General features: G+C 39.8%; 1 protein-coding gene across 3 annotated transcripts; it reads right to left on the bottom strand.

Moving 5' to 3' along the window:
• Nucleotides 1-45,544: 45,544 nt before the first annotated feature.
• On the bottom strand, nt 45,545-106,737 carry kdr (kinase insert domain receptor (a type III receptor tyrosine kinase)). 3 transcript variants are annotated; one of them, XM_052041523.1, is made up of 31 exons: nt 106,668-106,737; nt 105,779-106,003; nt 99,377-99,458; nt 96,002-96,207; nt 93,298-93,419; nt 92,753-92,921; nt 88,013-88,152; nt 87,228-87,399; nt 86,600-86,717; nt 85,791-85,960; nt 84,374-84,530; nt 80,795-80,927; nt 80,398-80,506; nt 78,406-78,756; nt 76,599-76,745; nt 73,769-73,900; nt 72,435-72,541; nt 71,850-71,985; nt 71,228-71,332; nt 67,820-67,933; nt 64,339-64,427; nt 61,663-61,819; nt 61,303-61,400; nt 60,555-60,677; nt 59,824-59,935; nt 59,602-59,701; nt 58,518-58,623; nt 57,295-57,440; nt 55,163-55,256; nt 53,839-53,924; nt 45,545-47,833 (listed from the first exon to the last, which is right to left on the bottom strand). In XM_052041523.1, exons 2-31 carry the CDS (start codon nt 105,837-105,839, stop codon nt 47,635-47,637), a joined length of 4,041 nt encoding a protein of 1,346 aa, XP_051897483.1. In that variant the 5' UTR covers nt 105,840-106,003; nt 106,668-106,737; the 3' UTR covers nt 45,545-47,634. The 3 variants fall into 3 exon arrangements, with proteins under 3 accessions (XP_051897483.1, XP_051897475.1, XP_051897492.1); XM_052041515.1 differs by lacking the exon at nt 106,668-106,737 and having other exon boundaries at nt 105,779-106,085; XM_052041532.1 differs by lacking the exon at nt 106,668-106,737 and having other exon boundaries at nt 87,228-87,396; nt 105,779-106,085.
• Nucleotides 106,738-144,179: the final 37,442 nt, after the last annotated feature.

Genomic DNA, 144,179 nt, shown 5'->3' with positions numbered 1-144,179 from the left:
TGAGCCCAGGCTAAACACAGAAGCAAGTGGCCTGAGGATTGATAGGAACTGGTCCTTGGCCTCAGCTGCTTGTGCATGGAGGGTTGCTACCACAGGTCACCTGTACTCAGCTCGCTGGATGAGCAATAACAAGTTTGTGCAGTATGTCCTGCCAGCAACAACATTTAATTATGACCTGGAAGGAAATGGAGCATTCTAGAAGAATTAGAAGGGGGTGGGGTTTGTGGAATAGGGTTGTGAGTACAACCTCAACTCCCGTGCTGGAGGATGTGCATGTCAGCTCCTATTGAGTCCACATGAAAATGTTCTTGAAAATAAATGTCAAAAATTTACATATGGTGGGTTGCTGAAGAATATGATGTGTTGAGTTGCCCAGTTTGTAAAATGAATCCTTTAAGAAGCATTAGGCCCCAGATTTAGCTATACAATGGGTCTGGCATTTGCTTTAGGCATTCAACAAGGATGCCTGAAAGTGGTTCCACACTTTTGGTGTTGGGACCCATTCTTGTACAGGTATGGAAGCAACTGTGTACATTCCATGGTTTAAAAATGGGCTTAATACATGCTGCTACCCATCTTTCATTCTTATCTGTACTGTGAGGTGACATTGGATTTCTGTGGAAGCCTCTTCTGGGCAATAAGGAAATGACAGCTCAGTTAATATTTTGTCAGATTTTAGCACTGCTGAAAACGACATCAGGCAGGGTGGAAAACAGTTTGCAATTTTCTATCTCCCTTAACCCTTACTATCAAGTTCACCTCTTTGAAAGATTTATCATTTTCTGAAATTCTCTTTCACTCAAACACAAGTTTCTAGTCAAGACCCAGATATTGGTTGCGTTTCAAAGGAATTGACATTGAAACTTGTAGGAGTAATTCAGCTTCGTTTTGTTGCATGTTGTGTAAATACATGTTGTGCCCAGTACTTCTAAGACTTTGCTCATTCAGTTTATGGAGAGCTAATAGACATTTTCTTAAAGGGAAGCTGCTGGAAAACAATAGCAGAAGAGGCAAAAATGTTCAAACATTCAAAGAAAATCAGGTAAGTTCTAGTCAAGGTTTGAAGGGGTTTGCAGGAGAGAGAAACCCAGCACTGGCTGGGAATGTTCAATGATCCAGCTTGATTGATGACCAGAGAGATAAGGCTGAGGGCCAGCTGCCTGGGGCTTGTGGAAGGTAGTGGAGGATTGATAGTCAGAGATAGAACATAGAACAGAACAGCACAGAACAAGCCCTTCGGCCCACAATGTTGTGCTGACATAGCTATTCCGTCCTATCTACAGAATGCCCAGATCCCTCTATTTTCCTTTTATTCATGTGCTCATCCAAGCTCCTCTTAAAAGCCCCCAATGAATTTGCCTCCACCACCCTATTAATATATGTGAAGAACGGTAGAGGTTAAGCTCAATAGTGGGGAATAAATAACCTTGGTAATTGTGATCAAGGGTCAGTCCTCACGTCAAGAGGGTGTATTGTGATTGGGTAGTCACCGAGGGTGTGATTAGATATAGGGGTGGGTGCAATTTGTGGTATGGAAGCTCCAGGTCAGCAGATTGGCATGTGGGAGGCAGGCTAATCAATATGATTTTTGGGAAGGTGTTGGGAATTTTGGAGGATCAGACCGAAGATGTGGATCACAAAAGCAGCTGATCTGCCTGATCTGCCCAGAGTTTCTGGCACTATTTGTTTTTATTTCAGGTTTCCAGTGTTTCCTGTTTTTTTAAATTTTCAGTATCACTTCTGTCTTGGGAAAGGCTTTGCTAAACGTGAATGTAAGATTTGACTGAATGAGCTTCCAAAATGTAGTCTTTCTAATTTGTGGTATTTTAAAACAAGTGAAATGATTCAGTGATTCAGAGTTTCAAACTTCCCAAATTTTAGGGATTACATTTCCAGAGATCATCTTCATTTTCATGGCCTGATTGTACAATCACCCTCATATACAAGGCTAGCACTCTGATTGGCCTTCTGTATCCATGAATAGTTTGGCAGCACAACTTGCATCTTATTCAGTAGATGAATTGGATGGCTTGTTTCCCTTGTTCTTCACATATATCCTGGTTTTTAAAATCTATTCATCTATCTATTTTTGCTGATTAGCTTTGAATTTTCTCCTTAGCTTTTCATGCCTGCTGGTGTGTGTAAACCTTCTCTGTTTGTCTTGGCTCTTCACATATGCTTGAAATAATTGTAAACAAGGAGTGGCATTGATCTGGACTTTCAAAGCTGACACCTCATCAGAAGCATAAAATGATGAGATATAATTGAGTCCAGGTATCCTCACAACAGAGGTGGCTTTTCATACTTCATCACTGAATGATTCCACACTGGAACTGTTTAAGTGTTTTGCAATTTTTTTATACCAATGGGGAAACATCTTTAGCTAATTTCAGCTGGTGAACAAATCATCTCCTTTGGAACTGCATCAAATTAGAGCGAATCCAATGGAGGTATAGGCCATCCCTGGGTTATGAATGCACAACTTACAGACACTCTTACACACGAACAAGCTCCATAATATTATTAAATTTAAATTCTGATGTACGTATATACATTCGTCCCACATTTCCTGTCTCTCCATTTTTAGTAATTATTCTTTCTTGTCAGTCTTAGGTGCTTTTGATGCCATTTGTGGGCAGGCACGGTAGTGTAGCGGTTAGCGTAATGCTTTACAGCGCTAGCAACCCGGGTTCAATTCCGGCCACTGTCTGTAAGGAGTTTGTACATTCTCCCTGTGACTGTGTGGGTTTCCTCCGGCTGCTTCGGTTTCCTCCCACATTCCAAAGACGTACAGGTTAGGAAGTTGTGGGCATGCTATGTTGGCACCGAAATCGTGGTGACACTTGCGGGCTGCCCCCAGAGCACTCTATGCAAAAGATGCATTTCACTGTGTGTTTCGATGTACATGTGACTAATAGAGATTCTTTTCTTCCTATCTTACAGTTGAGGTGTGGTTACCATAACAAGTGACTTTTGCGAATTTTCCAATTTATGGATGGACATCTGTAAAAATGGAACCCGTTCGTTACCCAGGGATGGCCTGTAAAGTCATCAATGTAACTCACCATTCCTCTAATCCCTCACACAAGAGGGATATCTTCATATTCAAGGGCAAAATGATTGATCGGTTTCCAGGTGAAAGGTCAACAAGTCTGCTTGCGTTTATGTTTAATGAAAAAGCCATCCTTTAGACAAGATACCTCAGAGGTAAGACTTGTGTGCAATGGCCAATTCAAGAAGTTACTGAATGGTTGTATGAAGGCCTACTTGCTTGTTCAGCCTACATCACATGATTCCTGTTGATGTGCTGCACTGCTGAACAGAAATGCAGTTTCAGGAGTGAGATAGCAAGCTACAGAAGTCTGCCTTAGGGACAATTGGAAGTGGGAGGAGAAGCGCAAAGTGGAGTTGTTGCTGGCACTGTCATTAAAATGAGATACGAGTGCACTGCAGCTGCTGGTCTCACACAGTGGGATGAAATGATGTACAGCACTCACATCACATACAAAATTCTCCTGTACGTGAGACCCACAAGTCTTAACTGAAGGTTTCCCCCATATTTCAGTGTTGGTTAAAGGACTCCACCCTATTTAATTTGCAACCAGAAAGTCCATGAAATCCATTTTCTTCCAGGTAACCTTCTTTATCCTGCTGTCATTACTGATCAAAACCTTTCTTTGCAAACCACCCTATCATCCTCATGGCATCACATTAACTGTCCAACCTTTTCCATCATCTGCTGACCTCCCCACCCACCCACCCTATCTTCAGCCAGGTCACTCCTATCGCCATTTGACCTGGCCCCCCTCAGCCTAACTCACTCCCTCTGCTATTTCCACAATGGTAGGAGATCACAGAGAAATGGTCTATTCTCCCTGAGCCTCATACATGGTGAAATATCAGGGACCATTCAGCAGGACAATGCAAGATTTGCCATGGGTCACAAGTGATGTAAGATTGCATTGTCAATGTTAAGCAGTAACACTTCAGTCAATACAAGCAGCACATGATCCAAGAACACTGAAAGTTACGAACATTTTGTGAATGATAGTAACATTAAGTAATGAAGTCAATGCAGAGAATACTGGAAATACTCAGCAGATCAGGTGGCAGATATGGAGACAGAAGCAGAACAAACATAGAATGGAAAATGGATTTAGAGTTAGAGTAAGTGGGAATAAAGAACCATTGTCTGCTTACAAAGTGGCTTGTTCAATGGCCGTTCTCAGGAATGTCAAAACCTGCCATTCTGTAGAGAGATGAGATGTGAACCTGTGCTGTAAATCCTGACAGAGCGAGTTGCTGATTTTAATACTAGGAACAAGCTCAGAGTGCACTCTGAGTGTTGCACTCTGAGTGTTGACATTATTGGGGCAGAAAGTCTTGAAAAATCTTATGGCAAGGCTTAGAACCACGTTCCTATCCTCTAAGTCTGGCAGGAAAACGTCACATTGCCCCTCCACTATCCTGTGCATTGTCCATGACTTCCGATGTTGCTACCAGGGATCCCAGGAACCAACAAGGTGGGGTGATGGTGGATCCAATGTGATGATGCAAAGCCTGGTGGAAGATAACCTACTAGTGGCTATTCCTCTCTCCACACAATCACCTGCTGAAAACCTTGAACCAGACACTGCTAGTGGACATGAACATCCAATTAACCCACAGTAGTCTCCGCTGCCTTTCTAATAGCACAGGCTTGCTTTTTTTCACTGCAGAATAAATGGAATTTAAACAGCTCTGAAAGGTTGGCTTTGACTGGATATCCAGAGGCAAATCTGCTAAAGCCGATACATGAGGCGAGATGGGTCAAGCCACCCTTAATCTGTATTATAATATAACTCTTAATTATAATATAATAAAGTATTATAATGTAAAGCAAAAAGAGAGTAAGGGTGATACAATGTGACTAATTTGGATAAGACATTTAAAGAGCTGACAAAAGCATGATGGACTGAATGGCCTCTTTCTGCACTGTAATATTCGATTATTATAATTTCATGTTCTGGGCATCCTTGCAATAATCCTGCACACATGGCTTTAGAAGATAAGAACATAAGAAGCAGAAGCAAGGGTAGACCATTTGGCCCCTCATGCCTCTCTGCCATTCAATAAAGTCATAACTGATCTCTTATCTCAGCGCCCCTTTCCTGCACTAACCATTTACCCCTTGAATCCCTTGATGTCTAAAAGCCCATCAATGTTTCTCTTGAATATACTCAGTGATTGAGCTTCCACCATCCCAACGACTAGAGAATTTCAAAGGTTCACTCTCCTCATATGAAGAAATCCCAACCCTCTCCTGAATGCCTGACCACTTATTTTAAGACTGCGTCCTTTGGCTCTAGACATCTCAGCCAGGGAAAACATCAAATCTACATCCACCGTACAGCAGTTGTAACCTACAGGTGTTCCAGCTGCTACAAGATGGATTCTATTTATTCTGACAATACAGCTGACAGATCTTCTGAACGACCTTAAACAAAATCTGTTAAAGGAAGTACAAGGAGACGAGTCACAGATGTTGCTATAACGGTACCTCCTCTGACAGGAAGCGATTCCCCTTATGATAGTCTCCTGCTTTTATGACATACATATAATAGCAACAGTAACAACAACAGGAGCTGCTGGAACTCCCAGAACTGCAAACATGATTCTGTTTGAAGTTTTTAAGCATACAAATTACAATATTGCTGGTGCATTTTGGCAGTGTTCTGCACAGAATAGGGACAAGTATCTCTGGAGGTTCCTGTAGATGATGAAGACTGATACCTATCGGCCACAGCTCCAATACAATGTTTCAACTTTACTTTAGGGCTCAGGTTTAAATATTTACTTCAATTTCTTTTCCAAATTTAGTCCCTTCAGGTTCTGTAAGGTGCATTGTTTCATTAGGTTCCACATATTGAGATTACATTCCCTGACATCGCCCCCAGTCAGAAACGGGGTGTGCAGTGGGGCAGGAGAAAGTGACCTCCGACTTTGTGCTTTGCCAATTGAAATTATAAATTGCAAAACATTCTAGCTCTTGATTAGTGTTGGGCTACCCTGAGCAGTCAGCAGTTTCCTAGGCCACTTTCTTGTGCAGATGTTCAAGTATACATATGTGCCTCACCTCATTTCAACTTATCCTGCCCAACCTCGATATACCCACTGCAGTCATATTCGTCTCACTTCCTGGCTATTGGTGATGAAAGGGATTGTAGAAAATTCTGCAATTAGATAAACCGATGAATATCTATACCACAGTTAAGGGGAATGGAAGAAATCTGGTCATGTATTTAACTTGTCATTGAAAAAGTGGGGGACCTTGCAAAAGCAGTTACATTAACTGTCTGGGCTGATACTGATAATACTTCTGTAGTCAGTGTCAAGCTACATTAATCATCTGTCCTGTCTAATTGACTCACTTTTTCCTCTAAAGCAAAAATCCAAATATACATTCCGCCAATGAAATGTTTAAACATTGAAACAATTAGTTGGACCACCTAGAAAGGTTTAAAAATTACTTTTACACTGATTGTGCCAACTTTTAATAACATGAGAATAATTATTCCAGTTTGACTTATACCGTAGAAGGGATCTAAATTAATTAAAACTGAAGTAGTTAAACTGCAGATCTCCCATTCATTTTGTGTCAGGCAGAAACAGCATCTTGCTAAACAGAGACATAGAACTATAAGTATCAGTAACGATAGTCAGCAGTGCTTTAGAGTAACTGAAGCTGTAACATAAGCAGTAAAGTGTATTGCAGAAGTCCCAGTTGGATGTAATAAAACATGTTTTCAGGTTCCTTCCTCATGCCCCCAATTAACACTGACATTAACACCCTGGCTGCCTCATATATCGAATAACTGCTTCAAACATGATACTGATGTCGTTTGCAGGTTTCTGACAGTTTTATTTTCAAAACAAACAGAACACAGAGTCCAGGGTCCCAGTGAGATGATTGTTGTTTTGAGGATTAAGAGGTCCAAGCCATCAATGGGATTAACCTGCATCATAACAGAGGTAAATCATAATCTTTCCTTGGGATGAATTTTGGTTTAGGTATTTCTGCTGCTTGGGTTTTCAAACTGGCAATCCGTTCCAGAAATTTAGGACTGTGTCTGAGTTCTTCCTTTGTGATCTAACTGCACTCAGGTGTCAGTAATGGCTCAATTATTATCATTCTCACCTCGGAGTCAGAAGGTTGTGCATTCAAGTTCTGTTTCAGAGACTTGAGCTCAAAATCTAGCACAGCATTCAATTTAAATACAAAAGAAACATTGCAGTCATTCATGGAAGCACCATCTATCTTAAGTACAAAAGATCCCATGGCACCAACTTGAGGAAGAGCATGGGAGCTCTTCCTTTGTCCTGGTCAATGGCTATCTCTCAATCAGCAGCACAAAGTAGATTATTCAGTAATTAATACTTTGCTATTTATGGGAGCTTTCTGGTATAAATTACCTCTTTTTGATATGTTTTCAGTATGTAATGCACATCATATAAACACAAAACTTTCTCTTTAGATATAGGATCCATGAATTTCTTCCAATCTCCCGTTCTATTTCAGTGGGTGAATAATGATAATTTTGGAAAGGTTGCTGTTTATGCGGGAGATCTGCAAGACCTCATCAAACTTCCTGCCTATACTTTTATGTTCTTTCTCTATTTAGTACATTTAAGCTGAAATCTCACAATGTAATGTGTCTAAATACATTATGGGTACATCCCTCCCCACCATTGGTAGTATCTACTGGAGGCGCTGCCTCAAGAAGGCAACCTCCATCATCAAAGATCCCCAGCATCCGGACCATGCCATCTTTTCAAAGCTACCATCGGGCAGGAGGTACAGAAGCCTCTAGTCCCACACCACCAACTTCATGAACAACTACTTCCCTTCAACCATTCGGTTCTTGAACCAACTGGCAAAACCCTAATCACTACAGTTTAACAACACTATGATCATTTTAACCACTTTGCACTAAAATGGACTTTGTTTTTTTTTGTTCTAATTGTGTTCTTTCTTGTAATTATGTATAATTTATGTTTAATATAAGTTTTTCTTGTGAATGTTGCTTGTATGATGCTATGTGCCTGTGATGCTGCTGCAAGCAAGTTTTTCATTGTACTTGTACATATGACAATAAACTCGACTTTGACTTTAGATTCTCAGTACACATATGAAATTCTGTGTTGGTGTTTTGTTAAGCCAGGTCAAGATAAACAGGTTAATGTCACTGAAAATATAGCAGAGTAAGTAATTTCACACAGATCTTTAGCTGTTTGTACAGAAGTGGGGAATGTTTCCATAGGATCTACTCACTGTAACCTCAGTGCAAGTTCAGTGGAAGATCCAATATAATGGGATGAATAGAAGTTCAATCCATTCACTTTATTTTTCCATGGGTTTCATTGATCTTCATCTAAGGTAAAGAATGGAATGCACAGAGAGTGAGATTAAATTAAATTAAATTTAATTAAATTTAAAAAAATATTTAAATTTTATTTACAGCGTGGTAACAGGCCCTTCCAGCCCAATGAGTCCGCGCCGCCCATTTTAAACCCAAATTAACCTACCCGTACATCTTTGGAATGTGGGAGGAAACCGGAGCACCTGGAGGAAACCCATACAGACACGGGAGAATGTACAAACTCCTTACAGACAGCGACGGGAATCGAACCCCAATTGCTGGCGCTGTAATAGTGTCGCGCTAACCGCTATGCAATCATGGCAATGCTGTACACAAAGGTTGGGAGCACAATTCATGAGGATGATAATGCAGCACATGCAGGGATAGGTGAAAGGATTATGCAATATATTGTGCTGGCGTCACTTTCTGCAGCAGGGGTTGAATAGTTGTTGTGCATTACAGATGAGGCCAAGTAGCTGTGCTGCTTGGAGGGCCAGTACAATGGCAATGTTCAGTCATTAAGTATTCATTTAGGGCCAAGATGAAAAACATGATGATGCTCGAGGAACTCAGCAGCCAGGCAGCATCCATGGAGAAAAGCAGGCAGTCAACGTTTCGGGTCAGGACCCTTCTTCTGGACCCTTCTTCGGGTCAGGACCCTTCCTGAAGAAGGGTCCTGACCCAAAACGTTGATCACCTGCTTTTCTCCACGGATGCTGCCTGGCCTGCTGAGTTCATCCAGCATCATTGTGTTTTTCATCTAGACTCCAGATTCTGCAGTTCTTTGTTTCTCCTTCATTTAGGGCCAACTTTTTGACTTCATATTATTGAACTTGTCCCCCTCACTGCAACGCAGATCTGACCACCAACCTTTTAGTATTCAGCTCACTATCATCTTTCCCTGGGACAATCTGACCTTCTTTCTTCCTCCTATATTACAGGGTAATAACAGAGCACATTCCTTGACCTATCTGAGGATCTGAACACTTGCTTCAGTGTGTCAGTATGTACCCTATTTTTGTTCTTGCACCAACATGGAACCTGAGCTGTGACGAGGACACAAAGAGGCTGCAAAGGAAAATGACAGGATAAGTGAGTGGGCAAGATGGAGTATAATGAGGTGAAAATTGTAAATGCTGGTCTGCAAAGGTATATGGATGTGTTGCAACATGGACAGCAGAAAATAAACATGCAGATGCAACAAGCAGTTAGGAAGATAAGCGGTATATTGGGCCTTACTGCATCGGGCTCAAAAATAAGAACAAAGAAGTCTTGCTGGGATTGTACAGGGCTTCACTTAAATAACACCTGGATTACTGTGTGCAGTTTTAGTGTCAGTATCTGAGCATGGACCTAGAAGTAATGGAACAGGTTTTCACTTGATTGATTCTTCCTATGAAGAACAATAGAGTAGGATGGGCAAATACATGTTGAAGGTCAGAAGAATACTGGTGAACTCATTGAGATCTTAGATTCTGAGAGAACTTAAAACGGTGAATCTTGAAAAGCAGTTTTCACCAGCCAGAGAGCCAAGAATTAGAGATCATTTTCAGGAAGAGGCTCATTTAGGACTGAAATGAGGAGACATTCTTTACTCAGAGGTTTGAAAGTCTCTTGAATTCTCCATCCTAGGGAACTGTGGATGCATAGTTGTTAAGTTTCTTCAAGGTAGAGATTAATATCCTTTGGAATACTAAAATAATGAAGTCATGTATGGCTCAGGTGGGAAGGTATAGTGGAGGTAAATGATCGGCCATGACCGCAGCACCAGTGGTGAGGTCAAGGGAATCAGAGGACCATTTTGAATCGGTGGACAGGACCATATTCAGGGATTCATCTTTACCACGGCCATCAATGACTTCATCAAAACCTGCGTAGATGAGTGTGTGCCTTCAAGAACATACCGAGTCTTCTCAAACCAGAAGCCTGGATGAATCAGGAGATTCGCAGTCTGCTGAGGGCTAGATCTGTGGCGTTCAAGACTGGCGATCTGGACACCTACAAGAAGCCCAAGTATAATCTATGGAAGGCTATCGTGAGAGTGAAAAGGCAATTCTGAGTGAAGCTAGAGACACAATCGGATCCACGACAGCTGTGGCAGGGTTTGCATGTTTGCATCCTATAAGATGAAAGCTAACAGTATAAATGGCAATGATGCTTCACTTCCCAATGAGCTTAATGCCCTTTATGCACGCTTTGAAAGGGAGAATAACACTACACCTGTGTGAATCCCTATGACATCTGGCAACCCTGTGATCTCTGTCTTGGAGGCTGACGTCAGAACACCCTTCAAGAGGGTGAACCCTCGCAAGGCGTCAGCCCCCGACGGTGTACCTGGCTGGGTACTGAAAATCTGTGCTGAACAACTGGCTGGAGTGTTCAAGAACATCTTCCACCTACTTATTTTCTTATTTCCTTGCAAACATGGCAATGTAATAACCAAACTATATGCTGGCTGCTCTATTTGGACATTGCCACTTAATTAATTCTGATTGAAACTGAAAACAGGCAGATCCATGCAGGCATCATTAGCTGTGGGGCCAACCAATGGTCAGAAGAAGGAGATATAGAAGTTGATGGTAAGGTGATAGGCCAACATGATAATCACAACTATAAACTAATGGTGAACAGGTAATGACTTTTGCTGCAGCCACATGCAAACTACTCACATTAATGGATGGAAAATGCAGTGGGATTTGATGACTTGTTCATGTAGTTCAGGCACCAGGAGAATCTTATAAAGTTCAGTCTTTAGTATGATGTACACATGAGAATCTCTATAATTGCACATAATTTCTATTTTCAGGTTGATCACATTGTTTGGTTACTGATCAAAGTTCATCCACCACACTCTTATACCATGAAATCTAAGTGCAGTTGATTCTGTGTCTGTGATATATGTGAATGTGAGTGTACCTTTAAGAACTACATGTAATGTGTGATAAATGTGTGATTAATTACAAATTAAAGCATTACATATTAGACCGTGCGTCATCTTAAAGGCAGAAACTTGATATTAGGTGATTTATAGGAGAAATTTATAGGATGTCTGAGAAAATAGATATATCATAATGGACAATGTTCCCAAAAGCCCAAACCTCAACAGAAGATGTGAGATTGAGGATGCACATGCCTCCCCGTCTAAAAGCCAGAAAATTTATATTTCCGCGCATACCCCTGAATTAAACATAAATTTGACCACTCTATCAAGGATTCAAAAGTCTCAACAATCCATTAGCTACTAAATTAAGCTAGATAAATTGACCCAAAAATACACAGACCAGAATTCAAACAGTTATAATCCAACCAGAATGGAATATGCCAGCCCCTGAGTTGCAAGATGTTCACAGGTTCACCTCACAGTAGACAAACTGCCTGCATCCAGCCTGAGTGTCTAGATTGAATACTACCTCGTTGTTCCTCTTTTGCACTGTTTATTTATTTTTGTAACTTATAGTAATTTTTATGTCTTGCACTGTACTACTGCCACAAAACAACAAATTTCATGACATATATTAGTGATAATAAACCTGATTCTGATTCTTTCATTTATGAGATGTGCTACAATTGGCATGGCAAGCATTTATTGTCAATTAGAAATATTGAAACATAGAAAACCTACAGTACAATTCAGGACCTTTGGCCCACAAAGCTGTGCTGAACATGTCCCTGCCTTAGAAATTACTAGGCTTACCCATAGCCCTCTATTTTTCTCAGCTCCGTGTACCTATCCAAAAGTCTCTTAAAAGACCCTATCGTATCCGCCTCCACCACTGTTTCCGGCAGCCCATTCCACGCACTCACCACTCTCTGAGTAAAAAACTTACCCCTGACATCTCCTCTATACCTGCTCCCCAGCACCTTAAACCTATGTCCTCTCGTGGCAACCATTTCAGCCCTGGGAAAAAACCTCTGACTATCCACATGATCAATGCCTCTCATCATCTTATACACCTCTATCAGGTCCCCCCCTTATTCTCTGTCGGTCCAAGGAGAAAAGGCCGAGTTCCCTCAACCTGTTTTCATAAGGCATGCTCCCCAATCTAGACAACATCCTTGTAAATCTCCTCTGCACCCTTTCTATGGCTTCCACATCCTTCCTGTAGTGAGGCGACCAGAACTGAGCACAATACTCCAAGTGGGGTCTGACCAGGGTCCTATATAGCTGCAACATTACCTCTTGGCTCCTAAATTCAATTCCATGATTGATGAAGGACAATACACCACATGCCTTCTTAACCACAGAGTCAACCGGTGCAGCTGCTTTGAGCGTCCTATGGACTTGGACCCCAAGATCCCTCTGATCCTCCACACTGCCAAGAGTCCTATCATTAATACCATACTCTGCCATCATATTTGACCTACCAAAATGAACCACTTCACACTTATCTGGTTTGAACTCCATCTGCCACTTCTCAGCCCAGTTTTGCATCTTATCTATGTCCCGCTGTAACTTCTGACAGCCCTCCACACTATCCACAATTCTTAATTGTTCTTGAGAACCTCTTCATGAACTGCTGCTGTCTGTGTGGTGAAAGTATTTCCAAAGAGGTTTTGGGTAGGGTGTTCCAAAAGTGATGCTGAAAGAACAAAAATATACTTCTAGTCAGGAAACCATGTGAAGAAAGTGAACTTGTATATGGTGGTGATCAAAGGCACTTGCTGCCCTTGTCCTTCCAGTCGGTAAGATTCACACATTTTTGAGATGCCATCAAAGAAGCTTTGGTGAGTTACTGTCATGCATTTTGGAGATTTGGGCACTGATGTTGAATGGAGTGAATGTTTAGGATGGAGAATGAGACTGCTATCAAGGTGGTTGCTTTAAACCAAATAGTATCAAGCTTATTTAGTGTTATTGTAGGAATGTTATGTTCTGAAGCTTTTTGCTCACTAGAGTTGATATACTTTTTTAGAGTATAAATTTTGCTAGTAACTTAGCAAAATATATAATAATTTAATTTTTGACAGAGAAAGGAGATACCCTCACATATTAACAAAGTGACATGGAATCATTGGAATCCAAGGAACAAATACATCATTCTATTATTCCAAGCAGAAGGCAATGTTAGAAACAATTCTCCCTCTATTTACTAAGGTAGATCTTATAAATCAGTGCCCAGAAAATGTACAACATTGTACCAATCACCATTATACTGACCGTATTTAACCAAACATCTCACACACGCAGCCAAGTCCTTTCTTTGAACAGTAACAATACACCTATAAGGAATCAAAAACAGCCAGCAGTTTAATTAACCACACATTTAGGAAAATTAACAGTGGAAGTACAAATTATATAACTTATATATACCTTTATGTCAGTACAGAAAAGATGTTTGGCATTGTTTAGTAGAGTGGAATGCAGACAAAGGTGACAGCTGAATATCCACTACATTTTCTGTGTGAGTCACGTACGTTAGTGAAGAAATTAATTTTTTATTTTGAATAAACTAGTTTATTTGGGATAACTTACACTGCTGGAACACAACATTAGGTGGTAGGGTTTCAGTTCATGAACCACTGGCAGCTGTAGTGTGGAAACTCACCAGGGGGATTCTGCATAATTTGGGTCACCTCCTTGCCACCTCTGCAATTCTGTTTCCTCTTTTAAAATACTCCCTAAAACCTCTCTTTTTAATCAAACTGTTGATCATCTGCACTAGTATTACCTTATGTAGCTCAATGTCAAATTTTGTCTAATATCACCCAACTTTCTTTTCTATTGACCTAAAAACATAAGAAATAAAAGCAGGAGTAGATCATTTGGCTGTTCAATCCCACTTTGCCATTCAATAAGGCAAAGTGATTCCGAATTCCAAGTCTATTTTCTCACCTTATTCCCATACTCCCTAATTGTCCTAATGTGCAAAAATCTATCAATCTCAACCTAGACTGAGCATCTCCAGTTCTCCAAGGTAGGGAATGGTAAAGGATAACTTAACAGTAGGAATAGCAATTAGGACCAAATTACATTTCTTTGTCTTCAACTCCTACTGCTAAATCAGTTCATTTGGTCTCACCACCTTTGTTCTACTCATCCCTTCGCCACCATCTCTGCTACTGAAAATTAACGTTTTCTCTCTTTCCCAGTTCTGATAAAGGTTCCTGGACCTGAAATGTTCACTTTGTTTCTCTTTCCACAGATGCTACCTCACCTGCTGAGTGTTTCTAGGACTAGAGAACATAGGCTCAAGGTAAGGTGTCAGGCACTTAGGATTGAGATGAGGAGAAATTTCTTTAGGATGAGAGTTGAAATTCTTTGTCATTCTCCTGGTCTTCTCTCCTTTCCCCTGATGACGTCACTGGCACTGGGACAGAACTAGGACTGTGAGGATAGTGAGCGCAGGCTGGACCGACTCATCCTGTAGACCTGGGACCAGGAACCTGGGAATTAGATAACCAGGGACAAGAGTCCCAGGCACCATGTAGGTCCTTATTTGGTCCTCTAGGCTTGCTCAGATCCTGATCCATGTCCATATAGCCAGCTCCAGACTTTGGTGCACTCTAGTGATGTGTACACATATTGTACTTTTAAATAGGTATAATACAGATGGGCACAGTTTCTGTCACTCTGGAACACTGAGTAGAGTACTGGTGGACATAGGTAATTTGTAGAAGAGGTGTAGTACTTCTGGGTACAGGTCTGTCACTGTATCAAACTGGGGAATAGTATGTTGGTTTCAGGTCTGTGAAAGTATAACATTGGGGTATAGTACTGGTGGGTATAGATCCATGGCTGTATAACATTGGGGCACAGTACAGATGGGGATACAGGTCTGTGAAACATTGGGGTACTTAATTGTTGGGTACAGGCTTGTCACTGTATAACACTGAGGCTCTGTACTGGTGGGTAGAGGTCTGTCGCTGTATACCACGGGGGTACTGCACTGGTGGGTACAGGTCTGTCGCTGTATACCACTGGGGTACTGTACTGGTGGGTACAGGTCTGTCACTGTATACAATTCGGGTGCTGTACTGACGAATGTAAATCTGTCGCTGTATAGTGGTGTGAGTACAGGTTCACCCCCATGCCCCCCCCCCCAATCTTCTTCTAGATGAAATGCTACACAAGGACCATTGTTACCCATTCAAGTAAAAGTCCAATGCAACTATTTCAAGGTTCCTCTCCCAACCAAATCCACTAAATACAAATGATCTATGCATTCATTTATTTGAGGTTTAATGAGAGTTTGCCATACATAAATTGGCTGCTACATTTTTCTAAATAACATGCCTGTGAGTAAAGGAAATCACATGCTATGGAGTGCCTCAGGATAGTGCGAGACTGTGAAAGATGTTATATGAATGCAAGCTGTTTTTATTTGTTTATTGTTAGCAGCAATTAAAAAACTGGAGTAAATTTAAAATAAATTACACCTTAAACATACCATTTTTAAAAAATTTCAGTAACAGCTTTGTTATATTTCATGTTTGATTCCACACCGACTCAAGTAATTTATCTTTATTTTCCACACCTAGCTTTAGTAGCCTGAGTTTTATGATTAGTTGACTGAAGGAGCACATGGACTTTATAGTGGGTTTGTCAGTATCTGAGTGCAGAAGGGTGGACATCCTTTGTGCACACATTTTAAAATAATCTCCTCATGAATGTGATAAGGTGTTTACACAACCCTATCTTGAACATGCCAAGAAGCACTTAGTGGCCTTTACTGCTCGTTAGCATTGTTCCCACTGAAATGCTGAAGGAAAAATTTATATTCCTGTTCTGTGTCACTGAGTACAATCAAATAAGCAGATTATTGTATAGTCAAGTGATATGGAAAAGTGTAAAGGCTTGACGATTAGCCTTTTTGACTGCTGATAACATAAATAATTTTCAAGTTCTCTGCTTTGAATTCACAAGGTGGAAGATATCTGAACTGCTGTGTAGGATGTGGTTGAATGTTAAAGTTATTCAAAACTATCTCCTGAGCAAGTAAAAATATTTACTTCTATGTGGATGTGACATATGCTGTTGCTTCTGAAAAAAATCTTCCTGCATTTCAAGGAAACCAAACACTATGATAACTTGATTGGAATTTCTTGATTTTCATAAAAGCATCCATCAACCACGGAGACCTATTGAAAGACTTGTACATCATTGCCAAATATAGCACTTCCAATGTGCAGGAAAAAACAGCTGACTGCAGAAAAATATTACATCTTATTCCAAGATAAAATTACTGGGGTGTAATTGAAAAAAATTGGGGAAAATAAGTTTCACTGATGGCTCATAAAATGGATCCTCCAGTGATTTTATATACAGCTGAACCAAATTTGATACAGCAAGTTCATCAAATACAAAAATAAAGAGTAATATTGAACACAAGGATGTAGTCTAGGTATTGTGTGCAGCTCGGGGCATCCTATTGTAGGAAGGATGTGGAAGCAATGGAATAGATACAATATGCATTTGCTAGGATGTTAACAGGAAGAAAAAAAAAACTATTTCTTCCTGGCAGCAACCCAGTGAACCTATGAAATTGAGGGTCTGGTGTTTTTCCACTAGACCAGAGAAGATTCAGGGATGACCTAAGAACATAAAGAGTAGGAGCAAGAATAGGCCAGTTGTCCTCTTATGCCTGCTTTGCCATTCATTCTTGGCCTCAACACCACTTTCCTGCTCACTCCCCATATCCCCAGATTCCCTTTCAGCTAAAATGTCTGGTAGTCTCTGCTGTGAATATGCTCAATGGCTCTGCCTCGAATGCTCTTTGTTAAAGGATGCCAAAGATTCATGACCCTCTGAGGCAAGAAATTCGTACTTGTCCCTGACTGAAATAAGCAACCCCTTGTTCCAAAAATACGCTTCTTAGTTTGAGATAGCCCTATGAGGGGAAACGTGCTCTCAGCATTTCTCTCAGAAACTTAAATGTTTCAATAAGATCATCTCTCTTTTTTCCATATTTTGATGAGGCCCAATCTGCTCAACCCTTCTTCTTATATCAAACTGTTTCAAGCCAGGAATCAATCTATTGAACCTTCTCTGCACTGTCTACAATGCAAATAGAGAGATATAGTACAGAAACAGACCCTTTGGCCCATCGAGTTCATGCAACCACATTAATCACATTTTCTATTCTCCCTGCATTCTCCTCAACTCCCATCAGTTTCTCCCACTATCCTCCACACCAGGGGCAATTTACAGTGGCCAATTAACCTATTATCTCACATTGAATGTGGGAGGAAACCAGAGCACCCAGAGGAAACCCATGCAGTCAAAGGGAGAATGTGCAAATTCCACATACACAGCACCCAAAGTCAGTATTGAACCCAGGTTTCTGGAACAGAGGCAGTGGCTCTACCAACTGTGCCACTCTGCTGCCCTTATGAAGACCATAACTGGGAACCATATTCAAGGTTCAGTCTCACCAGCATTCAGTGAAGTTACATGAAAATCAGGACCCACCCGCCCCCCCCAATCTCTTTTCACCATAGTATTCTGTAGTCACACTTTGTTTAAAAAATAATTTGCTTTTCTCATTTTTCAGTTTTCCTTCCAAAGAGGATAACTTCATTTTTTTCACATTATACTTCATTTGTCAACTTTGTTCGCACTCACATAGCCTATCTATATTCCTTTGTAGACTCTTTGAGTGCTTCTCACAATTTGCTAGCTCACCTATGCTTGTATCATCAGCAAATTTTGCTGCAGTGCATTTAATTCCTTCATCCAAGTCAACGCTATGTATTAATAGATGCTGCCCCTGCACTGATCTCTGCAGCCCACTAATTACTGATTGCTACTCCAAAAATGATCCACTTATCCCAACTCTTCATTAATTAGCCACTCCATTACCCATGGCAATATTTTGCCTCCAACCTTATGCATTCTTATCTTATGCAGTAGCTCCTTACGTAGCATCTTACCAAATGTCTCCTGGAAATTCAAATACACTACATCTATTGTTTCCTTTCTATCTACCCAATATGCTTATATCTTCAAAAAACTCCAGTGAATTTGTCAAGTATGATTTCCTTTTCATAAAATTATGTTGATTCTGTGTGATTGTCCTGTAGTTTCTAAATATCCCTTCTCCCCACCATCGAGGACATCTTCAAGAGGCAGTGTCTCAAGAAGGCAGCATCCAGCACTAAAGGCCCTTGGTAAAGATATCCATCAATAAATGGCCCTAAGGGATATGTCCTCTTCATGTTACTACCATTGGAGAGGAGGTACAGGAGCCTGAAGACTCACACTCAATGATTCAGGAATAGCTTCTTCCCCTCCGCCATGAGATTTCTGAACGATCCATGAAACCTATGAACACTACCTTGTTATTCCTTTTTTTTGCACGATTTATTTATTTTTGTAACTTATACTAAGCGGCACGGTAGTGTAGCGGTTAGCGCGACGCTATTACAGTGCCAGCGATCGGGGTTTGATTCCCGTCGCTGTCTGTAAGGAGTTTGTATCTTCTCCTGTGTCTGCGTGGGTTTCCTCCGGGTGCTCTAGTTTCCTCCCTCATTGCAAAGGCATATGGATAGGTTAATTGGGTTTAAAATGGGCGGCGTGGACTTGTTGGGCCGGAAGGGCCTGTTACCACACTGTAAATAAAATTTAAAATTAAAAATTTATATTTAAATTAATATCTTTGCACTGTATTGCTGCCGCAAAACAACAAATTTCACAACATATAAGTCAGTGATAATATTAAATCTGATTCTGGTTCTGATTCTAAATGTCCTGCTATTATCTCCTTATTATTCATCCCAGCATTTGATCCCTGCCAGATTTTAGGCCCACTAGCCTACAAGTTCTTGCTTTCTCTCTCCCTCTTTTCTTGAATTGTGGAATGCATTTGTAGTTTCCAGTCCTCTGAGGCTTTTCCAGAATCCAGGGAACTTTCCACAACCTATGCATCCACTGTTTCCGAATCTACTTCTTTTAAGACCCTCAGGTGCAGACCATCTGATCCAGGGGACACTCCAGTCTTTAGCCTCATTAGTTTGCTAGTAATTTTTTCCTCATGATAGTGATTGTGTTAAGTTCCTCCCTCCAAGTAGTCCTTTGATTATCTATTATTATTGAGATATTTTTAGTGTCTTCTACTGTGAAGATCAATCTAAAATAATGATTTAGAATCTTTGCCATTTCTCTATTTTCTAAAATTAATTTCATCCTCTTAGGGACCAACATTTAAATTAATTACTGTCTACCTTTCTATCTCTATGTAGAAGCTCTTATTGTGTGTTATTTCATTACTTGCTTGTTTATTCTCATACTCTACCTTCTCACTCTTCATAATTTTTTTGCCATTCTTTGCTGGTTTATAAAAAGTTCCTATTCTTTTGGCTAACCACTAACCTTTGCAATACTGTATGCCTTTTCCTTCACCATCCCTAACTTCCTTAGTTAGCCACAGATGTTGCAGCCATCTCATGGATGGCTTTCTTCCACTTTGGAATATTCCTTGGTGAAATTCATGAACTATCGCTGCACCACGAATTTTAATATCTTACCCATTGATAGCAGGTTGTTTACATGAGGTAGTAACATAGGGAATAAGGCATGAGGCAGAAATTTAAAATGATTGGAAAGAGTATTCGTGGCTTAGAAAAGATATCCATATGCAGAAAGTGATTAGAATTTTTTGCACAAATCTACTGCAGAGTAGTCCATAAATTCTTATGAAAAGGCATTAGAAAGTCACTCGAAAGCATGAAAAGGGGAAGGTGTAAAGGGCATAGGAAGCCAGCTGGAGAGGTTGATCAAATTTGAAGGTCCAAATTTGAAAGACATATGCTGATACAGATTCAATGGGTTGAATGTTTTTTTTTCTGTGGTTCATTATCCCAAGTATTAGGTTCAATCCTTGCTTTGCCGTGAATTAGGTAATCTCGGACAAGATGACATAAATGAGAATTTAGTGCTAAACTGTTAGACTGATGAAGGACTAAACGATGTAAAAACTTCCCTGTAGCATGTTTTGCAGTAAACTAGCAAGAATCAAACCTTCTTGATACCTCAAAGCAAACAAACAGCTTTAGAGATTGCTAAGGAAATAGTTTTCCTTGAGAAAAACTATTTTTAACAGACATTAATTAAAAACTTCCTCTTGCTTCTTCGTGACTGGATTCACTATGCAACAGATCATTCCAAAGGAAGTCACAGACTGGAAAAGGAAGGTAAACTGGAGCTGAAAAATACAGTAGCTCTGTTATTTATATAAAATTCTTGACTGTTCACACGGATATCTAATTAAATTGCTAATCTTGCAAATCTAAGAAAGTGTCAGATTAACTAAACTGGCTGAATCAATTCATTGAACATGCCTGAAAATTCAGAAGTGCACTAATTATATATTAATGCATTTTATATTATTTACTGCTCAAAATCAGTTTATTGTTTTTTTATACGCCACACGAGCCTCTTCTCACCTAACTTCAACTCAGAAATATCACAATATTTCAAAATCTTCTCAAGTCTCTACCAGGGCAGAAAATAGTTAATAGGTAAGATAGTAGATCAGCAGTGCTGACATTTAAAGAGATAGTTCATACATTTCTCCAAAGTATATTCCAATGCAGAAGATGGCTGCATCATCTGTGGTCAATTAAGAAAGTTAGGGATGATGATAAATTGAAAGAAAAAGCATAAAATATTGCAAAGGTTCGTAAGGCCAAAGTTAATGGAGGGGAAAGTTACTGGCGGGGATTCTGAGAGACAGGATCTATCTGCATTTGGAAAGGCAAGGATTAATGAAGGACTGTCAGCATGGCTTTTTACATGGGAAATCATGTCTCACAAACTTGGTTGAGTTTTTGAAGAGGTTACTCGGAGGATTGATGAGGACAGGGTGGTAGATATTGCCTACATGGCCTTTAGTAAGGCCTTTGACAAGGTTCCACATGATAGGCTGGTCCAGAAGGTTAGATCACATGGGCTTGGTGAAGGAGCCAGAGGTTGGTAGGGGAGGATTGTTTTCCATATTGGAGTCCTGTAACCCATAGTGTGCTACAGCCATCAGTGCTGGGTCCCTTGTTGTTTGTCATATATATTAACAATTTGTATGAGAATGTGGGTGGCATGATTAGTAAGTTTGTGGATTACAGCAACAGAAGAGTGAAGAAGGTTGTCTAAGGCTACAACATGGTCTATTTCAACTGGGAAAGTGGAGTATGGAATGGAAGATGGAATTTAACTGAGATAAGTGCAAAGAGATGCATTCTGGCAAGTGATGCATTCAGGGCAGGACATACACAGTGAATGACAGGTCCCTGGGGAGTGTTGTAGAACAGAGAGGAATACAAGCCCATAGTGGAAAGTAGTGACACAGTTAATCAGGACGGTGAAGAAGGTGAATGGCATGCTTGCCTTCTTCAGTAGGGCATTGAGTACAACAATTGGGACATCATGTTACAGCTGTGCAAGATATTGGTGAGACTGCACTTGTAGTGTTGTGCACAGTCCTAGTTGCCATACTATAGGAAGGATGTGATTAAGCTGGAGATGGTGCAGAAAAAATTTCACAAGGATGTTGCCAGAACAGAAGGGCTTGAGTTATAAAGAGAGACTGGATAGGCTGGGACTGTTTTTTCTTGAAGCAATGGAGGCAGAGAGGTGACCATAAATATGCTTACAAGCTCATGAAGACATAGATAGTTTGTACGTTCTCCCCATGTCTGTGTGCGTTTCCTCCAGGTGCTCCAGCTTCCTCCCACATTCCAAAGATGTATGGGTTAGGAAGTTGTGGGCATGCTATGTTGGCGCCGGAAGCATGGCGACACTTGCAGGCTGCCCCCAGAACACTCTACGCAAAAGATGCATTTCACTGTGTGTTTCGATGTACATATGACTAACAAAGATCTGATCTGATCTGATCTTATCTGATCTTATCTTATCTTATCTTATCTGCTCACAGTCTTTTTCCCAGGGTAGGAGAGTCTAAAACTAGAGGGAATAGATTTAAGGTGAGAGGGGAAAGGTTTAAAGGGGACCTGAGGGGTAGATTTTCCACACAGAGGGTGGTGAGTATTTGGAACGAGCTGCCAGAGGAAGTGATAGAGGCAGGTACAATTACAACACTTAAAATACACTTGGACAAGTATATGGATAGGAAGGGTTTAGAGGGCCAAATCCAGGCAAATGAGACTAGCTCAGGTAGGCACCTTGGTCAGCATGGACAATTGGGATTGAAGGGCCTGTTTCTGTGCTGTATAACTCTATGATTCTATGACCCCACTAACTTTATCCAATCTTACTTGCCTTGTGTTATGAGCCAGCAACAAAAGAAACACACCAAGTCATGTATCAGTGTTAAAAACTACTTCATTAATAACTACTTATAGTAATAAGAAAAATAAAAGTAAAAATGTTAGAATGTTAGAAGTAAAAATGTTAAATCTTAAACATTAACCCCAAAAACTAAACTCGTAGCGTGTGTGTGGCAAATTCTCAAACTCCAAGTCCAGGAATGGTTCTTAAAGTTCAGTTCAGCAAGCCATAAGGTGAAACAAGAGCAAAGCCTTCTTCAACAACCACCGTTGACTGAAGACAAAACGTAGAGAGAAAATAGAGATATTACAAAATCCAAATGTTCCATGATGGAACCCATATGACACCTCAGTGTTTACTCAGCAGTGACCACTCCACCGCATCTGCCTCACCCCAAAAGGCTCTCGAATTGTGGCCGTCCACACAAATACCTGTTTCTCTCTACAGGTTAACGACAAAGTAGACTCCACCGGAAACAAATTAGTCTTTTGTATGGAGAAAGTTGCTATGCAGACTGCTTCCTATTGAGTAGATGCTGTAACTTTATTTATTCAGTCATTTTCAAAAGTTGCCTTCTGGCTTATAAAAGTAGATTGAATATATCTCTTTAGGAGGATAATCCCATCTGAGCCTTACTGAAGGAAGTGTAGACTTTGAGAGAACTCCACATTTTGGGATCTGGAATTAGTCATCCTGCTTGGATACACTGAAAGTAGCTGCAAAACTAGGTAAAAATGAGAGATTAAAGTGCTTCATTTTTGAGACTTTTCATTTAACTCAACGTGCACTGTTTCACTACCATTCCTTTCTGGGCTTTGTCAATGTTGCTCTTTAATTTAGTGTTTGAAGCTATAGCTCAGAATGACACGTTTTCAATCTTATCCCTTTAGAAATGCACTTATTAGGGTCTATAAGATGACTAAATGACAGGGTCGCTGGAGTGAGAAGTTCAATTATGAAAGGTTAAGATTATCAAGCTCAGGGAATTATGGGCTATGATAACTGGTCAGGCATTAGATGGGACACTGGATCAGCTAAAATTTTATCGAGTGACTGAACATGCTTGAGTGACTACCTGGTGTGCTCCTGCTTCCAATTCTTATGTTCTTACATGTGAAAAAGAAAGTTAACTGAAATACTGTTTCCCTTTCCATAGGTACTGCCTAAGATGCTGAATTTTTCCAGCATTTTGTCATTTTATTGTCAAACCAGATTTGGCGTCAAGCCACGTTAGACTCTCAGCCAAGTTTGATTGTGGAACTAGGTTTTAAGGGGTGACATAAAGGAAGAAATAGGGGGGTGGAAAAGTGGAAAGCTTTAGGGAGGGAATTCCAGGATTTAGGTTTTGGCAGATGAAGGCATGATCACCAACTGTGGAACCATCCAATTATGTAACCAATCTCTACTGCTCACTACCATTCTCTGGTTTCCTCATTCTCAATTTAACAGGCCACTTGCCATTCCAAATCATAATTCCTACAGAGCAGAAAGTGACTGAAGCCATAATTTTTGTGTGAAGACACAAAGCAGAGACTTAAAATCGAACAATATGGTGCAGAACATTCCGAATGCCCCCTTAAACCTTTTCCCCCATTCAATAAGATAATGATTGATCTGACCTTGGTGTCAACCCCATTCTCTTGCCCAATCCCCATAACTGAGATAGATTCCAAAAAATCTATCTGGATCTTGAATGGCAGTCTGAGAGAAGAAATTTCTTCTCATCTCAGCCATAAGTAATCAACCTGAGATTACACCCACCAGGTGTCACGTTTAAAGTTCAAGCAAGGGACCAACATAGATATTGCTAGATTGGTGAAATTCACTTTTATAAAGGGTGGTTAGGGTGGGAGTGGATGTGGGGGAACTTCTGCTGTGAGGGTCTGGATCTAATTCTCTTTGCACCCTTGCAATTGCTGGTACCAATCAAGTCCCATGCCACCAATGAACTTACACCACTGCAGGGTATGGGCTCATAAGCTTACAGAGATTGCAGCATGTATGTTTGTTGCATTATATACAGCAATGATGATTGCAATGCACAGACTTGAAAAAAATATGCATATAGCAAAGATTATATTGGACTTCTGACAAAAGCTTTTGAATAGTTTAATAAAAATATTCAAAGGAATTGACCACCGTACCCCAGTTCAATTAGAAAATAGTTTTGAGTATATTTTAAGTCATTTTCAACAGTTTTAAATTAGATTATTCATAGGTGGCGGATGAACACTGATTTAAAATTCTCTTTTGTTAAAAAATCCATTTTCAGTCATTTTAATCAAACATTACTCTGTTACCACTTGTAAATATTTCAAAATTTTTTATATAGCATTTTCTTCAAGTATTACCTTCTAAAACTCCATATATTTCGACATAATGGACTATTTTGCAATCAGTGATGTGCAAATAAATTTGAACAGAAATTTGGGGAAAGGAATCACTTTTCAAACCAGGCATAATTTTGGACTCAATTTGCACTTGGATTTCTAATTCCTGTCAAAGTACAATTGCCTCAGCATTTTACTGGTGATCTATCTTAAGTTTTCACGAGGGAGAAGGGTATGTACATCTTCATCATTTTTTTATATTTAAGCAGAGGGTCAAACTCTAAAGTATGAATACTCTTGTGTGGACAAGCGAAAATACAACATTTGTTAACAGCCTCAAGTCAAAAATCCATTAATGCTACTACTATTTTAAACAACTTATAAGAAATGTTACATTAAATGCTGTTGTTTTAGACAAATCAATAACTTGCAATCAAAGCACTATATCTAGACATCACAGATATTAATTTGACTCAATATGATATTTTAAAAATTAGTGGCTTACAGCACCTATCTAAAAAATCCTATTGATGACGTAGAGCCAAGAACAGGAACAATGGGCTTTCTGAGGTAGTGGAGTACAATATATGCTAAAATCTCCCTTAATTCTAATAGATAAGATATGGCTACCACTGTTAAATGCAGGGGGATTTATTTTAATTAGTAAATGGTGGTAGTATTAGCTGGATGCATTCTACCTCCATATCTTATCCAGCCACTAATACCCCTCAGCCATTTAGGAGCCATTTCACACTGCTTCTTATCACTGATCAGGAAAGCAACCACTTACATCAAAAATTGCAGGCTCTACTTTAGGAAGATGGATATGGATGTCAATGAATTATTGAAGAAATACTCAGGTCAACCTGCAAAAAACGGAAGTTTCTGTTAAAAACTGTTAAGAACTTTGTACCAAGGATAGAGTCTGGCCGTTTATCTGCTTCTGCTAACCGTATGATTGCCTTTGTTACATTAATGGCCAAACGATCCATTTTGCTTAAATGGAAGGATCCAATACCCCCTACTACTTTTCAATGGTTCTCTCAAAGTATATCATGTTTAAACTTGGAAAAAATTAGGAGTGGTACTGTTGATCCTTCGCTTAAATTTGAGGATATTTGGAGTCCATTTATTCGATATTTTCACATGATATAGATCCCCTTTCAATAACTTTCCAACTTAGAGGAACAGAGTTGACGACATAATATTGCTCTGTTTCTACTGAGAAATTTTAGTCCAGTCTTTTTTTTTGTTTGTTTTTTTTTGAAATTTTTCTGTTTAGTTTAGTTTGGTTTGATATATTGTTTATAATTTTTCTTATTGATTTGGGGATTTTTTTTTCTTTCTTTTCTTTTATATATATAATAAATCTTTTTCTTTCTTTTATATTATATTAATTTATTAAGAGATCGTTGGATCTACAGATTTTTTTATATTTTATTGTTCTTTATGATTATCTATGCCATGATTGTTCTCCTGATCTCTTTGTATTACATGTACAAACATTGATGTTATGTATTAATCTGTTGTAGTGACTCACTGCACCGGCATTGAACTGGCTCCCGACATCGTGAATGTCGTCGGAGGCCCCGATCCAAGATAGTGCGGGGCCCTCCTTCTTCCCCATCATCGGGCTAGGAAAGTCCGCATGCAGGAAGGTCAGGTGACCCGCACGTGACGTCAGCGCGGGAACTGTAACGCGGGAAGTTTTGGGATATTAAAGGTGCACCGCGCCGCTGTCGTTCATTCAACTTCTGATTTCGAGCCAGCGACTCTGTGTCTTCATTTTGTAGTGTGTAGCTAGCTGCTACATTGGTGACCCTGACGGGCCCAAACGTTTTTGGACCCACGATGTCTTCACAGCAAGAGGTACAGACAGTAGCCCTTAAACTGCCCACCTTCTGGACCCTCCGGCCCCGTGTCTGGTTCGACCAGGCCGAGGCCCAGTTCCAGATTCGCCAGATCACCAGGGACGACACCAAGTACTATTATGTGGTGAGCGCCCTCGACCAAGACACCTCAGCCCAGGTCAAGGACTTCATTCAGGTGCCCCCAGAGGAGGAGAAGTACGATAAGTTCAAGACCCTCCTTCTCGAGACTTTCGGCCTTTCCCCACGCGAACGGGCCTCCCTCCTCCTCCACCTCAATGGGTTGGGCGACAGACACCCCTCCGTGCTCATGAACGAGATGTTGGCCCTGGCAGACAGGCATAAACCCTGCCTGCTGTTTGAGCAGATCTTCCTGGAGCAGTTACCTGATGACATCCAGCTGCTCCTGGCGGATGCCGAGTTCAGCGACCCCCAGAAGGTGGCCACCCGGGTGGATGTCCTTTGGCAGGCGAAAAAGGAGAGCAGGGCGTCTGTCGAGCGCGTTGCCATGCCACGTACCCAGCAGCCCAGCAGGCCAGACCCGGCAATCGAACGCACCACACCCGCCACCAGGTCTGAGACACCGACCGACCAATGGTATTTCTATCACCAGCGGTGGGGCGCTGAAGCCCGCAGAATCCGGCCACCATGCAGGTTTCTGGGAAACGCCAGAGCCAGCCGCTGCTGATGGCTACAGCGGCTGGCCACCTGGATAGCCTCTTGCATGTGTAGGATAGGCGTTCCGGACGTCGGTTCCTAGGGGACACCAGAGCTGAAGTCAGCGTCATGCCTCCCAACAGCCGCGAGATGTGCAACTGCACACCAGGACCCGCCCTCAGAGCCGCCAATGGCAGCGCCATTCGGACCTTTGGCACCCGTTTGGTACACCTCCAGTTTGGCACCTTCAATTTTACTTGGAGGTTCATCCTGGCCGCCGTCGCGCAACCACTCCTTGGGGCAGACTTCCTTCACGCCAACAGTCTGCTGGTTGACCTGCGGGGTAAGCGTTTGGTACACGCCAGGACCTTCCAAACGTTCTCGTTAGGTGAGGCCAAGCTACCGGCCCCACACCTCGACTCCGTCACCACGTCGACCAACAAGTTTGCCAGGGTCCTGGCAGAGTTCCCGTCTGTAATAACGCCCCAGTTCTCCACCACCTTGCCCAAGCACAGCGTCCAGCATCACATCCCCACCCAGGGCCCTCCCATCCACGTTCATGACAGGCGGCTACCCCCAGACAAGCTCCGCCTCACGAAAGAGGAATTCAAAAAAAGGGAGGAGCTGGGGATCATCCGTAGGTCGGACAGCCCATGGGCCTCTCCGCTACACATGATCCCCAAGGCAGCCGGAGGCTGGCGATCCTGTGGCGATTACCGACACCTCAATGACGTTACTACCCCGGACCGGTACCCTGTGCCGCACATTCAGGACTTTGCTGCCAACCTGCATGGGCGGTCCATTTTTTCCAAGGTCGACCTCGTCCGCGGGTATCACCAGATCCTGGTGCATCCGGACGACATTCCGAAGACAGCGCTGATCATACCTTTCGGCCTCTTTGAATTCGTCCGGATGCCCTTTGGTCTCAAGAATGCTGCTCAGTCCTTCCAACGACTGATGGACGCGGTCGAGCGCAACCTTGACTCCTTCATATACCTCGACAACATCTTGATCACCAGCAACAGACGCCAGGAACATTTCACGCACCTCCGCCAACTCTTTTCTTGTCCGAGGGATTTCGGCCTGACCATCAACCCAGCCAAATGCCAATTTGGGCTGGAGACAATCGATTTCCTAGGCCATTGGATCGACAAACATGGCACCACGCCCCTGCCTGCGAAGGTCGATGCCATCCACCATTTTGCCAGACCCACCTCCATCAAGGGCCTGCAGGAATTCCTTGGTATGGTAAACTTTTATCACCGGTTCATACCATCTGCGGCCCACATCATGTGCCCGTTGTTTGCTCTCCTGTCAGGCAGAAGCAAAGACATTGTTTGGTCGGAAGAGGCTCACACCACCTTCGTCGAAACCAAGCAGGCCTTGGTGGATGCGGTCATGTTGGTGTGTCCTCGCACGGACGTCCCGACTGCCCTCATGGTCGACGCCTCCAGCATTCTAGAACAGCTTATCGAAGGGCATTGGCAGCCGCTGGCGTTCTTCAGCAGGCACCTTCGACCATCAGAGCTCAAATATAGTGCCTTCGACCACGAGCTGTTGGCGTTGTACCTGGCCATCAGGCACTTCCGATACTTCTTGGAGGGCAGGCCGTTTACAGCTTTCACCGACCACAAGCCGTTGACCTTCGCCTTCAACAAGGTCTCAGATCCCTGGTCAGCACAGCAGCAGTGGCACTTGTCGTACATCTCAGAGTTCACCACTGACGTCTGCCATCTGTCCGGGAAAGAGAACGTGGTCGCGGATGCACTGTCACAGCCCACCAACCAAGTTTTGTCCCAGGGGTGGATTTTGGCGCCTTGGCGGAGGCACAGCGAATGGACATGGAAATGCCCAGCTATCGCTCTGCAGTCTCGGGCCTGCAACTGCAAGACCTACTGGTAGGCCCCAATGAGCGCACCCTGCTCTGCGATATCGCCACAGGTAAACCCCGCCCCATCATCCCAGCTGCCTGGCGCTGACGGGTGTTTGATGCCATCCACGGCCTCGCACACCTATCCACCTGGACTACTGTCTGGATGGTGTCAGACAAGTTCGTCTGGCATGGCCTGCGTAAACAGGTTTCCGAATGGGCCTGGTCCTGCACTCACTGCCAGACCTTGAAAGTACAGCAGCACGTCAAGGCCCCACTGCAGGATTTTCAACCTACCTGCCGGAGGCTTGACCATATCTATGTTGACCTGGTCGGCCCCCTCCCAGTCTCCCGAGGAGCGCGGTACCTCCTCATGATTGTCGACCGTTTTACCCGCTGGCCTGAAGCCATTCCCCTCGCAGACACCTCCACCCAGTCCTGCGCACGGGCCCTTTTGTCAACTTGGGTGGCCCGTTTTGGTGTCCCGGCACATATATCACCTCAGACAGGGGAGCTCAATTCACCTCCGGCCTTTGGTCTGCCATCGCTGACTTGTGGGGTTCCCGGATCCACCTCACCACCGCCTATCACCCGCAATCCAATGGGCTGGTGGAGAGATTCCATCGCCACCTGAAGTCAGCACTCATGGCCCGCCTTAAGGGGCCCAACTGGGTAGATGAACTCCCCTGGGTCCTGCTGGGGATACGCACCGCGCCAAAAGAGGACCTGCATGCCTTGTCCGTGGAGACGGTCTACCGAACGCCCTTAATCGTCCCGGGCAAGTTCCTACCAGCCCCTCGGGGGCCAGAGGAAGAACCTGCCGCGGTGCTCGACCGGCAGCGTGAGTGGCTTGGAAACCTGGCCCTGATTCCCACCTCGCGACACGGACAGGCCCTGACCCGTATGCCAATTTCCCTCCAAGACTGTAAGTTTGTCTTCGTCAGGAGGGGCGGGCACCGATCACTGCTGCAATGGCCGTATGAAGGGCCATTCTGGGTCATCAGGAACAATGGGTCTACGTTCGTGCTGGACATTGGGGGGCGCAAGGAGGTGTTTACGATTGACCGGCTGAAACTGGCTCATTTAGACTTGGACCAACCCGTGGTGGTCCAGCGAGCGCGGCGCAGGGGCAGGCCACCCAAGTCATAGTTTATTTAATTCTGGTTTTTGCGATGGTATTGCCGGTTCTGTGGGGGGGTGTTATGTAGTGACTCACCGCACCAGCATTGAACCAGCTCCCAACATCGCGAACGTTGTTGGAGGCCCCGATCCAAGATGGCGCGGGGCCCTCCTTCTTCCCCATCGTCGGGCTAGGAAAGCCCGCATGCGGGAAGGTCAGGTGACCCGCGTGTGACGTCAGCACGGGAACTGTAGCGCGGAAAGTTTTGGGATATTAACTGCGCACCGCGCGCCTGTTGTTCATTCGACTTCTGATTTCGAACCAGCGACTCTGTGTCTTCATTTTGTAGTGTGTAGCTAGCCGCTACACTGTATTAATTTGAAAACTAATAAAAAGATTGAAAAAGAAAGAAAGAACTTTGTGAGCATTATCAGATATTATTAGGCTATGACGTTATTCACCAAAGCCTCCTAACCACACAAGGAGCTTAAATCACAAATGTTTCAGTTGGCCTCTGGGCTCAGATTTACTTGAAGTTCCATTTTCTGGCTTCAATATGCTGGCTAATCAGATCAAAATAATGTTGAAGTAGGCACATTGCTGCTGTCAATAAGTCTGCTCCTGTTGCCAAATTAATGCCCAGCAATGGTGGCACAACTGGAGTGGGCACAGTCAAGGTTTTTTTCTACAGAATAATACTGCTGCTTCAGAACCATTGCTAAAGCAGCCTCATCCCATCAACTGCAGCAGCAGCAGATGTGGCTGTATCAGCTGCTGACTTGTCTCTTGGGAACCTAGGACACAATAACTCACTAAAGCTGCCAGCCAGCCAGTGTGCCAACTCCTCTTACAGATAAAACACTTAGAAAATTTCATATATCAAAGATTAGATGATGCAGAAAATCCATCACTACTGAAATAAAGGGCTGGGCAAAAAAGAAAATCATCCAGTGTTGAGATATTGCAGGAGTAAAGAAGACTAATTCCAACATCCTTGTGCTGATGTCGTTCCTGGTGGAATAGCCCTTGCTTGGAAGGTATGTAGAGACATGCACTGGTATCCATCCTACTTTGTGCCCAGTAGTTTGGTTACACAGGACACTGTACTTTATGTGTTATTCCCAGAGACCATACCAAGACAGATACTAGTGGTATAAGGGGCAGGCACAGTAGTGTAGCGGTTATCGCAACGCCATTACAGCGCCAGCGACCTGGGTTCAATTCCGGCCGCTGCCTGTAAGGAGTTTGTATGTTCTCCCCGTGACTGCGTGGGTTTCCTCTGGGTGCTCCGGTTTCCTCCCACATTCCAAAGACGTATGGGTTAGGAAGTTGCGGTCATTCTATGTTGGCACTGGAAGCGTGGCAACACTTGTGGGCTGCTCCCAGAACACTTAACGCAAAAGGTGCATTTCACTGTGTGTTTCGACGTACATGTGACTAATAAAGATATCTTATCATATGATTGCTGGAATACCATTCTTTTAGTGAAAAAGATGCTGTACTCCATGGAACACTTGCTGGTTTTCAGCAAAAACAAATATCCATGACTTAGTATTGCTGATTATCACACTTCAACATCCAGGCACATGTGGAAGGAAGGCTAGTATGGAGTATTACCTCAACAAAGCTCCTATGTATATAATGTGTGAGAGACCAAAGTTCAGCTCATATTCTCCAAATTAAAATGAGACAACTCAATGTATGACTTGTAGACAACTATGTATACATGCATTGACTTTAACTGTGTAAAAATGCATATATTTTTCTGGGTAAGTATTGTCTTTGAAATAAAGGATTGCTTTAAGAAATATGTAGAAATGCTGATGCCAACCATTCAGAGTTGCTGTCCATTTTAAACCTATTCCTGCCATTACTCTAGGCTTTTATGTTATTTCTCTTCAAATATCCCCCCTTTCAATAATGAGATCACATCAGGAGGGTTTTGATTTGCCTTATGAGAGATGGGGATTTTGCCCACCCCTTTCTAGACTAATTGTGCCAAAGAGATTGGCCCAGGCTTGGGATATTTACGCTCGCTGGTTCCAGTCAAGATCTTGTCTTTGCGTGGACGATGATATCTCTAGTTTGTTCTTTCTTTCAAGGGCAAAGTGCATGGAGATGGTGGGCAGGAATGGTAAAATTCTAGGCCATGAACCAACCGAGCCTTGAAGGAGTGCCTGAAATGACTCTTGAGAACTCTGGTGGTGTCATCACTAGAAAACGTCAGGTGTCAAAGAACTTAAATCCCTATTTGGTGCCTCGTTAGGATTCTTGGGTGCTCTCCTACTCCTAGGTCCAGAGAGGAAATTTAGTCAGGAAGACTTTCTGCTGCTTTCCCACAACTTGCTTTCACTTTGGGGATGTTCCACCACGGGTGCTAGACAGCTGGCTGGGTATGAAGGTGCAGAGCCAAACAACATGGCAGTGATTGAATAAAAGCTTCGTATCACATTTCCTGACACTGGATGCAATGAACTGTGGATGTGTGTGCGTGAGTGGGGGGGGGGTGGGGGGCGAGGGGGACTTATAAGTTACATTCATAAAATATGTAATTGAATGCATGAGAGTTGCTATTTTGTTTCTTCAGCTGCAATACAGAAAATGATGGAAACACTCAACAGGTCCAGCAGCACCTGTGGAAAGAGAAATAGTTAATGTTTCAGGTCAAAGATAAGGTTGATAGAGTGAAACACTTATAATATTCTCCATAAATCTTTGAAGTCACATGTTACAATGCTAAAAACTCACAATCCTGAATCCGAAACTTTCAGCCATGTGTAGTTAATTATTTTAACTTCACAACATTCCAACATCACTCAGTAGATCCTTCAAAGACATGAAAGCTTATCCCAGCCATTGTTCCTGATGCTCAAGGTGCACTGTACTTGATCTTTCAGCAAAGGTTTGCAATAGTTTGCAACCATTCTTCACCATTATTTTAAGATGAAGATTAAAAATTGAGCCCCAGTGTGTCTTTAGTTGTATTCACACTGATGTTGAATAATTGTTTAGTAATTCAAGATGTTTTATAAAATGGAAACAATCACATCTTTCCTAATCTCCCAGAATCATTGACATCTAACTCTTATTTCACCAAAACAAAATAACCATTTTAGGTGGATATGACCCTGATTATTTAGGTCCAGTGTTATTTGCAATACTGCTTTGCTGCCTTACTTTCTACTTTGTGCCTTCACTTTATGACCACATTACTCTACAGATGAAGAAAAGTGAACTAAATCTAATAATAAATACAGTATTTAAAAATAAAATTGAAGAATCATATTGGTCCAAATACTTCTAAATTATTAATAGTGAAGCTGTCAGTTCCCTATGTTAATTTTGGCATTACTTCCACATCAGCGTCGTCAAGTATAAAAATTACAAAGTCACTGATAGAGATACCTCATCCGTCACGGTGAAGTTCTGCAGTCTTCACCAATAGACTCAGCACTAAAGTCAATGGAAAGTTGTGAAGTTAAAGTAATTAACTATACATGGCTGAAAATTTCGGATTCAGAATTGTGAGTTTTTAGCATTGTAACATGCGACTTCAAAGATTTATGGAGAATATTATAAGTTTTTCACTCTATTGACTTTATCTTTCTCCGATAAGCTTTATCCGTATTTTTTGCTCTTTATTATGCTTCCAGTAAATGATCTGAATATAATTTATATTTCCTGTTTTATATTTCCTGGTTTGGATCCTGCATTACTCAGTGCTGATTCTTTAGTCTATTTACTGATACAGAAACCATGTAGAAGGTGCCACATTGAAGCAGATACCCAAAGACAGCAAGTCCCCAGTGACAAATCTGAGGTAAATGTGGGTAGCTGTCAATAAAGTGAACAGATCTGAACAGTTTCTTGGTATCTTTGAATCCCTGTTCAAATTCTTGTCAAAGGCACATGCTAACAATGAACAAATGCCTTAAGTGTGATCTCTGGGCATTTATTATCAAAGGTGTCCAGGCAAAATGCCTGACATAATTCACTTGTAGAGCATAGGTACAAACCATTGGCAAAATATAAGCAAGATGGCTTTGGACGCTATTGTATTTATTTACAGTAAAATGTAACTCTTCTAGGATTAGATGCTAGCTCAGCACTTTGGGTCTCATTGGCGTTGTGAGAATGTAACAGGATGGGATAGAAATGTGTAGTACTCTGAAATAGTTCTCTGAATGTGCAACAATAACTAATATGAACCATATGCTGACTATGATATTGCTAGTGTGACCAATGCTTTCCAAATTGAATTGATATTTTGACCTATAAAATGTTGAATTTAAATATTTTTGAAGTGATTCCTCAATTTAGTATGAACAGCATTTCTTGTGAAATAAATACATATGTCTACAATTACTTCTGTGCCCCTATTGTTGTATTAATTATCCACAGTGTGGTGAGCAGTGTTGGTTTAGGTTGTAGGTTTGCAACCTGGAAATTCAGTGGCACTCTTAAATTATAAGGTTTGGGGCAGTATTGAATTGGTGTTATATTGGAAAAGGTTTCTCCTTTGCACGCTGTGCCAGTTTGGGGTGCATGATGAATATCAGGTACGTGCAGGGCTGGGGCTGGTACTGATTTTGGTAGGTGGGGGAGGAGGGGATCACAAAGGTGGGAGACTTCCGGGTGGGGGAACATTGAGGATTTGATGAGACAAGAGTTGGCTGCAGTTGATTGGTGGTGTTGAGTGTCAGTGGGTTTGGAGGTTGCGATCTGTGGTTTGGGGCATGGCTGTGGGTTGGTGGGAGACTTATGTCCGCTGAATAGTGGGTTGGGATGTCAGCCAGGCCTTAGTGGTTGTCTGCAGGAATGGTGGAGGGGGAAAGGAGAGGGCTCAATGAATAGCTGATAAAAGCATTGTGGGAGGGGGCCTGAATACAACTAAAACAAGGACTGCTCCACATATGCAATGAAAAGGCAGCCATAGTTTGGACCAATGAGAGTTCCTGTTGCTACACCTTTGACTTGGAGAAAGTGATTGGAGCTTAAGGTAAAACATGTTCAGCCAGATGAAGGAGAATGGTCGTGGAAAGGGGCTCATTGGGCCTCTGTCCTCTGGAATGGTCCTCAGGTCATCCTGGTGTGGGATGGAGGTGTAGAGGGTGTGTATGTCCAGGAGGAAGATGAACTGATTGGGACCAGGAGACTGGAAATAGTTAAAATGGTGGTGGGCATCAGAGGGGTCATGGATGTAAGTGGTACAAGACAGAACATGGAAAAAAAATGAGCCAAAAGTTGGGTAGAAAAATAAGATTATGGTACATTCTGTTATGGTTCACTTCATAGTAAAATTCTCAGTGAATCTCTCTTTCCTGTGGGCATCAAATATTTTTATGGCTAGCATACTGCAGTAGAAGGTGGATACAAAATTGGCTTGGTGGAAGGAGGTGGAGGGTGGTGGTGGAGGGTTGTTTTTTCAAATTGGAAGTCTGTGACCAGTGGCATGACATAGGGATCAGTGGTAGGTCCCCTGCTGTTCGTCGTATATATTTATGATTTGGATGAGAATGTAGGTGGCATGGTTAGTACTTTTGCAAATGACAGCAAATTTGGTGGTATACTGTACAGTGAAGAAGATTATCTAAGGTTACAACAGGATACAGATCAACTTGGGCAAGACAATTACAGATGGAATTTAACTTGGGCAAGTGTGAAGTGATGCATTTTGGGAAGTTAAACCAGAGTAGGACATACAGAGTGAATGGCAGGATCCTGGGGAGTTTTATTGAATGGTGAGATGTTGGGCTACAAGTAAATAGTTCTCTGAATGTGGCAACACACATAGATAGGGTGGTGAAGAATGTGTATGGCATTCTTGCCTTCATCGGTCGAGGCACTGAGTACAAGAGTTGGGTTGTCATGTTACAGTTGTAAGATATATGATAAGATATCTTTATTAGTCACATGTACATCAAAACACACAGTGAAATGCATCTTTTGCGTAGAATGTGCTGGGGCAGCCCACATGTGTTGCCATGCTTCCGGCGCCAACATGGCATGCCCACAGCTTCCTAACCCGTACGTCTTTGGAATGTGGGAGGAAACTGGTGCACCCTGAGGAAACCCACGCAGTCACGGGGAGAGTGTACAAAGTCCTTACAGGCAGTGGTGGGAATTGAACCTGGGTCGCTGACGCTGTAAAGTGTTATGCTAACCGCTACACATACATTGGTTAGGTTGCACTTGGGGTATTGTGTGCAGTTCTGGTCGCCACAGTACAGAAAGATGTGATTAAGCTAGAGAGGGTGCAGAGAAGATTCACAAGCATGTTGCCTGGATTAGAGGATTGAGTTATTGGATAGGCTGGGTCTGCTTTTCCTGGAGCAAAGGAGGCTGAGAGGTGACACGATAGAGACCAAATGACATTATAAGAGGCATAGTTAGGCTAGATATCCAGAGTTTGTTTCCCAACTGAGGGGCATAAGCTTAAGGTGGGAGGGAGAAAGTTTAAAGGGGATCTGAGGGGTAAATTTTTCACACAGAGTAGTTGGTATCTGGAATGATCAGCCAGAGGAGGTGGTGGAGGCAGGAACATTAACAAAATTTCAGAGGCATCTGGACAGGTAATTGAATGAGAAAGGCATAGAGGGATATGGAATTAATGCATGCAAGTGGGATTAGTATAGATAGGCATGATGGTCTGCATAGACTCAGTGGGCCGAAGGGCCTGTTGCTATTCTGTTCAACTTTATGACTAAGTGAAGCTCTGCCTTGTAGTTTTCTAAGTTGATCTTTATTGATAGCATGACTTTCAATGTACTAATGTCCACAATTGTCACTCAATGGGAGCCAGCTCCATGTACTCTCTGTCTAATTAGTCATCTCTGAAATGTGATACACTTTTAGCTGGAATCTATTATGAATGCCTATTAGCTTTTAGTCAGTAATGATTTATTGGATGGCATCTCCGTTTCCAACTGACAGCTGGCCATAGGTTGGCTGCTAATCTGCAGCAACAGCAGCGGTATTTTAAGAGAATAAGCACATGTTTAATCTTCTTTTTCTATTCTGGACACAGTTATCAAGGGTTCTTATTTTGCCAATGAATATGGCATTTTGCCATTTCAAAAGAACTTTGATTGTACATCTTCAGTGAGCATAAACTGTTATAAAAAATTAAATTCACAGGGTAGATACATATGAGGAATGCCATTTGGCTTATCTTAATTAACCCATCCAGAACTAAAATAAAACGTGTCCGCCCTCTGCATCTTGGATAAGTCTAAAAGCAAAGGGTTAAAACAGGGAAGGACATTACTCTCTGAACTGAGTGTATGATTCAAGGAGAACATACCTGTAGTTCCCAAGGGAAGTACTGGCAAATGTGTGATATCATTCAAGCTGATCTGAAGCCAGGGTTAAAGCATTGACTGGTGCAGTGCTCATTACTAAATCTCCAGTCTTTTCAATCTCTGGTTCCACCTCGCCTCCCTAAGGTATATCAATGGCATCTGCCAATCTACAGTCCAGGTGCAGAGAATTGATCCCTTGTTTGGGGAACTCATTTTCCCCCTCTGCATCTGGAACCTGAAATATAAGGCCACACAGCTCATAGGGTAGAAGGATTCCCAAAGTTCTTCAGGCCAATATCCTCCTGCAGATAATGTTGTAGTTTTCATCCGTCTTAATGTCCACCACTTCAAAAATACAGTTGCTATGTGATGGCCAGGCATACACCAATCATGTACGCCTGCTTGCCTGAATGAATTCAATGTACATGGGACACCAAAACTATGTTTTTGCACAATGTTGCTAAGAGCACGGTGTAAATGAGGAACCAAAGATAGAAACAAAAGGAATTCCTGATTTAATTACACTGAGGAAGAAGGACCATCCTTTGTCAGTGATGTTCTTGCTATAATTTAAAATGTTAAGAATGGAAGAAAGTGAGTGTAATAAGTCATGTTGGGGGGAAGAGTTAAATGCTGTCAAGAAGGACAAGGAGGGATAATGACTTGATTATAGTCACAGTGGATGTCATATAAAGAACAAGCATTTCATTTGGAAGCAATTTTGACTCAAAGTTGTTTCCCCTCACTCCTTACCTGTCTCTACCTGTCACCGACCAACCACTGTCTCCCAACTCCACCTGACCACTCCCCCAGCTGGCTCCATTTGCTCATCATGCCCTCCTCACCTGGTTCTATCTGTTAGCTACTGCCCCCTGTTTGGGAGGTGCTGTCAGTGTAGCCGGGACAAGTAACCACAGTGCATCTTGCAGCCACTGTATATTGGCGGTGGGGAGTATGACTATTTAGAGTTGTGGATGGGGTACCAAACAAGCAGGCTACTTCATCCTGATTGGTCTCAAGGTTCTTGAGCTGCTTTCTTCCATCATGCTCTTAACATGCCTTGTAAATGGTGGAAAGGCTTTGGGGTGTCAGGAAGTGAGTTACTCACCACAGGAGACCCAGCCTCTGACTTGCTCAAAGCCATAGTTTTTATGCAGCTGCCCGGTTGAGTTTCTGGTTAATGTTAACCCCCCAGAATATTGTTGATGGGGGACTCAACAATGGTAATGACATTTAATGGAATGGTAGGTGGTTTGATTCCCCTTTTTGGAAATGGTCTTAGCTTGGCAGTTTTGTGGTATGAATGTTACTTGTCACTTAACAATCCATGCCTGAATGTTCTTTGAACTTGTGACATGCAGGCACGGGCTGTTTCATGACCAGAGGAGAAGTGAATGCAATGAACTATTATGCAGTCATTAATGAACACCAGCACCTCTGACTTTATGATCTACGTCATTGACGAAGCAGCTGAAAATGGTTGAGCCAAGGACACTGCTCTGAGGAATTCCAGTCATGATGTCCTAGGGCTGAGATCATTGATCTTTGACAACTGCAACTATCTTCCTTTGCACCAATTGCACATACCAACAAAAAATATTGATAGGAAAAGGCCAGTTAGTTCATCATGCCTGTGCCACAAGATAGCAATGTCTTACATGAGCCTCATCTTATAATAACCTAGTCTGCCAAATTGTACCTACTTTTGACCAGCAATGAAGTGGACATTGGGCACTGGTTCATTTAACTTGCCAAGCTGCTGATGAACTCCTCACTAAACACAGGGCAGAGTCCTGATCTGCTGATGTACTGCCCACCCATGCCAGCCATGGGGCTCAACTTGTGTAAGAAGGCAAGTGCAGGTAAGTGGCTCTTTTTTAATTTTTTAATTTTACTTCATCTTAATGCCCTTTATTAGACACTAGTACTTTAAGTTTTTTAAATTATTACTCTTTTATTTTTTCAAAATATTTCTCTAATTGTTTAAGACTCTGTGCCTTTCAAGATAGTTCAAAGGCCTTTGACAGCAGCGAGCTGTTAAAGGCTATCAGGGCAGTCCAGCTGCAGAGATTAGGGATATACCAACTGAGGCCTTGTTGATGCTTGTGACCTGCTCCAGTTCACAAGAGGACTCTCAGCTCAGCATTCAGAGCAGGTCAGAGTGGGCGTGCAGGCACCATGGGTGGAAAATTTGGATGGCAGATTGGATCCAGTACAATCTGGCTCAAAGTAGTTACTTACTCCTCCCACCCATAGAGAAAGAGGTTGGAAAGTGTTAAACAGAGACACAAGAAGCTGCAGGTATGGGAATATGATAAGTAAGGAAGGTGATAAGTGGAAACGAGGTAAAGGAGAGATGATGGGCAGATGGAATCAGATATAGGGGAAGATAAGGATAGGAGACCCAGTAGGTATAATGTGCGAGTGATAGGTAGATGAAACTAGGTGGGAGAGGGGAATGAAACTGGGTGACAGAGGGCTGGGGAGGAATGGTTTGGAGAATCTGGATAGATCAGAAGGAGAGAGAAAGAAGCACAGGGAGTGCAGGTTATCTGAAACTGGAAAATTCTACATGTTCATAACATTGGGTTGTAGATTACCCAGGCAGAATGCGAGGTGTTGTTCTTCTAACTTGCATTTAGCCCCAGTGTCTCAGTGGAGAAGGTTGAGGATGAACAGGTTGGGGTGGGAATGAGAAGGAGAGTTGAAATGGCATGCAACTGGGAGCTTGGGATGACCATTGTGGATAGAACGCACATGTTCTGCAAAATTGTCGCCTGGTATATGCTTGGCTTTGCTGATGTTGAGAAGACCACATCAAGAGCCCCAAGTGTTAATTCCTTTTTAGTTGAATCCAGAATTTTAGATGTTTAGAGATCTCTACACCCATTTGATAAAGAATTTTCATTCTTTTCTCATGTCTACCATAATTACTCAAGGATTGATTATTTTTTTATTGATGCTAGACTAGCTCCACTTACTATGGACTGCAAGTACGATGCAATTGCCATTTCTGATCATGCACCATTGAGATTATCAATTAAATTACCAGATCTATCCTTTGATGTCAGACAACGGCGATTTAACCCTTCGCTATTACAAGACTTAGATTTCGTCCAATTTATTAAAGAACAGATTTCATTTTTCTTTTTAACTAATTTTACTGAAGAAATCTCCAGTGGGATAATATGGGATACGTTTAAAGCATACATCCATGGTCAAATTATTTCATATTCCGCTGGATTGAAAAAAACGAATTAATAATGAAATACGTATATTGGCTGACAAGATTAAAGAAATCGTTAAAACATATTCTGTTACTCCTAATCTGGAGCTTTTTAAAAAGAGAACAGAACTCCAACTACAACATAGTTTATTATTAACATCTTCAGTTGAAAATCTACTGCTTAAAAACAAAAGTCAATTTTATATACATGGTGACAAATCTGGTAAATTATTGGCCAACCAATTGAAAGCTACTATATCTAAATGTCAGATTAATAAAATTCGTAAACCAGATGGTACCTACACGATAGATCAAGTTCAAATTAACAAATCCTTTCAAGAATTTTATTCTTCTTTATACCAATCAGAATCCCCTGAGGATCCTACTTTAATACATGAATTTTTAAGAGTTTTGAAGACTCCCCAATTATCTTTAAATGAATGCTCTACCTTAGATGCTCCCATTTTGGAGGAAGAAATAAAGAAAGTAATATTTTCAATGAATTCGGGTAAAGCACCCCGCCCTGACGGATATACAGCTGAATTTTTAAAATCCTTTTCTAATATTCTTGTTCCTTGGTTAGCCAAAATTTTTAAAGATGCCCTATCAATGGGTAAACTACCACAATCTTTTTATGAAGCAACTATTTCTTTAATTCTTAAAAAGGATAAAGATCCCACTGATTGTGCATCTTATAGACTTATTTCTTTGTTAAATGTAGACTCCAAAATATTTTCAAAATATTGGCCTTTAGATTGGAAAAGGTTCTTCCACAAATTATCTCTGAAGACCAGACAGGATTTATTCAGAATCGTTATCTACATTTTAATATTAGGAGATTAATGAATATTATATATACCCCTTCATCCCAAATTCCAGAATGTGTTGTTTCACTGGATGCTGAAAAGGCGTTTGACAGAGTCAAATGGGAATATCTATCCAGTACACTTCAAACATTTAATTTTAGTCCTAAATTTATATCTGCAATTAAAATGATTTATTATGAACCTATGGCTTCAATACTTACTAATAATCAAAGATCTCCTTTGTTTAGGCTTTTTCGAGGTACTAGACAAAGCTGCCTGTTAAACCCTTTATTATTTGATATTGCTTTAGAACCTTTGGCTATTCGGGATTCTTCAAATATATGTGGTATTACTCGTGGACAGAAGATTCACAAGATATCTCTTTACGCAGATGACCTGTTACTTTATATTACTAATCCGGAGAAATCGATCCCCGCAGTACTATCACTATTAGATCAGTTTAGTGTTTTTTCTGGCTATAGGTTAAATCTTAATAAGAGCGAACTTTTTCCATTAAATATGCAAACCCCAATTTATAGCCAATTACCTTTTAGATTGGTAACTGACTATTTTATGTATTTAGGTGTTAAAATTGCCAAGAGATATAAGGACTTATTTAAAGCTAATCTACTACCTTTAATTGACCATGTTAAACAATTATTTACTAAATGGTCCCCACTGTCTCTATCATTGGTAGGTCGAACTAATGCGGTTAAGATGAATATTTTACCAAAATTTTTATATTTATTTCAAGCGATTCCAACTTTTGTTCCGAAATCTCTTTTTGACACTATTGATTCTAAAATTCTTTCATATATTTGGCAGAATAAAAACCCAAGGTTAAGTAAGAAATATTTACAAAAACTAAAAAAGGATGGTGGTATGGCCTTGCCTAACTTTAGATTATATTATTGGGCAATCAATATTAGATATTTAATTTTTTGGATACAAGATTCAGATGCAATTCAACGCCCCAATTGGGTACACCTTGAGTCCCAATCAGTACTTGAATTTTCATTAGTTTCTATTTTAGGATCTCCACTCCCTTTTGCACTTATCAAATTAAGTAAACATATGATTAACCCAATTGTTAAATATACAATACGAATATGGTTTCAATTTCGTAAATTTTTTAGATTGAATAAATTTAATCTATCAAGTCCAATTCAATCTAATTATTTCTTTCATCCATCCAGAGTTGATTCAGCTTTTTCCATATGGAAAAGGAAGGGAATAGTATGTTTTCGTTATTTATTCATTGATAACTGTTTTTCATCCTTTGAACAATCATCTAACAAATACAATTTGCCTAGATCACACTTTTTTCGATATTTGCAGATTAGAAATTTTTTAAAAGCTACTATACCCTTTTTTCCAACACCTTACAAAACTGAAATTATGGAAAAAATTTTCGGTTTTAATCCTTGTCAGAAGGGCTTGACAGCAATAATCTATGATCTAATTATGAAAATTCGTTCAGAACCACTGGACAAGATTAAGAATGAATGGGAAAGTGAACTCCAGACATCTTTACCTACAGAGACTTGGAAGAAAATTCTTCATTTAGTTAATACATCTTCAATGTGTGCCAGACACTCTTTGATACAGTTTAAGGTAGTTCACAGGACCCATATGTCAAAAGACAAGCTAGCTTGTTTTTATCAACATATAAATCCTATATGTGACAGATGTAAATCGAATGTAGCTTCTTTGACACATATGTTTTGGTCCTGTCCTCTTTTGGAAAAATATTGGAAAGATATTTTTAACATTATTTCAAATGTATTGAAGATTGATTTACAACCTCATCCTATCACTGCAATTTTTGGATTACCAAGGATAGAGTCTGGCCATCTATCTACCTCCGCTAACTGTATGGTTGCCTTTGTTACTTTAATGGCCAAACGATCCATTTTGCTTAAATGGAAGGATCCTATACCCCCTACTACTTTTCAATGGTTCTCTCAAACTATATCATGTTTAAACTTGGAAAAAATTAGGAGTGGTACTATTGATCCTTCACTTAAATTTGAGGAAGTTTGGAGTCCATTTATTCAATATTTTCACATGATATAGATCCCTTTGTAATAACCTTTCAATTTAGAGGAATGAAGTTGACAACATAATATTGCTCTGGTTCTACTGAGAAATTTTAGTCCAGCTTTTTTTTCTGTTTGTTTTGTTTTGAATTTTTTTTCCTTAGCTTAGTTTGGTTTGATATACTGTTTATAAATGTTCTTATTGTTTTGGGGATTTTTTTTTCTTTCTTTTATATTTTATAATAAATATTTTTCTTTCTTTTATATTATATTCATTCACTAAGAGAAGAGATCGACAGATTTTTTAATATACTTTATTGTTTTTTATGATTATCCATGCCATGATTGTTCTTCTGATCTCTTTGTATCACATGTACATTGATGTTATATATTAATCTGTATTAATTTGAAAACTAATAAAAAGATTGAAAAAGAAAGAAAGAGCACCAAGTGCAGCAGACGAGGTTGAAGGAGGTGCAAATAGTTTTTGCTTGATCTGGAAGGGCTTAGGTCCCTGGTTGGTGGTGAGGGAGGATGTACAGGGACAAGTGTTGAGCTGCAATGGTTGCAGGGGTAAGTGCCAGGGTACGGGGAGGGGTAGGTGGGTAAGGATGAGTGAACCAGGAAGTCATTGGAGAGAATGGTCCCTGCAGAAAGCAGAAAGGGGTAGGAAGGAAAAGATGTGGTTGGTGGTGGGATCCTATTGCAGGTGGAGGAAATGATGAAGGATGGTATGCTGGATGTGGAGGCTGATAGGTTGAAAGGTGAGGACAAAGGTAAGTCTATCTCTGTTCTGTCTGGGAGGAGGGGGGTGCGGGCAGAAGTCTGGGAAATGGAGGAAACTTGAGTGAGCGCTCCATCAACTACAGTAGAGGAGAAGCCATGTTTTCTGAAAAAGGAGCACATTTCAGAAGTCCTGGAACAGAAAACCACATCTTGAGAACAGAGACAGAGAAACTGAGAGAAAGATATGGCATTCTTATGAGAGATCGGGTGGCAGGAGTATTCAGGGTAGCTGTAGGCCAGATCCAGGATGATAAGGCCTGGTATTATGGAATAGAACTGGAGGATTTCTTTAGCACACCCAAGTGCAATATGCAAATTGGACAGCAGTTTCTGTTGTCCATGCTCGAATAGTTAATGTGGAAATCAGGAAGCTTGGTTTCAAACTATTCTACTCCAGGAACTTTTGCTCTTTCTAATTCACTATTCACATGCATAGAAGATTGCAGGTATATGGTACTTGATCATTAGATCCCCAGTGAACATGGCAGAAATAGTTAGGGTTCGTTCATCCAAGTGTAAGTCAACTTTTAGTCACATGATTATAATTAATACTGCCAAATATCTTTTTTGGCATTGAACATTTACTCTTAAAAGTTGTTGGAGATTTTAAAAAAATCAACTTTCTTTTGTACTTTTTTTCTGGTTTTCTTTATTTTGCTTACTGTGCGTAATTTGCATTGAACTGAATACTTTAATTTATACTTACTGGTCTGAAATAGATTGAATGACATTTGAATGAATTATTTGAAATTTCTATTGACAGGGGAAAAGACACATGCGGTTTCCAGTCTGGCATGTTGGGCTGTCTGACTGTCATATCTCTGAGAATATTTAACATGTGTACTGGCTTAATTTTTTAAATGAGAGCTCAGAAGTGAAAACCCATGAAGAAGACCACAACCACCAAAAGATACATGAAAAACATTTATTAAAATGAAATGAACCTTTAATACATGGTAATTTCTAAGAACTCTAAAATGAATCAGATATAGATTTTTTTTTACATTCAACATACATTCATTTTTGAGACTTGAGTTGTATTTTGTGTGAAAATATTAATCAGCCGTGATAAGGTTATCCTCCCATGATGAGTTCAATAAATTCTCATGGAAACAGATAATAAATGTGGCAATTAGACCCAGAAATTTCAATGCCAGACCAAAAATTGGTGAGAGTGGATCGGCTGCCCGTTGTGCACCTGCCAGAATTTCCTTCCCACTGAGGTCAATGGGCAATGTCTAACATTGGGACACAAGACACATTACTTCAATTAAAACACTGAAAGAATTATTCATTAAGTGTCAGATGATTTGATGTCAATATTTTTAAGAAAGTGTTTATTTATGGGTTTGTTCCATATGTAGTGGCAGCTCAACATTAAACTTAGATTTGTTTTCAAGCAAAATTATTCAAGAATATGGAGCATCTAAACTAAAGGTGCTTTCTTCATATATGGTTAGCTTAATCCAATTTTTGGGGTACCCTCATTGAAATCAAATAGACAAATATTACAAAGTGGGTTAGATGGAAAAAAATGAACCTATGAGCACACATTGTTCAGTTATTGATGTACGTACAGTGCCACTTCATTATCTCATCTCTTTGACAATTAGAACCACTGTCCCAACTGGCTGCCTGGATGAGGGGTACAGATGGTGTTCTGAATTGCTTGGTTCTCTGAATTTAAAGGCCCGGCCAGCAAGCAAATTTTCTTTAATAATGCCAAATTTCTCCATGACATAATATTGATTTTCTATAAAATTATTCTTGACAAACTGGATACAAATCTAAGAAAGTACAAAACAAATATATATATTATATATACAGCATGAGTTGCCTCGGGAAGATGTTTATTAATCTATAACATCACATGTCTTTTGAAAGAGTTCATCTTTGGAAGACAAAAGACAGAATCAGAGAATTAAAATGAATAGCTCAAACATTCTCTCTAAATAATGTAACATCACAATAAAGTAGTGTATCTATCATTTTTGAAATAATACATTGATCACTTTGAGGTCTTTTCTATGTGATTGTATAACTCATAACTAAGGCTCCATAGATTCACATTCAAAAATAGTTAAGGAGATGCATTTGTTCAATATATATTATATACAGAACATCACAATCTTTATAAACTTCTAGTTAGATGCATACATACATTTGTTTGGAAGTGTTTTTCTTGTTGCACAATAGAAAGAGAGTATGTACCAGCAGATGAACCTTTCAATCCAACATTCCTTCAACCATGGCAGTAAAAACTGTGCACTGTTTACAGAATTCTCATTCAATGGAAGTGTTTATATTTGTGTTTAATATATTATCTGTATTTGTGAACCTGCAGACATTCAACACTCAGCTGCTATAAATAGGTGCCTGCCTATATGTCCTTTCTCACAATCTCTCTGCACACACTCCGATGTCTAACTGGAGAGGTATCCATCTAAGTGGATGAAAAGTACTTTGCAGTATGCAATATATACATGCAGATGGTTTTGTCCTGTGTTTGGAACCCAGTCTTAGTTGCCGAGTAATTTTAATTGTGCAGTATTTAACTCAGCATTAGATATGCTTGAAGTAGGCAACTTGATGGAATGCCTTAATGTGAAAAAATGGCCACCTACATAACAGTCAATGATAGCCACTATTTTTCCAGACAGCTGTTCTGACAGCCTTGTTCCTTCCTTGTATGCCGCATGATAGAGCTGATGTGTTGGACAATCAAGGCCACTGGAACTGAACTCACAAGTGTAGAAGACAGAAATCAGTTCAAGCCTGACAAATTCCTCATCAGTAGGCTGAACAGCAGATAAGGTATTCACTGTGAATTATTCCAGGGCAATCTTCAGCTACATAAAGATATCCATTGTCAATATTCATAATAGTTCTATTAGCTAGCACAGTCAAAGCTCATACTTTGACAATATTTTAGAAAATATATGTGGTAACTTTATACAATTATGGCTTAGGTGAATTTGCTACACGGTGGCATCCTCTGAGTTCAGTTTGAATTCTTAAACAGGTGGTGCACTGTATCGACTCACATGGTTGTAATCAGCTGGTGAGCTGCAGTAATTTTCCTTTGGCTGTGCTTCCTCATTGGAGTAAGGAGCTGTGTCAGTGTCGTCGGAATGGTATCCTGACTGGTAGCCACTCGTCTGGTTAGAGACTTCAGATGTCACAGATTCTTTGCTCTTGCTTGGAATTAAAGCACTATTGATGACAAGAAAATAAATGTTTAAATTTATGTACATCATCTCAAAATATTGTGGGAAGGAAATTGCATTAAATCTTTGTGTTGCAGAGCCAGCTTTCACTGGTTTTGCATGCATACCAACCCAACTGGATAAAAGAGTTATCTATCTAGTGACCATAAGAGCCATGCAAGAAATGGATTTTGTGAATATCAAACATCTACCCAATGCTGTGTTGCTAAATGTGACACAAGAGAGAAGTTATCTTTAAATTAAGATAAGATTTCTTTATTAGTCACATGTACATCAAAACACACAGTGAAATGCATCTTTGCGTAGAATGTTCCGGGGGCAGCCCGCAAATGTCGCCGTGCTTCCGGCATCAACATAGCATGCCCACAACTTCCTAACCCGTACGTCTTTGGAATGTGGGAGGAAACCAGAGTACCCTGAGGAAACCCACGCAGTCACGGGGAGACTCCTTACAGACAGTGGCCAGAACTGAACCCGGGTTGCTGGCACTGTAATAGTGTTACGCTAACCGTTACACTAAAATTCATATCAGCGATGTTAGTTTCTTTGCCCTATGCATAGAAATCTTCCAGAGCTTCACCCTCATATATTTGCTGTTGGTGCCTTTAAGCAAATATGCAGTTTGGGCTGGGAGCACCTGATTTCTATTGGCTGCAAATTGTCCAAATCTGCTTCTGTTGTGCATTGATCAAATATTTGATGTACTCGTTAATGATCAAATATTTGCCAGTCCTTTAGGGCTGTGGAAAAACATCTTTTAATCAAAAAACCTTGGTTTCCATGCCAAAGGTGATGGTACCAAAGGGGCTGCACATGTACCATCCTTGATAAACTGAATTTATACTGCCTGTGTATAGGTAGCTGAATAGATGCTTCACAGAAACCGGCCTCCCCTCCTTGGACTCTGTCTTTACCTCTCGCTGCTATGGTGAAGCAGCCAGCATAATCAAAGACCCCACCCACCCAGGTCATTCTCTCTTCTCTCCTCTTCCATCCGCTAGAAGATACAGGAGCCTGAGGGCAGACACCACCAGGCTTAAGGACAGCTTCTAACCCACTGTGATAAGACTATTGAACGGTTCCCTTATACGATGAGATGGACTCTGACCTCACGATCTACCTTGTTGTGACCTTGCACCTTATTGCACTGCACTTTCTCTGTAGCTGTGACACTTTACTCTGTACTGTTATTGTTTTTACCTGTACTACCTCAATGTACTCTGTACTAACTCAATGTAATTGCATTGTGTAATGAATTGACCTGTATGATCAGTATGCAAGACAAGTTTTTCACTGTACCTCTGTACAAGTGACAGTAATAAACCAGTACCAATACCAGTTTCTGCAGCTTATTAAGTAGGCCAACTTGGATAATCAAAAAGGTCACTGGGCCCTTCTACAATCCAGCAGCATCTACCTCTGTTGCTACACTTTGCTTCTTACAAGGGCAAAGGAGTTCCCCTGCCATCTACAGACTGCCTTAAATGACTACAAAGTGAAACTTAAATTCAAACTACACAAGAAGGACAAGTTAAAGATCCAGTCAAAAGAAAGGATGGAACCAAAACTGCAATATAAATATATAAAAGCTTCAAAACCATAGCTATTAAGCTACTCCAAAATGTCTGACAGGACTGCTTTAGAATTAATCTGGGAGTTGGGCACACAGCCTTTACATACAAGGCTAGACAGGATACAGCAAGCCAGAATAGTGACATTCAAATAAATTTCCAATGGAAGGTAAACAATCATGGTAGCGAACTATAGAAGGGAAGTTTATTCAACATTGAGGTGAATGAGCAATGCAGTTTGAATAGTATATATACAATTAGTGGTGACAAAGCACATTGATGAAGGTAGAGCAGTGGATGTGGTGTACATGGATTTTAGTAAGGCGTTTGATAAGGTTCCTCATGGAAGGCTTATTCAGAAAGTCAGGAGGCATGGGATCCAGGGAAACTTGGCTGTGTGGATTCAGAATTGGCTCGCTCATAGAAGACAGAGGGTGGTGGTAGATGGAGTGGATTCTGCCTGGAGGTCGGTGACCAGTGGTGTTCTGCAGGGATCTGTTCTGGGACTTCTGCTCTTTGTTATTTTTTTAAATGACTTGGATGAGGATGTGGAAGGGTGGGTTAGCAAGTTTGCTGATGATACAAAGGTTAGTGGTGTTGTGGATAGTGTAGAAGGTTGCTATAGAATACAACAGGATATTGATAGAATGCAGAGCTGGGCTGAGAAGTGGCAGATGGAGTTCAACCCGGATAAGTGTGAAGTGATACACTTCGGGAGATCAAACTCGAAGGCAGAATACAAGGTTAATGGCAGGACTTTTAGCATTGTGGAGGAACAGAGGGATCTTGGGGTCCACGTCCATAGATCTCTCGAGGTTGCCACGCAGGTCGATAAGGTTGTTAAGAAGACATATGGAGTATTGGCCTTCATTAGTCGGGGTACTGAGTTCAAGAGCTGCGAGGTGATATTGCAGCTTTATAGAACTCATGTCAGACCACACTTGGAGTATTGTGTTCAGTTCTGGTCGCCTCATTATAGAAAGGAAGTGGAAGCTTTAGAGAGGGTGCAGAGGAGATTTACCAGGATGTTGCCTGGTAAATCTCCTCTGCTAGGGCTTTTCTCTTTGGAGAGAAGGAGGATGAGAGGTGACTCGATAGAGGTGTACAAGATGAAAAGAGGCATAGATTGAGTAGACAGTCAGAGAGTTTTCCCCAGTGCAATAATGGCTAACATGAGGGGATATCATTTTAAGATGATTGGAGGAAGGTATAAGGGGGATGTCAGGGGTAAGTTTTTTTACACAGAGAGTGGTGGGTGCATGGAACGCACTGCAGGCAGAGGTTGTAGGGGAAGATACATTAGCAACATTTAAGATATTCTTAGATAGACACATGAATGATAGAAAAATAGGGGGAAATGTGGGAGGGAAGGGTTAGGTAGATCTTAGAGCAGGATAAAATGTTGGCACAACATTGTGGGCCGAAGGGCCTGTACTGTGCTGTAGTGTTCTATGTTCTATGTATGTTTGATGAAACAGTGATATCAAAACTAAATCAAGGATCAATAATTGAGACGTGGATATAAAAGGTCATGGGAAGGGAAAATATAACAAGAGGTTTAGTCAAGTGCCGTTGGTGAGAAGCACTTTAAAATTAAAAGCATACTCTGGTGAGAATGTGAGAATTAGAGCAAATGAAATGCATGGATCTTTACAATAGGCAGAAAGCAAATCCATTGATTATTGTGGCTGACTATGTTAACAGGATGACCTTGCGAGGAAGAGGTTGGTTGAAACAATTGATGCTGGATTATAAATGCAGATGGTAAAGGATGCATTGAGAAAAAAGGTTATGGCATTTCAATCAAACACGACAATGAACTTTGGCCTACAGCATTCCATCTGAGCTATTAAACCATATCTCACTCCATGCAGGATATGCTGCTGCTGAAATGTAAATGAAAAGAAAACCAGAACAAAGTTGAGTCTTGCCCAATGCAATTTGATGTGGAAAAACGAGGAGGTGAGATGACGTGGAAATGGAAGCAAAGTAAGCATCATGACTCAAGGTGCAAGGAGAAGATGTTCAGTCTGCCTGATAAAGCTTACGTACTGGGACCTTGCAGCAGCTCAGTGAAGCAGAGATGAGATATCAGAGAGGTAGTTGTGTACTGGGAGTTATCTAGTGAAAATTGGCAATGAATTCCACAAAACCTCTGTTGACCACTCAGACCTGGTGCACGATATCTGATAGCATAGCAAGGGGGACTTTGAGATCAAAGGTGTTTCTGAAATAAGTTCCACAACTGTTCAAGAGGTATTAGGTGAAACCAGGCGAGGAGAGAGATGATGGGAAGATGGAGCCAGGTGGGGGATGGGAGGGTGGGGTAGAGAAAGAGGATGGAAGGTGATAAGTGGAAACACAAGAGGATGCAGATGCTGGAATCTGATAAGTACGGAAAGTGATAAGTGGAATCAGGTAAGTGAGGGATGATGGGCCCATGGAATCAGTTGAGGGAGGGGATAGGAGACCCAGTAGTTGTGTGGAGAGATAAGAAGGAGAGATAAAGGAACACAGGGAGTGCAGGTTACCTGAAAATGGAAAATTTTCATATCTTTGGGTTGTAGACTAATTTGTTCAGATGTCTAGCTCAGGCATCTGAACGTTACCCCTCCAACCACTTGCTGAGACTAATGAATAAATTCAACACTTAGAATCTTTCAAACAGCCTCTTTCTACCTAGGTTCTGATAGCGGCGTGTTAGAACAGGTACAGAATAAAACTCTTTTCCAAAAAACTTCATAGCTCTCTAGAAGATGCAGGAATATATGTGGGCCGAAGGGCCTGTATTGTGCTGTACTGTTCTATAATATTGAGGCATTATTACCAAGCCATCATATGATGACATTAATAAGATTCTGTGTCTATTCATGTAAGAAGCCAGTAGAACACAGGAAATGAAATTTGTCTTCAGCAACTGCACAAAATGGACCAAACAACAGCCCATTTCGCACCCCATGGAAAATAAAACTGGGCAGCTGAGTAACAGCCTGCTGATTATTTTGCATTGTTACCAAAGAGTAATTTTACATTTGATTTCAAACCATTTACTGAAGATTTCAGCAAGAATAACAAGTGTTAATAAACATCCGTCTTCATTGGAAATTTCTTCCAATGACGTGGAAAGAGCTCCTGAACTGACAAGCAGATGAAATTCTCCAGCTTTTGATAATCCCTTTATGAGTCATAAATTATATTTGCTTTATCTCACACTTCAGCCATAAATTATAACTGCTGTTATAATTTTTGGCTTCAAAATCCATTTAGTACAAGCCAACATAAAGTGACATTGACTCCAATTCCTGCCCTTTTTAATTCTTTGGGAGGTTTATCAGATATTAAACATTGTTGACTGCACATAAAACAATTTCCTGAATATGAAACTAAAGCTGCTAAAATTAATCCACACATTGCAGCTTTAATGCAGACCCCAAACTTTATTATTAGTTAAATTAGTTGTTTAAAAATAATACTATTATATACCAACAGAAATGTATAGCAAATTTTGTTTGTTACATAGGCGCAGTGAATCCAAATCATTCAAGGAAGATGTCTGAAGAATGAAATTACTGAACACCTTCTTGTTAGTGCTGTTGGTGTCCAAAAGAATTTTACAACAGTAGAGAAGGAGAGAACATTAAGAAATCTGTCAGGGCCTCCCTCAAATCTTTGAGAGCCATTAATGAGTTACACAGGAGACTGCAGGATTTGAAGTAACACTCTTAACAAGTCCAGTCCGTGAAATATATAGAACCCTGTTTGTACAAAATACGATACAAAGTTATATCCTTTACCTAACAAAAACTGACCTAAGATAGAGAGGTTTGTGTTCATGACCTATTCTCAAAGTGTCAGAAGACACCTGTGTTTATAATGCTTGGTTCACCTGAGGGTAGAAGTTAGTCAGTGATATCAGCAGATGAATGTACTAAAAGATATCTGGCAGTTCACAATGGACTGATGATTTGCTTTCATTTCATTCTTCCCTGATGAAAAATGTTAAAGTTAATTTTACTGGGGGTAGAACTGAACTGAACATTTTTAAAATGAAATTAAGGGGTCCTTAATGATCCAAAGCTTGTTCCACCAGTTTGACACTCAAGCAGTGGAAGTGAAAATGATCCCGTTTTGTCTTGACCTAGAAAGCTAAATCACCAGTTGCAATTAAAAGTAAACCAGGCATGTGCAAGCTCCAACCAGAGTCAATATTACTGTCCAAGAGCAAGAGCATGATAAATTTCAGAGTCACTGAGGACCAATATTCTTCAGTGTGTGCAGTCTCTATGCCAACTACAAATCTCACTTTCAAGTGTATAATCCTAGTGGCAAAAGTGATTAACAGTTCTTCAAAGTATCTTATCTCTTCCTAAAGAAAATATTTTCTTATAATAGGTATTACTTTAACTAATCTTGAACTTACCTAAATGCCAATGACTGACTCTGTCTGGAATCCAATGTCTTAAGTTCCTCTGATGCAAGTATCATGCCACTGTCAGTCTGGTTATCCTAGTTAAAGGAAAGAACTCGGTGAAGACAAGTAACATTCTTTTGAAGTCCTTCCTGAGATAGCATACAATGAAGAAGAGCCAACCAGCTTGCCAAGCCTGTTCTTATCATAGACTGGAGAGCACCATAATTGTCATGGGCTCTCCTTCACTAATTAGACACCCCCTAAGAGAACATTCTGTTAAATGTATTCTGATTTCCAAAGATAGTTGAGAAAAACTAGAGTACTCACACATACTAACATCTCCAATACAAAATTCCAATGTGGTATCACCATTCAAATCTTCCCTATTATATCCCTTGAATATTGTATCTCTTCAGTTTATATTGTTGTGTCCTTACAATTATCAATCTAGGCAGTCTGTTCCACACCCATATATACACCACTCTGCTTAATACAAGTTGTTCAGATAAGATGGTGCACTTTATCCCTGATCGCCTGGAGTCCTTGTATTAACAGCACTCCAAGAATGGTGTTAAGCTTGTTTATTTTGAAACTGTCTCCCAGTTCAATGATCAAAATTCTATTTCAAAATGTCTGCTTAGTTCGGCATGAGCCTTGTCTTGCTTTATCTTAAGACACTTAAAAAAGATAAATGATGGCCTGGATTTTGCAGCCATAGCTTGCTGCTGCTCTATGTATGAAATTCAGAACTACCTTATCCACATCCCCTGAGCAGCAGAGGCTTCTGTGAATAAGAACTGTCACACTAGGCAGGCCAAATCGAGCTCCGCTCACAAAGCAGATGAAACAGTTGGCAAAAGCCAGAATCCCCAGCTTAGACAGCTTTAAAAGCTGTTTAAACACGTCAAAACTTTCTACATATTTCTAACAATCAAAACATTCAGAAAATATACTCAAACAATGAAAGATTAATCAAGCTAATGAAATATTTAAAAACATTTGGAAATATAAGAAAATATTTAAAACATTAAAAATACTTAACATCTTTAAAACATTCCAAGTAACTCAAGATGTGTGATGAATGAAATGAATGGATAAAATCTGCCTTTGCCATCTTTGCACAGGTGGTTTGAGCAGATTTCCCCATGTAAGTAGAACCTCTGCAACCTTGTGCTCCAATGCTGGCTTCCATTAGGACTGTTGGGACATTCACGTTTGCACAATTATGCAAGGATATCCATAGGAAACTGCTGGTAGCTCCCTCAAAATAGGATTCAGTTATGCCTGAATATGTGCATTCTACCTGGAAAAGTAACAATTCACCTCTACTGACCTCTTGCACAATGATTGTTGCTTGTTTTACTGTTTCTTCATCAAATGTCTTAACACTTTCAGGCCTGCTTCGTTTTTTGCTGCCATTAAGGTATCTAAAAAAAAGAACAGACATGCCATGTAGTATTAAATAACATTCTCCAAAAGAGTGAAAGAATGAATCTTACCAAAGTGATTGCATTTAGGAATGCCTTTGAATAGCAGGCACTATTCCTCCATAAACTTACTCATGTAAGGTGTGATTCTGAAATCTTGTGCAATGGCAAGGTAAAGAATTCAAAGCAGTTTTTTTTCAGCTGGATATGACTTATAATATACAAACTAATGGGCCTCTAATTTCCAAAGATTCTGTCACTATGATGTTTGGTATCCAATGTAACATTGGTCCATCAAATCACTTGTGAATCATGAGAGTTTCATGCCAATTTATTTGTATAGCTGTGGATATTAGTAATTAGTGGAATGCTCATAGAAGAAACCAAAGCAAAATGGAATGATACTTACAGTGACCAACTTGCAAAACTTTTAATAGTTAATATTTGCTTGAGAAATTTTTGTTAAATTTTTGTCCCTTTTTGCAATGTGATTAACAAAAGAAATTTAACAAAGAATTTCCCTTGGCATTTTATTTTTTTAGGATGGTTAATTTCTCTAGCAATTCTTACCAAATCTGTAAGTTGCCCTTATTTCAGTATTTCCTCCTTTCCCAGTATGATTCCACCAATATATGTAGCCAATATTTGTAGCAAAATAAGAAAAGGTCCCAAGCTGTAGAACCTATTTATTGCAGTATTCAATGGAACTGTGATTAGTCTCCATGTACACAGGTGTCAGTACTTTTGAGTAGATTTGCTACCAGAAAATTTCCTTTCCCTAAATTACTGCAGTGACTGAACCAGTGAATGGAGTTGCTTTATTTCTGTTTTTATGCCCTCCTTTTCATTCCTTTTGCATGTACCATTTACTTCCCACAGTATAATGTCTGTTCAAAGTAGAAATTATTTGGTCCCAATAACACATATCACCTGTCTTTTTGAAAGTGAGCACAGCATTCGAATGCTGATTCATCCTGGTAAAGCATCCCGGACCTGAAATGTTAACTGCTTCTCTTTCCACAGATGCCAACTAACCTGCTCGTTTTTCCCAGCATTTTCTGTTTTTACTTCAGACTTCCATCATCTGCAGTTTATCTTACTTCTGAATTGAATTCATCCTTACCCCATGTACAGTGGGATCTGCATCTCACAGGTCTGAGACTGGAATTTCATTGGACTAAATGAATCAAGACTGCATTTAACTGGGTAACTCCTCAGAATGCTGGTGAAATGCCTTGCAATGTCAATGTAAGTCCAGTTGTTGAGAAGCAGGAATTCCATAGTTGAAAACTTCCTTAGGGCCAGCCTCCAGATTATGAAATACCTGAGAGGCACACTGAACCTGGCCTGCTGCTTGTCTCAATGTTGAAAGCAAGTTCCATCAGAGGTGGAAAACCACTGGAACTCTACTATAATGGTGGCTGTTTCACTTATGCAGGAACACATCACTGGCCTCCTTCCATAGGTGGACCCAGTTTCTTCTGCCCTCCTCTAACTTTTGCACAATACATCACAGGCACCCACTAGCCATATTCAAAACAAACAACTCCACCTGATCTTGATGCTCCTCTGAGTCAGGAGCAGATACAGTTCTGTGTCTCCTTCACTGGTGAAAGGCAGCTGAAGATTTTCCACACCATGATATTTTAAGGTAGCTGTGCCAAATAACACCTGTGACATTTGAGTAGTCACTTCATGGCTCTGAAATTTTGAAAGCATTCATTCTGAAAGTTTTTTTTAGCTCTGCCAGCTAATGATTTTATTATTTATTGTCATATATAGTGACCAAGTTGTCATCTGGTACATGGCTTTATCTCTCTGATACTTTTAAGTATAAATTTTATCCACTGTTGGATTTTTCCAACAAGTTTCCCATTCGTTGTCACATCCCTGCAAGTTTTAAGTCTAATCCTCTGTTCTAACTGAAAGGCCACATGAAACAGCTCAGCAATATTTCCTTTTATTCCCCTCTGTTCTTTCACCTCTTATTCCCCTCTGCTGCCTTGAGGAATGATAGGATGTCCTTTGAATTAATTACCGTATTCCGGCTGTGTTGTCATAATGGAATTTTGGATCACTCCTTTCCTCTTCCTCTATACAGGAAGTAGGTGAAGTTGGCAGAGAAAGCCCAGAATCATCTTCGATAGTCAGTGACATGTTGAGTGGAATATAATCCTTGCCATCCTAAAAAATGCAAAATATCTTTTATATTTATTACATCAGCTGCATGCTGGGGGGGGGGGGTGTGGAGACGCAAGTTGATATAACAGTATTCATCTGGGGTCTGGATACAAACTTAGATTAAAATATGAACAATATCTGGGCAATAGGTTCTTGATTGTCAGTTGATTTACCGGCTCCCTCAATTATTAGAGCCCTATAGAATTGTAAATTGCATGAAACTTAAATACAAGAATTAAGACTGGAAATAATGGGCAAAGTATTATACCACAAAAAGTATTACATTGTATTATTTAGAGCTGTGGATGGCAGTATAGTTATTAGACTAAGACATCCAAGGGCTTGGATATGATTAGGTGACAAATGTTCAAATCCCAAGTTAAGGAAATGTAATTGTAATTAATTGAGTTTAATTTGGATCACAAAGCTAGCAATGTTCCTGATTCTTAATAGCTCTCTGAAATAGATGAACCAGCAATTCTGTTCTACAAAACCACTGTTATGAAGTAAAACAAAACTGAACAAAGCAACTAACATCAGATTTGAACACAGCAAAGGCATGCCCAGTCCTCCATAATAACAGCTGAGATTTCTGTTTAAAGCTTGACCTGATGCTCGGTCAGGTGTTCAGCAGGACCGCCCACCTATTTTATTTCAGATTTCAAGCATCTGCAGCATTTTTGATTTTTTTTTTATTAGTTTAAACGGGTGCTTTAGAAGTTGCTACTTCTGCTCATTTCTAAGCAAAGGTGATATAACTTTGTAAACTCCAGGGAATATGTTATATTTATGCTGTTTCCCTGGAGTGTTCAGAGGCCTTCCAGCAATGTCATGGCAGATGCATGGGAAAATCCTTGTGGAAATTCCCTCTCTCAGAGCCCAGTTCATAACCACCAATAGGGGTCTCATTGTTTATGCAGCTAGGGCTATCCTCAGCAAATTCTAGGGGTATCTAGAGGTGAGTTCCTGTGAGTAGTTTTCTTCCAACTCCCATTTATGATCCAGTTTGATTCAGGTGCTCCATTGTAACCCAAGAAAATTGATCAAAAGTACTTACATTTTAACAAAGGTCAAGCTTACCTGTTGAGCATTTGTCTGGAGTAAGTTCCCTAAATGTTCTACTAATTCAGAAAAGACTGGTCTCATTTTGTAGTCTCCATGCCAACAATCCAACATTGTATGATAGCTGACAAGATAGAATAATTGTCATGTTCAAAGATTTAATAAGCAAAACTTGAAGTAATTAATTTGAAGAGGACTGTTCACTTTATATGTTTTGGATATACACGTGCATATATGAACATGTGTGCATGTAGAAAAAAGGCAAGAAACTAAAAAAAATCATATAATTTGTTTGAGGTGTCAGTCTGGTTCTCTTACTTTACACAGAAGCACATGGGCTCATGAAACCTATATTGATACTGAGGGAGTGCTGTTTTCTTTGGATGAGATATAACATTTTGCTTCATGCTGGTTATGTTATGATTCAGGTTTAAACTTCATAAATGGAAAATTTCAAGAATTAAATATGACACCAAAGCATTTGTTATCATAGTCCACTAGCATTTAGTGTTTAACATCAAGTTTTAGATCAGGGATTTCATCAAACACTCATTGGTTTCAATAATTTCCTGAGCAGGATAATAGTGTTTATCATTGCCTGATAAAATTGAGGCACTTATCACCATGCAAATCACCCACTAGGACAACAACCTGCTGTGCTAGAATTCTTAAACTCTTCACAATTTCACAATATTAACATATTTTATCAATAGATTATAGTCAATAAGCCAAAGAATTACATATGAATTTCTTTTAACACAGAGGCAGTTGCAATCTGAAATTCATTGTCTGGAAGGGTGGGGGAGACAGATTCAGTAATAACTTTCAAAAGGGAATTACATATGTACATAAAAAGGAAGAGTCTGCAAGGCTGGAATCAAAGAGCAGGCACAAGCAAAAATAGCAAGAATGATTTCCTTCTGTATTCACAGATATTATGAAGAGAATACAATCTTGGGAGAATAAACATCCTTGCAGTATTCTTATGTAGGAGAATTTCTGAATTGTTTGACTCAATGAATTTTGGACAATTACATTCAAAGCACTACATTTCTATTAAAGAGATTCTATAGAGAAAAACATGACATGGAAATAGAATTACATTTCTGCTGTTGCATATTGAGGACATCGCATTCGTGTCCCTTCTTTGAGCCGCTGACAAAATTCTTCATCTATCTGAATGCCAGGATATGGAGACGCACCTGGGAAATGATTAGAAAAAGGAAGATATGACAGTTACTTGGGAGTTCCACTTCTACTTTTATCTCATCTGCAGCAAACAATGTTTTGACTATTCATTACCAAGGTAACCAGAGACACATACCCAGTGAGAATATTTCCCATAGTAGAATTCCAAAAGACCAGACATCACTTTGTGTTGTATAAACTTTATCAAAGATAGTCTCTGGTGCCATCCATTTAAGAGGAAGCAGTGCCTAGAAAAGAAAACTTTTTAAAATTAGCAATATAAACTTTTAGCTAAATATTTCATTGGGTGAATTAAGGATGTATTCTTTTACACAAAATTCAGAAACAAATATATAAAATGCATAAAGATAATGAATAAGTATAAATTTATTTATTCTTCTTTTTGACCTATATATTACAGAAGCTCTTCTTTAGCACTTCCAAGAGCAGTGTCAATAAATTGCACTTCTCTTAGCTATAGGGAGGTTTCATGGTAATTTCAAGGGCAAACTCCCATGTGCCAAATTTAGAACTGACATTTCATAAACCTTTGCAAATTTTGTGTTTGTTTTATGTATTATCTTGGGTTTGGCAATGCTGGTTACTGTCTTAATTTGGTCAATGGGATAGATTGTAGTTCTCAGCACATGGATGGCAATGGAGGGATCATTCATCCATTGCAGGTTTTCCTCCATTTATTTCAATGGAATTTAAATCAGGCTGTTCTTATAATGCATGGATGATCCATTGTCATTCATTATCTTAATTTCTATAAATGCAGCCATGCATTTATAAATTCAGCAAGCCATTTATAGAAATGCACTTACTGCAGACTACTGAGTATCAGCTTCATTTGCATATACTCACATCTCCTTTCCTAACATAATCTGGGTCCTTATAAACGTCCCGAGCCAAACCAAAGTCACATATCTTCACCACATTGTTTTCTGACAAGAGTACATTACGTGCAGCTAGATCTCTATGGATGCACTGAAAAGAGAAAATAGAAAATAATTATCATAGTTCTTTTATCTCTTTCTCTCAAGAGGCAGTACTGAGGACATCACATCCTTAAAGTTGATACACTGGCAACACATTGTGATCTTGTTATGTGTGATATGAAAATATCAATAGGATCATCATGGATGTACCTTAGGCAGAAGTTATACCTCCTTTCATTGAAGCCAATGTACCTTACAATAGGTACGTTGATTGGAAAGGTTCAGAGGGATATAGGCCGAATGGGACTAGCTTAGATGGAAATTTTGGTCAGCATGGACCAGTTGGGCTGAAGGGCCTGTTTCCATGTTGTATGACTCCATGACTCTATGATTCTAATAGACAGAATTGGATAATTTTGTGCAACTGGTGATAGTGAATCAGCACCTGCCTTAATTCTCTCTGCATTTTTATTTCCTGTAAAGGCAGAATAGGCTGGCCATTCACTCTCACCCATTGTCCAAGCCAGGGGTTATTCCAGTGTATTTAAGAGAAGCTGGTGGAATATATTTTCAAAATGACTGTGCACAATTCATGATGTTACATTATTTGGTGATTTGTATGAGACCAATATGTCTCTAGGAGATAATTGAAAGATTAAGTTATAGTTTTTCACCTTGCGTGAGGCCAGGAATTCCATCCCCCTGGCTGTCTGGAAGCTGTAGGAGATAAGGTCCTCCATTGTCAAACAGTTCTTGTAGAGGTCATCTGCAACTGTGGGAAAGTAGGAAGGATGAAATTGCGGAACTGGGCCAAAGGTATTGTCTCTATTTCAAAGTACATATTTTATTACCAATTGCAAATCTTCCTTTTTTTTAACCCAGTATTAGTCCCTATTTGACAACTGATGTATCCAAAACCACAGCAAGAAACAGTTAAATGTGGAATAAAAACATTTTCATTCTTCAACATAATTGGTCAATTCTCCACCAATGATAGCTGTGGAAAGTTAGAGTGAAGTTTATCATCATGTTACCTTCCTCCTCTTCTACATCACTTAGTGATTTGTCTTCTGCAAAGCCAGAACTGGTAGAGCTCTCACTACTTGCAATGCTGTCCAAGCGCCGTTTAAACTCACTCTCCATTTCGGCAGGATGCTTCTCTTTAATCTGTTTTAACCTCATTGCTTTACTCTAATGGAAAAACAAAACTGCAAGTTATATTCACTTACTTGATCTACATGAAAATACCATGAACAGCAAAGTTATATAGTACATCAAAGTGTGATAAACATCATCAGTTTAGGTAGGTTCCCAGCAGAGATGAAGAGCTCTGATGGACCTGTTCACCTCATGAAGAGAGTGTGTATGTGTGTGTGTGGTGGGTGGTGCCCAGAGGGAAGTGGAGGGTGTGGGTGATGGCGTGATGAGGGTGATGTGGGTCATGGATGGAGAGAAATAACAGGAGATGTTATGGGGAAATTGAAATGGATTCTGGACAGATCCAGCTCTTCTGCTGTCCTGGAATATCACAAAGGGACATTGCTGACAACAATTACCGTAAATTTCAGCAGCTGAAATCAACTTTATGTGGTGTTAGGGACTTGTCATCATTGTTTTGTGTCTATAGAATGACAATTTCAATTCCATTGTTTAAGATGACTCAGCCACATAGGAATTCTTTTGGCAGGTTTTTCATTTCATCAAAGACAATAGGTTCAGAAGAGGGCATGAAACACAGACTTGTGTGGAGACATCTTCCTGCTGTACTCTGCTCCCATTGTTTTCAATGGGGCATTGCCAAATGGGTTGTTTTAACTCTAAATTAACAGTTTATTAGGTTGGTAAAATAGGAATCTCTCTCTTCAAACTTTCCACATCGTTGTCCATTTTTACTATTAAGTGATATAATGAGAGCATTGGTTTTCATTAGCTTGCATTTATATAGCATCTTGTAAAACCAGGCCAAAGATGCAGAGTTCTGAAAAAAGGTCTTTGAACCTGAAACATTAACACTATTCCTCTCTCCATGGACATCACCTTGTCTACTAAGAATTTCCAAAATTTTCTCTTTCATTTTGAAGACATAGGTCACCTTAAAGTAGGAAAAAGAGGTGAAGAGGAGAAGAAGTTTAGGTCCATACATTTAGGGCCTAGGCACCAGGCCAAACAACATCATACAAGAAAAGGAAGTGTACAGAAATCTTGGAGGGGACAACTTAACCCTGAAAAGTTAATGCCAATGGTATCACAAAACTTCCAAATGGGCTACAACAGTGTTTTCAATGGAGAATGCATCAGTTCATTCCATTGCCACTTTCTACAATAAAACTATGTAGTAACTTGTTGAAAACCACTTTAGTTTATATATTTCATGATACTGAGTCATTTAGTAACATTTATTTGGTTGTACAACTCAATCCTGAAAAGTTAATGCCAATGGTATCACAAAACTTCAAAATTGGCTAAAACTGCATTTTCAATGGAGAAAGCATCAATTCATTCCATTTCACACCATTGGAACACAAGGACGAGAATTTCAAATTCAAGGTCCAGCTCAAAAGTAAAGTCAAAGGTCTAATATAATTATAGATTGATTAAGGAGATCTTTTATTCAGATCATTATTTGACAGATGCTGCAGCATCCACCCCATCGTAAGATATCAGTAAATCTTATCAATTCACACTGTATTAGTCAATTCTAGATCATTTATACAGGTCAAAAGGAAGAGGCAATATGATCACCACAGAAAATGTTTATATAAGTAATATCACTCTCCAATTGATAGGCAATCTTAAAGAAGATTTCAGCACAAGTCTCCTATACTTCCTATGTGATTTCCTCCTCTGTGCAATAGTCCGATGGTCAACTCAGACAGCTGGAGACAAAAGGACTATCCAATTCAATTTAGTTACAGTGTGGTAGAGATTAAAGAGTTAAGTAGGGCCCTAGTGAGACACACACACACACACACACACACACACACACACACACGCACGCACATGCACACACACGCGGTGTTTTGCAGTGAGTGTGATGGAAAAATAAAATGTAGGGTGCTTATTGAAAATAAAATTATATGAAAACCATATGGAAAATAACTTTTCTCCAGTCAGTACATGAATCAAAATTCAAGAGGTAAATGGAGGTTACTCAATAATGGGTTCATTCTGCACCAGTAAAAATCTATATTTCACTTATGGGATCTGGTTGCCTATTGCTTAAGCCAGTCAGTGAGAGCTTAAATATCAACAGAAAGGTTCGGCTCACTTGGTAACAATCTCATCTCTGAACCAGAGGATGTGGGTTTACATTCTACTGTAGAGACCTGAGTACCTATTCAGAGCTGACACATAATTCAGTGGAATACTTTGAGGGTACTGCACCGTGTCCTGTCATTTAGATGTCAAACCGCCTGTCCTCTTGGATAGGTGTAAAAGATTTCATGGTTACATAACCAGAAAAAAATGACTGGTTATTATCTAATGTGTAAATTTTCTACTGTGTTTCCTAACATTACCCCAATGGATACTCTGTAAATGTGATTCACTGGCTCTAAGGCACTTGGGGCCATTCTGAGGCCGTGAAAAACAAAGAATGAATGTTTTCATTCAATTAATCTCAAATTGAAGGACTCTTGTGAATAAGTGAATTGATTTCTCATAGGAAACCTCTAGAACAGCAAATGTAATATGGAGCAACATAAATCTACCTTGTAAGGAATATAGTCATTTCTCTTGCTTCTCAAATAATTTGATAGATTGCCATACTTGCAATATTCAACAATCACCATCAGTGGACCTGCAGATAGAACAGCTGTGTTAATAGTATGAATTACAGGATAGAAATGCACAATTACAATGGACAAAAGTAGTTATTCTGCTCTATCAATGCAATAAAACATGAATCCAGCCAAACGGTAATATTTCAAGCTCAGTTTGAGGACTATAAAAGATTATTAAAAGAAGCAATGATTCATCTGAAACTATTAATTTATTGCTGGTTGTCACTGACTGTAACATTTTATTAACCTGAAATATCAACTCTATTTTACTGCTTGCTGATGCTACCTAATCTGCTGCACAGTTCCTCTGTTTTCTGTTTGCTATTACTTCTGATAATACTTTTTCTAACTTCTAAAGTTGTCCACCTACATATTTACTATATGTTACTAAGCCAGAAAGGTTCGGCTCACTTGGTAACAATCTCATATGAAGCCAATTTAAGTCAGCAAAAAGGTACAATATTCTCTGCTGGTTAGTTGAGCACATGTAAAACACAATTTAGAGGCAAATTTCTTTCAACACATAGAATCCTGATGAAAAGTAATCTCATAAAGTTAACGAAAATCAAAATGTAAATTGTGATGGCATGGGGATGAATAGTGAATTCTCAAAGACTTGTTGAGTGTTTTGGGGGCAGCCCGCAAGTGTGAAAGAGGCTAAGAAGAAGTTGCTTCTTCAAAGGCAAGGCCATTGACAAGGTGCCTCATGGTAGACTAGTCTGGAAGGTTAGATTGCATGGGATCCAGGAGGAGATAGCTTATTGGATTCATAATTGGCTCAGTGCTAGTAAGCAGAGATTGATGGTTGAGTGTTGTTTCTTGGACTGGAGCCTGTGTCTAGTGGTGTGCCACAGGGGTCGGTGCTAAGACCTTTGTTGTTTATATTTTATATAAACGATTTGGATGTAAATGGACAATGCATGGTTAGTAAGTTTGTGGCAGATATTAAAATAGTTTGTAGATAGTGTAGAAGGTTATGAAAAATTACAAGGAGATCTTGATCAGTTGGGTAGGTGGGCTGAGGATTGGCAAATGGTTTTCAATCCAGATAAATGTGAGGTATTGCATTTTGGGAGATCAAACCAGGGTAGGACATACAGTGAATGGTAGGTCCCTGGGGAGTGTTATGGAACAGAGGGACCTAGGAATGCAAGTGCATAGTACACTGAAAGCGGCGTCTTAGGTAGATAGGGTGGTGAAGGCGGCATTTGGCATGCTGGCCTTCATCATTTGGGACATTAAGTATTGGAGTTGGGAAGTTATGTTGCAGTTATATAAGATGTTGGTGAGGCCTCACTTGGAATACTGTGTACAGTTTTGGTCACCTTGTTATAGGAAATATGTTATTAAACTAGAAAGAGTGCAGAAAAGATTTACCGGGATATTGCCTGGACCTGGGGGCCTGAGTTACAAGGAGAGGTTGTGTAGACTAGGGCTTTATTCCCTGGAATGTAGGAGATTGAGGGGTGACCTGATAGAAGTACATAAGATCATGGGGGGCATAGACAGGGTGAAAGCACACAGCCTTTTTCCCAAGAAGAAGGTGCTAAAAACAAGAGCGCATAGATTTAAGATCAGAGGTGAGAGATTTAAAAGAGACATGACGGGCAGTTTTGTCACGCAGAGGGAGGTGCATATTTGGAATGAGCTGCCAGAAACAGTGGTCGAGGTAGTACATTAGCAACATTTAAAAGCCATTTAGATAAGTACATGGATAGGAAATGTTTAGAGGGCTGTGGGCCAAACGCAGGCAGAAGGGACTAGCTCTCTGGGCAACACAGTCAGCATGGATGAGTTGGGCCAAAGGGCCTGTTTCCATGCTGTAAGACTTTATGGCTCTATGACTCTAAGTTCCATGACTGTGTAGAAGTATAAGTATAACTGAAATCTCTTCTCCTAAGAGCAGGAGAAGTCAAGCAGAGATTTAATGATGGCTTAAAGCTATAATGGGTTTTGCTATAGTAGTCAAGGAGAAATTGTTCCTACTTGTAGGTAACTAAACAACCAGAAGGCACAGATTCAAAACAATTGGCATAAAATCCATAGAGGAGATGAAAATAATTTTTTCAGTGAGCTGTTACAATCTGAAACGTTCTGGCTGAATTTGTGCTAGAGACACATTCTATGGTAATTTTCAAAAAAGATCAGTGTGATTTATTTATGTGTGGTATTTAAACATCATGTGATTATAAAACACAATGATATCATTATGTATATTTATGATGTAAGCATCATATGTTGGTGAGCCTTGCTGTTAGACCAGAGAAAAGTACATATCCTATTTCTGAAGCTTAACAATTTGCAATGTTATGGGGACTGGCTGGGGAAGCAGGACTAAATGGTAATTTATTTAAGAGCTGCTACAAGCATGATAGGCCAAAAGAGCTCTTGATTTGAATGATTCCACAATTCCATACTTAGAAGAAAGTTCATAACCTCTGATATGAATTTGGTGAGCCTTGATACATTGATTGGACACTCTCAACAATGAGCCACCATTGATAGGAAACCAAATGCTGATAAGTTCATGTAACTTCCTTTGATGTCAACAAATAGCAGCAAAGGAGTGAGAATATGGCTGTAGAGGGAGAGTAAGGCTCCAATAATCTGTTATCTGATTGTTCGGCATCCTGCTCACACATTAGTACACCGAATTCTCATTATCTGTAGAATTACTAACCCTGGCTCTGTGTTCTCACAAGGAGCCAGGGATAGTAAGTCCACTACGTGAGTGTCAGTGGGATTGTGGGCTGTGTCTGCGGATGGAGCAAGGGTTAAAGTTGGGAACACCAGGTTCTGAGGCTTACTTTACAAGCTAAAACTCATTGGGTTGTTTCCTGTGCTCCCTTTAAACTCACTGGGATGCAAGTTCTCACTTCCTTGGAAAATCACTGGAAAATATATTACACTACTGTTTAATGTGTGTAAAGAAACTATAACTGTGTTGGGGTAACAGGATAATATCCAATTGTCCAGAAAATGGGCTAGTCTTGCACCACCAAAATCCCAATTTTGCCAGATTAGAGACCACCAATTACTTAACTGTTTCCAAAGCAGATTCACAACAAACTGCTACTTTGTTGAAATTTTAGTCCAGTTACTGCCTTCTTGTTCTTAAAATCAAGTGTAATCCAATTTCCATTTGATGATGGTCAAAGTGGAGGAATTCATTTTTGAGTTATTTTCAGTATCATTTTCCTAACTTTCCTACAAGTGAAATAACTCCTTCACTTCCTCAGGTCGATATGCAAGGTGATCCTTACCCACCAACATTACATAGAATATAGACATTGGTAAGATAGATTAGCTGTTATGAATTACTTATTTCATTTCTATGTCATAAGAAAGAGCAATTAATAAGCTGCTATGCCAGAAGTGGTTTGTTGGTGATGACAGTGCACTGACTCACCTCCCACTTTTGTGCAGGCTCCCAGCAGGTTCACTACATTGAGGTGATGGCCAATGTGAATAAGAATCTTCAGTTCAGACATCAATGCTCTTTGTTCACTGAATGTTGCCCCTTCTAAAAATAGCAGTCAGATAAGTAAATATATCCCTCTCTGTTGCAAACAAGGCCAATGGAAATGATATACATCCATTATTAGAGGTACACACTGGCACTTACATGTAATGATATAGTTTTACAAACATGAACAAGGAATGTGTGCAGAAGTTTAAGAACAACACCAAAATCTTTGATAGTTACAAAGTTGTAGAGTGTGAACTCTGTGCGGCAACATATTTTGCTCACTATAATTGTTCTCTGTTTTGAGATTCCCAAATAAACTAAATGTCATTTATTTTATTACATATCTTTGAAGCAATTATGCTAAGTATCTAGCTGGATGTTTAATTGTGTTAACACGCTGAAGATGTATATGACAGACAGATTTTGACAGGTCGATTGTAACGATCATAGTGCAGGCGAACAATATCATTGAAAATTCAAGGAAAGAGTTAGTGATCAAGTACATAACAGAGTTCTCAGGGTACCATTATTTGATATTTTGCCGTGACTTTCTTGCAGTTATAAACCCTAGATTTGATATTTGCACACCAAAATCGTTATCTTAAAAAAATTTTAAAACTGCAAATTTGAAATAAAACCAGAAAATACCAAAAATACTCAGCAGGTTGGGCAGCTTTTGTGGAAAGCATAACAGTTAAAACTTAATTGCAAGGTCTAACCTGTTTCGCTCCAAGAGCACACTCAGTTGCCTGGCTGAACTGTTCTCTCATTGAACAACTTCTCCTTCACTTTCTCTAGATCAAAGTACAGCTTTGGGCACTCATATGGGCCCAAACTACACCTGCCTTTTGGTGGAACAGTCTTTTTTTCAGCCCTTCTCAGGCCCACTCCACCAACTCTTTTTCCGGTACATCAACGACTACAACTGGGCTGCTTCCTGCACTCAGATAGAACTTGAAAAACTTATCACTTTTTCCATCAATTTCTACCTTCACATGGTCCATCTCTAACTTCTCTCTTCCCTTTCTGGGGTTTCCATCTCCATCTCAGAGCATAGGCTAGTTACAAACATCCATTACAAGCCCAGAGACTCCCACAACTACCTTGACTGTAGTTCCTCCCACCTTGCCTCCTATAAGGATTCTATTCCTTTCTCCCACTTCCTCCGTCCCTATCACATTTGCTGCAATGATGATACATTCCACACAGAGTCTCTGAACTGGCTTCCTCCTTCCCACTACCATAGTGGACAGAGCCCTTGACCACATCTCATCTATTCCTTCGGCCTCTGCTCTCAACCCTCTCCTCCTGAACAGGAACAGGGACTTCCGGGTCCTTATCTTCTACCCTGGCAGCCTTCGCATTTATCAGATCAATCTTTGCAATTTCCACCAGCTGCAACAAGATTTTACCACCAGACATCTACTTGCCTGCCCTTTCAGCATTTTGAAGGATTATCCCTCCATAACTCATTGATCCGCTCTTCTGTCCCCACCACTCTTTGTTTTGTAGCACTTTCCCTTGCAACCGCAGGAGCTGCAACATTTCTCCTTTCTCCTCTTCCCTTTCCATCATCCAGGGACAAAGAGTCTTTCCGGGTGAAGCAGTGATTCACTTGTATTTCTTCCAATCTAGTGTACTGCAATTGGTGTTATAATGTGGTTTCTTCAACAAAGGAGAATCCAAATGCAGAGTGGGTGATCATTGAACTTTTGGTTGTCTGCCACTTTAATTCATCATCCCATTCCCATTCTCACTTTTCTGTTTGTGTCCTACAACACTGTTACAACAAGGCCAAATTCAAGCTTGAGGAACAACACCTCATCTATCAAATAGGTACGTTGCAGCGCTCAGGACTTAGTATTGAATTCTGTAACTTCTCATTCATTCTTTCTGTCTGTATCAGTGTTGGCCATTTTTGCCTGTCATCATTTCAGCTCAGTTGTTTTGTTTTGCTTACTTGCATAGTCTGACCTGCTGGATACATCCCATAACCTTACTATCAGCAGCACTTTACACAAACAAAGTATAGTCAGATCCTAACCTTATTTTCAGATGACAGACTATGTGCTGCCGTCAATGTATGTGAGAGTCCCTGTTCTTGTTCCAAACAATGTGTGCTTTCTACACAACATCAGTGAGTTAGTCAGTGTTGATTTACACTCAGTTGAAATAGTAAACATATACTTCCAATGCAACATCCTCTTTGAGACATTTTTTCTGCCTATTTTCTAAAACGTTAACTTGGATGATCTTGAACTTATCTAAAACTTTAATTTGATTTATATTTTGAACTCTATTATGTTTGGGCTCATTTCCCACTGTAAGTGGTGAACCATCTCTGAAACTTTGAGCTCCAATGTTGATCCAAGAGGACTCTAGTACCGGAGTGTAGTCCTCAAAACAGTGGCAAATTACTGACTGTAACTTCAGAACTTCCATAGGGGCATCTAAGTACATGATCAAAGATCCCCACCATCCAGGTCATGCCATCTTCTTGCAGCTACCATCGGGAAGGAAGTATAGAAGCCTGAAGTCCCACACCACCAAGTTCAAGAACAGTTACTTCCTTTCAACTATTCCGTTCTTGAACCATCCGGCACAACTCTAATCACTATAGAGTTTAGCAACACCTTGACCACTTTGATCACTTTGCACTAAAATGGACTTTGTTTTTTTGTTCTAATTGTGTTCTTCCTTATAAAAATAGTGTTTAATTTATTTTTAATTTATGTTTTTCTTGTGAATGCTAGTTATATGATGCTATGTGCCTGTGCTGCTGCTGCAAGTAAGTTTTTCATTGCACCTGTGCAAACTTGTACTTGTGCATTTGACAATAAACTCAACTTTGACTTTGACTTTGATTACTGGCAATTACTGGGAAAATATCAACAATTTCACTGATAATTTCCCATAAAATCCTAGTCAACATATGGCAATGTTTGTTCTTATTAATAATGTCGTTGCTTGAATTTTCACCATCTCCTTAATGTTACAGGCTAAATTTTATGAATTCACACACTCAATACTAAACCTTAGGAACACAGAATGTACATCAAGAACTCAGATACAAGGGACCAGCAGAAATTATGAGATTTTAATGGGAAGAAAGTCTTCAAGAGTCTGATGAATATGTAGCTAAATTCTCCCCTAATGTTGCATATATGCAAGGACCCAGCATAATGAAGAAATTTCCTTAGTCCAAAAATAATTTACCTTCATACATCGGTTACACTAATATACTATAATTAGACTGAAATCTTAAACATGCTGCAAAAACAGCCATGAGAGGTAGAATGGCCTTAAAATTATTTGTTTTGGGAAGAAATCTTCCTCATTTTCATTTACCTTTCAACATTTTGACAGCAACAGTTTTGCACGTAGAGAATTTTTCGATATTAAATGCAGCTGCTTCAACCACTTTGCCAAAAGCTCCCCGACCCAATGGTTTTCCTGATTAAAGAATAAAAATTATATGAAACAATTAATTAGGTGCTTTGAATGTTCTTGATAAATACTACAAGATAAGTAATACAATTTATTCAGATAATGGTGTGTAGAATTAAGAGAGGATTTGCTGACAGCTCATTGTTGCTTTTCTAATGGAATTGCCATTCACCAGATAATTATACAATTTTAGTACAACTGTGGCAATAACCCACCTACTAAAGAACAAATCTGAACAAATTTGAATTGATTGTAGTGTTATTATTGCCTCTGAAGTTTGATAAATAAGAAAATATGCATGGTGCAAAAGTGCTTTTTCCAATCCAACCATGTACTTTGCACGTTTCTCAATTAGAAATTTGAACACCCACAAACGAAAGCCTTAAATTTTATTCCTGCATCATGTTAAGCACTGTGTATATTAAATTAGTTCAGGAATTTGTATGCAAAGTTTACTCTAAATAAGGGATAAAAAAAATGACAGCAACATGAGAGGGGGGGGGGGGGGGTTGGGGAATCTCACCCAATTTAAGTCTGTCCCGAGGAAATTCCCATTTACTGGCATCATATGACAGCTGTTCATACTGTTTATCCATGGGTACTTCATCAGGGTCCATGATGATTGACAAGTAACCTGTTTTCAGTTCTGCATCACTGGGCTGGAAAAGAACCACAACTCAAAGTTACTTAACTGCTCTCTCTGTGTTAACAGAATGACCGTGCTCAGTTTAGTGATTTTTGAGAAATGACACAGAACAATGATCCAGAATTAAACGTTGCCAAACAAACAAAAGCACACAGCACACAAGCTAAACTGAACATGCACGCCTTGTTCGCAATTACTTCAGATTTCATTGTAATGCAGTTTGTCGGGCCTGAGCATGTAAGATGGGCAACAAAGGTCTTTCTATCCATGAATGGCAACTCTAATTAACACGCATTAGTCATTCCTCTGTTAAATCATGCAGCAGCATTAATGGGAAGAAAGAAAAATATGTGCACGTTGTTTTAAATACAAAGAAAATACCAACATGAAAGAGCAACGGTCAGTTTTCATTTGTCATGCAGTGCAAGTTCTCCCAGGACAATGGTGGGATTGTTTTATTACCCGCTTTATTTTTCGAATGACGATTATTAGAAGCAGCCAAAAGAACATAGCAATCACTCCAGTGCCAATCAAGATAATCAGCTCAACATTTGTCTTTTCATCAACTCCTGGCACAGAAGAAAAAAATCTTTTCAGTTTTGTGCTAGTGCAGGTGGGAATTTACTGACAAACAGATAAAATACACAGATGGATCCTGTATTAGGATTGAAACAGCAAGAAGTAAATGGAACAAAATGAGCTTGTTACAAACAAATAAATCCAAGAAAGAAATCTAATATTATTAATGATATATTAGATAATATAAAATAACCTGATTGCCATAATACAATTTAGTATATTCATGAATTAATAATGTAAGAAAATACAGGACACACTCTCTTATAATACAATGAACAAGTAATGCATGACAGACATCCAAAGTAGGGATGATAATATTTAAAAAAAACTATCTCCTATTTATTTCTTGTAGGTAGAGAAGTGTGAAAGGCCAGGATGGCAGTGGGGGGTGGGGATGGAAGGAGGAGGTGCAGGGGGCAGAGACTGTGATCTTGCATGATCATTTTGAGGCAGTGATGGTAAGGTAGATGAGTGTCTGTGGGTAGGTGATCAGAGAATCGTTAGATTTATATTTGAATCATTTGTTGCAAGTCCTGGAGCCTGGAATGGGCTATTTTTAAAAGATTATACTGTAACTCCATGGTGATTCTTATTTGTAACCTATATAACACCTCTAATTTTGGAAAATTAGCCAATAAATAAAATAATTGTAAAACATACTAAATTTGGTGAGTAATTAATTCACTTCAGTTAATGAAGTGACTCAGCAATGAATTTATTGAACACCCCACTTTAATATTCTTACAAATCAAGAATTATTACATTTGAATTATAAGGGCAGATGGATTTGTAATCTAACTGATAGCATGGTGTGACAGTGCTTTCTATATAAAGTACCATTTATTGCTACATGCTACATGATATGTAGATATTAGCAGTATGGCATGTGGATACAAGGAAGATTGCTTTTATAAGAGATAAGATATCTTTATTAGTCACATGTACATCGAAGCACACAGTGAAATGCATCTTTTAGGTAGAATGTTCTGGGGACAGCCTGCAAGTGTCGCCACGCTTCCTGCACCAACATAGCATGCCCACAGCTTCCTAACCCGCACATCTTTGGCATGTGGGAGGAAACCGGAGCACCCGGAGGAAACCCACGCAGACACGGGGAGAACGTATGAACTCTTTACAGACAGTGGCTGCAATTGAACCCCGATCGTTGGCGCTATAATAGTGTTACACTACATGCTTGCCCATACACCACTTCTAACCTTCTACAGCAATTGCTGCGTAAGTCTCTGCACAGCCCTGCATATTACAAGCCTCACACTTGTACATCCCTTCATCTTCCTTCTTCAGTCTCTGGATGGTCAAGGTCCTGTTCAGCTCGCCAAGAACAATGCCTGGTAACGCAGAGACACGTGGTGTTAGGGCAATAAAATTCCATTTCCTGCACAACTCACAATGTTACAATGCACAGTGTGGACAAAAATGACAGGATACGCTGAATAATACAGCACAATAAAACAATAATATAGTCATATTGCCAAGTGTTGCTTTTTTCTACGAGTACTTATTGTATACTATTTGAAAACTTTTACAAACGTATGTTGACTTACTGTATAAATTGTGAATAAGTACTTATTGCTAATGAAAATTAAAAAAAAACTGCAGATGGTGGACATTCCAAATAAAAATAGAAAATGCTGGAAGCACTCAGCAGGTCAAGCATTTTTTTCCGATACGTCAATGATAGTATTGGTGCTGCTTCCTGCAAAGATATAGAACTTGAAAATTTCATTACTTTTCCTGTCAATTTCTCCAATTCTCACCTTCGCATGGTCCATCTCTGACTTTTCCCTTTCCTTTGCAGATCTCAAGGGATAGCTTAGTGATCAACATCCATTACAGGCCCACAGACTCCCACAGTTATTTCAATTATATTTCCTCCGACTTTGCCTTCTCTGAGGACTCCATTCCAATTCCCTCACTTCATCTATCTCCATTGTATCTGTTCTGATAACAAGACTTTCAAATCAGGTGCCTCTTAGATGTTTTCTATCTTCCCCTCTGCCATAGTTTACATCACCCTTGGCAGCATTTTATCTATATTCTTTATTATCTTTTCTATTAGGATCTTTATTCCTTGGGAGCATAGGAGAATGAGGGGTGACCTCATAGAAGTTTATAAAACCACAGGGGTATCGATAAGGTGGAAAGTCATAGTCTTTTCCCCAGGGTTGGGAGGTCCATAACTAGAGGGAACAGATACAAGATAACAGGGGAGAGATTTAAAGAGACCTGAGAGATAACTTCTTCACACAGAGGGTAGTGAGTAGCTGGAATGAGCTGCCAGAGGAAGTGGTCGAGGTGGGTACAATTGCAACATTTAAGAGGCATTTGGATAGGTACTTGGAGGGGAGGGGCTTTGAGGGTAATGGACTAAACACGGGCAACTAGGACTAGCAGGGAGAATGCTGTGGTCAGCATGGACCAGTTGGACCGAAGGGCCTGTTTCCTTGCTGTATTACTCTATGATTCTATATTCCACTCCCCTGCTCTGGCCCCCCTCACCTTTTGGATAGAACAAGGTTAGAGTTCCCCTGGGGTCCTCATTTTCAATCCTTCCAGCCTCTGCATTCAACAAATCATCCTTTCCAATATCACTATTCAGTATTTCAAAAGGAATGTTCTCTCTATGATGCCCTGGTTTGCTATTACATCTTACTCAACCACTTCCCTTTTCACTGCACATCCATATGCCCCTGTCCTTTTATCCCTTCCCTTCATCCAGGGATTCAGATAGTCCTTCCAGGTTAAGCAATGATACACTTGTACTTTTCTAATCTTGTGTACAGCAGTTGGTGCTCACAATCTGGTCTCCTACATCAGAGAAAGCAAGCAGACCTAATGCAGGGTTTTGAACTGAAATAGTTGATAATTCCTTTCCTCCCACAGATGCTGCTTGACCAGCTGAGTTCTTCCAGTAAATTGTTTGTTGCACCAGATTCCAGTACCTGCAGCATCTTGTGTTTCCAAGCAAACACAGACTGGATAACTATTTGTGGTGCCCCTGAATTCAGTCTGAATGCTGATTTCGACCTTCCAGTTGCTTGGCACTTTACTTCTCTATTCCACTCCCATTCTGCCTTATATGCCTGTCCCCTACTGTAATATTATAAAGAGGCCCAATGTAAGCTTGAGGAACTGCATGAGATCTTTTGTTCCGGCATGTTACAGCCTTTTGGACTCAATATCAAATTCATTAATCTCAGATACTTTGCTTTCTCTGTTTATATCAGAACTGGCCAGTTCTGCTGTAGATCATGCAACTATAATATTTACTCAGTTTTTCTCTGTCCTTTTCACTACCTGACCTGCTGAGCAATTCGTACAGCTCTGATTTTCACCGCTTTTACGTGTACCTTCATTTGTGTTCTCTCTTTCGAGCTGCCCTCATTAACCTATCAACAGTATGATTTCACCAATAGCTTATCACCTTGGCAACTCTGGCGTGATGTTATCAGAAATGTTCCCTTTGTCATATCCATCCCTCCCTCCCTCATCATCCTTGCACATAAAACTAACTTGCTTTCTCACTTTTCTGGCTTTGACGAAGAGTTTCCAACCTGAGATATTAACTCTGCTTCTCTTTCCTCAAATGCTGCCTGACCTGCTGAGTGCTCTTGGCATTTTCTGTTTTTATTTGCTGTTAGGTTCAGTCTCAATCTTTTAATTTTTAAATGTGCCTCCTATACTTGAATTTTCATCCCGGTCATCATTTCTCAATATAATGTAGAGTGCATCTCCATGGGACATCTGCCAGTGTGAGATAGTGAGCCAACTTATTTGGTTGCATGGGGCATCTGAAGAGTCAAGTACTATACTTAGCCAATGCTGTACACGTTTCACCAGCAGTTGACAAACAGTGATCAAAAGTAGAACAGTGGCTTTTTTTCAGTCAAGAGGAGTGTGAATTCATGGTGCTAGTTCCATATAAGTGTTGTCTTGAAAAAATTATCACAGAAACAATGACAGTAATTTTGACTTTGGATATAACATTGCAGGGAATATAACATTGAACAACTATAAGCATCCTACCTGATGCCTCCAGAATCTGCTTCTCGTCCTTATACCATATAATGTGTGGCCATGGTGCCCCAGCTACATCACATTTCATCTCAATAGAAGAGCTCATGTTCACAGTTTGGTTCGTCAGATTCTGAAGCACCAGTGGAGCCTGTTGAGCTGCAGTTAAGGCCAGAAGAAACTTCAGTCAATCTATGGCTTTGACAGTTGAGATAAACAATTTTTAGAAATGTTAAAGGATAGGATCTGGTAACTTCAATTGTATGCCGAATGGAGGCACGTTATTGATATATCCTGTCTGAAATGGTGGAAGGAGTCAGCGAGTGATAGTGGAGGGTTGTTTTTCAGAATGGAGGCCTGGGATCAGTGGGATGGCACAGGGATCAGTGCTGGGTCCACTGTTTGTCATCATCTACACTAATTATTTGGATGAGAATTTACTTGGCCATTTATCTGCTTCCGCTAACCGTATGATTGCTTTTGTTACATTAATGGCCAAACAATCCATTTTGCTTAAATGGAAGGATCCAATACCCCCCACTACTTTTCAATGGTTTTCTCAAACTATATCATGTTTAAACTTGGAAAAAATTAGGAGTGGTACTGTTGATCCTTCGCTTAAATTTGAAGATATTTGGAGTCCATTTATTCAATATTTTCACATGATGTAGATCCCTTTTCAATAACTTTCCAACTTAGAGGAACGGAGTTGACGACATAATATTGCTCTGTTTCTGCTGAGAAATTTTAGCCCAGTTTTTTTTTTCCTTTTTTTTGTTTGTTTTTCTTTGAAATTTTTCTGGTTAGTTTAGTTTATATTGTTTACAATTTTTCTTATTGATTTGGATTTTTCTTTCTTTCTTTTTTTAATTTATATAATAAATCTTTTTCTTTCCTTTCTTTTATGTTATATTCATTTACTAAGAGTTCATTGGATCTACAGATTTTTTTATATTTTATTGTTCTTTATGATTATCTATGCCATGATTGTTATCCTGATCTCTTTGTATTACACGTATAAACATTGATGCTATATATCAATCTGTATTAATTTGAAAACTAATAAAAAGATTGAAAAAGAAAGAGAATGTACTTGGCATAGTTAGTAAGTTTGCAGTTGACACCAAAATTGGTGGTGTAGTTGACAGTGAGAAAGGTTGTCTAAGATTACAGCAGGATCTAGATCAACAGAGAAAGTGGGCCAAGGAATGGCAGATGGAGCTTAATTCAGACAAGAGCAAAGTGTTGCATTTTGGTTAGTTAAACCAGAGCAGGATTTATATAGTAAATGGCAGGACCCTGCAGTGTGTTGTAGAACAGAGACACCACTTTCCCTGAAAGTGGCATGACAGGTAGGTAGTGTGGTGAAAAAGGTGTTTGGCACGCCTGCCTTCATAGGTTAGGCCTGAGGGGCAACTTTTTCACATAGAAGGTGGTGGGTATGTGGAACAAGCTGCCAGAGTAAGAGGTAGGGGCAGGTACAATTACAATGGTTAAAAGATATTTGGAAAGGTACATGGATTGGAAAGGTTTAGAGGGATATGGGCCAAACTCAGGCAAATGGGACTAGCTCAAGTAGGCAACTTGGTTTGTATGGATGAGTTGGGCTGAAGAGCCTGCTTCTGTGCTGTATAACTTGATGACTCGATAACTAAATATGTATCTGAGCAAGGCCACTATTATTATCACATTCTAAAGATGTTAACAGTGGATGCCAAAAATGAAAAAAGGTCCATTGACCAATGTCTACATTCCTCAACATGACAGACAAAAAAAAGCGTTCCAATGGTTATTTCTAATACATCAATATTTTTCTCACCTTCTACTGAGAGAGTCTTCATCACACAATGCTTTGCACCTGTCTTTTTATTCTGGGCTTCACAAAGATAAACTCCTTGATCTTGAAGAGATACACCACTGAAGCTCAATTCGATGGTGATATTCTCAGTCTTGTGGCCAGAACTCATCTTCCAGGCCACCTCCTGTGCACCACGTTTGAGGTGCTCACAAGAAAAGATGGCTAGAGTACCACGGTAGCTTTGGAGGGTTGTTGGATGGAGCTTATACCACTTTAAGTTCTCATATATAAATCGGTCAGCTCTGCACTGAAGAGTTACATTGTCCTTTTCAATAGGATGATCAGTAGGGTGCAAATTCATTTCAAGGCCCTCTGAGAAAAACAGACATCCAATCAATTGTTTTTGCTTTGTTATGAACCAATGATTCAAGTAACACTAGATGTACTGTGCAATCACTTTCAAAGATCAGTAATTATGGATGTACACACAAACATTTTGCTGTTTACTGATAGGTAAATGAATAGATATTTTTCTTTTGAAAAATGCATTATTTAATGCTGAAAGACAGAAGATCATTCTGATGCATTCTAAAGTTGTAGGATTAAAATAGCTTTAATTATAAATTTATTTTCCCTTATTTAGATTCAATCATTTTATTTTAAATAAAGTGCATCAAATTAAGGAACTTTAATTCAAAGTGGTTAATCTTCCAAAGCTATCTGTGGGCCAAACATTGTAGTCAGTAACATAGTAAGTACACAGAACTCCACCAAAGGGAAGGAAACAACATACAACATCCAGAGTTGGAATAAGAATTGGAGGCTAAGGAGAAGTGGAGGATCTTTAGCTATTAAAGGGGCTTCCGTGAGTTACTTTAATTAATATTCAGTCAACTTTATTTAAAAAATTCTCCCAAAAGGAAACTTTTTTCTCACAATTTGCAGAAGTATACCTATTCCTGTGAACTATTTTAAGAGCATAAGGTTTGTAGAGTAATTTTCCATTAGAAAAAAGTCAGAAAATTGTCTTGTATGAAATGCTCCACATTCGTACATATTTCTCCTAAATGATTGAGAAAACTTCATTAGACAAAACTTTAATAAAACAGAACTGGCCTTCCCCAAGACTAGTTCCTAAAATCTAATGAGATCATATAAAATTATTTTCATTGCAGGAAATAAAAAGCTTTCCAAACTGCTCACACTCTGGATTTTGGCAGAAGAACTAACTCAAATCCAGTGAGACTATGAAAATAATTAACTCATTAGTCAGAATAATTTTATGAGAAAGGAATAACACTCATGAAATACGAGAAATGCAATGAGTTGTCAAAACTATTTATATGACTGTATTACTAAGTTACGTACATTTGCATCTTTTGGTTTTAAAGAAATCATTGGACCAGATTTTACTAACCAAATTCCTCCATCTAGAATCATTGGATGCTAACCCCCACACCCTCCACACTGATATTTACCTGGTCTACAATCAGAGGGCCAAACTTACAGCCCTTGTGTATTCCGGAGCCCAGGTTGCGGGACCTCTGGTGGTGCAGTGCCTCTGAAAGTTTGACAGCTGGCAAAAACCCACATTCAACTATTCTGCCATTAAGAGCAGTGAATATTTTTTAAATGACATTTAGAGACATTTTAAAACCATTAAAGTTGAAGTCAATAGCTTTTTGTTAAAAAGTTAACTAAAGAGTTTTTGTTAAAAAGTTAATTTAACAAATGCTTCTAAATCAGTGCTAAACCGCTATGAAATACTTATGAAAATAATGAAAATGTCACATTGTTTGCCAACTAAAAACTGTCTTTGTAAAATTATCTGGGATTAAGTGCTTATTCATCATAATACTTGATCCACAAAAAGCAACTTCTTCAAGGGCTGGGCAGTGTCTCTGTTACAGTTTACTGTTTATATTGATCTCAAATCTCAAAATTCAACTCTGAGCAGACCTTTCAGATGGGGTTTGTCTTAATGAGATACTGCAGCAGATATGACATACTTACTGGTTACAGGAAAGAAGATAACCCTCTGATCCTCTCCCACTTTGTTAATAGCTCGACATCTGTACATAGCGCAGACTTTTGCTGCTTGAATCACAAGAGTGCTGACCATCTACAAGATCAGAAAAATGGTACCTTACATGTAATGGATCAATATCTCCTCTGACCAAAGGAGTCAAGTTAGAAAGAAACACTTGTAAGCAATGAAATTAAGATGTAACATTCCAGATAGTAGTTCAATCTCACATAATTAATGCTAGCCAAACACTACTTCACCATTAAGACTTGTGAGATAATATCACTGTTCAAATTAATTTATATACATTGATTTGTTGTAATGATTGGATTTAACATTCTTAAATCTTTGTTTAGCTAAAGGTTTTTAAAACAGTTAATTCACCTTATGTTTCCCTTCGAGGAACACAGTTCGAGGCTCTGAGCTTTCTATTTTGTTGCTGCCATCATTGTCTGTGATATTCCTCCAGTTTTCATTTTCATACGATTTATTGGGGGCTTCTGATTCTCTTTGATAACTATTGGAAAGAAATTGACATCATCATTTTCAAGTCACACCTCCAAAATAAAAATGCCACATGTACTTCTAGCAAATTATAATTGTATTTCCCTATTTCAATGGGAATAGATTCTAAATTATGCAATTCACCAGAGCACTTGTGATATTTGTGTATCTCCTAAAGTGAAGGAAAGCTCATTTTGTGACCAGCCTGGAAACCAAATAACTGGAATTATTTTCCTAATAGCCAAGCAGAAATTACAGTCAAAAAAGGATTAGGATGAGCTGGGGTAACTCCTTGGTTTTCACAGCTGCAGAGTTTATTTACACTTAGTATCATACCCAAAAGATGGAAATTCATCTTTGTTTGATTCATCCTTAGTCACTTGCATTAAATGCACAACATGGCAGAAACTGTGCATTGTACTCTCTTTCTGAAGCTGAATTACATTGGCACATTTGCAATCAATGCCAAAGCAAGAAGTCTCATGGCTGACATTGAGGGAAGTGCTCCACAAAGATCTAGCAATCTCTGTTGTGAGAATTGGCCACCTTCTGATGTCTGCCACTGCCAGATAACAGTTCAGTAGGCTTCAAAATATTGCAACATCATCAATATGGCTAAGCACAATTTTTAATTAGTGTTTGAAAAATTATACCGGTGCTAAATATAGATCAAATTGTGGATATAATTATAGTAGAAGCTGAAATATCATAAATAATCTTTTCATAAAATATGTTTACTGTGAAATCCCCTATCTTTTGAAATATTCAAATAAAGATATTTCAAAAGAGATACATAAATTAGTTCTTCAGAGCCAAATAGTTCACCAAATAGTGAATACAGCTTGCCTACACCATTAAAACCTCATAACATAGCATAAGATTGTCAGAGCATGCTACAGTGGGCCTAGTTTATAAATACCCAAAATCAACATCAATCCATTGCTTCTGATGGAGAAAACTGTAAAGATGGCTACCTGTAAAGGTACAGAACATCGATATTGACAACTTCAGGATTTCCGCAGATGCACAGGAACTTGGGCTGCTGTCAGATTCACAGACTAATGGTGGTGAAAGACAATAGTTCTACGATCATTGCTACTGTCAAATCTGGACCATGAACATCAATGAAACCAAGTTTCAGAACCAGGAGAACAATGAGCAGCTTCCACTGTATTCCATGTTTAGCACGAACAATCAAGGAATAATTTTCACTCCATGGAATGAGATTTTCACTCCAGTGAGATTTTAGAATGCAAGGAATTGCCATTTCAAACAGATTGCAGATACAAGAAAATGAAATAAAAGAAATACATTTTGAATATTTTGTGTAATTAAATGTAATGAGAGCTAAAAGACAAAACAAAGAATGCAATTATAGTATTTTTCAACATTTGTTGAGATAAGGATTTCTTTTATCCTACTTGCCTGCTTGATTAAGTATAATTTATATGTATTAAATTTGGAGTTGTTTTTTGAAAGAAATGTTCCTTTTATAAAAATGAGAAAGTTTTCAGTGTTGAATAAGTGAATATTCATATCTTTGCTTCTGTACTTAGAATACTTCCCTCACACTGAGGTTATCAGGACAGAACATTGGCTTTAACAAGGTACTGTTGAAAGGCACCATTTCATGAAATAGGTTTAGTGGACAATGATGCAGTAATGTAATTTGATCCAGAATGTATTATGGATCAATTGAAGTAACATTATTGGAATAAAAGTGAAATTAGCTTTTCTTTTCTTAACAAAAATGAAACAATTTGCACATCTTTTTTGTCAAAAAGTCAATGAACCTTTATGACAAAATGATATATATATAAAATATATGTATATATCTGAAATGCTATGTTATATGAGGTCTGCATCAGTTTTTAATGGTGTAAACACAATATGTACATTAGTTACAGCCTCAACAAAATAGAAAAAAAATCAAAATTCAAAATATTATTCAAGCTCCTTAAGTGATTTCAATTAGGATGCATTGAAGGAAGTAACTATTTTTGGAAGCAAGGCTTTGATAAATGAGTTTGTTGCCAGAGATAATTCAACTTCTAAGGAAGATGAGGAGACAGAGAAACCACTACAGTCCTCAATAAGATTCTTAATTCCGTGATTGGAAAGGGAAAACAATAGGGGTGGTGGAGGAAAGACCTAGTGGAAGTGAGTAGCTAAACAAACAACAGGAAAGCAGATTGCCCAGGATTGTCATGCAGGAAGTCTACCGGACCTTCTGCTCGGCCAAGATAAGAGAAGTCTCTTGGGCTAGTGTGGGAGGCTGTCACTCACTCTGAACATCAATCAATACACTTCCTCTAGAATAAATACATCTTGCACAGACACACAGAGTCAGTTTTTTGTCTCCATTATTCAATTGCTGCTTAACACAAGTGACTGTTTTACAAATTGGTATGCATTAAAATGCTTGCCGTATGCCTAATGAGATACTAATAGTTCTCAGATCCCATTAGAGATTTTATTACTTCAGTTAGTCAGCTTATTGAAATATGTTGCTTGCTGCTGAACAAAATATATATCCCACACACAAAAACGACAATATTTCACATCAGGAATTGTTCACTTTCACAAGGAAGAATAAAAGACAAAGGTTGCAGAACATAAAAACTAGAAGCAGAAGTAAGCCATCCAGCTCTTGGTGCCTGCTCTGCCACTCAGTGAGATCCTCACTGATCTTTTACCTCAATGCCACTTTCCTGGATTAACCCCATACCCTGAACCTTCATATCAAAAAAATATATCGATCTCTGTCTAAAATGTACTGAGTGACTGAGCGCCCTCAGCCCTGGTAGGGACAGAAATTCACAGATTCATGAAAATTTCTTCTCATGTCTGCCCTGAATGACCAAGCTATATTTTGTGACTGGACACCGTTGCAAGGGGTCAACCTACATCTACCTCATAAACCCCTGTAAGAATTTTATATTTCAATCAAATCATCTCCTATTCTAAATGCAAGAGAATATATGCCCAGTTTATTTAATCTCTTCATAGAACAAACCTTCCATCCCTGGAATCAGTCTTGTGAACCCTCAATCAGAACTCTTTCCCTAGATTGGGAGACCAGATCTTCTACAGAGTATTCCAAATGTAGTCTCACCATGGCCCTAAATAAATGATGGCAGACATCTCTACCCTGCACTCAAATTCTTTTGCAGCATACCATTTGCTTTCCTAATTGCTTGCTGTATCTGCATGCTAACTTTCAGTGATTCATGTACGAGGCTACCTGGGTATCTCTGAAAATGAGCACATCTCAATCTCTCACTGTGTAAAAATCCACTGTTCTCCATAAGTTCTGGAACGAACAAAAAAATTAATCATCCCCATGAGAGCCATAATGAATTAAGTACTATGGTTTAAGTAGAATATGGAATCATATATGCATTTCTTAAAGTTTATTAATTGGATTTCATTAGAAATTTTGTTATATTTAGTTCTTACTTGTAGGAGAAGCTACAGTTCTCTATGGGCTGCCATTCCCAGATAATGCTGCTAGGAGCAGGAATGCCATACGCAGTGCAGGTCAATGGCTGCCTGCTTCCGTAGCTGTGAAAGTCAGTATGTGTAGCCACTTCTTTTTCATGAATCTCTGGAGGAACTGCAAAATATTGAATCACACTTTCAGAAACCAGATGTCTGTGAATATATATCAACAGGGTAACCTATTGAGATGCAGAATGACACGAGGCTGGATAAGTAACCCAAAGGTTCCCAGTTCAATTATTTTCTGCCGTCAAAAGTAAATGCATTTGAAGTCATAAATTCGTACTTTATTTTAAATTATGGACAAAATAGTTATAGTATTTTAATGCACTGAGAGATACTATTGACATAATTTCCACGTGAACTTAAAAATGAATGGCAGCAGATCGCCCACTTTACAGACTGTCCAGTTATTGCTCCCACTGAAATTTACAAACAATAGGTCAACCCAGTTAATCAAGTTACATTGAATGATTTAATTGCTATTATTAGAATAACATCAGAGAACATTTCTGACATACAGTCATGGAGTCAGAGCAATACAACATGGAAACAGGCCCTTTGGCCCAACTCATCCATGCCGATCAAGATGCTCATCTAAGATCCCATTTGCCTGTGTTTGGCCCATATCCCTCTAAATCTTTCCTATCCCTGTACCAAAGGAGGTCATTTCACCCATCGTGTCATTGTTAATCGAAAAAGAGCAACCCAACCTAATCCGACTTTCCAACACTTGGTCTACAGGTCTGCACATCACGAGTCTTCAAGTACACATTCAAATACCACATCTCAAATGTGGTGAGGACTTCTGCCTCCACCACCCTTTTAGATAATGAGTTCCAAATCCTTACCATCCTCCGAGTAAAAGCATTTTAACTCATCTCCACACTGATCCTACTGTCACTTCTTTTGGAACTGAAGTCAGTACACTTGTTAAATTGTCTTCTAATAGCAGCTCTTCCCACTCTCCTGCAATGCATGTTTGAATTTATCTATCCAAAAGAAAGCCTTGATTGTATGTGCAACGATTGTTATAGTGAAACATGTGCTCCATATTGATTTGGAATGATGAAATCTCAGGACAAGATCTTTATATAATGAATTACAATGCATTTAAAATCATGCTGAGAAATAGCTCAGCATATCTTGTGCATATAATTCATCTTCTGCGCTAATTAATTTCAAAATTTAGGAGCTCCAAAACTCAGTCTTGCTTATTTCTTTAGTCAATATCCTTTAAAATTTCAATGGTTGTCTACTTTATGTATACTTCATGATTTTTGCCAACCATGATATTCTCTTGCACTTAATGACCTTCACCATTCACTTGAGATTCTTCAGTTAAGAAACTGCCTGTGACTACAGAATTTCTTACCATTTACTATGAGCTGAACTGCGTGTTGCTGCTCTTCTTTTGACATTGGATTTCTAAGTATAATTGTGTAATTCCCAGCATCCTTTTCTGTCACACCAGTGATCATCAATGTATATCCAACCTGCTTTATTCTGTAGTGATCCTTACTAATTGGTCTTCCATTCTTGGTCCTATAAAAAGAATCCATTGGAAATTGTTCTGAAACACTTTAGCTGTTTGTTAGATTGTGCTTGCATTGACATAAAAATGTTGGTCCTTTTCAGCATTTTCCTTTTATGGAACAAGCTTAAGAAAATGCCTAATATGTATACAGCAGCATATTAGTAATAAACATTGAAGGATGTTTGATATGGAACAAGGAGATGTTGATTGAATGAACCTTTATTAGAAAAGGCTGAAGGTTTTATAGTTTCCTTTGTAACAATGATCAATTTTAGAGCATTTGCATCATACATTTGATTCGTTCAAATTACCTCACAAATAAAATCAAATTATATTCAGAAGATACTAATATATTTGATCTTAAACCTACAACGTTCTTGCAAAATATTTTTTTGATTGCTTTCTCAATTTTTGATGCATTATAACAAAAATGTTTTAAGTCTTGGAAACAAAATATTCAACCTAATGCACTAAAGTTCAATTCATTCCAATTGTTCAAAGGCATTCATCATTTGATGTAAACATGTCAAAATGAATAATAAAACTGACAATTGCATTTAGTAATATAAATATATATATAATACTCTTGTATACATCCCTGAAAATCAACTGTCATTAATTATTTACATCATTTATTTAGCAATTACCATTTCACTTCTGGTTGGGGATAGCCTGTGACCTTCACAGAAATTTTGACATTCCTTCCTTTCAGCACTTTCTCAATTCTTGACTTGGCTTTGTGATCTATGAAGATGAAGGGTTTCTCTGAAAGCACAAAATGAAAACAAAGTCAGACCCACAAAGCTAATGTTCTTATTGAAAACATTAGGCTAGGGAATTTCTGGGCACCAGAAGAACTGACACTGTTTGTGTAAGACAACATTCTTCATTATATTTGTGTGTGCAAGTTGGGAAAACAAATGTTAACATTCAACAAAAGTGTGTGAAGATTGGGCTTCTAGCCCTGTAAAAATGATGTGAAGATTGCTCAGTCATCAAGAAAAGGCATATTTATTTTTGCAGGAATGCTATTCTCCAAACAAGCTATGGATACCTTACCTGATGCCCCAAAAGCACATTTTTCAGTGTCAGCTCCTTCTTTTCATTGTCAAATCAAGTTCCAGATTATGATGTTTTGTGGAAACTCCTGATTCAGACCAATTTTTGCCAGTGATGGTCTTTTAATTGTTAGTACTGCTGTACTTTAAAAATATTTGAAAAGCATTTCTACATAGTGAATATATTTCAAAGCATATGATACAGAATATATCTTACCATAGACAATAACATCAATGCTGTTCTCCTTTGTCATCATTCCACTGGAAGCTTTGCATAAATATCTGCCTTCATCTCTTTTTACCACATTATCTATAATTAGAATGCTTGAAAATTCCAGGCCATGCGATAGTTCTTGCTTCAGACTTTTGAAGAATAAGTGGGGATTCTGCTATAATTAACAGAAGTCATGTTTATGAAAGATCGAATACAATTTAGTCCAAATTTACTGAATAGGTTCTGCTTAATATGGATGTAGATTCTCTTATAGCACCTGTGTTATCCAGCTTGGCTCATTTGGTAGCATTCTTACACCTGAAAGTGTGAATTTTAGTGCCATTCCTGAACTTAAACTGCATAACTAATATTTCTTTACAACAGTGTTGAAGAAGTTCTGCATTATCTGATATATTGCCTTGGTATTAAACTAAGGGTCTATGTGTCTATGTGTTAAATTAATTAGTACAAAAAGGAATCACTAACAATATTACTTCTTTCAGTAGTTATATTTGGATTGTTATTTTACACTTCACCTGTTCAACACACAGAAAAGAATTTCTTCCAGGTAAATATATAGAATGTATATATTTATGACCGCATAAGATCACTTGGTGCAACACAATTTTCTTCACTTCTATCCCCTTCCTACTAAAGTCAATAAACCCAGGCTTGAAGTAACAGAGATTAAACAAACAATCGTTCTGGCTCATTTGGGTTTGTCCAATAGCAACTTCTCCTTTACTTTTTTGAACAAATAGAAGCAGTAATATTTTCATATGTTATACCTTCTCTCCAGGATACTCCCAATGAAAGTTCAACCGTACATTCAGCTCAGTTCTGGCAGTGCAATTGAGTAACAAGCGCTCCCCCACTGACAGTTTCACTGGGGATGGTGTATTCAGTGTGAGGTTATAAATCCAGAATCCTGCAGAAAGGATAATAAATAGGGGCTAATAATATTATAGCTTGGCTGGTATTTGTAAGCTACTATTTTCAGACTGAAAGGAAAGGTCAAAGATTATCCATTATATGGTGGCACCATAATAATAAAACAGTGTTACAAGTTGAGAATAGGTTGCTGAGGGTTGCAGGGAAAATTATAAATTGTAGTACTGTTTTGCCTTGTATGCCAAGTGTAATAAGAACATACTTGCCATTTCAATCAAAACAGAAAACACTGAAAACAATCAGCAGGTCAGACATGATTTGTGGAAAGAGAAACAGAGTTAATGTCCTTTCCTCAAAACTGCTGAATGCTTCCAGAATTTTCTCCTTTTATTTCAGATTTCCAACATTTGCAGTATTTTATTTTTAGACACTTGTAATTTAGTTACTCAAGGTGTGAGGAAGAAATCTCCCTGTGTTATCAGATGCCATTGCAATCTCTGACTGTCACAGTGTTGAACATTATCCTAGAATTGAGTGGACTGGAAAGATTAACAATTGCTCTTGATGGCTGCAGTAGCAGTGTAACAATGACTGTTTCAGTCCTGGGCCTGCCGCTGCCAAATTCAGTTAAAGGCCATTGTGAAAGTATGCCACCCAGGACCATGGTTGGGTGGATAAGTGGGCAAGGAAAGTATGGAGGGGGCTTTGCTTATAGAAATCTTGGATAGGGGTGTGGTAGAGGTGCAGAGCTATACCTTGAGGAATTGGGGTGAAGCTTTCCCCCAGGACAGTGGAGATCAGTATCAATTAGCCACTGACCATAGATCCTAGCTTATTCTCTTTTCCAGTATCATATGATAGGACATTTTAAACAATGTGACTATTAAATAAAAATGACTTGCTAGTTGCTTGTCCTGAGTACTCTACAATTACCTAATAAGGAAATATAGTCTTTCTGAAAGTAAATGGTCAATAGTTTTATTAAAGTGCCCCCCTATCTCTCCCATCCCATTAGATGTATTTAGAAATATACCTGAGAATGCCTTGTACGTCTTGGTATGGCTGACTTAATTTAGAGTTTAAACAATGAATGAACTCAACAACTGTGTAGGTATTTTTTACTACTAATTGTTATTCATGAACATTAAACACATAAAACAAATGTCTCCAGGAACGTACTGATTCAAAATGAAACAGAAAATATAATCTGATTGTTCAGACCAACTGCTCCACATTAGGGAATATTCTCCAAATGAATACATGCCCAATCAGTTCCAATATTCTTTTATCCCCCTTTCCTTCAATTACTGATCTAACATCTTTAAATGTAAACATGGGATTCACATCGTCAGAAGCATTTGGATATATTATTTTTTGAGTAATAGGCATTATTTATTCCTATTGATTTAAGTTACAGTTAAGGCTCTCTGGTTTCAGTGGTGTTGCTCCAATATACTTTTCAAGATCATCTCTGTAGCTTGTGATATGGTGCAGAAAAGTACAATGCCAGATCACTACATACTGAAGGATCTCAGGAAATCATTGCAATTACTCAGATCATGAAGTCCCTTTTCTGACATGTCATTATCTTCAGAGGCAGGACAAAGAGAAAATGAAGGGAAAACAAAGAGTGAGCTGAGTTCATGTCTTTCCTAGTAAGAAGTTGTAGAGTAACATGAACATTCCAATTTTGGCAATCAGTTAGCTACTTGGCTGGAAGAAGCATCATCCAAGTTGTATACCTTAGAAAAATAGCAGACTATTTAAGTGCAAGTTCAGCTAATTAAAATATCTGTCTCATGTTGAGTGAAGTTGGTACGGACTAAATTCTATAATGAACTGGTTATATTAAAAAAATAAATTATTTATTGGAGAAGAGCTAGGTTTCCTGTTGAGAAAACCAGAGATACAATAATGTAAACATTACCAACCCAAACCTCTATCTCAGCAGGCAAAAAACATGAAGTGACATTGCACTGTCTGTAACTGCACTCAAGTTTATCAATCAGAAGAGTAGCCCCACAGTGAGAAGCAGTGTAAACTGGGCAGTTCTGATTAGCTATTATCTCAGAACACAGATTGCACTGTAGCTCTTTTAAATTGAGATACATATGAGCCACATGACAGACAGTTCATGTTACAGACTGATAGATATCCATATTATTTTCCACAGAGGACTATGCATTAGAATGCCTGCCCCCAATCAGTGAACTGCACTCTCCCCTGTAATCATGCTGTAATCATATCTTCTAGAGTGGAAAAGTAATGAATGATTTTTGTGGTTCTCGCACTCAAAACATGGTAGTTGCAGGTTGAACCTGAATTGGTTCCTGGTCTGCTCTGATTTTCAGATATATCTAAATCTAGAAGCTGAAGTTTCATTCAGGAAGAGGGAGAATCAGGTGCCAGAAGAGATGGGGACTGGGCAGGAAAGTGGGCTTGAGGCACAAGATACCTGTAATCTTACAGAAAACAGAGTAGGTTTGGCCCTGCTGCTGCTTTTACTGATTATATCCTTATGACAAAGCTCTACCTGCTTGAATTATCACATTTTTGATTCTACACACCAAGTACAGGCAGTAGAATTTATGAGGCTTTGAGTGCACACCAAAATGATCTTCAGCTCCACATTAAAGAGGATCTTAAGGGAATGAGAATCTGGCTTACCAAGTTTTCTTTTATACCAGCGTGCTTCTGAGTTTTGATTTTTAAGTAATTCCACTATTAATATACACAAGAAAATAGGTGCAGAAGCAGGCCACCTCAACCCTCAAGTCTGCCCCACCATTCAATGCAATCGTGGCTGACCTACGCTGCCCTCAACTCTTCTTCTGAGCCATTTCTTGATAATCTTCAATTCCTTGATCTTTTAAATATTTTTCTATCTCCACTTTAGGTATATTGGATGATCTGGTCTCCACCACCCTCAGGGGCAGAAAATTCCACAGATTCAGTACCCTCTGAGAAAAGGAATTCCTACACACCTCAGTTTTAAATGAGCTCCTTATTCTGTAGCTATGACCCCTTGTTCATGACTTCCCGCTGGTGAAAACTTTTCACCATCTACCCTGTCAAGCCTCCTTAGGAGCTTATAAGTTTGAATAAGATCACCCCTCATTCTTCCAAGCTCCAATGAATACAGAACCAAACTGCCTCGCCTCTCTTGATAGAACAACCCTCTCATCCCCAGAATTAGCCTGGTGAATCTCCTTTGCATTGCCTCCAATGCCGGTATTTTTTTTGTTTTTAGATGAGGATCAAAGCTGTGCACAGTATTCCAGGTGTGGCTTCACCAACATCCTGCACAACTCTAACAAAACCTCCTATTCTTAAACTCCAATCCCTTCATACGGCCAATGTAATTTTTGCCTTATGAACTACTTGTTGGACCTGTCTGCTAACTTTTTGTGATTCATGCACTAGAACACCTGGAACCCTCTGAACTTTACTCATTTTCAGTCACTCTCCATTTAGATGTCAGTCCACCTTTTGATTCATCTTACCAAAGTGCACGACCTCACACTTCCCCAGATTAAACTCCATTTGCCAGGTTTTCACTCAGTCACTCAATCTATCTACATCCCGTTGCAGAATCACAATGTCTTCATCACAACATACCCTTCTACCTATTTTTATGTCATTGGCAAATTTGCAAACCTTACATTTCATTCCTTTCTCCAGGTCATAAATGTAAAAGCAATTGAGGACCAAGAACCAATCCCTGGGGTGCTCTACAAATTATATCCCTCTAGTCTGAAAAGTACCCATTTATTTCAACTCTCTGTTTTCTAAGTGACAGCTAATTTTCAATCCATGCTAACACACTTAATTTATTCACCAGCCTCTTATGTGGCACCTTGTCAAATGCCTTTTGGGAATCTAAATATATTACATCTACAGATTCTCCTCTATCAACTCTCACTGTCAAATCCTCAATAATTTGATTTAGCTTTCATAAAACCATGTTGACTAGCTTTGATTATATTCAGCTTTCTTTAATTATTGATTCTAGCATCTTGCCAAAAAAAGATGTTAAACAAAAAGTCTATAGATGTCCTCCTTGTGTCTTCCTCCCTTTTTGAACAAGGGAGTCACATTGGCTGTTTTGTAATCTTTCAACTCCACTATCTCTGCAGCCACTTCCTTTAAAATCCTTGTGTGTGTGCCATTGAGTCCCAGCAATTTGTCTGCCTTTAACCCCGTGTATTTAAATTGAGATACAGATGAGCCACATGGCAGATGTAACAAATCTGCACAATCTGCAGATGTAATTGCTGCTCAATAATGGATTCTTCACACCATTCCTGACAATTCTAGTCACTCCCCTTAATGTGCTGCTACTATTGTTTGAAAACCAAATATCCTACTGCCATTTTAACAAGTTAAGTGTGGAAAGCACATTTCACACTGACTGTAATGAGGCTCGTGCCATCTTTTGATAATATGTCATGTAAAGTACATGACATATTATCAAAAGATGGAACAAGCCTCATAACAGCAACTTCATGCAGATGCAGCATAAACCCCATCCAATCAACACTTACGTCATCCTGTGTAAAATTAAATGTAAAATCAAATAATATTTCCATATATTTATGGTTTAGTCACTTCAATGTAAATGTACAAAATGCCCTTACCAACAACTACCAACACATAAATGTTCGACTGATAGGCTCTTCCATTCACCGTTGTCTCACACTGGACCAGTCCTGCATCTCTGATCCTCTGACTCAAAATAGTGAAACCATTCTTATTGTCCCACAGCGTTGTTGTTCCATCGGGAACAATGTAATTCTCTGGATATTTCTGTTCACATATTAAAGAGAATTAATTATCAAACAAAAAAGTAATGATAAAATAAAAGCTGCAACTTCTAATAAAGCTATATGCAATAATTTACAAGTACATTGTAAATTATGTTTTATGATGTATATTCTACAACATACTCAATTGGTAGATTTAACATAATATTAAGATTCCTATTTCAAAGTTATCTACGAAACTAAAATGTTTGCAGGCATACACAAAGTTATTGTGCAAGTGTCCAAATATAAATAGTCCATTTACATATTTGACATTTATGTACATTGATGATTTTAAAAATATAGCTATTACAAAGCGAACTATATACTAATTATACACTATATATGTTACAGTAACTGGAAAAAGCAATTATATTTACCGTATGTAAGGTCACATTAAGATTTGGAATGGAAACCTTGCATGGAATGACAAGCTTCTTAGTTTCAGTTATGAACAGAGCTTCTGGTTTGTCAGAGGGATTCACAAAAGGCATTTGATCATCTAAAGTGCAATAAGATTTTAGTTTGTCAATCAATGTAAAGTGATTTGTTGTAGCTACAAATTCTAATAAAACATATCTTGGGATATGAACAGTAACTGGTGAATTGGATCACGTCCTTGCAAAAATATTTTTGTACAGTCCTTTTAAAAACGTTGATTTCATTGGATTACACTTCTGAAATGATTTCTTGTAAGGTTAAGATTAAGGGTTCATTTGACTTCATGACATATTAATATTTTTCTTCAGTTGCTCGAATAGTTGAGAACTGATTTCATATTCTGGAAACTCAGGATTGAATACCAACTTTTTCTGATTTGTCAAGTTAGGGAACAAGCTATGCTGTTTTTTCATCTCAAGCTTGTACCTCATTTCAGTTCAGCACGTCAATAGTTCTAGCCTTGTATAGCAGGCATGGCTTGTGCGAAAGGGAATAATATCGTTCACGGTGGACGAAGGATCCATTGCTAGGAGAATATCAATTTCCTTCTCTTCATTTGAAGGAGGGCATCATAAATGTGCAATATGGTGAAAAAAAAACTAAAGGACCTGCAAATTTGCAATTATGCTGGGGATTACACTGACCACTCAGAATTGATAAACATTCACCTTGTTGAACCAGAAAGTGCCTGCCCTAAACACAACATGGACCTTTGCCCGATCCTTTCACCTTATAAATTTTGTTTTGCTCCAACTTTGGGAAAATGTGGGCATTAGCTCAGTCCTCTAAGACTGCACTCTGTAACATCTCAGTCCCACCTGGGGAAGATCCACAAGATCTGTTACATTTCTCACATTCCATTCTTCAGATGTTCTGGTTTTTTCTCTGACTAGGGACCACATTCTGGGGTCCACTTAAGCACATCTGGAAGCCAATATGCCCCTTCCCTTTTTGCATACTGGCTTCTAGTTCTATTTCAGATCTCATGTGAGGCACAAAACAGGCTAAGGAAGCTATTGCAAAGGGTAAACCATCACACACGAGAAAAATCATGGGAAGGGAGGGAGCCAACATATCAAAGTGATTTGTCAAATTCCTTCAGAGGTTATGGTGGGCTGCAGAAGGATCCCTATGGAAATTCAGTGCCTAAAATTTTGATTTGTTTCATTCTTCTTTTCTTTTAATTATTTACTGAAACAATTTCCACATAAATCTGAGGTAATAATGAAGTTATTTGAACTTTACTTTGAGCTCACTTAAGTATATTGTTCCCTGTGCTTGATGAATGTTTTCTTGTCTCCTTCCAATTGTGATAAAGATTTAATATATATTGTACATATGTACACATACATTGGTAATGGAGTGAAAGTTCCCAAGATTCTGCGAGACACTGGATCTTATTGCCACTGAATAAAGTGATTCAGTAGCAAGGCAAACTTGTGAAAAGTTTCTGGAGGATGTTAGTGTCAACCTTGGAACCAACAACCACATTTTATTGCTATTCCTGGAAAATCAAGTGAGACACTGAAGATTCTCGGGGCTTGGGACATTCAGAAATTGCTCAAAGATGTGTCATTGTCCCATCAGCATCTTAGGCATCTCATCAGCTGCATTAGAGCAATTGGTCACCCATCAAAGGTATAAGCTAAAAGCATATCAATTCAAGCTGCAGACCAATGTTAAAGCATTCTTTCAGACACTATATATTCAATGAAGATAAGAATGAACAAAGGTTTTCATTGATGTTTATTACCTGTTTCTTTTTAAAATAAGTGAATGCAAAAAAATTGCAATAACGGTTGCAGCAGGAATGAATATGATCCTCTGTGTAGCTAGCTGTAAGTGAAGCACATGGCTATTTTCTGACAAATTCCTCATGGACATGAAATTTATTAAATAATACAATTCTAGGAGACTTATAATCATCTGTTATGAAAGTTATGTTTTGAAGTTGATTTGCAATTCCCCAACGTTTAATTGCACAAACAACATTAAATGCATGGAGTCATCAATGCTAATCAGGAAATTGGTTTGTTGTCTTATTATAATCCCTTCTGATCAGTAAGACAGAAGGAAGTGCTGCAGGCAATCTGCATTTAACCACATTGCTTTGGAAGTCAGTAAACAGGAACCCTATGGAGGTTAACCCCAGCATGTGGTGGACTTTAATGTGGGCACACTGCTGCTGCTGAAGCAAAGGTGATCACTTGTATGGCCTTTGATAAGAATCTGTATCTACTACCACAAAAGAGGCATTGCTGTTAGATCAAAGAGTAAAAGAGAATGAATACGCATGCTGCAGGAAATACAGGCTTAAATTGAAATGTTGTTCTCTCTACAGAATGTAACCAGTTAAAATTGAGCACTGATTGTGTTTATTTGGATATGATAAAGTAGGAGTCAACCAAATAATGTTAAGATCAAAAATGTCAATAGACAAAATATTTTGTTCTTCATTATTTTTTATCTTTTTAAGCCATTACATTGGAATATTTAGAATGTATTCAACAGACAGAAGAATTAGCAATGTGGGGAGTATTGACAATCAGTGGTACAGTGGAAATATTTGCCACTGTTCTGAATATGCACAAAAAAAATCTTCCTGAAGAGCAGATGTCAAGCAACTTTAAAAGGTTTTCTTACCCTGAACAAAGACATAGATACTTGCAGCCACATGGATTGGGGAGAAAGTATGGAAACACCGGTACATTCCAGTATCATTTGCATTGGTCTTTGTCAGAATGAGAGTTTTGCAAAACCAGTTCTCTTTGCTGCAGTCAGTCAGTGATATCCTGTGCTCCATGCTACTGTGATTTCTGGGCCATGACCATTCCAGTGGTCCATATCCTCTATAGCAAACATTCAGAAGCAATGTGTTGTCAATTAGAAATGCAGAGCCAGTTAAAACAATATTAAGTAAATCCAATTGTTTTAAATGTCTTAACCATAAATAATCATAAAATCTTCTTCAATGCAAAGAAGAGCATAATTTTTATCACCACATTTCCTAAAAGCAATGAAAACAAGAATTCAAGCGTTATTTGATCAGATTTATTTTACGTTTATAGGTAGTATTTTCTTGGTGAGAATGCAATAATCAATTCAATTACAAAGGAAGAAGTTAGAATATATTTTGAGCTCAAAGTGTTTGGTGTAATTATTTCATGCAAAAGAGCCATCGTTTATGAGTAAAACATGCAATGCATTTCCACTACTTTTTAAATATGAATTCCAATGAAAGTGGGTCTAAAACATAACATTTTATAAAGCTGTTCTGAATTCTTGAAACAACATTAAAGTTGGTATCTAGTCCCAGTGAGAAAAATAACAGCCAACATTTTGTATTCATATGCTTCTTTTACCATAATCCTTCACAGAAGTAATTATTCACAATTTAACACTATTGCACAGGGTGGATTTTAAGAAGGAGAGAGACATGGATTATGGGAGAGAATTGCAGAGCCCAGGGCCTTGAGAGCCAAGAATATAGCAATGGTCATGAAGCCAAAGTTGAAAGGAATCAGGGATCTCAGAGTGTTGAATAACTGGAGGGAATGAAATGGACTGGGAAATAGGAGAAACTGAGGATGCTGAGGGTAAAGATGAGAATATTAAAATTCAGGTGTTGTTCAATGAGCACTGGTCAGTGAAAACAAGTGTGATGGATGAACAAGACTTTGTGTAAGTCAGCACATGCACCACAGAGTTTTGGATAACCTCAAGTTTACAAAGAGTGGAGCAAGGAAGTCCACTGGAATAGTCCAAGGAAGTCTAGAGGTAGCATAGAATCATAGCGTGGAAGCAGGCCCTTCGGCCCAACTGGTCCATGCCGACCAAGATGCCCCATCCAAGCTAGTCCCATTTGCTAGCGTTTGGCCCATAACATTCTAAACCTTTTCTATCCATACAGCAGAGTCATGGATGTGGGTTTTGGCAGTAGATAACCTGAGGCAGGGGCAGAGTGAGGTCAGATTATGGTGGTAGAAATAGGTTCTTGCGGCAAAAGTGTAAATAGTCTAAAGCTCATCTTTGGTTAAATATATTACAAAAACTATGAATAGTTTACACAGAACATACATAGAACATAGAAAAGTACAGCATAGGAACAGGCCCTTTGACCCATCATGTCTGTGCCAAACATGATCCCAAATTAAACTAATCCCTTCTGCCTATACATGATCCATATCCCTCCATTCCCTGCAGATTCATGTGTCTATCTAAAAAACTTGAACATCACTATTGTATCTGCTTCCACCACCACCCCTGACAGCGTGTTCCAGGAACCTACCACTCCTATTCAGCTTCAGGCAGTTTCCAATATAGGGATGGCTAGGAAACTGAGAATGAGGTGAGGATTAAAGCCAATGGTTTTGGGGTTTCCTGTATCTAGGAAGTCTGTGCTCATCTAGTACTTGGAATGTATACTGCTTGTGATATACCTTTGCTTTAGAAATGTTAATATTGTATATACTGGGATATTCCTTTCTGTGAGGTGAATTTTTTTGAAGCTATTATGAAGGGGAAATTGAAGCAAAAATTTTATAATTACATTAGAAGTGAATTTTGAAATTGTTCGGAAAAAGTCCTGGTGACAGTTTAAGCAGAAATAATTTGTATGCATAAAATGTGCATGTCACCTTTGTTACCAGAAATACGTGGATTATAAATTATCTATTTTTATATTATTAAAGTGAAAGATGACTAGTTATTAGCAATTGTAACTTTGTGGTTGCTGAACTTTGTTTTTAAAAAAGTTGTAGCTAATCAATTAATTTTAATACAGAACAACTTGAGATGATGGGTAACTGTCAATTTTAACTCAGAGTTATGGATAATTATAGATGTAGATTGTCTATATCTACATTTATAATTATCCATAACTGATGTTTAAAGTTGTTGCCATATTTGCAGATGATTGCTCAATATGTTCAGATGACATACCTTTATTCACTACTTAATACGTGTCAATTTAGAGTCATAGAGTCAAACAGCACAGAAACAGGCCCCCTTGGCCTATCAAGACTATGTTGACCATCAAGTAACTACCTCTACTAATCCCATTTACCAGCACGGCCTGTAGCCCACTATGCCTTGGTGATTCAAATGCTCATCTAGATGCTTCTTAAATTTTGTGAGAGTACCTGCCTCCACCACCTTCTGAGGTAACGTGTTCCAGACTTCAACCACCCTCTGGGTGAAAAATTCTTCTCAGATCCCCTCTAATCCTCTTACTCCTCACTTTAAACCCATACACTCTGGTATTAGACACTTCTGCCGTGCAGTAATATTTCTTACTATATGCCATGTCTCCTATAATTTTGTATACGCTATCAAGACATCACAGCCTCCTCTGCTCGAAGGAAAACAAGAAGAATCTATCCAATCTTTCCTCATAACTGAAATTTGCATTCCAGGCAACAGCCTGGCAAGTCTCCTCTGCACCCACTCCAGTTTAATCACATCTTTCCTAAAGTGTGGCAACCAGAACTGCACACAATAATCCAGTTGTGGCCTAACTAATATTTTATAAAGTTGTATCAAGACCTCGCTGTTCTTATATTCTATGCCCAGCTAATGAAGGCAAGCCTTCTTCAACACCCTACCTATTTGTGCTGCTCCCTTTAAGGATCTTTGGACTTGTACACCAAATTCCTTTTGTTCCTCAATACTCCCTAAGGTCCTCCCATTCATGCTGTATGTTGTTCCCTCATTTGACATACTACACTTGTCTGGATTAGATTCCAGTTTATGTTTAATGGTTTGAACTTTGACAACAAAAATAGAATACCATACAATCTTATTAACCATACAGTCATGGATAATGTTGTCAGAATTTTTTAGGCCATTGTTCCTTCAGATAAAGCTAATCGATATAAATATATTTAATATAAATAGAGATACAAAGGAAAATTCATTAAAACATAGACATTTGCAAACCTATAAAGCAAGAACAAGGTTATATAACATTTAATGCAGTTAAAGGTAATCATTCTTGTAAAAGTTAGAAACAGCTCTTACCTGCACGTAATTATTAAAGTATCATTAGCATTAATTACATGTTCTTTATTCTGGATGCTAAGGTGTGGCGAAGAGAAGAAACCTGTAAATTAAAACATTAGATGAATTTTAAGGAAAAATCATTGATAAATACTAAGTAGTCATTAAATAATTAAAGATTTGTCATATTAAGTGTCAGCACTGAAAGATTCAAAATCACAAGGAAATGATGTGAGAATAGATTTTTAACAAAATAAGTTGTCTTTGATTTGTAATCCATGTTTGCCATCTCACTGCTTTATTAGTCTAATTCAATCAAAATTCTCAGGAATAGCTAGTACATATCAATCTACATCACTTTATATGTAATACACATGGGTGTAGCTAGGTCTAGAAAAAGTGTAACAACTGTTTTATGGAGATAGGAAGGAAATTCTGCTTGGGTGGGTCCAAGGACAGTTTCCTCTGAGGACATTGTATGGTAATACATTAGAATGTATATTTTCCCATATTTTGTCTGCGACAATATTTTAAAGTTTTAACTTTAGGCTCAATGAATAAAATCCAACTCTACGAAGTTTAAATGTAACAAAAAAAAGATAAAGCAAGTTTTCAATTTAATTATTGAAAAACATAGTGATCCAGTTTGTGTACAACTTTAGCTAAAGAGATTTTATACATGTTTTAGCAATAGACTTACTGAATGAACTGTTAGTATGGTAACATGAAGAATGTTTTCAGAGAATGCTGCTTCTGATTTCATCAGGCCCGCTCAATATGTTTATATTCACAGTAATTAGCTACTTCATTCCTAGATTGACTGTATTTTATTTGACAGTTCTTTATTAACATAATTGCAGATAGCACTGTCAGTGGTAGGGATATCCAGCACCTTTAGTGTGCGTTGACCACCATATTACCTCATGACCTCGCCATGTACACTTTTAGCTCATGAGGTAGTATGGTGGTCAACACACACAAAAAGCTCTGGAGGAACTCAGCAGGTCAGGCGGCATCTATGGAGGGAAATAAACAGTTGACGTTTCGGGTTGAGACACTTCATCAAGACTGGAAAGGAAGAGGGCAGAAGCCAGAATCATAAGGTGGGGGGAGGGGGAGGAGCACACAAAGGCAAGTGATAGCTGAGTCCAGGTGATAGGTGAGTCCAGGTGAGTGGGAGAAGGTAGGTGGGTGGGGGAATGGGGAGATGTAAGAAGCGGAGAGGTGATAGGTAGAAGGGCTGAAGAAGAAGGAATCTGGTAGGAGAGGGCAGTGGACCATGGAATAAAGGGAATAGATGGACAAGTCATGAGGGTGGGAGAAGGGGATAGAGAAGGAGGGAAGGGGCTACTGGAATGAGGGAAGACAAAGGGGGGAAAGAAGGGAGAAAACAGGGGAGAGAAGAGGTGAGAGGTTACAGGAAGTTAGAGAAATCGATGTTAAGGCCGTCAGGTTCGAGACGACCAAGGTGGAATATGAGGTGTTGTTCCACCAACCTGCGTCTGGCCTCAACGTGGCAATAGAGGAGGCCAGAGAAATCGATGTTGAAATATAAAATCAGATCCTTTACCTAAACTATAGCCCTCTAAGCAAAGGGATATGCTAAATCAAGCCTAGGATGCTGAAGAGCACCCATTGAGAATGAACTTGGGTGAAACCTATCGCTGAGCTGCTAAGAAGAAGGGCATTCCTTTCCATAGAACACTGCACATTCTCTGGAAAATGCATGAAACTGACTCCTTGGAGGTAGCACAAAGTAAGAAAGTTCATTCAACTGGATGCTGAGAACAAGTGAAGAAGCATCTTGTTCCTCTCTGAAAGATTGCCAGGGTAAGCATGCTTATAATTTGCTTATTTTTACAGCATTGCCTGGTAATGAATCTTCACATCATTATTATGCTGCTACCATACAGAAGGAGAAAGCACAGTACAATCCTTCACTTATTTTCCTATTGCACAGGCATGGATGCTTTTAGCACTGCATACTATTTCAATGTGTTTACTTTGAAGCCAGTGAAAGTGTCAAGGAATAAACACTGAGCAAAAATAGTGACATCTGCTACTGATTGAGGAGGGGCTTCTTCTGCAACAATGACAACAATTTCCACTTAAAGAGTGGCTTTAACATAACAAACAATCCAAAGGTACTCTACAGGAGCGTTATCAAAGTATTGCCAACAATCTAGATAAGAAGATATAATGGGTTAGGGCAACGACCATATGCTTGGTAAAAAAAAGGTAATGAGCATCTCACAGGAGGAAAGTGACTTAAAGCAGTAGAGAAGATTGGGGAGAAAATGCCAAAGCTCATCATCTTGCCAGCTGAAGGCATGGCCACCCATGGCGGAGTGAATAAATTTGGTACAAAGAATTCAAAATTTGAGAACTTGAGGAGACTTGTATCCCAGTGTGTGTAGGTGAGTGGTAGAATCACATGAGAGTTGATGGGAATACAGGGAGAATAAAATGGGATTAGTGTAGGATTAGAGTAAATGGGCGCTTGATTGTGGATTTGGTGGGCTGAAAGGTCTATTTCCATGTTGTATGACTATCGTGCTATGACTCAGGGGAGATTACCAAGGCATGAAAGGCTGCAATCATGGGGGATTTCATAACAAAACTGAGAATTTTAAATTTAATTTGTTGCTTAACTGGAGCCAACGGGGAATAGGATTTTATGCCAGTTCATGCAAAGGCAGCAGATTCATTTGAAAGGTGTGGCAATTCCAACCTATGTTTACAGGCTTCCTCTGATTCTACCCTTCCTCCCATGGAACTATGAGATGGAAAAGACCCAGAGATCCTATTAAGGTTGATCTAACAGTAGTTCCCTTGATAATCAGAAGTCCAGTTTTAAGGAGTAGCTAGAGTGAAATCTTATGAAATACCATCGCCAGACTGGTTCCAATTTTAGACACCATTCAAGAACTGCTGTAATTTATTTTTTTTAGGATACTGAGCTCCAGCAGTCTGCATAGCTCCAAACCAGTTTTGAGGCATCAATGACCATGGTGCAGGACAGGTACACTGGCCCATAGTGCCACAGCTGATCCCCTATTGTATTACCCTTACAGTAAGTGCAGCAGGCACACATTGGCCCACATTCCCCAGCAAGTGACAATTTAGCTCACCTCCACGCCATGCAGATGGACAGTTAACTGACTTTATAAATAAACATGTTGCTACTCTAATCTGGATTTCAAATTAACCCAGAGCATTTCACTTTAATATGTAAATTTCATCTACTCTATATCGAGTTGTGTTATATTTCCAGCAGTGTATACCCAATTTTGCAATTTGAGTTTTATTCAAAGATTGAAAGAAACCAAAGCCCATGTGTGTCATGTATAACTGTGCTTTAACAAATTATGGATATATACATACACAGATACGGATTACAATAGATATTTGCCACCATGAAGAGAGCGAGAAACAGTAAAGAAATATTCAGACATGGGGGTCTGACAGATTTTTCTGAATAAATTATTTACGCTATGTCAAGTGCCTCTACTGTTCTACAACTATTACAAATGCATGTATCAGAAAAATGCACAAAAATCTCCAGTTGTATACTCCGCGTTCTCAAGAAGGTACTGCAAAGTGCATGCTGTGTACTTCATCCAATCCACAGAAACACTGCATTCAAACGTTTGAAAAACAGGAAGACCACTTCGCCACTTCATCCAGAAATCTTTATCTTGTTATGCTGTAGCTCTAAAATAATTACCGAAAAACAGAATGTTGCCACCTCAAGCGGCAGCGGTTTATTCTGCAACCTCTGTCATAACAGGATGAAGGGCAGATGGCTCAGCATGAGATAACTGATTAAGACCTCACAAACTCTGGGCAGCATTCCGATTTTCTCACGGAATTATAAAAGGTGTGGAATATTGGAACAACCAACAAACCATCTCATCCTTTGGGGAGTTTCATTTTTTTCTCCATTTTTCTTAAACTGCCATATCAAAAATTAAAAATATCAATAATCTTTTGAGCAACTAAGTCCATTAGAAAGTAATGTGAGACCTAATGCAATTAAAGAGACTGCCTTTACTCGATTCATTATATTTTAGTTTGCAATCCTCTTTGAACTGTTTAACCAACAGGCTCGTTAAACCATTTGGTAATAACTGCTTTATTAATGAGCACGATATGAATATTCTGCCAATATAGTACAGCAGAACATAATATAAATATTCTACTCATATAGTCTCCCCTTGTTTTGCCAAGATGCGGGAGTAACTATTCCTCAATGTAATTTAGAGGCACCGGCTGGGTTCAACCATGTGTGCAGATTCACCTCATTAGAATGACCGCTGTCTGTTTTACGGTTACTGGTACTAATTGTGCAACAGGTTTCCTCTGATCAACAACAAGTCCCACGCCTCCTGCCCGTCTGTCAGGAGCTACTTCATCGAGACAATCCGCGTTGACAGCAGACTTCAGCAACTTGATTGCCCCCTGCGATTATCCGCTCGCCTTTAATCAGCTACTGGATAACGGCAGTGCGTTAAAGTGAACAATTGCGCAGACAGTTCCAAAGCCTTTTTGGCGCTGGACAGGTTTTTTCAAGTTTCTTTTCTCGAGGGCAGATCGGTGATTTTCATAACTTGTTTTATTCTGGCCTATTTCCCTCCGGGAACGGTGGGGGGGGGGGGGGGGCGGTGGACGAGGGTGACAGATAATCTGCTGGAGGAAATTAGCGGGTCGGCAGCATCGTGGGGGAAAAGGCATGTCGACGATTCGGGTCGAAAGCCTGCATAGGATATTTTTTCAATGGGGGTGTCAGTTTTTGTGCCATATGAGTCCAAAACAAGGGAGAACCCCAATCACCTGATGCAATCGAAATATGGGTGCGATATTCAGAAAACAGTTGCGTTAGGAGTGGATTGGGACACTCTCAGTCCATTCGCATTGAGTGGCTCTGTGTTGTGTTGCAGAGGGGTGTAATTTGTATTTTGAAGGAACGTGGCTCCTGTGGCATGAATAAACCCCCTTCTCGGCCATTGATTGCTTTAGCTCGAAACGTTGAACCTTGATTCCTGGATAGGCTGTGTTAAGAGATCTTGGCGTAAAGTACAACAATTAAATGAGAACAGACCCCAAAGCTGTACCACCTCTTAAGGTCCTGAAGAATATTGCCAATTTATGATGCACTGCTTCGGAAAATGTGGCAGGTGCGAACAAAAGGTAGACAAAGGAGCATTTGTTCTTCAGTTCCTCAGTTCCAATTTTGAACTGCAGTGATTTGGAATCTCCACCACCGTCTCCCCAGTCAGTGCACCCACCTGCACCTTCCCCTCGGGTACATGTTATTTACACAACACCAGTAAACCCGAGCTACTCAGTCAAGCTTCACACTCCGCAGTGCAGCTTGTTCATTGTGCCTCTGAATGTTCTCCGAAATAATGTCTGAGGAGAACGACGATCGTTTCGGTAGAGAATCCACATCATGAATAGAAGAGTGACTGGGCATCCTGCTCGACTTTCCGTAATAGATAAAAATAAGAAAAAAAATCTGCAGATGCTGGAAATCTGAAACAGAAAATGATGGAAACATTCAACATCAGGCAGATGCTGTCTGACTTGCTGAGTGTTTCCAGCATTTTCTGCTCTTGTTTAGACTTTCTACAATCCTACTACCCTACAGAGCGGACAGCGAAACCCCGAGAAAGACGGGCAAAGTGGCAGGGTGTCTATTTGTGCTGTAACTTAAAGATCATCGCAAACTTTTTAAAATTCTCCATTGTAAAAGCCAATTCTCCATAAACAATGTACGAATGTTAGAGACTCCTTGTAAATGCAATCCAAATATTATAGTTTCCTCCATCATTAAGGAAAGACTCGATTTCTTTCTGAGACCCCACGTTTTAACTGTAATACCTGTTTTCCTATGAGTTCAAAGAACACGGCAGCGCTGCATTGCAACCGAACTAATCAGATCATTACAAATCACTTTAAGAATCGACCACAAGACGACTTGTTAGACTGCCTCAGATAGCCAGAAGGTGGACTACTCCGCTAAGGAAGCGGGACATTGTTCAGTGCGATTTCAAAGAGGTCGGATTCCCCTCTAACTGCACGAAATGAGACATTTGCCACAATTGGTTTATATAATCTCAAAAATCCGCTTCAGCGCTCTATGTTTAATTTACAAAGCACATGGTCAAGGCGCGGAGTCAAACGAAAGTAAATACGCGATGGGATTTATACTACGACGCAAAACAAAAATTCAGTTGCACATCATGTTCACTCGCTTACAACATAAATTTAAATTAGCATTATGAAACAATGTCTAAGTTGTCAAACTGTCTAAACAATGACTTTTTTGCCATTGTGTTGGAATCGTGCGCTTAATTGTTATAGAGTGAGGTCCCCTTAAGTATTACATAACAAGAACATTTGCTTGGAGATAACCCTCACCGGCTGAATCAGAAATCCCCATCCATAGCCACAGCAGCGCGAAAACCAATGTCCCCGACATGTCACAATGGGTATCCCTGAATCCAGAACGTGATCTCTGGTCCAATCCGGCCGTTTGCTCAACAAATGTTGAATGATTTCCAGCCTCACTGCCACATCCTCTTGTCCCCGATACAATCGTGCAACATTAAAGTCACCCCTGATTCATTAGAGGTTGAATGAAGTCTGCAAAAAATCCAGGAATTATAATCTTGTATCTGTTATTCTAGATCGTCCAGTAGAGAAGATTAGGCTCGGCTGGATGAGGATCAACTTTGGTCTGAATGAACATGGCAATTTGCCGGTTATATGCAGGAGGAGGTCCCAGGCTGCGAAAATTGATCCACGCGTCACGTGTCATGAGGATGCAGCTAATTCCATTAAAGAATTGAAAACAACTACAAACTAGAAAGAATGTTGTCACGCGTTTAACTTCAAAAAGTGGGATAAATATACATTGACGATGCCCACGAAAAAATATTGTATTGAAACCGCTCATTGAAAAAAAATGTATAAAAACTTCAGTACACACAATAGGTCCAGATATAAACACAGCCATTATAAAAACGCGAAAGTCAAACTTTCTAAGAGTTGTAAATGTGCAGCAAGTCATCTGTTTAATGTTACTATTTTTCACGAGTCTTGGGTCTCTAGAGCAATACTACAAATATTATAAAAATAAATTAAATAACGAACAGCATATTTTGCTTTTTTATCTGAAGATGTCGTTATCTAGAAAACATTTAATGTTATTTGCCACAAATGAAATGCTGTAAAAGAATTTCGCCTATCGTGCCACAGTAAGTACCTGGTCTGTGATTTGAATTCGACGCCTATATTGTACACGTACCTTTCTTTATCAATAAGAGAGTGGTATTATATCCAGTTGTTGAGTTCCCAATGACCTTAATCCCAAAGTAGCTTGGCGATTTATCTGGTTCTCTCCTGACTGGTTTCAAATGGCCCAGTTGGATATAAGTCTGACAAGTCTTAGTCTCAGCCTGTTTCCAGGTGGATGTGAATCAGCGGCACAAAGTAACTATAAATTGGCATTACTATGGAGGTCTCAAAGGCCACAGAATGGCTGGTGTAGGAAGTGGCATTGTTATTGCTGCAGCTGGACGTTACTTAGGTTCAGCTTTACCGAGCAGAGGGAGCTTCGCCCCGCATTTTCCTGTGCTGGCAGATTCACAAGTTACTTACAGAGGGGGCACCTGGTGTATTCATTATGAAGAACAGTGGAGTTATCCCTGGTGCCCTATCCAACACTGATCCCGCAAGTGACATTCCAAAACAAAAACTGGCCCTTATCGCATTGCTAAATGTGGGAGCTTGCTGTGCACAAATTGCCTGCAGTGTTTCCTCATTACAAAATTGCTACCTCTCAAATGAACGTCATTGTCTGTGAAATGAATCGGGACAAGATGAGAGTGCGAAAGATGCTATATAAATATAAGACTGTCTGTTTGTTAATCATTGATAGAAGCAATTTGGCATTTACTAGTAAAGGAGCCGCCAAACAAATAAGGCAAATTCGGCTACAAACATTAAATTCATCTACTTTCATCAAAAGCTAGCTATTACATTTTAAATGTTAGCATCTCAGGGTCTTAAGTTCAGAGATACGGATGAATGTGTATGGCTCATCAACACCTTTCCTTGGTATTTCGTATTTTTTTCCGTGTTGATGACTTATTTCCTCCCTTCTGACCTTCCTATGTGAATAACGTTAAATTCGCTGGGAACCATGGCAAGTCAAAGCAAGATGTGAAGATTATGGCTAAAATATGTTTGAAACATCTCCTCATTCCTAACCTTTCACTGCTGAGTCAAATGTCCAGTGACTGTCATAATACCACATGAGCAGGGCAAGGAAGTCTTTTTGTTGATGCTGTGCTTACCTCAAGCCTACCCCTACTTTAACACTAATTGGCGATCTCATTCATTCTAGTCAGTGGAAATAAATAGGAAAAGAAAACTGGTGTGGGACGGCAAGACTGAGCAACAGGACTGTTTAACTGAAGTGGGAGTATTAATGCTGATACTGGGTGACTTAACTTCGTACTCGATCCATTCCACATCAACAATCATCACCTCACCCACCGGAAAGCATTCCTACAACTTGCCATTACAAAATCAGTACAACCTAACTTATTCCCCGCAAACACAAAATGCTGGAGGAACTCAGCAGGTCAGGCAGCATCTATGGAGGGAAATGAACAGTCGACGTTTCGGGTCGAGACTCTTCATCAGGACTGCTCATTTCCCTCCATAGATGCTGCCTGACCTGCTGAGTTCCTCCAGCATTTTGTGTTCGTTGCTCCAGATTTCCAGCATCTGCAGCCTCTCTTGTGTTATTCCCCACAAAACTGGGCTTCTGATCCCAGTTATATTCAGATAGATATGTTTTTTTTTGTTAATAGCAAGAAACAATCTCTGGAGGAACTCAGCGGGTTGAGCAGCATCTGTGGGAAGAAAGGAATTGTTGATGTTTCAGGTCGAAAGCCTGCACTGGGACAGGACTGATGCAGGGTTTCGATGGTAATGTTGACAAATTCCCTTCCACCCATAGATGCTGCTCAGCCCGCTGAGTTCCTCCAGCAGATTGTTTGTTGCTCCAGATTCCAGCATCTGCAGTTCCTTCTGTCTGAATTTTTGTTGACTTTGTTTAGCATTGCGAAATATATTTGTTTGGGCTTTGGCTATGCCAGCTGTCTCAGTGAATAACATTCTCCCCTCGGAAGATTCCAGCTTCAACCCACACTTCAGGGATCTAAGCACACAATTCTTGGCTAATATTGCAGTGCAGCACTGGGAGACTGCGGCATTGCTGGTGGTGCTGCGCTTTGGATGAGATGTTTTCTTTGGGTGAAATATTCTATGGCACATTTTTGGCCAATTTATTCCCTGGTAGTGTACGGAATTTATCCGTCACTCAACAGTACTTTAAGAAATGGCCATTATCACATTGCCGTTGATGGGTGCTTTCTATCCACTAGCACAGGAACCGCATTTCCCGCCTTGCAACAGCGGGAAATCTATTTAAAATCTATTATATTGGCTTGAAAGCATTTTGAAATATCCTGAAATGAAAGGCCTGAAACGTTGACTCGCTTTCTCTCTCCATAAACGCTGCCTGACCTATTGAGTTCTTCCAACGTTTTCAGTATTTGTTTTGGATTTTTAAGCATCTGCAGTTTGCTGCTCCGAACTAAATAAAAGCCTCTATTTGAATGCTTTAACAAAAACAGAAAATGCTGAAAAAAACTCAGCAGGTCAGGCAGCATCCATGGAAAGAGAAACCGTTAAAGTTTCGGGTCTTCACGGATCGCGGCTGTTTCTCTTTTCATGGACTCAGTCTGACCTGCTGAGTTCTGTCCCCCCAGCATTTTCCGCTTTCGTTGCAGATTTCCAGAACCTGTCATTTTTGTTTGATTTCGTTTACATTTTTAAGTCCTTTTAAAATGGCCAAACAAACACATCACACAGATTCGTTGTGATGGCATACGATACCAGCTAAACGACCCGATCTATTCAGTGACAACCATTTTCGTACGTCCGTCACCTTGTTGAATGTGTCTGCACAGTCCCATTTCATTGATATTGTTTGCAGCCATTTAAGAACTCTGAATATTAAGGACCTTAATTATATTGTAATTATATAATTATATAAATTATATTGACGTATCATATTAGAATTGTATTATATTTCTCTCTCTGATAGGATTGTTATTCTCATCCATCACACCTGAAAATGCAATATAACAGGCAAGGTACCTGTAGAATTCTGATTCAGCACGAGTTTCTATTTCCAGAAAATCAGGCAGAAAAAAGGGGCGCAGAATAGTCAAAAGGCCCTAAAAGCAAAGAAAACTACAAAGGCAGTAAACGTTGTTAACAGTTTGTGATTTTAATGTAAATATGTTCAGAGTATAAAGGACTCGATACAATAAAAGTAGTAGAGTTGAAAAAGAAAAACCGCATGTGGGTCAGATTTCGCTCGTTAAGCAACGTTAATTTTCCACTCTTGGATATTTATAAAATATTGGTTGTCTTCAGTCGATCGCTAGTCTTGGCAAAATTTGGCTGCCTTTGCCCAGCTACCTTGGTTTGAAGCGACTGAACATTTAGGACTGGCTCTGCCTGATACTGCTGTTCGATTCAGAAATCTTTTTTAAACATGTAGTGAGATCTACGTGTTTGAAGACGATGCAGTAACCATGGGCTTTTATTTCACAGACCTCGATATGACGGAACAAAAAATAAACACTGAATCTTTTTTACACACTATCTGGCAAATCGGTGAAGTAGTGGGACGAGGCACTATTTGTGCGGCGCTTATCTATTCAACACGCCAGTATTAGCTATCAACAACTAATGTAGCGGAAGTCGTTCCCTGTTGATATGGGCAAACACAAAAGATTAATTCCAAAAATAAAAGCATGGTGTGCCTGTCCTTTAGCGGGAATTCATACCAGTGGACTTAAAGCAAACTCCCGCAAACTGAACTCAAATCGGCGGGTATTTTGGATGATATGAAATACTCTGTGTTAGGATTGTCCCCAAAAGAAACCAATATTGTTATGGAACATTGCTCCAGTCAGTACTCCCATTATAACATATAAAAGGTGACATTATTCACCTGTTTCCCCCAACGGACCTGTTTGTCAGCCATGCATTGCTGGTTTGTGAATTAGATAATTAACTAGATTTAGCAGCAACACAGGAACGATGGTAAAAATGAGAGATCTTAATGTAACCGTGAGGGGCATATGCTCCACTGTGATTTACACAGGGCCTGCTTAACGACATTGGATACAACTTAGCTGCTGCAGCACATCGGAAAAGCTGCCTTCTCTTAAGTGCTTTCTTTCCACAATGGGAGAAGATTTCCTGTTGGAAGGAATGTTTTGTTTTCCTTACAGACGATCTCCTGCAGTCACGCCTGATGAGTTTCTGTCACGATTTCCAGTTTAGAAACAAAATTGTTGGGTTTCTGGCTCTCTAGTAGATAAGCATGAAGGGCGCTGCGTATCGTCTGGGCACCCTTCGCGCATTTGCCTGGCTCTTATCAACATTAAAAAAATAAACTTCTAGTTCACTTGAAGGCCAAGGTGGCAGTATTGCAATAGTGTAGACATCCGACAGTTACGTCAAGTGCCTGCCCAAACTCACAAAGGGGATAATATTCCGCCTCTGACGGCGAGTGGCCCTTTCCAGTGGAAGTTCATCTTGGAAATTAGAACAGGCTCCACTTTTTGTTTTGGCCATTAATTTAAACTAGCTGAAAAATCATGTGCAGCATAAGGTGAAATGTTAAAATATTAAAATAAAGATCAGATGTTTGGGTGTCCTACGTTTTCGTTTTGGCCGTATCCTCAGATGGCCGGTTTAGAACCTTGGCTGAGTGAGTAGTCTATGGTTAGTCTATGGTTCCCTGGTTGAACCAAGGATTCTGCACTGACATCCTTTATTCATAGTCTCCGCTGGTCTTGATTGGGTTGTTTGCTTCACAATGTAGCATGAAGCAAGTAACAATGATGCGATGAGGTGCCATCGCAATGGCAGCCACCACGAGGGGATTCTGAAGCCAAACGTGGGCTCGACGATGAACCTGGGACTGCGTGGCGTTATGTTTCGGCAGTCGCTTGCCGCAGAGATATTACCCAGGAAAGAAGAACTGGGTAAATTTACTCTTTCAGAATCCATCCTTGAAGTTTGCATTCATTCTGAAATAACCTGACATGACTTGACCGCATTGGATCAAGTGATTCGGATGGTCATTAGACCAACATTAGTTATCCTTCGCACCAACCACATCATCACCCCTTTGTGACTGCAATTTTTCCCCAGAGATGCTCCCTGGATCACTGTGGAAGCACGAACTTTGAGAAATACGTCTGCCTAGCGTTCTCAGCGTAGAAAGCTCCGAGACAGAAGAGCAAATTTATGTAATTCACTTTGTTCGTGCATGAAACCAAAAAAAAGTACATTAAAGCAAAATATTTGTTTTGAGGATCAAGTGCACAAAATATTGAGTTTACACATTTTGCTCAGTGCATTTCCAATATTTCATAATTTAGGATGAACAAGAAAAATTCCAAAATGGATTGGGCATTTGCTGAATTTTACGGGAAAGAATGCATCCCAATGAATAAGAAAACACACTGGTGAAAAATAACTGGCGGATTTACGATTTTGAACAAGTAAAATGCTGGCTGGCTCAAAACAGAGGAGTCTTCTCACCAACTCCCTCTCTACTTTCTCCAAACGCTGAGGAACAATTTTGCGGCTAACTCTTTGGAATGAACAACATTTGAGTCACACAACCTTCCCAATCCCAACAAATAGGATTTTGACCCTTTTCTCCCTGATGGCAATCAAGCATATTTCAGCCTTTGCAATGACTGTCAATCTGGTACATCATAATCCCCATAATCTTTCCCTCTCACAGTCTATCCTTACTGTCCTTCCCACTTATGCCATGCTATCTTACCTTTATCCTACCAGGTTCTCTCTACCCCTTTCTTTTCCACTGACTTCTTCCTCTCTTTGCATAACTTTTCTCTTCCTTGCTCTGTCAACTTTTCTCCCACCATCTGTTCAAAGCACCCTCCCCCTTATGTCAACTGCTGGAAACAGTATTGACAGGGGATGAATTTATGAAAAGATATCCCAAGGATTGATAGAAATTAGATTCTTAAATAGAGGTTATGCAGAGCTCTAAACATACGTCAAATAACACACTGTGCAATGCAAGCATGGAAATTGAATTTAGCACCACTATTAATATTACAATTTTGTTTAATTTCTTTAATCCTGCACAGTAATTCCTAGGTGTTAGTCTTGTATTGTTATCTGCTTTCAAATGTGAAGATCTCAAAGGACAAATAAACACAGATAGAATCAGAAAATCCTAAAATTTGCAGTGGAATAAATGATAAGTTGTTATTTCACCAAGATTTATTCATCAGTGTTTCACTAGCATGTCGCTTCATACCCACAAACCTATTACTTTTCTTTCAGATGCAGTACTTGATTCAAATACAAAACTCCAGCATTAATGGCCCTTTGCACTGGTAGAATTAACTGACAAGAGCACCTTCTGTTAGTTTTATGTTTGCTTCTTGTTTTCTTTGTATTCTACCAGTTATTGCTCATAAATGGAAATGCAAATCTGGAAACAAAAAGTAAAACATACGCCCATTTCAAACTGGGAAAGAATCCATCTTTCAGTTTAAATATGTAAACATTTATTCTGCAGGCAAGAGGCCTTTTGTAGCTACTTTAGGACAGGAAAGGTTAGAATACAAGAAATGGTGTTGGCCCCTCAATTCTACTTCACAGTTCAGTTGATCTGTGATGTAGCTGATTTGCACTTCAGCTGCAGTTATTTCCATATCTCCTGGTACTCTTACCAAGGAAAAATAAGTACTCAGTCCACTTATACAAAGAATTTGTGAAACCTTTCAGGCAAGTGAGCTTTGTACTTGAAAGCATGAGGGTAAATGTTGCAGGTCTCAGAACTGCCTATGTGTTGAAAGCACATAGTGGATAAACCAACCTTTGAAACCGGTAGCAACACACAAAACAAGGGAGGAACTCAGCAGGTCAGGCAGCATCTAAGGAGGGAAATGGACAGTCAGTGTTTCAGGTCAAGACCTTTCATCTGGACAGAGACATCAACTGTCCATTTCCCTCCATGGGTGCTGCCTGGCCCGCTGAGTTCCTCCAGCACTTTGTGTGTTGCTCCTGATTCCAGCATCTGCAGCCTTCTGTGTCTCCATTGAAATCAGTAGATGAAAGATTGTTCCCACAATTAACCTCTATGCAGTAGCTATGGAACAGACTTTTCATGAAAAGTAAAACCTTATATTCATGAAGAGAGAATAATAAAAACCTGCTGTTGCTGGAAATCTGAAATAAGAACAGAAAATGCTGGAAGCACTCAGCAGGTCAGGCAGCATCTGTGGAAACAGAAACAGTTAATGCTTCAGGTCTGAGACCCTTTGTCAAAAATGAGAAAGCGAGAAATCAAAATAGTTTTCAATAGCAGAGAAGCTAGGGTGGAATTGGTAGAACAAATGGAATTATGCTTATCTTCTTGTTTAGTGTTTACTCATGACAAAGATGGAGGTCATTTGGCTCATCAAGTCCATGCTGTTCTCCATGCAATCCCATTATCCCCTTTATGTCCCTGTAACCTATTCTTTCTCACATCCCCTTCAACTCTCCTTTGATGCTCTGATACCCATCTTCAGGAGGGGTAATTACAATAGCCAATTGAACTACTGGCCAGTATGTCTTTGGGATGTGGGAGGAAACTGAAGCACATGGGGAAATCCACATGGTCACGTGCAAACTCCACATATTCAGCACTCAAAGTCAGGACTGAACCTGGGTCCAAAGAGCTGTAAGGCAGCAGGACAGCAAAACTACCTTTGGGACCATTGTGTCACCAGTCCTAATTATATTTCATTGAATTAAATTCCTAAAAGATCCCAGCTATATCTTTTATACTATTTCAGAAATAATCAGTTTGCAATTTGTTTGCCAGCAACTTTGGTTTAAAGTTTATTCGTGCATGCAGGCATTGCCAGCTATGTCAGATTTATTGTGAATCTCTAATTGCCCTGGAAAAGTTAGTGATGAGCTGCCTTTTTGAAATGCTGTGGTCTGTTCTTGGGGATTCCTGGCCTTGTTCTCACTGCCCTGGTTGCTCTTATGGGAAAATTCACTAACTACAACAGGGGAATATGAACTCAATTCCTGGATTAATATTCCAGGCCTCTGAATTAGTAAAACTGTAACACAGCCACTATACCATTCTCATTCAGGAACAATGTTCCCAGCATTGGAAATATTTTTAAGGAGTTTGTATGGGTAGCAATTCTGCAGAAAGATCACTCTTCACTGAAGTATGAAATTCCTACTTTTCTCAGGCTGTCTCTTGGGATTGAGAATGACTTGTTTCTCCTCCAGTTTTGTTGGCTCTGAGGTGGTTGATAAGAACAATCTGGGAGTCATAGACTCTATCATAGATAATGCAGGAAGTGCCTAATGGGGCAGATGAGTGGGTAGTTTTTGAGGTGGTGTGCTCAGGGCTTCCGTGGAATACCAACGCATGAACTTGAGGTCCTGAATCGCTATCCCAAATGCTCCTTCTCTGCATTGAGAGGTCATGGGCTAGAGGTCCCCAGAAGTAAGTGGGGCTATTGCATTGCGATTCATAAGCCAGCTCAGCAAGTTACAGACTTACAAATGGATTGGTCCTCTATGAGGTTAATCACTTCACTGTGACTGGTAAACATGCATTTACACTGGTTATAGGGATGGTCTTTTTATGTTGGGACTGGGGATGGTCTGTTTATTGTGCTATTTGGGACAGATTGATTCTACTGTTTCTGGAGGCATTCTTTCCACTGACAATGCAGTCTTCTCTTCACTATAGTTATCAATGCAGATAGGCTGGATGAAACACCTCCAGTCTGCAATGTATCTTTGAGCTCTCAGTTGCTTGAGTCTTCTGTTCCACTCCTAGTCTGGTCTCCCTGTTCTCACCTTCCCAGTGAAGCTCAAAGTACTGCACCCCACCTTAGAAATCCAGTAGCTTGGCTGTCCTTGGTGGGTCAGCGGGCAATTTTTGTTTTACCAAGAGCACTCCGATTCAATATTCTAAAGCACAAAATGACTATTTCCTCCTGTGTGAAGTGTGAGACTTGCATATTGTGTGCTGAAAGGCTTTAATGTGCATGCTCCAATACTGCAGGGAATGCAAAGGAAATGGCGAGGGTGGGTGTAAGACTCAGGCTCATCATTGGTCCTTGGAGAGGGATGCATTGTGGCTGGTGTTAGGGAGGGAATAGTGGTTGGAACCAGGGAATTATTGAAAGGCTGAAGGAAAAGCCATCGCAGGGGAAAACATACAGCTTAAAAAGAGGACCAACTGGAGGAGGGTTTCCAGTGCCATATTCAACAGATTGGGAGCCCACTCAGACAGGCCCCTTCAACTAACAACAAAGCAGATCTCACGTGGGTTGTGAAGTCTTCTATCAATGTTCCCACCAGCCAGACATGGAGAAAATCAGAGCTGGTGGCTGGGTTTGCGATGTTATGTCACTGGATCCACTACACATGCTCTGCCATCTCCATGTGATGATTAGGAAGGAAAATTGCAGACTTGTCAGTTACCAACCCCTTTGCCTTTCACCATCATTCTTTTTGTCATTTAATCTCTCCTGCCTTCCATTTTAACACAGATCTTCCTATTTGTTCTTTTCTCCGTTCCCTATTTGTTCTCTTCCAGCTTAACTTTTCCCAGTCCAGGTGAACATTCAACAACCTGAAACATTAACAGTTTCTGTCTCCACAGATGATCCCTAACCTGCTGAGAATTTCCACCATATATTTGATATCGGCACCAACTGCAGTAGTTTGCTTTTGTTAATACTGCTGGCAAAGACAGTCTATTGTCTTTGCTGTTGGGAGCAGTCTCTTCTCCATGCTACCAGTGTCATTATTTCAATGTTTTCCCCATTTTCTGCATTATTGACAAAGAATCCCTCTAAAGGGCACTTTCACAATCAATGAATATATCTGCTGGCTCATTCACAACCCCATTGCTAGCCCATGTTCATTCTCACAGCATGTGAAAAATCAAAAACTGCAGATGCTGGAATTCTGAAATAAAAACAAGGTCTAAGACTTGAAGTGTTAGCTCTGTTTCTCTTCGCACAGATGTGGCTGAATTGCTGAATGTTTCTAGCATTTTCTGTTTTGTCTCTCACAATGGCTTTGATTTTAAGACAAGATCATGGAAACCACTGGCCCCTTTCCCTTCCCCTTTGTCTGTGCCATAATTTTCTATGACTATGATTTTAACAGGAAGTTGTGGTGAACAACTACTTGTCGGAAGAAATCATGTGGTTGCATTCCCTAGGGAGTATACTAATGGACTAGAGCGTGCAAGGTACAATTTCAAAATTTGCAAATGACACCAAGCTTGGTAAACAGTGAGGTGGATGGTGAAAGGTTTCAAGGGGATGTAGACCATCTAGTAGAATGGATAGATATACAATGATGAAATTTAATACAGAGAATGAAAAATGATACATGCTGGTGGAAAGAATGAGGAGAGGCAATATGATCTGGAGCGTACTTATAAGAAAGTACAGAAGCAGAGAGAGCTGGGTGTATACATACATAAAGCTTTGAATTTGGTTGGCAGGTTGTGCTGATAAAGCTTATGGAATCTTGAGCTTCATAACAGAGGCACCGATTGCAGCAGTAGGGAGGTTATGTTGAACCTGATCAGAGAGCATTGTATCTGATTCTGGGGATCCCATGTTAACAAGGATATAAGGACCTCAGTGATAATGCAGAAAAGATTTATGAGAATGGTTTCTGGGATGAGGCACTTCAGTTATGTGTATAGATTGAAAAAAACTGGTGGTGGTTCTCATTAGAGCAGAGAAGGTTGAGAGAGGATTTGATTGAAGGCCATAAAGGTCTTAGGCAAATCAAGTCAAGAAGATTTATTCCCATGGGCAGGAAGGTTTGGAAGCAGATTTAACATGATAGGTAAAAGAATCAAAGATGACAGAGGCAAACATTTCTTTACTCTACAAGAAGGTACCATTATAATGCATTACCTGAGAAGGTGGTGGAAACAAATTCAACCGTGGCTTAAAAAAGAGAAGTTAGATGAATGCTTCAAGGAAAATAAATCGTTGGGCTACAGGGAAACAACCAGAGAATGGAACTAAGTGGATTTCCTGTTACAAAATGGCACCATGCAGATAATAGCCCAAATTGTCTTGTTGTATTCTGTAACCATTTTATGCTTCTATGTCAGCAGACCAAGTTTTAGCATCTTTCTAGGGTAAACCTAGCTTATGTCCCAGTGAAGGTAGTCTCAGTATATAACAAAGGCCAAGGTATAGATAGTGATAAAGGAGCCCACTAAGGAGATAGATATACGTATAAGAGGCCAATGTTTGCATTGTCAAGAGCCAAGGCCACCAGTGGGCATTTCCAGGCTCTTTCCATTGGGGTGTTGACACTGAGGGTTGTTTGCTGCCTTGATGAAGGTTCTGGAGAGAACAGCAGTTACCTGAAATTCTGTATGCCAAAGGCTGCAGCTCAGCTTTGGTCTAGCCAAACAATGGGTGCCAGATATGAACGCATTAAAAAAAAATTAAAAACAATAGCCTAAACCAGATTTAGAATATTAATTGATTAAATACTTAAATAATAGGTAGTGTTGTTGACAGTGTAGAAGGTTATGAACAATTACGGGGGGATCTTGATCAGCTAGGTATGTGGGCTGAGGATTGACAGATGGCCTTCAATCTAGATAAATGTGAGGTATTGCATTTTGGGAGATCAAACCAGGGTAGGACTTGTACAGTGAATGGTAGGGCCCTGCGGAGTGTTATTGAACAGTGGGACCTAGGAGTGCAAGAACATAGTTTGCCGAAAGTGGCATCATAGGTAGATAGGGTGGTGAAGAAGGCGTTTGGCACGCTGGCCTTCATCAGTCAGGGCATTGGGTATAGAAATTGGGAAGTTATGATGCAGTTATATAAAATGTTGGTGAAGTCTCACTTGGAGTATTGTGTACAGTTTCAGTCACCCTGTTATAGGAAAAATGTTATTAATCGAGAAAGAGTGCAGAAAAGATTTACCAGGATGTTGCCTGGACTTGGGGGCTTGAGTTACAAGCAGAGATTGTGTAGACTAGGACTTTATTCCCTGGAATGTATGAGACTGAGGGGTGACCCGATAGAGGTATATAAGATCACAGGGGGCATTAACAGGGTGAAAGCAGGTAGTCTTTTTCCCAGGAAGTTGGTGCTAAAAACAAGAGGGCATAGGTTTAAGATCAAAGGCAAGAGATTTAAAAGGGACTTCAGGGGCAGCTTCACGCAAAGGGTGGTGCGTATTTGGAATGAGCTGCCAGAAATAGTGGTTGAGGCAGGCATATTAGCAACATTTAAAAGCCATCTAGATAAGTACATGATAGGAGGGGTTTAGAGGGCCATGGGCCAAATGTGGGCAGATGGGGCTAGCTCACTGGGCAACACAGTCAGCATGGATGAGTTGCGCCAAAGGGCCTGTTTCCATGCTGCATGACTCTATGACTCTAATAGTATTAACTGCCTATAAAGTAGGTGTTACTTTATATTTCATTTTGTGTACCACGTGGTAGCAGTGCCAGTCATTGAGGATTTTGCAAATATAAAAACCTTATTCAGTTTATCTTTCAGTTCAATTTTACCTGGCTGTGAGGTTCACAGATAGATTATGTTTTTTACTGTGCTTAGGACAATCCTGTAAAGTCTGCACTCTGCCAGCCTGCTGGAGAATTAGATTACAGTTTCTGAAAAGTATTTGTTTTATCCCACACTCAGCAAGGACATTTTAAAAAGATTTCATCTGTCTGGTTTTCTCATTAACCTTTATCAGACTCAGCCCAAATTTCTGTTTTTGGATAACTTTCAATAGTTTGTTTATCCACCTGGCATTTGTGGATAACTGGCAGTAAACCTACTTTAATAGCATGTTGCCAAAGTTCTTGGAAATTTCCATCTTCGGGAATCAAGCCATTGTTGCTTGATTCCTAAAATGGGGTTAAATGCTCGCAGATCAGCACATAAATACTCCAGCCAGTCTGGCTCATTAAATCTGCATTTGTTAGCCCCTCATCTTCCTTACTTAGCACATGCACGACTATTGGATCTTCTGGAAGAATTCCCTTGTTCAGCATCTCATTGGCTGTAAACTAATCCCAACAAATATCAGACAGCATTCAGAGATTATTCAGTAAATAACTCAAAAATACTTAACAATGCAGTAACCAATACTAATACCAGGAGTAAAATATAACCAAATAACAATGCTAAGCAGATGTAAAAAGAGAATATGATGATAATAAGGATGGACACAGTGTTTGCTTAAACTTGGCCATAAATATGAAAAATCCTTTAATAACAGCATTCCCACCAAATGATTCTTGTGCTTATTGGCTGGATATATTCAAGAAAGTATTACAGAAGTTTTGGAATAAGATGCATCTTTCTGTACAATTGCTGCTCTGTTTTTTTTCCAGCATTCCCTTGTTACATTCACAGAAGTGGAAGCCATTTAACCGCTCAAACCTTTTCCACTATTTGCTATCATGGCTGAGCTGTGACTTATTTCCATATCTATGCCTTTTCTTTATTTCTCATAAAGCTTTTGGTCCACAAAAAAATCTAGATTTAGCACTTGTCTAGCACAGGAACCCTTGTGGAATTGACAAAGGATTTACTAACTTATAACTTGATGCTTAAATATCACAGATGTGTAATTCTTTGAAAATCTGTAATATATTCTGTGTATAATATTTGCTTTGGGTTAAGACAGCTTGGCTGTCATGGTTGAATTGTGTTGGAAAGCAAGAAATGTACATGGTTTTTGCTTTTGTAACTAATCTCACCACAATAAAAGCAAGTTAATACGATCTAATTTACAACTTCAGTAAGTATATGTTCTTAGATCACAAGTAGAATTATTTTTTCTTAACTCAATCAACTTCTATTCCATTTAGTGGTTCATTAGTTGGCTCTTTTTTATTCTATGCCAAGCTGTGCACTGAACTCACACCCTATTATTACGGTCTTTATCCCTGCAGAATGCAGATAAGATAGTGCAGGTTTGTTCTGCGATCAAAACTCCATGGAAATAAGTTTAGGCAGCTTTTAATTTTCCTTTGCCTGTTCCTAATTTCAGGAAGAATTGCATGATCACAGTTCCCCTCTCCACATGTTTCCTGACCTCGGCATCCTCTTAAGAGAAGAATTGCCACCTGCAAGTTAGTCCCATTAACATTATGACATCCTGCTGGTTACTCCAGCAGACTGCTTTAACAATCAAATGTTCATTTGAAAGGCATAGTTCCTCATTAAGCATGAAAGTAATAACATCCTATGTCTCAAGGGATGTAGTAATTACAAAACTGTCTAATTAGTTATGACTGCAAACAGGTTTTGTGAAGTGTAGAAGTATCAGGATATTGTAAGTATTGGTCTAAGCCACAACATATCATTGGCCAGGCTTTGCCTGTTGGGTATCTCACAACATGCCTGATTGGTTAAATTTGATCCTGCACTTCCAGCTCAATAATTTCTCCCCCTCAAGCTTATGAAAGTGCAATCTGACAATACACAGCAAGGGCAATTTGGCTTCAGGACATGTGTGAGCAAGGAAGTCAGCTCTTTAACCAATAAATTTTTTTCAGGTAATGAGATGAATAATTGAGGAGAGTGAATAAAAAGGGGGGTACATTTAATGTCAAATCAGGTACAGAATGATGGGAAAAAATGTTTGATTCGGGGGGAGAGAAATAAAATAATGAAAAGAAAGCTTCTAGAGCATCAACAAAACTTGGTAAGATGCTTGGCAAAGTCCTGACACAATGGGGAAAGTTTTCTGGTAACCAGAGTCATGCAGAAGAAGGTGTGATTGTTTTAAGGCTGATTATCTCAACCTTAGGTATTACGATACAGTTTCTGAGAGCAGTTTAGTTTAGTTAATTCATGAGGTCAAAAGTTTGGTGGTTTGCTGATGATTGCACTACATTCACTTCCATTTACTGCTTCTATGATAATGAAGAAGTCCGTGCACATACACAGCAAAAACCGGACAACATCCAGATAGCATCAAGCACATCCATGATACACAAGTAGTAAGCAACAACCAGCTCCAACAAGAACACACCTAATCAACTCCATTCAACATTCAATGGCATCATCATCACTGAGACTCCCATTATAAAAGTCATGGCTATTAGAGCTGGTCGGAACTGATTATCCTACAATTAAGCCATTCATTTTTTAACTTTTCAGAGCATTTCCATCACTTCTAAAGCCTATTGGGAATGTGAAGAGACATTTTCTAGTGGCTGGATTAATGCAGTTACAATGACACAACAGAAGTTCATCAAAATCCAGGGCAAATCACTCATTTGGGAGTTCACTCCCTTAATGAAACATCAATTCCCTTGTATAGTGGTACACCTGGGCTGCAGTGTCTGCTATCTGCAGGCTCTTCTCCAGCAATTTACCAAGGATTCTTCAGCAGTTAGCATAACGCTATTACAGCACAAGTGACCCAGGTTCAATTCCGGCTGCTGTCTGTAAGGAGTTTGTATATTCTCCCTGTGTCTGCGTGGGTTTCCTCTGGGCGCTCCGGTATCCTCCCACTTTCCAAACGTGTACGGGTTAGGAAGTTGTGGACATGCTATGTTGGCGCTGGAAGTGTGGCGACACTTGCGGGCTGCCCCCTGAACAGTCTACTCAAAAGATGCATTTCACTGTGTGTTTTGATGTACATGTGACCAATAAAGATCTGATCTTATTTTAAACTGACAATTTAGAAAGACAAGAACAGCACGTACATGGGGAGCTTTCCTTCAAGATACATATCATTCTGATGTGAACATATATCATGATCCTTCATCATCACCAGGTCAAGATTCTGGGTCTCTCTATCTACAGCATTATTGAAAGCACCTTCTGGACTGTAGTCCATCAAGATTCTTAGCACTAATTTCTCAAGCACTAATAGGGACAAGTAATAACTCTGTCTATAACTCTCGCTGCCTTGGTGAAGCAGCCAACATAATCAAAGACCCCACCCACCTGGGTCATTCTCTCCTCTCCCCTTTCCTATCGGACAGAAGATACAGGAGCCTGAGGGCACATACTGTACCACCAGGCTCAAGGACAGCTTCTATCCTGCTGTGATAAGACTATTGAACAGTTGCCTTATACAATGAGATGGACTCTTGACCACACAAGCTACCTTGTTATGACCTTGCACCTTATTATCTACCTGTACTGCACTTCCTCTGTAGTTGTGACACTTTACTCTGTATTCTGTTATTGTTTTTACCCTGTACGACCTCAATGCACTGTGTAATGAATTGATCTGTACGAACGGTATGCAAGACAAGTTTTTCACTGTACCTTGGTACAAGTGACAATGATAAACCAATACCAATACAGTTTACCAGTGATGCTCACAACATGAAAATATATTTAATAGAGAGAACACATAACAGGTGAGTGGCCTGTGCTCTGCATAATTCCAAAACTGATCCAATGTTCCATACAGTTGATAATGCGCTGTTAGATAGTCCTTTCATGTTGACCAGCAAAAGTGATTTTGGTCAAATTTCATAAGATTTTTTTTCTAGAATGCAGCCAAACTCAACGGGCTGGCTAATAGTTCTGCAGATCTAGCACAGCACATAACATACCCCTATCATAAGCATAGATGACTTCGACTGTCTCAGGAATTCCCAACTGTTTTAAAATGTTCTAATACACTGATGATACTTTTTAGTTGTGTACATTTTTATAATGAATATTGTTACATTATCATATATGCTTTTTTTGGCACATTTTCATTAAATGAAATTTCAGTTCTTGTTGGCTTCACATCCAAAGATCTAATCATTTTTAATGTATTATCTACAAAAGAAAATCTTTTGAGAAAAGTAATCACCGAAAGGTCTCATCAAAGTGGGTACTTTTATGGAAACGTCTTCCCAGGTCATTAGTAATAAGACCACCACAAGCTAGCGCTTCCAAACTTCTCCCACTGTTCCAGACTCATGGCAGTTGTCCAAGGTATTCTGGACACATCTACTGTAAATGTGGCAAGTGGACTGATTTTGCACGTTCTTCTTGCTTATCGGTTTTGGCTGCAGAATTTGTGATTACTGTTGGATCCTTGTCTGAACATAACCACAGGAGAAGACTAGTCAATTAACTCAGTTTGATTATAGCTGACTTGTACTTTATCTGAATTTACCAACCACGGTTTCATTTTGCTTAATTCCTTAACATAAGAAAAACCTATTAATCTCAGTTGATTTAGCTTTAACACATTATGGAGGAAAGATTTCCAGATTGGCATCACCTTCTTTGATATTACCTGATATTACCTATGAAAAGCCTGGCACTACTTCTAAATTTACTCTATTTTGTCACATACTGTCACATACTGAGAAAATGATTTTGCCTTATTTATTCTATCAAGTTCTTCAACTACTTTAAATTTCTCATTTATTTCAACTCCTTAATCACATTTACTAAAGGGAATACAAGCCTTTCCAATGCAAACTGTTTTTGCAATTTAACATTTTTTAACCCAAATATTGTCCTGGTGAATCAGCAGTGCATTCAATCCAAGGCCAATTCATCCTTCTGAGGTGCAATATCTAGAAATGAAGGCAGTACTTCAAATTCAGTCTAGCCAGACCTTTGTAGAATTGAAACTTTACATATGGTTTGTTTTCCAACCACTTGAAATTTATTGCTTGGAAATTTGTCCTCGATTTAGCTCTATATTTGCATATTTAGTTGCAGCTAGGGATTGTACACTGCTTCCATAATTCACTTCCATGACTTCATGGACTCTGGCATACATTATTCATAAATGTGATAAAAAGCTGAAAACCCAATGGAAGTCCTGAGGGGCATCATCAGTCACACCTTTCCAATTGGAAATATAACCATTATTCCTATTTTTGTTACGTACTGAATTGCTTGGAAGGGAATTTGCAGATGGTGGCATTAAAATGTGGCTGCTGTCTTTGTCCATGGAAGTAGCAGAGAAAATTAGGAGAACCAGCTTTCACTGGTCGAGTTCGTAGTCAGAGGACGGACGTGTAAGCAAAAAGGCAAAAGAAACAGAAAGTGGATGGGAAGAACATTTGTCAGTCTGATTTGGAGGGTAAAAGGGTGGTGGAAGCAGATTCAGTACTAATTGTATAAAGGAAGCTTGATTTATATATGAAAAGAAAAAATGCATCTGTGTGAGGAAGATGGTGGACCAGATAGCTCATTCAACAAGCCAGCACAGACAGGGTGGACTGAATGGCTTTCTTCTCCACTGTATGATCCTATAATTCTATGTCATTAGAATTATCACCCTACTATCCCTGCTAAATATGAAAAATCTTTTCTATTAACTTTATTTTGTAATATCCCAGTTTTAATTAAGCTTATGGGTATCATCTAGTAAATTTCTTGTGTTTTTTAGCTTTGTGATTACTATGTGCATATTATCTGTGATTAGGATCATTTTGTACTCTGGCTCATATTATGATAAACCTGTTCTGTAATTCTACGTAGGCTCTTTTGCTTATGTACAGTGTTTTAGGATTAAAAACACATTAGCTAGAAGGTCTTGATAAGAAGGAGGCTAGTGGAACCCACAGGAAAACAATCATGGGAAATGAATTACATTTACTTCCTGTCTGAAAGAAATTGGAGAGACATCAGCAATTTGTTAAGTGAAACTCTCCTTGGAAAAAAACACCACCTGCAGATTGGCATGAAAGGTTTGATGAAAGTGAGTTTGGCCTCTTTTCAGCAAAGTCTATCGATGGCCAAGTCTGATAATTAAATGTAGTTCCACCATATTGAGGTCCAGCCTGTAATAAGGACGACATTTTGTGTCTGGGTTTAGCAGAGGGTAAAAGAGACTTCTTTTGTAGAGTGTCCAGTGTCCGCAAATTGGATTGCAACTTTTCTTTGGTGCACTAAAACACTGTTGCGTTTACAGAATTACAGAACCGTACAACAACAGAAAAATAGGTCAGACAACCCATCATGTCCACACCAGCTGTCCAGCAGAGGAACCCTCTCTCTGCAGTCTTGCAACTTTTTTCTCTGCTATATATTTATCCAATTCCTTTTTGAAGGCTAAAGAGTCTCTGATCTGAAAAGTTATCCGTGTTTTTCTTTCCATAGATGCTGCCTGACCTGCTGAGTATTTCCAGTATTTTCTGCTTTATTTTAGATTTGTGTTGACCAGAAATGAACACAATACTCCTGTTGAGGCCAGGTCAATGTTTTTGAAGATTTGGCATAATGTCCCTGAATTTATATTCTTTACCCTTATTGATAAACTCCTGAATTGTGTATGCCTTATTAACTGTTTTCACAACCTGCCCTGCCACTTTCAATGACTTGTGCATACATACACTCAGGCCTCTTTGCTCCTGCACCCTTTTAAACCAGTATCCTTCATTACCTCTCCTCATTCTTCCTGCCGAAATACATCACCTCACATTTCTCCACATTAAAATTAATCTGCCATGCATTTGCCCATTCTGCCAGCCTATGCATATTCTGCTGCAATCTATCACTCTCCTCTTCGCAGTTCAAAATACTGCAAAGATTTGTGTCATCTGCAAATTTAGAAATTGTAGCTTGCATCCCCTAGTCTAGTTCATTAATGTCGATCAGAAAAAGCAATGACCTCACCACCAGTCCTAGGGAACAGCCCTATTCAGCTTTTCCCAGTCTGAGAAACAACTAATCACCACATCCCCTTGTTATCTATTACTAAGCCACATTTGTATCCTTGCTATCAATATCCCGTTTCAATATCGCAGCCCTGCACAGCCCACTTCTATCTCCTGCCCAGAATTCACAAACAGCATCATCCTGGCAGACCCATTGTTTTAGCCCTCTCTAGCCCCACTGAACAGATCTGTTCCTCCCTTTATCCTTTCTCCTCTGGTCCAGTCCTTTCCCACTGCCACATCCCCTTTATTCTGACCTGCACTGTAGCAAATTTGGGCCCCATCAAAAACCTGCAAAATTTGTCACAAACAAGTATGCATTACCATTAGCATATTTTACTCCTAGAAAGGAGTGATCTGGAATATGGCTCAGTCCATATTCCAGATCCAAACAGCAACAAATATCTAACATTACCTAGCTCTCTGTACCTTTTGCATGCTTTTCTTTTCCTTTTGACTAGATTTATTATAGCCTTCATACACCACGGTTCCTGTATCCTCTCGTGACTCCCCTGTCTCATCGGAACATGTCTATGCAGAACTCCACACAAATACCCCCTGAATATTTGCCACATACCTTCTGTACTTTTCCCAGAGAACATCTGTTCCCAATTTAATCTTCCAATTTCTGCCTGAGAGCCTCATAATTCCCTTTACTCCAAGTAAACGCCTTTCTAGTCTGTCTGTTCCTATCTTTCTCCAGTGCTAACGTAAAGGAGAGAGAATTATGATCACTATCACTAATATGTTCACCCACTGAGAGATCTGTCACCTGACCAGGTTCATTTCCCAATATCAAATCAAGCACAGCCTCTTGTAGGTCTATCTACATACTGCGTCAAGAACCCTTCCTGAACACACCTAACAAACTCCACCCCATCTAAACCCCTCACTGTCTGGAGATGCCAGTCGATGTTTGGGAAATTAAAATCTCCCATCACAACAACTCTGTTATTCTCACACCTTTCTAGGATCTGCTTCCCTATCTGCTCCTCAATAACCTTGTCACTATTGGGCTGTCTATTAAAAAACACCCAGTAAAGTTATTGACCCCTTCCTGTTCCTAACCTCCACCCACAAAGACTCCGTAGACAGTCCCTCCACAACGTCCACCTTTTCCGCAGCCGTGACACTATCTCTGATCGACAGTGCCACTCCCCCACCTCTCTTGCCTCCCTCCCTGTCCTTCCTGAAACATCTAAAACCCGGCACTTGCATCAACCATTCCAGCCCCGAAGCCATCCAAGTCTCCATAATGGCCACCACATCATAGCTCCAAGTATCGATCCAAGCTCTAGGCTCATCCTCCTTGTTCACAATACTCCTTGCGTTAAAATAGACACATCTCAAGCCTGTCTGAACAAGTCCCTTCTCTATCACCTGCCTATGGTACTTACTCCTAGCTTCCTCTATTTGAGAGCCAAACACCTCTTCCCCACTCTCTCCAGTACAGATCCCACCCCTGAGCAATTCTAGTTTAAACTCTCCCCAGTAGCCTCAGCAAACCTCCCCACCAGTATGTTGGTCCCCCTGGGATTCAAGTGCAACCGGTCCTCTTTGAACAGGTCATACCTGCCCCAAAAGAGGCCCCAATGATCCAGAAAACTGAATCCCTTCTCCTTACTCCAATCCCTCAACCACACCTTTAACCTCCTCCTCATTCTGTTCCTATACCCACTGTTGCTTAGCACAGGCAGTAATCTGGAAGTTACTACTTTTGAGGTGCTGCTTCTCAACTTCCTTCCTAATTCTCTATAGTCTCTTTTCAGGACCTCATTCCTTTCTCTACCTATGTCGTTGGTACCAATATATGTACCACGACCTCTGGCTGTTCTCCCTCCCCTTTCAGGATATCTTGGACGCGATCTGAAACATCCTGGACCCTGGCACCTGGGAGGCAAACTACCTTCAGAGTTTCTTACCTGTGTCCACAGAATCGCTTGTTTGCCCACTTAACTATAGAGTCCCCTATCACTAGTGCCCTCCTCACTCCTTCCCTACCCATCTGAGCCACAGGGCTGGGCTCTGTGCCAGAGACACTGCCACTGTTGCTTCCCCCTGGTAGGCTGTCTCCCCCAACAGTACTCAAACAGGAGTACTTATAGTCAAGGGATACAGCCACAGGGGTACTCTCTACTACCTGACTCCTCCCCTTCCCCTTCCCCCTCCCCCTCCTGACTGTGACCCAATTGCCTGATTCTGATGGTCCTGGTGTGACCACCTGTCTATAACTCCTCTCTATCACCTCCTCACTCTCCCTGACCAGACGAAGGTCATCGAGCTGCATCTCCAGTTCCCTAACATGGTGCCTCAGGAGCTGCAGCTCGACACACTGGGCGCAGATGTAGCCTTCCCGGAGGCAGGGAGACTCCGGGAACTCCCACATCTGAGACTGAGTACAAGAAACGACACTCATACTCCTTCCTTAACTCAAGTCACCTACCTTTCCTCGCCCCTTTATGCCGAAGCCCCTTGAGCCAAAGCCCAGAACACTCTGCTCCCTCTCACTCAGCTGCCTGCTCCGATGTTGCCCGCTGTATAGGCTGTTTGCTTTTTAAACTGCCTGCGCCGCGCCTGCGCAGTCCAGCCCCCACTCTACCGCTTAAAACTTTTAAAACACTTATAAAAGTACCTTATAAAAAATCTAACCCTAATAATTACAACCCTATTAAAAACTAACCCTTATAATTAAAACCCCAATAAAAATGCTAAAAAAGAAAATCTTATCTGCTCCGAAGTCCTCCAAAGCGAAACCCACAAAGGTTCCGAAGTTTTTTTTCTGTCCCCGCTTTTTGAACTGCCTGCGCCTGGCTGCGCAGTCCAGCCCCCACTCTACTGTTTAAAACTTCCAGGAGGGAGGTTTGGTACATCAGGTGGGCCAGATCCACCAGGGCCATCAGAAAAGCAATCTGGCTCAAGGTGGCTTGAGTAGTCTCATTCAGGAGTGAGAGTGTCCTGCTGAATGGAACCCTCTCAGAAGGTGAGTTGCAGTCCTCTCAAGGCACTGATCTTTCTCATGCAGGCACATAGAGACACATATGTATACACACTCAAGTACTCTTTTTCTCACACACATACATACACACACACACACACACACACAGACACACACATGCATTCTCTCTCTCACACACACTGTCACACACACACGTGCACTCACACACATTCACACACACACTCTGTCATTCACACATACACTCTCAAGCTCATACATACACACACACATGCACTCACATACACTCATGATCACATACTCTCTTTCACTCACACACACACACATGCCCACACACGCTCACACACACACTCTCATACACACTCTCTCACACACTCTCACATACACTCTCTCACATATGTGTGCACTCACACACACACACAAACACAAATTTATGCACAAACTCATACACACAGACACACTTGCGCACACACACAGATGCACACACACACACACGCACAGTTACCCATATTAAATGTCACCCTAGCAGACTGTAGAGTGCATGAGGCATATGGAATCTAATGTGAAGGCAGGCCAGAGGTTGGGCCAGACACCCATACTACCCCACAGTGAACTCAGATGAGGACCATGATAGTGATGCTTACATGACAAGGCAAATGCACATACACTTAAGGCAGCTTGACATAACACAGGAGGTGACACAGAACATGGAGAGCCCATACCCATGATTTCACTGAGCCAGACAACCAAGGCTGAGGATGAACTTGCATCCCATGGTCTGTTTGAGGAAATCCTTCAGGCGAGAAAAACAAACCAGATAAAAATCAAACTGTAACACATATAATAATTTATTTCACTGGCTCTTACAAGTTGTAACAGAACATTGGCAAGCAACAATTGGAGTATTTTTGAGGACCTACCAGTAAATTCTTATTCTTAGTGAACCCACAATATATTCTGGACTGTTTTGTGAGCAGTCCCCAGAAATGCTCTTATGGAGCATAAGCACAAAGGAATGCAAACGAGCCTCATACCAAGAGCCTATGGAGACTAAGCTGGAGAGCCTCCAAAAACAGAGCTAGGGTTAACAACGCAAAATTTTCCTTCACTTATTTTGCCCAGTGCAGGCAGCACATCAAATTTGTGTTGTTTGTTCATTATAATGATTTCAGTACATAGCCAGCTCAAATTACATTGCTCATTGGCTCATTACCTCAGCAGGAGGGCCAATTTTTTGAGTGGCTAGCACCAGTTAAAGCTAGTGTGCTCTGCATAAAAACCAGTTCCACTACTTAGTGAGGAGTTGGATTGTGGCTGTAGCAGATGCTGTCAGGCACTCAGGAACTTCAGCTGTCTTGTGCAATATTCAATGATAGCACTGCACAGGACAGAGATGTCTCCACTGTTTTCCAATCCTGAATTTAAAAGCAGTGAGTATTCCTGCAAGGGGTCAGGAGACTTTCAGATGCACACTGTGCAATGGGAGGTGGAAGTCATTGCTGGCTCAATCTCCAAGGACTTGGATGTACTGCCACCAGATTTTCAATGGCCTCACACAGTCGATGTCAGGGAATACATCCACAGATGCCCTATCCCATCGCTGCACTTGTATACTCAGATACTGCTCAGTGCCCCACACTTCCAATACTCATTTGGAAGCAAACTTTATCAATCAGGGCTTATACATACCAGTCAAAAGCTCCACTGAACCCACACACCATTAGCAATGATACAAGTCTCACACCCATATCCCACAGCTTGCAGCCACTCCCAGTCTAAGCCTAACAGCCACTTTATGCAAACAGTCACTGGCACAGTTCCCTCTCTCTTGCAGCATAACTTGCACACAACTGAAGACTTCAACAATTAATGTGATGACCCATGTTTTTGAATGACATAATGGTGCAGCAGTTAGCACTGCTGCCTCACACCTCCAGAGACCTGGGTTCAATCCTCTCCTTGGATGTTGTCTGCATGGAGTTTAAACATTCTGCCTGTGACCACATGAGTTTCCCTGAGTGCTCTGGTTTCCTCCCAGATGCCAAGGCCATGCTGATTGGTATATTAATTGGCTTCTGTAAATTGCCAGTTAGTGTAGATGCTGGAAGGAGGATGGGGAGGAGGAGTTGATGGAGGTATAAGCAGAAGAATGAGATTAGTATTGAATGCCTGTTTTTCTGGAGATCTCTTCCCCTGTTGGAGCTTGGAGCAGACCTATTTCAGCAGTCTGGTCTCAGGCATGTGGAGAGTGTGGCCTCCCACTGGGGCCTGGTAAATGTAATCGGAGCCTCAATTCTGGAGATATTGGCTTAGGAGAGGGCACTGATATGAGTTTCACCACTCGTGTCAATGGATGTTGTGGAGACAGTACTGTGCTACTTCTGCAGTGTTTTGAAGTACCTTCATTATATTGCTCATGACTCTGAAGTATGCTGAGGAACCAGTAGTTCACTTCTGCTCAGTAGACTATGAACATAATGGCAGGTTTGAGATCTTTGAACACTCTCTTCCTTATTTGGCTGTGTGCAGTACTGACACACTGGAGGTAATGGTGAATGTCCTCACTGATGCCTGCCTTTGCTGAGAAGAGGTTCCCTAGATGTGGAAAGTGATCTACATTTTCAAGGATGTAGTTTGATTATTAGTGGGATGGTATTTCGTGGCAGGGGCCAGTTGGCAGAGGACATTTGTCTTCTGGAAGCAGAAAGAATTAACGATTAGCTTGACATTCTTTCTCCCCAGTTCAGTCTCTTCTGATACCCTCCACCAATGTCAGACACTCATGAGAATTCATTTTCATTGAGATGTCTGATGCTGTGTTTTGTAGAACATGAAATGAAGGCTCTGAAGGACAGATTAGAACAAGTATCTTACTTGTTTGTCTTTAGGCCTGTCAGTTAGTGTACTGTGTTAAGAGCATGATAGACCAGCACTTTAAATATGCATTTTATGGTCTCAGTATATAATAAAGTGAAGTACTTAAGTAGGAAATAGAGTGTCTGATTTACACACAGTAATATCTCATGGATATTATTGTGGTAATGTTCAGATAATCTGCTTTTCTGATGTAGATTAAAGGGTAAATATTGGTTAGGACACTAAGGAAAATTCCCTTGATCTTCTTTGAAAGAATGCCATAAAACCCTTCACATCAATGTACAAGAGTAGACCAGGTGATGGTTTGACATTCATCTGAAAGGCAGTGCCACGGACAGTTCAGTATTCCCTCAATACTTCACTGAAACATCAGCCTAGATTTCTGTTCTCCACATCCAAAGTAGTTGAACACACAATCTTCTGATTCAGGTGTACTCAAAGGTGTATCAGAAATAAGGCTGAAGCAATGAGAAATGCCCCTGGAGGGCACAAGAATCTGTGACATGAAAGCTGCTGTTGATGGGGGAAATTCATTGGAAGACCATGGGAGGCAGCAAAGAGAAGTAGTCAATATTTGGGAAAAAGGTAGTCTGAAACTATGATAGGCAGTGACACAAGCTTCCAGGCAAGACAGAAGGCATATGGCTGGAGGACAAAAGGAGCAGGAGTCCCTAAATAGCAGTTAAGAAATAATTATTATAACTAGAGCTAGTTATGAAAAAGAGTGTCATTTTACAAACTCCTGCCAATTGAGTTAAAATATTCAAGAAGAACTGATAAATTTATGACTAAACTGTCTATAACATTTGTAGATTTGGAAGGACAGGAAAGTTGTCTGTATAACTCCTGAACTCCTGAATAGGTGAGAAAGACTGGTTACTTTTCTTTTTGAGCAGAATACTCAAGAAAAATTCCTGACACATCTCAGATGCCTGCAGCTAAGAAACATCATCAATAACTTGCATTCTAGGAGTACCCTTAATGCAAAATACATTATCAGGCACTACAGGAGCTTGAAAATATTATACAAATCTTATCTCAATTGGCTCTTAAAAAATCTAATCTTAGAATCAGGAAACTTCTTGTGAATAGGATGCAAGTCTCAATTTAATGTCCCAAAGGAAAGGAAACTCTTTTGGTTGAGCAGCATTTTTTTGGAACAATTATGTTGTGTTTTTCCAACTTAATAAATGATTAAATCAGTGACAGTTAATAAATTGATTCATCATCAGTAGATTGTTGACAGTAAGTCCTTGGGGAAAATGTATCATTCAGGTTTGTTGCAATAGATTCAGTAATTTCTACATCTGCATGACTCCTTATGTTATATCAGGTGGAGCTGTGATTTACAATATGGTCCCAAGTGATTGAAATGTTATTTGAGAGCAAAGAAAGTCTGAGTGAGTCAGAGCAGTAGCTTGCTGAGTGGAGGGTCAAAAAACAAACTCTCCAGTGGTGCAATAAAACCTTGGACATAAGAAATCATTCAAATCTACTGAGCAGTAAAAGGTAATAAATACAGCAGTACCTCGTATCTAACCCCGATCATGGAATTAGCGTGGATCTGATCAAACCTTAATTAGTAATAGGAAATTGCAATATCTGGAGAAACAACATTTCTCTGCTATTTGTGCATGTGTAAATATACTGTACATGCTCACCCTTCACTAGAAATTGTTACAAATTCTTCCCCCAGCCCTCACCAACCACTGATCAGTTAGTCCTCTGCCCATGCCCCATCTGATGTCTGACATCCTACAGGCCTGCTGGCCTGACCTCCCTGTTGTAGAAAACCCAGAGATACAGGGTTAGTGTAGGAAAGTGGAGCTGAGGTAAACTATTAGGTGTGATCTTTCAAATGGTGAGCAGCACAAGGACTGAATGGATGACTCCTGCTTCCATTTCTTCTGTTCTTATGATCCCCAAATGTCAACACACCTTCCAAACCCCAGACAATCCACAAACAATTCCTGAATTCTACACCTTCTACAAATTCTCCAACTCTCCTCTCTCATCACTGTAATCACAACCCCCAGCCTTATTATCCAGATTCCCGTTTGCCTTTACACATTCTACAATGAAAGGGAATGCTTTTGATTGTTCAAAGCCCTTTCAGTAACACAGGATGCCTCATCCATCACTGAACTCTGTAGATGAAAATTTTAAAAATGAACTCTGTATGGGTGCAGGAAGCAGTACCAATTCTGTCACTGATGTACGGAGAAAAAGTTTGTGGGAGGGTCCCAAATTGGCCTGAAACCAGGACTGTTTCACATGTCCCGTAAAAAAATGGGCGCAGCTTAGGGCCATGCAGGTTCCCATTGCTGCATTCTGATCTGGAGATTGTGAGTGGAGTCGAAGAAGCTTCTCAATGTGGAAAGGAGTGTAGCCAGGTGAATGAATGCGTTGATGGAGAGGGATTGGTTGGGGCTCTGTTCATGATACAGAGGGCCCTCAGACCATCCTGGTTTGGGACAGGGATTGTATGTCCATGGTTAAGGTGAGCCGATTGGAACCAAGAAACTAGAAACTGTGTCAAAACGGAAAGGGGCATCAGACGTATTATGGTTTTAAGTGGGAAGGCACTGGGCCAGGGGAGCAAGGATGGAATCAAGTAGGAAGGAATAATTTTGGTGATGCACGAGCAGGCTGAAACAATGGGACTGTTGGAACAGTTCTACTTGTGGATCTTGGACAGGAGAACAAAAAAACAGACTATGGAGAATTGGGAGACTCTAAGGCTGGAGACTGTAGAGGAAAGATCTCCTGAGGAAGTAAGGTCTCATACTGCCTGGGAGACAACAGCCTGATGTTCAGTGATGGGGTAATGGTCCAGAGAGAGATATGAGAAGGTGTCTGGGATCTGACATTGCCCTCTGCAAGATTAAAATAAGTTTGTCAAAGCATAACAGCAGCACCCTTACTGGTGGGTTTGTTGATGATGTTGACGTTAGTCCTTTCTGAGCAGAGAACAGCGTGTTCAGTGGAGGATAGGTTAGGGTGAGTAAGGGGAAAGGAAAAATCGAGACAGTCAATGTTCCACCAGAATGAGGGGTTCTGGAGACGGGACAAGGGTCTGCAGTCTTGAATAAAGACTCCTGACCAAAGAAATGGGCATGAAGGCAGAGGGGGCTGAAGAAGAGTTCAACATCATTCCAGGCTGGGAATTCATTTAAGACAGGGTTGTAGGGGGTGAAGCTAAGGGCTCTGCTAAGGACTGGTTATTCTGTATTGGAGTGGGGAAGAGTAAAAAGGATAGTGAAAACATGATAGTGGGTGGAACTGGGGGACAGATAAGGTCAGAGGAAAGTGAAGGGGAGGAAGATCCAGAGGAGTATTGGAATTCAAAGCAGTTACATTTTGTGATCTTTGATGTCTGCAAGGACTTTGCAGGACTCAGATCACAAACAAAATTGTCATTGGGCTTGCCAGGCACCAACCATTTATCACAACTTTAACAATGCCATTCAGTTTTTAAACCATTGAGTCAGCAGATGGGCGTAATGATATATAATGTGGGGAAATGTGAGGATATTTAGCTTGTTAAGAGAAAAAGAATAACATAATTGCACAAAAATTCAATGTTGTAGCACTGGATATGAAGAATTAGAAAGTCTACTTAAAATTAAATAAGCCTTTTGTTGCAATCCTCTGTGTGAAACTATGTATGATTCCGGTCTTTATATCTAAAAAAGATAAATTACCCTTGAAAGCAGTACAGTGTAGATTCACTTAATTGAATCCTGAGTTGATGGGACTGACCTAGGAGCAACTGAGGAGAATAAACATGTACTTATTCTAATTTAGCACAATGAGATTTGATCTGATCTGGTGACAAAGGCACTTGGCTTGCTTGCCTTCATTGGTGGTGAAGAAGGCGTTTGGCATGTTCGCCTTCATCAGTCAGGGCGTCGAGTACAAGTGCTGGAATGTCATGTTGCAACTGTACAAGACATTGGTAAGGCCACACTTGGAGTGTTGTGTGCAGATCTGGTCACCTAGTTATAGGAAGGATAGAACACAGAACAGTACAGCACATGAACAGGCCCTTCGGCCCATGATGTCTGCGCCAACACAATGCCGAATTAAACTAATTCTCTTCTGCCTGTACATGACCCATAATCCCTCCATTTTCATGCGTCTATCTAACAGCTTCTTAAATGCCACTATCAAATCTGCTTCCACCACCACCCCTGACGGCTTGTTCCAGGCACCCACCACTCTGTGTAAAAAAAATACTTGCCGCACACATCTCCTTTAGACTCTTCCACCCCAACTCTCCCCCCCCATAAATCCATCCTCCAGTACTTGACATTTCTACCCTGGGGAGAAAGATTCCGACTGTCTACCCTATCAATGCCTCTCATAATTTTGTAAACTTCTACCAGCCTCCGACACTCCAGAGAAAACAACCAGGTTTGTCGAACCTCTCCTTGTAGCTCATACCCTCTAATCCAAGCAGCATCCTGGTAAATCTCTTCCGCACCCTTTACAAAGCCTCCACTTTCCTTTCAAATCAATCAATAATCAGGCAGGAGCATGATCGCATGATTAAATCCCAGTTTGAAACGTCATGACTATGAGGATAGCTTTAAAGAGTTTTTGTGAAGCATCGCCATTGGAATAACTTACATGAGTTTTATTTAAGTGATTGAAGAAAGGACAGTATACAGATAAATGCTTATTTACTGAATTCCATAGAGTGAGAGCTGGACCCATTGCTGCTGCTGGTGATGATCAGCTACTACATGACATTAATCAGAACTGCTCCTTTGGACTTACCTTCAGAGCCTGAAGGGACCTGAAGTGCACTTCCCATATATTTTACCCCAGATCGGCCTTGGTTTCTATCTGGTTGTCACATCCAACAGAATATCATGTTGACTTTGGGTGTGTGGGAGTTTATATATTGTGTTCCAGAAAACATCACAGTGTATGATGGAACATCAGGTCTTTTCCTGTCTGTCATTGTTTGTGAGTGCCCATATGATTTCAACTTTTGTTGATGTTGAATTTCCCCTCTTTGCTTTGTCACTCAAATCTTAACAGGTCTAAATCAGGAATTGCAGGTCCACCTCAGGACATAAATTCCATTTCTGACCGATTCATGATCATACAAGATCTGTTCAGTTTAGATTTGAGCTGTGCATATTTGTAAATCATTTAGAGGAGTCTAATTCTTCAAATATTAACAAATGTTATTAATGAATCAAAACCATGTGAAAAAGTATTTGAAACTCATGCTTGTATGGATATGCAAACTATAATGCCGTGCATGGAATTGGCATCTGTTTCAACTGGTGCAGCAGAAAAGTGACTTGCGTGTCTGTACAGCACACGTAAGAAGTGTGTTTCATGAGTCGTGTTCTTAAACATGTATAATTTTGGAAGTCACATGCAAGGTCATATGCAAACCTACATGATATCCCATGAAGACTGAAAGATAGCTCTCAAATGGAACTGTTGCTTGAAGGTGTGGGTGGCAATGAATAAGTCGGTACAAAGAATGGGACGGGAGCAACCGCTTTTCTAATGTTCGACTGGATACTATGGCAGCAGAAGTGGAGACATGAGGAAGATTGGAGCTGAGGGCACCCCTATCCTCCTAAAAAGTAGAAGACCTCAACAGCAAAATGATGAGAAACCTAGTCCATTATTGCATCAAAGAATCTACCTCTATCTTCTGTAATGGACTCTGCAAAACAATTTTTAAGGACTGTTCATTTAAGGAGCATTTGAGTGGACCTGGATCCTCCCACTTACGCTTACCTTCCTCGGTCAAGGCCCATCCTGTTTCCTAGTCACATATTTGCACTCCAGAGTTGCAGCAGTGATGTCAAGTATTCATGCATGCAGATTATCATGACTGCTATACATCCAGCATCATTCTTACAGAGGCTCATCACATTTGCTTTTTCATGCTGTGTAGCCCAAACAGAACTAATGCAAAAAACAAACTGCTGGAGGAACTCCTGAGGTAAAGCAGCATCCAGGGTGACAAAGGGATGGTCGCTGTTTTGGATCAAGACTCAACGTCAGGACTGAGAGTGTAGAGGAAAGATAGCCAGTATAAAGAGATGAGAGGGAGGAGCGAGGCAGGGTTGGTAGGTGATAGAACTAATCAGGTGTTGAAACTTTGCAAACAGTCACTTGCAAGAAGCATTCAGAGAGAAATCACAAGCTCACAGACCATAGATTTCCTATCTATACAAGGTACTGATTGAAACAACTGAGCTTTGGGCCTACAGTTTAGGGCACAAACAATGATCCCTGTGACTGTTGCTGCTCCCAAGTAGCACCCAATAAAGGAATTAGCCCTCCCAGCAATCTGGACAATTATGAGAGATTGTGAAGAAAAAAAAATCATTTATGCAAATAGACTAGGGCAAAATTTCATATTTGATCACTGATGCGAAACACATATCCCCATTGATATATAAAATGGCTACTATCCATAGGACTAAACATGTTTTCCTTAGACTAGTAGCTAGTACAATCAACTCCATGTAAAAGCCATTTATCCATTAAATCCAAGCACAAGTTGGGTAAATAATAGTTAATGAGTACTCTTCTATCATTATGCGTTATCAATTTTACCTTCCAACATCTATTTGACTTATGTTTACCTAAAATAAAATCCCCAGGAACCCAAGACTAAAGAAGCAGGAATTTAACCTGAAGGAAAAACAACTGATCTTGGTGATATATTCATCCCTGGCTAGCCAATTCCACAGTCAACTTGCTTCCCGACTTCAGATGTTACAAAGGAAACAGTTGTAATCTTTGTGACCCAGGTCAGACCCCTGGACAACTGGGAAGAGACAGTAGGGGGGTTATTTATTTCTGTTCTTGCCCTTGCTTTCCTTTATAAAACCTGTTTTCCTATTGCTCCTTAGTTCTTGGGTCAACCAAGCACTTAGGTGAGGTAATTTGTAAATTAGTACTATGGGGCTGCGACAACTATTAAAACCTTGATTGTGCACTGTTTATTTCATTTCAGCAACAAAAAACAATCCAAAAATTCAATTGTAATTGCAAGTGTAAATGACAAATTAACACTTTGGATCTCCCAGATAAGCATCTCAAAACAAGGCTATGAAACACACAAGATATTTGACAGGTAAGGGAAATAAAGGCATTTAGTGGATTTGGTAGATTAAGGCAAAGGTGAAGGCACGGTAGTGTAGCAGTTAGCGTAATGCTTTACAACGCCAGCGACCCGGGTTCAATTCCTGCCACTGTCTGTAAGGAGTTTGTATGTTCTCCACGTGTGTGTGTGGGTTTCCTCCCGGTGCTCCGGTTTCCTACCACATTCCAAAGACGTACAGGTTAGGAAGTTGTGGGCATGCTATGTTGGCACCGGAAGCGTGGCGACACTTGCGGGCTGCCCCCTAGAACAAAAAATGCATTTCACTGTGTGTTTTGATGTACATGTGACTAATAAAGATCTTATCTTATAATTGTTACAGTGGGGCAAAAAAGTATCAGGGTAGTGTGTTTTGGAAATGAATTTCACAAACTAGGAGCTATAGGATAAGTAAGTGGAGAATTAAGTAGAATTCAAAGGGAACTGATTGATCGTATTGCTTGTCCATCCAGATAAGTATGCCAAAGATAGAAGAGTATTTGGGAAATAAGTTCTGTCATGCTCAAATTAGAAACAGATAAAACAAGTGCAAGGTACTGGGACTGGAAATCAGTTAGTTTTAAAGAATGAAACAAGAATCAATCCATTTTAATTGGATCATTCATGCCCTCGCAATGTCCAAAAGTAAAAACTCAGAACAGCTGCCTTACATGTTTCAAAAGAACTGACTACAATTATGATATAAAACTATGGATAAGTCAGCCTGAATATAGCCTCATCAGCAAGACAATTCTGGCAAGGCAACTGAATAACTTAAATTCTTTTGTATTTGATTGGATACCAGAAGCTAGAACTTTTATGGTGCAAGATGATATTTTTGTATGCTACACAAATCACAAACTGATTGCTAAATGTGACTGGGTACTCTGTGTGGAAAGAAGTTTCTGGAAATCTGATCACGGTAATCTGTGCACATGATGCATATATGCACAGAGGCTGCTGAAATGTAAGATTTCCTTTCACTTTCTGTTGCACATTACCTCTCACTGTGAATGACACTGATTTAAAGTCTTTTGGAAGTCCTGTGACTGTTGTTTGTCCAAGGAAATTCCAACAAATTATTTCTGCCTCAACCACAAACCCTGAAAATAAAATTCAGTCTCACAACTGTCTGTGTAAAGGTAATTCTCCTCTTCCCTCTGCTAGATCTTTTATTGGAATTAGTTTATTATTTTCACTTGTACCGGGGTACAGTGAAAAACTTGTCTTGCATACCGTTCATACAGATCAATTCATTACACAGTGCATTGAGGTAGTACAAAGGAAAACAATACAGAATGCAGAGTAAAGTGTCACAGCTACAGAGAAAGTGCAGTGCAAGTCAACAATAAGGTTCAAAGTCATAACGAGGTAGATTGTGAGGTCAAGAGTCCATCTTACCGTACTAGGGTACCGTTCAATAGTCTTTTACTTTATTTATAGCTATGATTATTCTTTGTTGACTCTCAGGTATTGGAAAAAATGTGCATCCATCTACTTTGTCCCATTGTGCATGTATATTCCATACTAGCTTCATGGAGGTTGTTATATTAGTTATTTCATGTAAGGACATTTGTTTTGAGTTTGCACACTAAAGTTAACTAAAGTGTACAACATAATCCTAAATAACCAATAAAGTTCCTAGGGACTGGAAACTCTGCATCCCGTTGAAGAATGGCTTTAAGTGGCACTGTTCAGGGGACCTGCTCTCGTTCCCTACAAAGCCTCGGAAATAGTGATCATCTCATGAATGTTAGAATCGGCAATCCTGGCCATGTGCACTGGGGCTGCACAGTAGTCCCTTGCATGACTTTGCCTCCATGCATGACAGAAGCTCTTTTTGGTGGAATGGGAATCATTTCTTTAACCTACTGGTGCAACTTGGGGCAGATTTTTCCTTGTATAATGTGGCTGGGGTGGAGTTATGGGCATGAGTACCATATAAGTTCAGCAATCAATGGCACATCATTCATTGGAGCTGAGCACCTAGACTAGAGTTGACTGTGTTCTGGCATGCCCGTTAGAAAATACAGGAACAGGCCTTCATCTCTGATAAAGTTATGTTCCTTTGGTCATTGCCCATACATATCTGGCATACCAAGTACTCCTGTAGGAAAATTATGCAAAATATATTATTTCTGTGTTGCACTCCATTCAGTGTCACTCAGAGTAAGGAATAACGTGCAAAGAATATGAAAGGAAATCTTACATTTCAGCAGCCTCTATGCACAGAGTGCCATGATCAGATTTTCAGAAGCTTCTACATACACAGAGTACCCAGTCACATATAGCAATCAGGTTGTGATTTGTGTAGCACATAAAAATGTTGTCCTGCACCATAAAACTTCTAGCATCCAATCAAGTACCAAAAAATTTAAGTTATTCAGTTGCCCTGCCAGAGTTGCCTTGCTGATAAGGCTGTATTCAGGGTGGGTTGTCTATAGATTTATATACTACATGTAGTCAAATCTTTTGAAACATGTAAGGCAGCTTTCCTAAGTTTTTAAGTTGACAACTGCAGTTTTTCAATGAGGGCTTGTTGCTTAAATTCCAACTAAGTTTCCCAGCCTTTCCCAATGTGATGAATCTTCTTCCCACTGTCTGATGTGCACATTTGTGTTGACCTAACCTCACTACTGCTGGCAGCTTTTAATAATGGCTTTGACTAATGGAGTTGCCCTAGTCAGAATGGTGTTCTTAATTCTCCACTGCTGTGCCTCCGACTCATGAAAACAGCTCTTGAAATTATCTCAGAATTATTTCAGATCCTCAGCAGTATTTGGGTGAGAGAAGGGTAAGAGATAATGGGAAAAAGAAAATGAAAGGAAGATTTATATTTATGTAAAATTTTCCATGAGATCCCAGAAGTACTTTAGAAACATAATTATTATTAAAATAGAGAATTTGTCATACATTTTAGTGCATTGCAAGGTTGGCAAAGCAGCAATGTGATAATAATGATCTCATTTGTTTTTATTGTTGCTGGTTGAGAGATAATTATTAGGCTTGATACTGTGGAGAACTCTGCCCTTCTCACGGTACTGCCAAGGGATCTTTTACACTTACTTGAGAAACAACTTATTTTAAATTTCTGAAAGATGGTACCTCTGACATCACAGTATTCACTCAGCACTTAAGCTGAAGTTTCAGTCTGGATTTTGTCCTCACATTTCTGGAATGAAATTTCAACCAATGACTTTTTGAATCAGAGGCGGGAGTGTTACCGCTGATGATGCTGGAGGAACTCAGCAGGCCAGGCAGTATCCGTGGAGAAAAACAGGAGGTCAATGTTTCAGGGCAGGACCCTTCTTCAGGACTTCCGGCTCCTCGACCATGTGCTGCCTGGCCTGCTGAGTTCCTCCAGCATCATCGTGTTTTTCATCTAGATTCCAGCAACTGCAGTCCTTTGTTTCTCTAATGTTATCACTGATCTCTGACTGACAAAGATCATGCTCATGTGGACAGTGCTGACACAGTGAAGGCAAAGTTCAGAATGGATTGTTTAGTAAAATGATGGACCGCTCAGGACAAATGTGGGAACACATTTTACAGGGAGGAGTTTGACATATCTAATGTGCTTATCAAAACCATGTTACAAATATAGATTCCTTTCAGGTGTTGAATAAAACTTATTTCTTGGTTTCCAGTCACACAGCAGGATATCAGTGGTCTTTGCTTTTTTTGTACCACAATTACCAAATGAAGATCTGTGAACTACACAGCTTATCTCAGGGTTTTTGTACCAGTTTCATTCTTGGGCCCTGAAAAATAGCATTAACTTGCACACGTTATCCAATTAACTTGCGGTAAAAGCACTAAATCAATCTTTCAGTCAAGATGCTGTCTCTAATTCCACAGACTTGAATTAACCATGATTTTCATTCAGAGCTAACATGGCTGACATCAACGTCACAGATCCAAAACTATGCAGCGTATATCCTAACGAATATTTGGTAATTGGAAGGGATTTAAAAATTCTAATTTCATCTTGGTATTCTGTTTACAATTGTCGGTAAATTAGTTTTACTCTCACATATTTGATTTTTGTAGTGATCAGTCAGCTTTTGCACTTTCATTAATCGTTCAATTTTAAAAACATTATTAAAAATAGTATGGGAAATAATCTTAGCATGTACACCAATGCAACACCAATACAATGATCGAGAATCACCATTTGCACTAATCCCTCCCAGAAAACAAAAGCTCATTCAGTGGTTGGGTGAAGAGGAATAACCTAAGTTGCTTGGGGCATGTGGGAAAACATGTCCTTAAGGAGTGTGCCAGTTACCCACCAGGAGGGGATTAGCAGAACCATCAGAAACAAGGGAGCAGTGTCCCCAAGCAAACCTTTCCCTTAGCCTGATAAAATAATCCTGCTATATCTCTGCAAATCCAGTCTTAGCCAAGTTTGCCAGAACATTAACTATAAGATTGGGAGGATATGGTACAGCTTCACAAAACAATGGTTAGCTTGAGTACTGTGTACTCTTTTGGTTGCCTTACTACAGGAAGGATGTGATTGCACTGGAGAGGGTGCAAAGGAGATTTGCCAGGATGTTGCCTGGGATGGAATGTTTCAGTTATGAGGAGAGACTGGATAGGCTGAGTTTGTTCTACCTGAAGCAGAGGCAGCTGAAAGGAGACCTGAATGAGGATATAAAATTACGAAGGGCAGAGAAGGTAGATACTTGGAAACATTTCCCCCTTGCAGAGGTATCTAAAACTTGTGGGCATAGGTTTGGGGTAAGGGGTAAAGACTTTAGAGGGGAAATCAAGAGCCTTTTCACCCACAGGATGTTTGGAATCTGCAACACACTGCCTGAATGGGTGGTGCAGACAGATATTCTGGAACATTTAAGCAGCATTTAGATGAGTACATGATTTGCCAATGCATAGAAAGACATGGACCAAGTGCTGGTAAATGAAATTGGTATAAGTAAGTACCTATTCATTGGCATGGACGTGATTAGCTGAAGGACCTTATTCTATGCTGTATCTGTTGTCCTTTGAACAAATTAACACATGGACTTTAGAACTACTGAAG

Source organism: Pristis pectinata, chromosome 2 (genome assembly GCF_009764475.1).
Source record: "Pristis pectinata isolate sPriPec2 chromosome 2, sPriPec2.1.pri, whole genome shotgun sequence".
NCBI classification, from domain to species: Eukaryota; Metazoa; Chordata; class Chondrichthyes; order Rhinopristiformes; family Pristidae; genus Pristis; species Pristis pectinata.
This window is presented reverse-complemented; position numbering and strand designations above follow the sequence as displayed.

Excerpts from the sequence above, each read along its gene's own strand:
- kdr (XM_052041523.1), bottom strand. The coding sequence starts at position 105,839 with ATGTCGGGGACATTGGTTTTCGCGCTGCTGTGGCTATGGATGGGGATT. Across the intron at positions 88,153-92,752 it reads TTATGTGTTGGTAGTTGTTG|GATTCTGGATTTATAACCTC; the intron begins GTAAGGGCATTT and ends TCCTTTCTGCAG. Across the intron at positions 80,507-80,794 it reads TCCTCGAAGGGAAACATAAG|ATGGTCAGCACTCTTGTGAT; the intron begins GTGAATTAACTG and ends CTGATCTTGTAG.